Source organism: Glycine soja, chromosome 17 (assembly GCF_004193775.1).
Source record: "Glycine soja cultivar W05 chromosome 17, ASM419377v2, whole genome shotgun sequence".
NCBI lineage: Eukaryota > Viridiplantae > Streptophyta > Magnoliopsida > Fabales > Fabaceae > Glycine > Glycine soja.
In genome coordinates, this window is record NC_041018.1 from 10008524 (window position 1) to 10152411 (window position 143888).

Below are 143888 nucleotides of genomic sequence, written 5' to 3' on the forward strand. Positions count from 1 at the left end.
CATACTCCATGTTACATGAATTTTCAAAATTTAATTAACCTGAGGAAAAACTACTAGAATATGTATTATTTCAAGTTTAAATTCAAACTATCTTTTGTTAAAAGTAACACAAAATCAAATAAATTTACTTGGAGTAGCAACAAAGAAAAAACAAACAAAAGATAAATATGACCGGTAAAAAATACTCTTATAAGATACTCCAACTATTTAAACAGGTGACTAATAAAATTGTATAAAAAATTAAAGAAACCATTAACTACTATACAAACATAAAAAAATATAAGATACTATATATATATATATATAACGACATTGAACCCTCAAAGTGCATTAAGTTAAAAAATTATCTAAAAATAATCATAAATTTAGATAATTAAATAAAAAATGAAACTAGATTTTTAGTTGAATTAAAAGAAAAGATAAATCCAAATCATTAAATTTAATGTCACAAATTACCTTTTAGTTTTTTTAAATGTTGATAATGTTATTTTTTTAAACAAGATAACTTTATCATCATAATCAATTTATTAAATATATATTTTTTCTAACTATTATTTTATCATGTGCATTACATTAGTCTATTTTAATGTATAAAATATATAGTTATCATTAAAATATTGAATTGTAATTAGACTAAATAAATATTATGTATTTAAAAATATTTTAAAAAGTACAAAAAAATCAAATTATTTACTTAAAATTTAATTTTTATTTTATTTTTGGGTTAACATTTTTTCTTATGACACAATTTTGTTAAAAATATTTTTTTTAAAAAAATACATATTTATTTTCAACCAATTAAATAATGAGTAATATAAAATGAGAACAAATATATAAAAATGATAAAATAATAGTTATTAATAAAGCAAAAGAGATAAAGGTAAAAAGATATTGAGAAAATTTAGAAAAGATAAAAACTAGTATTGTACATATTTATTTTAATTTTTTTACACCAAAATTTATTATTAGTTACTTTTGTATCTATTTTAGTCATATATTATATTTGTTGCTTGCAATAATAATTGTTATGTTGAAGATTATAGATGTTCCTTTCTTGACATTTACTCTACATAATAAAACTGAATTTAAAATTTTAATTTATATTTTTAGTTTGATAGAAATAATAGATGAAAAATTTAATTTAATATACAAATATTAAAAAGTAGTTAATGTTTTAACTACCCTCAAATCCATCACTACAAGGTAGTTAGTAAAAAAAATAAAAATCAGAAGAGAATCATGTGGTTAAAATTCTATTTTAACTATATTCTAGTTGTCTATATTTTCAAAGTTAACCGTACAAAAATTTGTTGGTGACCTCGAGACATTCTAGTATAGAAATGCAATCAAAATATAATATTTTATTCTAATAATATCTTAAGGTCACAAAAAAATTAATATATATGTGTTATAAAACTCCAATAAATAATTTAAAACAATTTTTTACAAAAATTTTAAAAATTCAACTGTAGTGATAATTAATTAATACAGAGAAAATTGAAATGGATGAAATTTAAATAAATTATGTGCCAAAATAGTCATGAAATATTTTAAGTTTTTTTGTATATAATAAGTATTTTTAACTACTTATCTCAAATCTCAACACACTGAGCATTCTATTGATAAATATTTGTATTCAAATAATTTTAAAAATTACATTTACAAGATAACTAATATTTCATTAATTATATTTTATTGTTTATATTTGAATCATTATATTTTTTTTAGTATTTATATGATGTTATTTATGTTTTCTTATTTTTATGTTATTTTTTATATTTGCATCATTATATTTTTTTATTTATATTTTATTATTTATATATTTCATTTATATTTTTATTTATTTTTATTATTTATATTATCTTATAGTAAGAGGTTATAGGTTAAATTCTTCTTTTTGCTTTAAATTTTGAATGAAAAATAATTTTTTAATTACTTATTATCTCATAATTGCTTTCAATTTTTAATGATGAATAATTTGTCAATTATAATTGAAAATAAATAGGCTAATAAAATATAATATTTATGACAAACTCATATTTTTATATTTGTCATAAATACCTTAATAATGTTGATTACTAGAATATGCATTAGTAATAATTTTAAATATGGAAATAAAATATGTATATATTAGTGACAAATATTTTTTTGTCACTAATAATAAAATTATAGTGACAACTTCTTTTTTGTTACTATTGTAAATAATATTAGTGACAAACTAAGATTTAGTCACTGATGATATATTATTGGTGACAACTTAAATTTTCATCACATTTTTTAGTCACTAAAAATCATAATTCTTGTAGTGTTTAATTAGACGACCATATATATCCATCGTAAGTGGAACTTACGGAAGTTGCAAAACATATTTTATTCTAAATTTCTTCGTAAACTTAATTTACATCTAAATAATTATGCGCTCGTTGGAGGAGGAACCACTTATTAAATTTCATAAAGTTATACGTTCAACAAATTTAAGTTGTCCTAAACATGTTGCTAGGAGTTTAGTAGACATTAATAACATAGAATTTGAGCTACCTTCAATATTTTGCTTTGATAACGTGTCATAAAATTGTTGTGATTTTGCATTGAGCAATTATTCCATATATTGAAAGGCTCAGCTCTAACGTTTACATATTGACATCAGGGTCCCCAACATCAGGCCTAAAAGCGTTGTATACGACATTCAATGCATTGATTTAATATGATTATCATGCTCCACCTCCAATAGAAAAATGCTTAAAGATGATCGTTTCCTTTATAAATGGTCTTTGTTCTCCATATTCACTATTCAGTCCATATGTTCAGAATCATCAGATAATTTGACTTGAATCCAAACTTGTACAAGTGAGCCCTCACCATCGTTAGTTTCTCAAACACATAGCATTTACACTTTTTACACACAAACACCTAATCCCTTTATCTTCCAAATAGGTTGGTTGTGAATTTGCCCTGAAAAGCCGTATTATATTTTGAATTTTACAATCTACAACCCTCAAATTTGGAGTTTCTTGGAAGGTTTAAACATTTTTTAAATTATAATATTTTTTTTAGTTTTGAAATGGTGTTATGGGTTTTTAAATTTCTCGTTGGCTTCAACTGTCTTATACTAAAAAAAGTTGAGATATGTTTCTTTACATGTTTTTTTTGGCCTTTATGATATTTTTATCATTAAATTGTGTAGAGGTTAATTAAATATATTCTTAGATTCATATAAAGGAGGTGTGTAAAGGTTATTGTTCGTATCTGAAAATGGTTATGAAAAGAGAGTTCCTTTGAGTAGTTTTCAGATATCATCTTTGAATCGAGTTTGTTTGATAGGATATAAGGTGTTTTTTATATCTTAGAAACAACCTTCTCTTGGCAATAATAAAAGTTCCTTTTCAATTAAACGTTGTGTTATCCTATCGTGTGTATTCAGTTTTTTACCGAGATCACTTGGCTGTTGTTTTTGTGGTAGGATTCTCATCAGTAAGTGTTTTTCTTAATGTTTTGCTTAGTTCAACAGTTAGTCTTTCAGTTGCAGTTTTGATAATTACTAGTACTAATTTTGCTGCTGATATTATTATGATATAAAATTGCCCTAGTATTGATATCATTGTAAAATCATCATTATCTTAAATAGAGGATGGTGAAAGTGATGAACAGGTGGTTCTTGTAAGCCAAAGTGGCATTGTCAACAGATTTAAGGTTCGGGATATTTCAATACAATCTAGATTTGCAAGGTAAAATTGAATTGTTTCCTTTTATAGCATATTTGAACCTTATTTGATTTATGAATCATTGTGGCAATAAGCCTATATCAGTATAACTTGAGCGTTATAGAATAGTACGATAACCCCGAGGCCTTGTTTGTTTGTATTGTAGGACTCTATCACCAATTGTCCTTGTTGATTTAGTTTGTGCCAACTGCCATGGGGCCCCAACCCAACTTCATACATTGTTATGGATGAAGGACAAGTTGTCCCTCCTTGACTAGTTGAAGATAACCCCTCCCAACTTCATATATTGTTTTCAGTGACATGAGGCAAACTTCAACTGTTGATGACCTTTTTTGGATAAACTGTTTGGCATCTTTTCAATGAACTTTAGGTGATCTTCAAACCACAAGTGACTTTTCCAGTGAACTTAATGCAAAGTTTCAGTAATCTTTTTCAATGACCTTCAAAGTGTCATTGTACATTTCACCTAGATAGTCCTCCAATTACCACTATTATGTGATCTCAGAAATTTTAAGTTGTCAATTTTTAGCTGCCACTACATTCTCAGCTGTATCTATTTTTAGTGTTTGAACTTGTTTGTTCTCTGTGTTCTTGTTCCTGCGTTGTTATTGAATTCTAGGATTCTGTTTGACAAATGTTTCTATTTAATGTATCTGTTGTCACAAGTCAACTTATTTAGCAATCTTTTTTTACCTCTATAAACTGGATTGAATTTTGATTATGAATTTAGTTTCTTAATTATTATTGTTTTAGAAATTGATTCAGACTTTGTTCTGATAAACTTGGAAGTAGAAAACACCCAAATTGTAATAAGGATCCCGTGAAGACCCTACATTGTCTGATATACCGTGTATTCTATGTTTGGATATGATTCTACTATAGATTAATAGATATTTGTATATGAATTGTTTAAATTGGGAAACATGATTTGATTCATATCTTTGGTCTTAAGAAAGTTTGTGTGACAATTAGTTGAGTGGAACACTGATAATCAGTGGTAGGCTACTTCTTTTTATGATTGTATAACTTGGATTTATCTGCCAACATATTATTGTCTTTTTCCTTAACATTATACATATTAGGCTGAACTGATAATGCATTAGGATATTAGATTTTTAACTAGGTGACTGATAGTCTAATACAAGTTTTTCCTCACAAATGTATTTTCTAGATATTACTTATTAGATTTTTCACTTCTATAAGGTTATTAGATTTTTAATGATAAACACTGATGTAGTGTTATTAGAGAACTTCTATAAGGTTAATCCGCTTATATCCAAATTTTATAGCAAAGGCTTCTCGCATCATTCCAAATTCTTTCTTTTCTATTTGTTGTGTCTTATCTCTCTATGCTTCTTACTCTTATGGGTCTTAAGATATTTAGTCTTGATTATAAGTACTATTATTATTATGATTATATACCACTACTACACACAGCCTTAGACCACAGGAGATAGGCAAAAAGCTTATAAGGTTGAAAAACCCACAAAGCGCCTAATGCCCTTAAGGCCAAAAAGTATGTAAGGCATGTAGGTTGACCAACTCTTAGGTAAGTTCTTTATAAAAATAGTAGTGTACCTCTTACTGGTTTTCCTCGCATGAACTTGTGTATATGCACCTATGCATATCAATTGAAATAACTATGGACAATAAAATGCAATCTACATTACCAAATACATTAATTGGAACAAAATGTGGTCTATATGACTGATTGTAATACCTAAATTACTAATGAACCATATTAAGGTAATTAGCAAAATGCAATTAGCAAAACAAAATAGTAAAAATTAGGTTTTTCTAATATGCTCCTTACGATTAAGGTAACTTTTTTTTTTTGTTAATTTATGCATGGTTTTGTTTTGAATCCCAACTATAATGTGTTGTGTTATTGTGCTTAATTTTTTGTTACCACTTGTGTAATCTTGCTTGACTACGTTGGGATTAATTTTCTAATACTGTTATAATTGTTTGTGAATTTAAGACAAATGTTATTGTAAATTTGTTCATTGCATTTTTATTATTCGTCTTGGAAGCATTGAATTAGTTATTAAGATATTAAGATAAGTAATATAGATTACATTTTATTCCAATTGGCAATTGATGTGTAAAACTACATTTTGATGTCCATAGTCATTTGTAATTAGTATGCGTATTTATGCTAGGCTTATTGGGTTATTGTTAATGCATAGGGTTAGCCCATTTGAGAAAGGAGCTAATTTAGATATTTCTCTTATTGAATGATTTGATTTGTTTTTGTATACGAGTCTTTTGTTTGTTTTTTGTTTATGATTTTGGATTAGTGAAATATGTGAGAACTCAGAAGGAAAGAAGAATAAGACTCAGAAGGAAAGGAGAATAAGCTAAATAATATACTGCATATGGAATCATGATTTCAGGATGATTGATTGAATTGCCAATATTAGTCTTCTAATTTGATTTCTTTTTATGATAAATTTACTGCATAAATGGATTGGCAAATTCTCTCATTTTGCATATTTAATTCCTTCTACTTGATCATTTTCATTGTAATATAATGCATATGTTGGAATCCATGTTTGTTGATTGATTTGGCTTTGTCTATGTTTTATTTTTAATGATATGCTGAAAATTTTCCATCCAATAAAAAGCTTTTCTATGAATAAAATAAAAATTTCTACATTGGTTTTGGAAAAATCATCTTAGTAATTATATATTCTAAGACAATTTTTAAAAAATCGTCTTAAAATATTTTCAAAAATGATTTTTGGAAAACTGTCTTTAAATTTATTTGTTTTTAACATGTTTTAAAAAACATTATAAAACAATTTCACAAAAATCAATGTAAAAACCTATATTCTAAGACGGTTTAAAAACTATCATGAAAAATATTCACTTTTCACAACGGTTGATTCAAAAACAATTCAAAATGGTTGTGGAAAGGGTTCAAAAATTATCTTTGAAATACGATTTTGTAATAGTGAAAAACATTTAGAACTCGACTTAAAATGAAAAGGTTTTTGGTTTAAGAAGAATTGGTACTTTCTTGGAAAATAAAACATTTACTTTTTAAAAAAGATGCTAAAGTTTAGGCCAACAAAATAGAGTTCTTTCAATTATATCATATTAGTTTTGTTTCTATAAAAAAAGAAATAAAGCACGGTCAAATACCAAACACAACGAGAAACCAATATTAAAAAAACTAACCAATAAAACTTGTCATGGAAAATTTCAAAATTCATTTGAGCATTTGATCAAATACATAACCCACTCATCAGTCAAAAACAAATAAAAAAAACACTATCATTCAAATGAAATGTATAAAGACTTGTAATACATCATTAAGATAAAACATTAAAAGAGTATATGAGTAGGAAAAGTTAGAACATTAATGCATAATAATAATGGTGCAACAAAGAGGGAAGGAAACCCAACTTCCTCCATAGGAGAGGATAGAAAATCTCTTCTCCTTTGAAGATCTTTGTTGATTTCCAACATATTACAACAAAAAACACACATCTCAAACAAAAGGCCTGTGAGTAAGGAAAGAGAAGAAGAAAGAAAACTGAAAGAGAAAGGAATTTGAATTTCAAATTTTGAAATCTCTCTATGATTTCAAAAGGACCTTTTATGTGAGTAGGAAAAATTAAAAGTAATACGTTTTTCAAATTGGGAATTTTACCGGAATGACTGTGGACTTAACATTGTCCAAACCTACCTCCAACAATGAGTTCCATTGTATTTAAGATAGATTGATGTGTGTCCAACGTGATACACCACATGGACTCCTTGTCCGACAATAACATGTATATAATGGCACTTGCCATTAGAAATGGAGGATGTCATATTAGGCCAAGTTATGCTCGTGGCAGTGGCAGTACCACTTAATTTCACTTAAATATTTTTTTAAAGACAAATCTTTAGTAATTATTTATGGGCATAAGTTGCCAACATGTTCAAATTACATGTTTTTTCTTAAAGTCAATTTTAGTTATTAGTGATTAGTTTTTTCATTAGTAAAAAATTCAAAATTCACGATTTCTTCTTCATTTTATTCTTCTTTTACTATCAACTCAATTTTATATCTCAAGTTTTATATAATTTTTTTTTCCCTAAAAATAAGAAATTCCTATAATCAAAAGTCATGAGATCAACTTTGAAAGCGTACGTAAAGATCATCAAATTGAAGTGAATTTTATCTCTTCCAATAAAATATTCTCTATAATCATGATCAAAAAATAAACAATTTTATCAACCTATTGCATAAAACTTACAAATGCTTGACGAGAGTTTAACATCAACACCTAACATAAATAATGTCAAGTCCTACCGCCACTCACACGGAGGCATTAAATTTATGTAATATACCCAATTACGACCCTAGTCATTGACGAACATACACAGTGGGCTACCCAGTACAGAAAACATTTCCTATCAGTATCCAATATCCATTTTGTTCCAGTCATAGTGTCTCATGAATTCCACCTTTAATTTCCAATAAGAATGCCAATCAGCAGTATATAATGTGTATATCATTAATGTTGTACAGATACAGCTCCATCCTCATCTTAATTAACTGCTGATATCAGCCTAGCAACTCGTACATATAACATTGGTTGCATTATAGAAAGCTATAAACCTTGTTTTTGTTACAACAAACCTTTTCAAAAGTAACATTATTAGTTCCCTTGACCGTTAATTCAATAAAAGAAAAAGAAAGACATTTCATGATAGCATTTCAACAATGGCCAGGATCCCTAAATTGAATTATTTAAGTTTACCACACATGCTGCATTTGCATCATTTTCTACAATGTTATGGTCTACATCAAAGGAAATACAAAGCATCGCTCTAGCTGGCAATTTATTTTATTTTATTGTCATTTAATTTGGTCTCCTTGATTGCATAAGAATGATATCATCTTTAAAAAAAATCAATATATATGACAATAAGATATTGTAAACAATTATCATAATGTTAGAGCTTATAAAAAAATGTCGTTTAAACATTTGTACAATTCAATATACTTACGTTTAAGCAACATCTTACAAAGTCGTTTAAGTATTTTTACAACGGAAGGACAACAATTAAAAATTTTAAATATTATAATGGTAAAAAAAAACAGAGAAACTAAAAGCCAAAAATAATATATTTAGAGAGGTAAAGAATTATTTTTTTTACGATAAGAAAAAGTATTTAAACTTATAAAAAAACTATCAAAGGATGGATAAATTGAACAAAACAAAAGCATGAGATGACATGTGCATTTTTTTATATTTACGAGTGCTATCTCAATCCAATTAGGTTTCTACACTAATTCTTTACCTAGAGGTTACATGTGATTGGTGTTGGAAAAAATCTAATTTTCGTATTGACTAAAAATAAAACCAAAGTGAAAAATAACTTTCACTTCTTAAACTAGCTTTTAAGATTGAGTTACACTTAAATTTACCGTTCTAAAATTGGGATTAAACCATTAAATATCCTTATATATTTCATACCGTCAGTTTGGATTGCTCCACATATATTCTTTATTGAATAAACATCTTTAAAAAAGAAATCGAAGACGTGTACGCTCACAAGAATTGGATAAAAGAGGTTTACAAGATTTAACACATAGGTGATAGGCTCACTTTATAGGCTTTGAATGGGATAAAAAAAAGAGGTTTAGGTATGAGTCGTATGATTTTGAGGGGCTCCACTTTTATTGGCTTTGAATTTTAGATCTATTTCACAAAAAATAATCCATAACTGACCATTGAGTGCTCTTGTTCTCGTTACTGTGTACTACGTAGACTTTTTGTGGGATTTGACATAGCATATATCACTAAATATTATAATGGTTGGAGTGAGTCATAAGAGTTGGAATAATAAGGAGGTTTATAGTTTGAATCTTCTCTCTAATAAAGCATACTAAATGTTAAATTTATTGACAAATTTTTTTTATAGACTTCGAATATTTGCTGTTTGTCATAACTGACCATATTGAGTGTTCTTTACTTCTTTTTCTCTTTACAACGCACGCAAATATATTTTTAATACTTTTTCCTTGATTTTTTAAGTTTAAATAATATTTTTTAATTTTCTTAATTCTTTATATATAAAATAAGTATTTTTAATATCTTAATAATATAATAAAGCACAATTCCATAAGACATGTTATGCCGTGATAAATTATGTTTGAATGAGTTTTAAATTAATTATATAAAAACCAACAAATTTATTATGTATTTATCATGTGCGAATGTTTATGATTTGATATCGTGGATAGCCTTCTCTCTCTTTCTCTTTCTCATTAATTAAATTTCTCGACATTGGATGATGTGTCCCTGTAACTTAGGCAACGTAATTAATTATATCTGTAACTATAAGCGTGTGAGACAAATACCTAAACTATGCAGAATGAGTCAGTGATGTGTGTAGTTTTATTTTTATTTTTTTAAAAGAATATATTATTCGTCCATAAATCATATTTTATTAATAATATGATAATATTTTTTTCGATAAATATGATAATATATATTATTCATAACGAAGAACAAGCATATATAATAACCACACGATCCGAGCCCAACTTTATTGTCTTTATAAATTTGACAATACTTCAAATACTAGTATTATTTAGGGCAACAACATCACACAAAGAGAAGAAAACTTACAACAATAATAATACTGATAAAGAAAAACTTACAACAATATTCATTTTAAGAACAAAAACATGCATTTATAACTTGGCTTAAAATGAAAAGGTTTTTGGTTTAAGGAGAAGTGGTACTTTCTTTGAGACAACAAGTCCAAATATCTCGCTCATATCTACATCTTGTGTATCAGTTTCAGGCAACTTCCAATCAAACCAGTAAAGAAGACTAGCAAGCAGATACTCAACAGAAGCAATTCCAAAATTCATCCCAGGACATCCTCTTCTCCCAAAACCAAATGGAATAAACTGAAAATATTCTTGACCTTTAAAATCAACTTTACTATTTTCGAATCTTTCTGGCAGGAACTCTTCAGGGCGTTCCCAAAATTTAGGATCTCTTTGCATTGCCCATGCATTGATATATACCATTGTTTTTGCAGGAATATCATATCCTTTCAGTTTTACATCAGACATTGTTACTCTAGGAGCCAAAAGAGGAGTAGGAATATGTAACCTTAGAATTTCTTTGACTACACATTTTAGATAGTGCATTTGACTAATATCATTCTCTTCCACTTTTGATTTATGACCTACAACTGTCCTCACTTCTTCTTGAACTTTTTTCATTATGTTCGGATTTCTTAAAAGCTCTGACATGGCCCATTCTAATACCGCCGCAGTTGTATCAGTACCTCCCACAAACATGTCCTATATAAAATAATAGGAATGAAATTTTCATGAAACTTGTTAACAATTCACTCATTTGTCAACGAAGAATTAAAAATTATAAGAAGTAAAGTAAAGAATATTAATAAATTAAAAAATAATATAAATTCTATACTTATTAACTGTCTAGAAAGCTCAAATATTAACAACGAATAATGACCTATCATTATTCTAACAAAGCGATGTGTTAGACAAAATCTCAAATATCTAAATGCTTGAATTCTTGCCTAGCTATTTCTTTTATTAGAAGAAATAAAATGTTCACTTAATGAGATTACATGGATCTAAAAAATACCACTTTAGTCATATGAAGGAAGAAGATCGGTAGACTTTTCGAAGCTAATTATTGACACCTAAAGAAAGGACGAAATAGATGAAACCTCAGAAATAGATAGAGAAAACACAAAAATAAAAATAGAAAGATGTGAAACATGTTTTTGTAATATATAAGGTCTCCTATCTTTATAGATCATACATATATATATACATACGTTAGCGTGTCATATATATACGTGCAATTTTGTTCTTTAGACGACTGAGGGAATAAATTTGTTTAGGAGACCGAAATATATAGTGATACATAAGAGGGGGGGAAAAGATACCGTTACAAGTGCTTTGATGTCAGTTTTGGTGAGCTCAAAGCTGAGCATGCTATCCTCTTGAAGTTGGAGTAGGATATCCAGGAAGTCTTTCCTTTTGGAGTGTTCACCTTCTCTTTTCTGAGCCAAATGTTCAGCAATTGCCTGATCAAACAAAGCATCCATTGCTCCAGCAGTGGCCTTGTATTTCTGAATTTTTCCAGTGAGAACATCCATCCAACCCAACCAAGGAAAGTAATCTCTCACTGTGAAAGCTGTGAGATGAATCATAACCTCCCTCGCTAACACTTTCCCACTGTTGTAACCATCTCTTGTAAAGTTCCTTCCAATAGCACACTTACACACAATATTATTAGACGTTGACATAAGCATCTCACTTAGGTTCACGTAACTTGCATCACTCGAGCTTGCCTCACGTAGCTTATTTACCAACTTCGCAGCCTCTTCTTCCCTTATGACACGAAATGATTGCACCCTTTTCATGCTTAGAAGTTCAAGGACGCATATTTTCCTTTTCTGTCTCCACTTTTCTCCATAGCTTGCGAAGCCAACGTCTGTGCATCCATAGAGCAAGATCTTTGCAGCAGTGTTGTGGGGTCTGTCAGAAAAGGCTAGGTCATGAGTTTTGATTATTTCCATGGCCACATCTACAGATGAAACCACTAGGGTTGGAGTTTGCATCTGCCCCAACTGCAACATCATCATATCACCATATTTGAGAGAGAGGTCTCGAAGAGATCGATGTGGCAGTGTTCCAAACTGATGAATGTTACCGATGATTGGTAGTTTTGGTAGAGATGGAGGCAGATTCAGATTGGTTTTGGGTTTGGTTCTTTTTGTGAGCTTAAACAATAAAAGCACACTGATAAAGAAAGAAAGAGATATATAGAAGGTAGAAGAAAACACTTCGTAAGGCCATTGTTTGAGTAGAGCCATTCTTTTTTGAACCACATCACAGTGTCAGAGTCCACCCAACATTTATAAGCATACATGGGACATGGCTGTTTTGTTTGAAGTTTTACTCTTCTTTGTTAACTTGTTTTTATTAAAAGATTACTGTTTTACCCTTCATTATTTATTTGTTTTTATTAAATTTTCTTACGAGGCTTAGCTTCGATTTCCAAATATATGCTAGAATAATTATACTGAATACTTCTTTACTTCAAATAATTATAGTATTATGCAAGACCGGCCAAAGATATTCCTAAAGCCTAAAGCGAAATTTCACAAGAGACTTTTTTTAAAGTTAATAAAAGTAATAGAAAAATTATAAACTTTACAAAAAAAATAGGTTTAATTATTTGATTTTTATAATTATAAAATTTTTCTCTTTTAATTTCTTCTTAATAATATATTATTTAGTCCTTACATATATTTTTTTAATTATTTTAGTTTTCACCGTAGAGACTAATAAAAAGGATTAAAATAATATTTGTATGAACTAAAAGAAAATATTTCAAAAAATATAGGGACTTAAAAATTAAAAATGGTTCCTTCTTCGATAATGTCTTAACCTTATTACCAAGAAAAAAATACACCTTGATGACCACAACACTAAACCAGTTAAGAGTAAAAGTTGTATAAATACTAACCCTAAATGAATTTTTTTGAGAGACCTAGAGTAAATGAATTTTTCGGCATCTCATATTTTTTGGGATAAATTTAATTATTTATCCATAATTTTATGCTAAGTGCAAAAGAAGAGAGAGAAAAAATGAAGATAGAAAAATGGCATAAACGGGTGACAAGTGTCCAATTTCTTTGGGCAGTTTATATATATATATATGGTCCTGTTAACCAATATCCTAATAGTAATGATTAAGGAATAAAAAGAGAAAATATTTTATTATAATTCATATGAGAGTACAATTTAAAATCATAAGAGAGAGCATGTTTTTTCATATTTTAACAAAAATATTTTTCTTTTTACTTTTTTAACCCATGTCCAAAGAATATTTTGTCATATATATGGAAAGAAATGTTATATGAGAAGAAAATATTTTATAAAAGAAAAAATTAAATCAGAATTATATAATTAAATATGGATGGTTAAAATTTAATTTTATGTAAGTTTTTAAAAAAATGTGATTTGAAATAAGTCTAAATTAGTTTTATAATAGACTCAAAAGACGACGAAAGTTAATAAAAATAATTTAGGATGACATCAGAAAGTAAAAAATCTTAATTCATGTAACTAGGGATGGCTTTTTTATTGATGGAGAAAATACTTTGTACTGTATATGGTTTGGCACTCCTGTTGGCTGTTATATTATATAATATTATTTTTAGCTGATAGAAAATGGTGATTACAAATAAGATTAGTTTTATAAGATGACTACTCTTTTTATTTATTTATTATTTTATTTATATAAAATAATTTAAAATAATATTTATTTTGAGACAAAAAAATATTAAATATTATATTAATATTTTACGTTAAAAATCTTAAGACAATAGATATATTAACACGTACGTGGCACTTGTCTCTCTCCAAATTTATTTAAACAACAAATTATGCTGTTGATGGCAGATGCCTGATGCCATGGATAACTAGATTCAAGTCTGTATTATTTTTCGTTTTTATTTTCCTTCACCTACAAAATAAGAACAAAAACAAAACAATTCTTCCGCATTTTGTCAAAGAAGTGGGTAGCCGAGTCGAGTCGACTTGTGTCTATCATATTGATTTTTTAAATCATGCTATATCCTTACCCTTTCAGATAGATAATATAGGGCATTAAATTTCAAATTCTACAAGAATAGAATTCACTTATTTTATGACCAATTCCAAATCATCAAACTCCCTTGAATACGGATGTTTTCTTTGATAGATTGCTACGTACTTCGATCATGGATGAGTATATATAGTGGACAAAGGTTGTGGAACTCGTATAGACTTTAATGTTCGAATAAGTAAAATTTTCAACATTAATTGTTCAATATTTATAATGAAAGAGAAAATACTTAACTGTGTGACAATGAGAGTTAGCTCTAGTATTTAACTAATTTTTTATGCTTATAGGTGTAAAATGATAAGTGGTTATCAATCCGTATGAGTGGGTATTTGCCCGTCACCCCAAAGCAAGAAGCTCTTGGATGGCTGTAAGTCTGACCAATGGTGGGGGTTGATCCTGAAACTTGTTAAGGTAGTACATGATGTAATAAATGATAAGGTAATCATGTAAGTAGAGATGGTTAAACGGACTTAGATCGATGAACCGGTACACAGGACCTGCCTCACATAATTTTTTTTAAATCGATGACTATATAGGATTTTAGGTCCGTCTCACATAATTTGTGAGTTATGTGGGTTTGATCCACGGGATTCCTAGGTTGGCCCATAAACCCATAATTAATTAAGTTCAATCCAAACCTAGTTAATCTTAAAAGCTCAATCTAAAATTTCTTTGTATTTATGTTGAAAATTTATTTGATTATGTTAAAATTTTTGTAATTAAGTATTTGTTAGAGATTTATTAAAAAAAAATAAATATATATATATATATATATATATATAATTGAATGTAATTGGTTATTTTTTTAAGAGAAAAAATATATTTATTTTAAAATTATATTTAAAAAAATAATAAACTCACATATCAACTCGTTTGATTCACGGGACGAGAATAGACTAATATTTTAAGTCTTTTTCACTACCCAAACTACATATTTAAGTCTTTGTAAGATGCTTCTTTACACATACGTACACATTGGGACACGTTAATTCTTTTAATCTTATCATATGTTTCAAATTCTATACACCTAATGCGCTATTAGTTTTTCATAAAAATTCATGTATATCCTAATATATTGTTATTCATTAAGACTTTAAAGGGTCAACTATTTTAACTGCAACGATCCAACACGTATTTTCTATTATTTGTGTGCTTAAAAGCTGATTATTTGAATTGCGTGACTCAACTTGCAACGGCAACAAATTCGTCTTCACTTTAAATTTTCAAATTTCCTGTGCCTGCATCTATCATTTACGATCGGAAGTTGTTCACTTTCTTATCTCTTTGTCGTTTTGCAGGACCCTACATCCTTTTGGAGCTTGTTTTAATCCGTTGTTGTAAAAGAAATATTATTCTTAATTTTCTAATTTGACTTTTTAAAATCATATTAAAATATAAAAAAAAACAAAATTGTAACAATTATTTTTAATAATATTTACTATAGTTGTTTCTTTGGGCTGGCCCAATGTTTCGAATTACCCAAAACAACAAAGTCGTGTAGGCCTAACAAGCGATACTCCTTCATACCAAACATAACCTAACTTATTGTGTCAACACTGGCCACCTACAAACTAAATTAGTCTCAACTTTGTCTCATATACAGCAACAAAGATTTGATGTTCTTTCTTATTAGTAATCTTTGGGTCTAGACAGGATTTTCCAAGCTACTCTAAAGGTGACCCATGGGACCTGACTTTTCTATTGTTTCTTTTGTTCCTTTTTCAACTGTGTCCCTGTGTTGTTCCTTAAAAATAATACAATTTTAAAATTAAATTACAAAATTAAATATTAGCACAACTACATGAACAGTATAAGAACAGTTGAAAAAAAAAAACAACAAAGAAACCAATTTCGTGACCCTTACACTTCCCCTATCTATGTGGCGTCATATTACTGCTCCGATGACTCCCGCAGTAACATCTACGAGGTCAGATAAATACACATTGGGAATTGAGATTAGGGGTGAAAATGAGTCAAGCAGCTTGTCGAGGACCTTTGGCTCAGCCTACTCAGCTTGTTTACTATAAAAGTCAAACTCAAGCTTTTTAAAAAGTCTTTTTAGATAAAAAGGTCAAACTCAAACTATAAAAAAAAATTTATTAAACTTGACAAGCCGGCTTGTTTAACTAATAATAATAAACTCGAAAAGCTGAGTAAATAAACTCATTTTCTATCCATTATTATGTTCAATTCAAAAAATTGACTGAATATTTCTATTTTAACCAAAAGATATTTGGAGTTCTATTCGACATCCAATTAATTCTTCTCTCACTCGATCAACCCATTTTAGAATAAAATATAACTTCAACCATAACTCCATATTCAAATAAGAAATTAAACCTTAAACTTTTGTTAAAGAATCTATATATCAAATCACTTATGCCAATGATTTTTTTGTAATATAAACTAACTTTAAAAACTATTAAAATCGGTCGGGAATTAATTAAACTTAATCTAATAAAATTTATATTCAGCAAAAATATTATCAAAATTAATTATAAAATACTATGACAATAAATTTAAATTTTATTGTATAAATTGTTAAACGTTCACCTAATATTTTAATCCAAATAGTGATGAAGAATTAATTATATCAATTCATTTAATATTATTAATGCTAAAAAATTATATCCAACAAAAATATTATTTTTTATCAACTTATCAAATAAAAAACTGTATTCAAAATTTAAACATACTGTATTAAAATTTTACAAAAAAAAAACTTCTATAATAAAATTATTAAATTTCATACCCTCAAATGGAGAATTAAATTTGTGAGCACAAAGCTACAATTTTCACCACAACATTAGCATTTTTTTCTTCTGTACTTTGAATTCGGATCAATTCAAAAATTCCTAAATGAGGATTTTTCAGCAGGAGTGAAGACAGCTGCAGGAAAAACCAGCCATCACCCAGGTGAGTTCATTTGCCCACATCTTCTAAAGTTAATCCCTTAGGAAGGTCAACGATGATGCAGCAGCTTAGAAAGTGAATTATCTTCTAAATTGATCTCTCATAAAGAAGGAATGTCTAAGAGCTTCCTTGGCTGTAAGTCTTTCAGAGGGGTCATATCTAAGTAACCCCTGCAAGAGATGTATGAGATCGCCAGCTGAATGATCTACATGCTGCATTACAAGGTTCTACATATATTTGGGAGGGAAAAGGGTCAACTAAAGTCAATATAATAATATATAAATCATTCATATAGTTAAATCAGAAAGCAAATACTTAATTAAACAAACCTGAAGCCTAGGAAGCTTCATTACAGCTTTGATACTCTCCCTTGAGGTTGCACCCTCAGGCCAGTCCAATCTACCCCTTCTAACATACTTCTCAGCATGTCGGCTAAACATTTGCATGACACAATACATACTTATTTATCATATTTTAAGGATCAATCAATTGAGATTAAGTTCGCATGGTATGTCACTTACTCGACTCTCTTCAACATGGGCTGTGGTAATGGACCAAGTACCCTTTCCATCATGGCAAGATGCTCCAAATTTTCGTGAGTCTGAAACAAAGCTCCGCCCTGTAATATAAATTCACAAATTATGGAATAGAATCTAAGAGATGGATAAATATGTTTTTTATACAGGATTTGAGAGAGCCAAACATACCGTGCATAACTCAACCAAGATACATCCCACACTCCAGATATCACATGGATAGCTCCAGCCAAGTCCTAAAACATCATTGCCAAAATCAACTTTAGCTTGCATATAGCCCTTCTCATGATTGTCATGTGTCAACATGCAAAACACAGTTAGACAGGCATTCTTTCCACAGCATTTACAGTATGTATATATACCAAGGATAACTTCAGGAGCCCTATAATGACGAGTTGATACAATGTAATTCTGATCTTCTCGCTCATAAGTGGTGCTGCCAAAATCAATAACCTTTATAGCACTTGATTTGGGAACTCTCTTGAAATAGGAACTTGGTGATCTAGATGAACTCTGTAAAAATAAAATGAATGTCAATGATTGATCAATCGATGCTAAAGCTAGAAAAGGGTAGTTCCATACTTGGTTTCATTTTTTATCCTCCAGGTCCAACTATTATCTTTTACCATAAAAAGAAAGAACATAATTGTCATTACAAATAACCAACTATCCTGAATACTTCCTAATAACTCCCCTATCAACCAGGAACTGCTCTTCGTATTATGTATAGTGCAATTCCAAAACAACAAATAATCGCAGGTAGGCAAAAAGAAAAGTACCTTGTAGTCAGGAACTTTGACATACTCTGGTGAAACTAGTAGTATGTTTTCAGGCTTCAGGTCAGTATGAATCATGCGCAAGTCATGCATGACTGCAAATTCATAAAAAGATACAGTTAGAAACCTAACCCACTGACAAAAACAACACAGTCTGACAGTATATTAGATCTACAGCACGTATCGCCATTATCAGTTAAGGATAAAACAAAGTGAAATGTATGGAAGAAATAGCTCAAAAAGAAGCTAGTTCAAGTAAATACTACACACATGCTATACATTCCAATAGTTGTCTGCCAATCTCACGGACAAGATCAATGGGAAATGAGCGATAATTGTTTTTCCGAAGAAAATCGTATAAGCTTGGTCCAAGTTTCTCAAACACCTGTTAAAACCATTTAAATTCACTGTTGTCTTAACCCCCAAATTATTTGTAAATTGGGGAAATGATTCCATCACAAATTAAATACTTACAATACAGATATGATTACGATAGTCAAACCAGTTCCGTATTTGCACACAACTGCAAGGAATAAGCCCATTTAACCAATGCAATGGAATCAAGGATCTTCATTGTAGTATGCATACGTGACAAATTTAAGTTAAAATTACTTACCGATTGCCTCCTTTATCGTGTTTACCAAGCTGTTGCAACACCTCAATTTCTATCATGGCTGCTTCTCGATACTTCTTAATACCACGGACAATTTTTACGGCAACCATTTCCTTCCTTTCTCTATCCCAGCATTCTAAGACCTGCCCAAAAGTTCCTTCACCCATTTTGCTATGTATCTTATCTGCAAACATGATATGGAAAAAAGTATCAACAATGCAAGCCTAGCCAACACAGTGAATTCTAATGTCCATTTGAACATATAATTCCAAAAATGTTTTTCACCTTGCAACATAAAAATAATTAAGAAAACAAGAATCTTACAATTGATTTACACCTTAAAACATAAAATAATTTTAAAAAAACAAGAATCTTACAATTGAAACAGGAACAGGATTGAATAGTTAAGGTATTAAAATGGCATAAAATATTAAGCGTACATTTAAAAGTTAAGGGTGTGAGGATGCATGTGAATCCGAATTCTGTGTTTTGCAAGCAAATGATTACAGCTCTAAAATTATAACCATGATGATATATATGAATGTAAATTTCTTAATGATGGTAAAAGTGTAATTACAGCGAGAAGTTAAATTTTCTCCAAGCGCAAACATGTAATGCCCATCTTTGTCATCATCTCGCCAAGGGGGAGAACCATTTCGAGCAACTGGCTTAACAAATAGAGAACTAGTGGTATTTTCTGAGGGACCCCTTGAAGGAGCAAAGCTTGAAATAGTCCCAACATCTTGTCCACAAAACAATCCTACCTGAGCCTACACACAGCCATCCATTCATGTACCACTCATAGTTAAAAACAAAACGTCATCCCACTGTCATTAACTCAACCTATGCTCTCACCACCACCTCAGAATATAACCCAAAAAAAACTGACAATGAATTAAACAAGGGTGATCCAGTACACACAATAAATTATCGGGAGCATAATAAAAATTGAGTCTTGAAACAAATTTCCATAATTCATATTAGAATGTGTTAATAGACAGACAATTCATTTTCTAAATTCCACTAATATAAGGTTTCAAAGACTAGATCTTACATAAGTACATAACAGTTCCCCTCTTTACAAATGATATCATCCAGAAACTTTATTATATTATTATTTGAAAATGAAAGATCCGAAGATATAAACCACAGAATGTATGTTTATAACAAAATCCAGATACATATGTAAACAAAAACAGTGATTCATGTCAATAAACGTCATATAGCAAGGACAAAAAAACTGTAAGGAGAATCACAAACACCATGCTCACAAAACACAGCAATCTAGCACAATACCAAAATATAACACAGACTAATCACAAAAAAATGGAATAAAAGAACCCAGATCAACTTATTTACTGGTACACAGTTCCGTAATATTAATTAAAAGGGAAAAACCTAACAGATCCATCAAACAAAACAGAAAAAATCGTCACACAAATCCTATGATGCAAAAAATACGTTACCTGAACCAAACATACCTAATCTACACAAATCCCACCAGATCTACAACCAGAAAAGATAAAACCGCAAAACAAGAAGAAGAAAAAAATCAGATCTGAGATTTTAGGATCAAAAAGTTACCTTGGGGACCTCAGGGATGTCCCAGCCCAATCTCGCTCTCTTTCTCGGGCGCCGATCCATGTGAGTGTGAGGAAACTCGAAGACGCGTTCCATCTCCATGATGCAGAGAACTACGAAAACTTCAAAGGAAGAGATTTGAAAGGGAAAATTCAGATGAAAGAGAATTATATGATTTTGGGAAGATAGAGCCTCGGCTTCAGGAACCCTAAACGCGATGTTAGCCTAATAATAACGACCGTGGAGGCGGCTGGGATGAAATCTCCCCGTCCACGTGTCAACGCATTGGAGCATCTTGTTCGAGTGGCTGGATTGTGCTGTCTAATGTAGACTATGGTTAAATCTTGCTAATCCTTTTAACCATGGTTCGGTTAGGTTTGGTGGAGCTGCGGAATGGAATAAAATATTGCAAAAATGCCGACGACTAGTTTTTTCTTTTAAAGATCGCTATGTTTCAAAAGAAGCTAAAAAGTCCGTGCTTAAAGTTGAATTTATAACTTGTATAAGTTTGTTTTTTTTTTTTTATTTTTGATTTATGTAAGTTTTTATTTTAGGAAATCAATATTAAAAAATATAAACGAACTAAAATTAAAAAAACATAAACATGCAGAAAATAAAAATAAACATAAAACTTAAAAGGACCAAAATTTAAAAATTGTCCACTTACATAAATTAAATTCATATTTAAACTTTTTTTTAATTAAATTCAATGTCAACTTAGAGGTTCATTGAATCAAATTCATAGGCACTTTGGTGATGATACGGCGAGGTCACCTATCACTTTCTGAAACAAAAATTATAATTATTTTTTCTACTTAAATTTTTGTTTGGTTTAATATTACAGTTGTTACTTTTACAAATCAAAAGTAAATAGAAATTATTGGTATTTGTTTTAGCGCATCAACTTAGTGGCATTTTTTTTTACTACATCAACTTATTAGTATTGGATTCATTTAGTATATATCATCATATTAGTATGGACATATATACTTTTTGAGAAATTCTTTGATAAAATTAATTAAAAAATTAGTTGAAATTTAGAAAGTTTGTTAGAAGTTAATAATTAAAAAATTAACTTATTAAAATATAAGTGTTTGATAAAATTAACTGTTAAAATAGTTTAAAAGTTTGAAATGACAAAAAAATAATTAAATCATAATTTATTTAAAAATGTAACAAGGAAAATAAATAATTATATTAAGAATAAAAGTGAAAAAAATATAAAAAGTTAGAAGTTAGTTTTAAAAAAATATTACTTTAATTAATATTTCAAAAAATATTGAAAGTCACTAAAAAGATATAAAAAACTTATTTATCAAATAGTTAAATAACTTTTTTAGTTAGTAAAAAAAATAAAAATTAACTTAAATATTTTATCAAACATAACTTTAATGAAATAAATAACTCAACACAAATTTGACAACAATAATTTATGATTTTTTTATTAACAAATATTAGTTATTAATTTATTAGTTATTGTTAGTAAAAAAATATAAACCTAAGTTTTATCTCTCTCTTCTTCTCCCTTTAACCCCAAGATCAATCTCTTGTAACTCCTAAAATGATTTATGATAACTTATTTAGTGAATTCTGTCAATTTACTTTGATTTCACATTTTTAAATTTAAACTTATCCGATTAAATGTATAATAAATTTAGTTAAACTTAAAAAGATAATGTTAAAATAACGTTTTTTATATAATTGTTTTTTGAAGAATCAGATAAAATTGTTTTTTTAAATAAATAAAATTTTACTTTTTTAACAAAAATAACTTAGACAAATACATTAAAAAATATATAAATATTTATTTTAATAAATAAATTTAAACAAACTGAAGATAAACTCATCCTTTCGCACATAATTCATGCTTAATCTATTTGTACTGTTTAGCAGCTCATAATATACATACATAAATAGAAACCAATGTAACCCAAAGATTGGTTACCATACTAGATTCGGTGATAGTGCATAGAAAGTAGAAACGTATCTAAAGTTAGAAACTTAGAATTCAAATTTTCATGCTCCGTATTTTTTTCTGATTCATATTTCCAAGTCTCGTGTAACATATTAAAATGAAAAATGTTTCATGAAATAACCATTGTGGTAGGAGATACCTAGTAAGAAAGAAAAAAATAGAATTTATGATATGATAGAAGAAAAAAAATGAAAAATTGATAAAGTATTTAAAATAAATAAAGTTTTATATATCATTATTCTGTTAAGATACTATGTGCAGGTATGTCTAACGAGTTACATCGGGAAATACATAAAATTGTTCTTTAAAATTGTAAACGTAAATTAGTTTTGTCTCCAAATTATAAAAATATTATTTAATCTCTAGAAGTATTAAATGTTAAATATTTCTTCTTTATATTTTTTTATAATTTTAAGAATTAAAATAAGCGCCACTAAGTAATATCATAAACTAAAGAAAATAATTATTATATAATTAAAAAAATTAAATAATATTTTTTTATAGAATTGAAGAATTAAATAACCACACGTCACTTTAAAAGCTAATTTAACAATTAACCGGACGTACTTTGGCGTGCCTAGTTTTTCTTCTTCCATTTACAAGGCGGCGTGCACTAGTTGTTAGTCTTCACCGTCGTACTCGTAGCATATAATTGTTGCTATGAATGCCATTCAATTCAAGCGTGTTCGTATAATAGTAACAACCAATAGCAATGATCCCTTTCATAGTGTTTGTTTTCCTAACACTCTTGTTCACCTCGTCACTGGTTAAACACCTGAGAAAGCGTGCTGCAGAAAAGACAAGCCAAGAAAACTACCCTTCACCAGCTTGGTACATTGTCCCATCGAACCCTTCAACAGCTTTCGAATAAGCATGGGCCACTCATGTTCTTGCAGCTGGGGTTCAATACCCACCTTGGTAGTTTCCTCTACTGAGATGGCCAGAGAGATTTTCAAAAACCGTGACTCGGTTTTTTCTGGCAGGCCTTCGTTACACGCTGCGAACCGTTTAGGATATAACGGTTCAACCGTGAGTTTTGCACCGTACGGTGAGTACTGGAGGGAAATGAGGAAGATCATGATTCTGGAGCTGTTGAGTCCGAAAAGGGTTCAATCGTTTCAAGCTGTGAGACTTGAAGAGGTCAAACTTCTGCTTCAGTCATCTGTATATATTTATACAGCTAAGATTAAAAATAATAATTAAATATTGTCTGATGTAATAGAGAGAGAAAAACATCGTAAAGAGATGTTATAAGAATGTTTGTAAATTACGAGAGGGGTTCCAGGGGATGCCAGATACATGCTAATTCAACTATAGCAACTAAATATTTCATGATCCTTTTTGTCATCTGTATTGCGTCCTTAACTTGCTGTATATATGGAACCACGATAGAAAAATAACTCCCTTATTAGTTACTTTAATATTCATCCAACCACATATAATTTTAATTTTAATAACTAACTTTTTACTTAGATGTATGTTGTGTGTATGTGTATTTGAGCAGTTACCTTCATATAATTGAACCACCGCACAACAGATATATTTATTTATAACATACGGTTATTTCCTTAAAAAGTAAAAAAAAATTATAAGAGATCAATCAATTAATCAATCATATTACACACTTTCCTTACACTATATTTGTTTGAGTGTAAAATATAGAAGAAATTGGAGCAGAGAAAAATAGGAGATAAATATCAGATTTCTACATACTATTTGAATATAATGAACCTAGAATCCTGAATCTTTTATGTTGTGAACAATGACAACAACAACATTTAAACCTAGAATCGTGTACAAACTGTCCAAACATTTTACCAATTAACAAAGCTTTTTCTCACTGTCACACATGCATACTTCTCCATTGAATAGACTTAGAATTTGTGCTGCTAATAAATCAATCACTTAGTGTAATTTGATTACTTTGTTAAAGAAAAAAAAAGGAAAGAAATATTAAAAAGAAATGGTGGTATATGCATAAAAATAATTACACGCAAGAGAATGCGGAATTGCATGAAAATGCTGCTAGCATAAGCCATAATGGATAATTTTAACCATTAAAAAGTAATTCTAAAAAGATTTATCATTTAAAAAATGATTTAAAGAAAAACAAATGGAATTACTTCGTAAAAAAAACATAACTGCTTTTTTAAAATAAAAAAAAACACTTTATATAAGCATATAAAAAAGCAAAAATTACGTATAATGCTGCATAGGATAAGGGTACTCTAGACAATTCTTTTTAATTTTTTAATTTTTATTTATTGTATATATCATGGTATTGATCAGTAAGTTAATAACAAATGAATTTTAAATGCACAATTTATTATTTATTGTGGGAAGGAAAATGGGTTTTAATGAAACCATTAATGAGTATTTTTTTGGATGGCATCTTATTTGAATTTATTTATTTATTAATTATTTTTTATCCATAAATCAGTATTAGAGAGTTTATAAAATTAACTACTTTGCTCAATTAACTGACTTAACCCTTGATTATTAATTGGTTATTATGCATTTACATTTGTAAATATTATTTTTATTTATGTTATAAATCATATCCCTTTTGGTCTTTATTAAAAGCCAAAATAATTACTTATTATTTTGTTTCAAATATAAATAAAATTTAACTAACTTTATCTTATTTAATGTAATTATCATAAAAAAAATTCATTAATAGGATTATTTTTTTTTATATTTGATATTAAGTTCTAATAAATTGTAATTTAGAAAAAAAAATGTTTTAGATTAACACAATTTAATGAAAGTAACCAACTTCTTGATAAGTTTGAAATTATTTTTATTTTTACTTACAGTAGTAGAGAACAGAGGGAATCTTAATTAGTGAATTAATTATTTAATACAAAGTGATCGAGTTTTAAAGGTAAAATTTTTATTATTTATCGTTGAAAGGATAGTGAGTTTTTTTTATGGAAGGATAATGAGTTTTAATAGCATCATTAATCATTAATGAATATTTGAATTCAACCTTTTATTAATAATTAATAATATACCTCCAATGTTTTGCTCTGTCTTACATGAATGCAAGGTGCAAAAAAATGTTTCGAGTCAATGACGTAGTACTACAGGAAGAACATGAAAAGTTTGTACGTAATTGCAATATATGTATTTAATTTTCTGAATCTTCTAGACTAAGTACGTATTGTTTTTTAATGATTATTATATTTGTAAAACATAATAAGTTTAGTGAAAATCATGGAAGGTTAATTTGATAATGTTTTAAAGGTTGAAATAAGCAAAAACTTAACAACAAAAGAATAATGTGTGATGAGTTTGATGAAGAGTAGTCATGTTTGAAACAATTCATAAATGTATTTTTCACTATAAATTCAAAGGAGCTTAAACAATTATTTTATTTTATATTTACTTCTCTATGATATAAAATATTATTTTTTATATAATCAATTGAAATTGTTTCAACTTAATATTTTCAAAATAAAATAAAAGAAGTATTATATATATATATATATATATCATAAAAAATTAAGAAAGAAATTATAATTTCTAAGATGAAAAAATATATAATTAATTAAAGTAATTAAATAATTATAAGTATATAAAAATTTAAAGAATGGTTTCTTTAGCTTCCTTTCTTCTTCTTTTTTAAAAATTTCTTTAACTTTCATCAATGATATTTAATTACAAATTTATTTTTTTAAAGTTGAAAAAAAAAACGTAAATCATAATTTGAATAAGTATTATAATCTATGTTTAACATAAAAAAATAGGTAATCTAATATTAGATATTTAAAATATAATTAAATATATTAGATATTTAATTATATTTTAAAATATTTTATCATACATTAAGATTAAATAGTGAAATGAAATTTTGTAATTTTATTATACTTAATTAAACAGAATGTTAAAACTAATTGTTAAATTAGTAAAAAAAATATAATTTATAAAAAGTGTGTCTTTATAAATTATAGCAATTAATGTCAATTCATATTACTTGATAAAAATAGGTATCACTATTTGATAATAAAAAAATTCATGTCCATTTAGGTTTAAAATGATTCAAATTGGTTCCAATCGCCATTCTTTAAAAAAAAAATATTTAAATTGATTCCTATGTCACACTGTTCTGTAACTTCCGTTGATAGATTCAAAGAAAAATGTTGATTTGCCATCAAACGGCGTTGCTTTCGACGTCGTTACACACAGTCAGGACTCAAAAAATTAAAAAGTACGACTAAAAAGGTTTAAATTGATCCCTCATATATATTTTATAAAAAGGTTTAATTGGTCCCTAATCTTTTTTAATAAGTTCAAATTGGTCTCTCATTGTTTTTCTTATTGAGTGAAAACACAAAATTCTGTTGACCGAGACAAAATTGTGTTCACAAATTCCCCTTGAAGAAGGTTCAAAGAGATTTTATGTTTGTAAGATGTTCAAAATGGTCCTTCTCTTGGGCAAATTAAAAAACATCAATGAATAATGCAAAACTATAATAATCCCTAACATCAACAACAGATAATAATAATAATGAATTTGAACCGTGTTCTACTGCTGCTCAATGAATACTGGAGATTCAATATCCTTCTCCTTTGTCTCAAAATAGGCATGTCTTTTAATTTTGTATTTTTTTTTATCAACAATCTCCTCAAAATACAAATGAAAAAACCCACATTTGGTGTCTCCAACCCGTTTCTAACATGAAAAATGATTCAATAATCAGATTAGATTCCTAATCTATTTTCAACAAAAAAAATTCAAAACTCAAACAACTTAACATGAAATGTTTGCAACCCGGAAACCTCCTCCCTATGTTGTTTGTTGTTCAAGTGGTTCTGAAAACCGCAAAATCTCTATAGACACAATGAGGCACCTACACGCAAACGCACTTATTCCATGGCTCTCTAGTTTCAGAATTAGGGGAAGAACTACAAAAACCTAGGAACCCTGATTTTTAATGTGCTGAAGAAGAATCCCCTTTTAACCCAATTAACCCCAGCAGTCAAATGCCAGTCTCCCTCCAATATTATTTTTCAAATAAATAAATAAAAATACCAACTTGGAAAAAAAAATTATACGTTAGATGTCAAATGTGAAAAGTTAACGGCCATGTCACACTAGCTAACGTTTTCTGTTACCATTGTAACATTAGGGACCATGTTGCACTGTTTGTTATACATAAAAGATTAAAAACAATTTTAAAAAAATAAAGAACAAAGTTAAATAGAAAAAAATAAACGAATATAAATTCATTTAGTCAATAATATAATAATTTTACGATTAAAATGTAATTTTTGTTTTTTTTACTTTCTTAAATTTATGATTTAATTTTCTTATTTTTTATTTGAGAAATTTTATCCCCCAATTTTGAAAAATTCATGATTTTAGTCCTTCATTTTTTAATTGAGATATTTTATTCATATTCTTAAAAAATTCAATTTTAAATGTTGATCTATATATTTGAACTGACATGTGTCTATTTATTATTCACATGGTAAATATTTTTTAAATTTATTTAACTGTTAACTATCTTAATTTATTAAAAAAATTTAAAAAATACATAATCAAATTTAAAATTAAAAAAATACTAAAATCCCATATTTTTAAAGAGTGAAGAAGAAATGTCTAAATTTTAAAATAGAAGACTAAAATGACTGATTATTTTAACAATAGAGAACAAAAATTTTCAATTGAAAAATAAGAGGACTAAAATAATAAATTAAAAAAATAAAATAAAAATTACATTTTAACTTAATTTTATTTATTAAGATTCTTTTAACTATTCAAGCTCACCGAATATATACAGTATTTTTTTTTATATTATATAACTGCTGGCCTAATTCAAACCGATATTAAGCCATACAGCTGAATGATATCAGCAATCATGCATCTGCAAAGAAATGATACTTTTGGATGTTGTTGACTATCAACCGTACTGCTGAAATTGTGGTTGCAATTGTGAGCAGAAAAGAAAAAACGATGTTGAACCAGTGCCACGCCTTCTTCTCTATTCTAGCTGTTCTTCCCTTAACCTAACATTGAGGCAAAATTAAGTCAAATAATAATGATATGTGTGTCCAAATTTGACTAACTCTAATTGGGTTAATTAATTCGTCAGTTAAAGCTTCGTTTTCTGTAGTGTAATTATAAAGTAACCTTGATGAAGACCATGCTAGGGAACATGAAGGTCAGAGGAACGAGTGAAAATGAGCCAAGAAAGTTTACAAAGTCACTCATAAAAGGAAAGGCTGCAGCAACGAATGTGTTCCCTGTAAAGAAAAACGCACGTAGGAGAAATAAGCGTTTCAAGTTCTCCCCTGAATGCATGGGCTTGTCAATTTCTAGGAATTTAGTGTCCAAAGCCTCATGAATTGGTGCTACAAACATCTGCAATTTTTAACATAAAAACAAAAAGACACCGTTCAATATGTCAGATATTTTATTTATCCTTATCTTACTCAAATTCAATTAATCATGTAATTAAAACCTGCATATTCTTTTGACACAAAGCACCTAGCCACCTATGCTAAAATATCTTACATACATGTTGGGAGACTATGGACTGCAAAAAGACGATGGCATTGATGAGGACATTAATCCATTTGGGACCACTTAAGTTTTCTGGAAGGTATGCCGACACCATTGTTCCATAAGCCCAATATCCGATTACGGTAACACCATAATAGAACGGAACTCCCACTGTATACTGCAAATACAGGGCCTTCCTCATGTTCTTCACTGCTGGCTTACGTAGCGTGGACTACATTCAAATTGCAAAAGACAACTTCACATAATCCAATTATTTATAATATGTACGTAGATATACAAATAGCAAATTAATCTTTTCTATTTTATACATTTACTTGGATAGTGATTTTTTTTTTTTTATCGAGTAAGTCTTATAATAACTCAAATATCCTATTTAATAAACTGACTTAGTTACATCCTCTTGAATAGTGATATTAGATTTTCTTTTTAATCTTTCTCATTTAAGGTAAAATTTTATTATTTTTATCTTTTATGTAATTTTACATTTTTTAATTATTTTGATTAATAATTTTATCAAATATTTATTAAATTCAATAAGATAATTTTCCAATTTTCAATTATCAAATAATTTTTCACTCTCAACTAGTTTTGTCAAAAATTACCTAAAAGTATTTAACATGATGTATTGATTGGGCTTAAGTTTAATCTGTATAATGATCTCCAAAACCCAAATAGTAGGTCAGCCCAAATTCGTAAATGTTAAGGCACGAAAGTCAACGCTAACAAAAATTGATATACATACTCATGAAACATGTCACATTTCAACTAGAAATAAAATTGTCCTGATACTATAGTAAAATAGGATATTATTGATCACGACAAGTCTTGAGCCGTGTGCTAGCACAATTAATTTGTCTAAGGAAAAAAAAATAATAAAAATATGACCTAAATTTCGGGGAGCAAGCCATTGGTGTTGGTAACAATGATTGCGGAGATGGCACCAAAAGCATCCAAAATTTTGCTCACTTCACTTCCGCTAATATCGTAATCCCTATTCGAATTTGATTTTCCTTCCAACCACAAATAATAGTTGGGGCAAACAATTTAACGCTAGTTTTTATGGTTTGAGAGCAAGTTAATTGAAGAGAACAATTGATATACCAACTCAGCAAAAAAAAAAAATATTAATATACTTAATTACCATCTTTAACTAAAACAATTAGAAGAAATATTATATATGTGAAAGTGAGCAACGCTGAAGCTCCCAGCCAATTTCTCATCGCAGATATTGTTGGGAAGAAGAAGGAATAAAAGAAGTAAGCAGCTCCTGTGATGACTATGTAGTATTGGAGCCTCAGGGAAGAATCACTAAATTCTGAGTTTATTGCCTGCAGTAAATTAATAACCACTTTCTCTGTAATAAACTCAATTAGTGGACGTATTTCATTTTTATGAATTCTCATTTTATATATTTTTTCAGCAGTTAACTAATTGAAAAGTATTTTAAATACTACTATAACTTTTAAAGTAATTATTACAGAAATCTAAAAATTTTATCTGGATATTTTTCTATTGGAATTGGATGATAGTGAAAATCTTTCACATCATTTGTCCGTTCTAAATAAACTGCATTTATAACATAAACTTTAATTACCTTAAGTGCCTTGCCTCCGAGGAGGATGAAACCCATATTTCCAAGAAGAAGGGTCAAAAACTGGAAAACCCAGGTGAGGTGGTACATACTCTTGCCTTGTGAAAATAAGGAATACTTTAGTTAAAATTTAATTAACTAATTATAAAACTATCACTGCAAAGGCACTCTTATCATATCATGCAAAGAATGAAAAATTCACCGTAAACATATCCCATAAGATCTCTGTATCTAATGAATCTGCGGTCATCAATGAAATGAAATGCTGCCAAGAGCCAGTTTGCATAGGCAGTGTAGAATCCCACAACAATAAGGCATATGATACCCCAAGTCCAACCCAATGGCCACAAACACAGATTAGAAAAACTTAATATCCACCCGCAATTGAAGCTTGTCACCAGCATCAACCCTACTTGTTGCCACGAATCTGCAAATTGTAATCAACAATTTCATCATGAAAATTGGAGAATCTCAATTCTCAGTTGTCAAGGAAACTGCATATCTTTATTGTGGATGAATCATTTTTATTTTACAATGACAGCAAAAAGAATCAAATTTAATTTTTCATGCATCTACTATAATCTTTCATCACTAGCCCGATTCTAATAGGTTAGTGGACCAATATTCATATGCAGTGACTAGACAATTTTATAAATTTAAACACTCCCAAAGAATATATAAAAGATAAAAATAGAAGAATTTAAACAGAATTTAGCACGGTATAGAATATATATAGATGAAGTATTAGTGTATTACCTCGGTCAATGGTATGAGCAGAAGCGAGACCATAATCATCATTTTGGGTACCCTTTTCTTGACCTTGTTCAAGGTTCAGAGTGAGAGGCTTTCCCTTGCTGGCTCTTCCTTCAACATCCATGGCGAATTCTAGATCTGTGGAAAAGAACAAGTTTTTGCTCCTTAAATAATCACAACGGCTGTAGCATGGAATATTCAGGCTGAAATAAATATGACCATTGACCACTTGAGACAATTCATTCAAAGAAAGGGAAATGATTGATTATGCTACATACAAAAAGATTTTCTAAAAATTGTTTTTTCTTTTTTAACGAAAGAGAGACCCGTTCATTTGAAAAACTGGCGCACTGACGTAGAGTGGACATTTTATTTATCAAGATATGCGTAAATGATAAATGGTTACTAAAACGAAAATAATTAAATGACAATTTGAGAATAAAAAAATCGTGTTAAATAATGATCAAATCACGTGTTACAGGAAAATAAAATTTAATAGGATATTTGTTATATTTATTTAATAATGAAAACATACACAAAATAATTTTACACGAATAACCAATCACAACCCTCTATTTTGTCACCTCACGTGATAAAAAAGTTGTAGAAATTGATTTATTTTTATATTAATATAAGATAATTAATTATATATTTTTATCACATATTCAGTAAATTCTTATTAGATAAGAATTTATTGACAAATTAAAATATATAAGTTAAAATCAACTACTTCTATAATATAAATATAATAAAAAATATATAATAATAATAATAATAATAACTTTTATTTTAGGTTTTAATATATTTTTGGTCTTTATAAAATATTTTTCTTAGATTTTTTTTCTCTGCAGTTTGAAATAATTACTTTCGTTCCCTAACACGTTTATTTTAACGTGGATAAGTAACATTTAGTTTAGTGATGAACGAAATCTTCAGCAAATAAAAAAAAATCTAAATCTTCAGAAAAAAAATAGAAGTGATCTAAATTTTTTTTAGATATTTTTTTTCGAGATATTAAATATATGGTACCATGGACATAATAGGTAATAGTTATAATACTTGGAAAGATCACTTGATTTTTAGTTAAAGAGATAATTACTATCACATTTTTTTAATTAGTTCTATAAATAACTACTACTATTACTACATAAAGATACTTATTTATTTATGTTTTAGATAAAAATCGCGAACAATGCCAGGATACCCCGATAAAATTAGCACAAGTAGCTTCAATAGACACTAGCGAACGGTGAACGATGAACGATGTACGTGGTGCTGCACTGTTACTGGTGTAAGCATAAGCATTGTACTCGAGACGAATATGATGAAGAAAATGGTAATCAGATCAGGTATTCATGTCACGCGCAAAACTAAGAGGCGCACATACTGATTTGACTTCAGCTTTCACTACGACATTCCCACCGAAAAATAAGCTTCCACAATGAGATATGCATCATTATTAAAAGCTTTCACTACGACATTATCACTACTGCTTACTACGATCAAACCCACTTTAGAATCTTCGAAAAGATTTGGAAAATTGCTTGTTTACCATTGGATTAAGCAATAGCCAAATCATTGTCGATCCACGTCAACTACGCTCAAAGTTCTACGACATGCGGGAAAATTCTAATTGCGTATTCCCATAACTCCCGTCGTGTAGACGGCATTGCACAAATATAAATTCATATAAGAAAATAAGGCTATAGGCTATCTTTGTAAGAATATTTTATACGACATATGAAACACAACACTTTTTATTCATTTATTTATTTTTGCCAGCAATGTCGATATATATATTACCTGAAAGGGTTTATCAGATACCCATTAAATATTACAAGACTTTATTTATTATACAAGACTTTTTAAAATAATGTTTTACAAATTAATAAAGGTGTTTTCATTTAATTTCAAATACATAATGATCTTATTAGTTATTTACTTTTTTAAAAAAATACTCTAAAAAACTATTTTGTAAATTTAGAAGTACACAAGGAATGTACATAAAGCCTGACATAATCTATAATAAATTTATAGGGTCTCGTATTTGACATATAGTCTTCTATGAGTCTAGAGATTTTCCGTGCCTTGGACCGAGGCATGATTCCTTCTTCCTAAATTTTTCTTACCAAAATAAAATAAAATCTATAAACAGTTCAAAAAACACACTCTAAAAAAAATATTTTTAAAAACTATTTTTTCTTTAATTTTATTTCTATTTAATATAACAAAATATTCATTAACAATTATAATATATGTTATTCTCTTTAATTTATTTATATTCATTAATTTTAAATTAAAAATATCTCAAACAATACACAAAAAGCATATTAATATATATATTTTTTATTGACAGCACTTGAATTCAAAATCTTAATTAAAACAAAAAACAAAATCCCTAGTACACTTAAACTATAGCAAACATTATCAAGGAATATAATTCAATTAATTAAGTTAGATATAAGTGTGTCATTCTTGTAAACTCTTTGATATTCTCTTTCATTTCTATTGGGAAAAAAATTATATATATATATATAGAAAAATTGATAGGGCAAAAGGTTTTCATGCCCAAAAATATCATGATTCCTAAGAATCAAGTTTTCTAGGAACAAGTAAATTTTTTTTGATTAACATCAAACCATTTAATTATGCTTCCTAAAAATAAAAAAGTTACATGATATTTTTGTCAGTTAATTACCATAATAGTAAGAGTAACATAATTTTTTTACTATGCTAAAAGAAAAATTAATTTTGAAAAAGTAAGATTCCTATCTCCCCGTGAAAAATTTTTCGTTAAAAACTTGTTAAAAAACATTTCTAGAAAATATTGTTTTTCAAAAATCTTATTTTTTAAATAAACATATACGAATCAACACATGGAAAACTAAAATTCCCAACCCAAAATTTCCTCAAAACTCAACGTATCACCTATTAAACACCTCCTAAGGGGTATTTGGTAGAGGAAATTTTTTTCCATTCTTGAGAATTATGTTTTTTAGGAATGAATAAAATTTGTTTTTTTGCCATTGAAATCTTAAGATAAGTTTCTTAGGAATCAAAGAGTTATGAAATATTTTTACAAAATTAAATAATTTAATAAAAAGTAAGATGATATTTTTATTGTAATAAAAGAAAAAATACTCAAAAAATAATATTTCCTCCACCCTCGTGAAAAAAGTTTTTGTAGGAAACTGATTAAAAAACATTTTCGGAAAACATCATTTCTTAGGAATGTTATTTTTTATAAGTGATATCAAATATGGAAAACTAAGATTTCCAACCCAAGATTCCTATAAAACTTAAAATTTCTCTCCTATCAAACACCTCCCAAGAATGATATTATGATATATATATATATATATATATATATATATATATATATATATATGACATTTTACTATATTTCACTAATTATTATTATTATTATGTAATTATTTTTACTAATTTTTTTACCTTTAAATTCTTTATTTTTATAATGAAAATTGTATAGATTTTCATACGACTATCTTGTGTGTCGGTTTACTACTTATTGCTCTTCTAGGATTGGTGCAAATGCAAGAAATATGCATGAGGTGTTGATGCCTCTTGTTTTATGTACCAATTAGGTGGATATATGACTTTTCAACAAGTACAAAATTTTACATTATTTTGTCTCACAAGTTTCTTGTTGTAAAATAATTTTTTTATGTTAATGTTTTTTTTTTTGGCAAACATAAATGTATATGCATTTTTTGACTATCAATCCTCACAAGATAGATAAAGCATACATTCAACACGTAACCATGTGCCTTGTAAATAGAGGCTCGTAAGGGAATCTTGACATTCTAAAACCATGAGGGATCCTAGACTTTCTTTGATGACATCATGTGGACGTCATTCGAGGATCACAAAGAGGTACATACACTTTTCAAGAGATGTTGTACTTCTTTGACTTCCTTCAACTTGGCATCTACTTTCACACTTATTCACTCAAGAAGGTGTTATGCTAGTTTAGTCATGTCCAAGGAATTCCTCAATCTCCTTGTTAGATTACAAGGCACGTTCCTTTTGCTAAGGTGGTTAATAAGCAATATCATATTGTCATGATCACATCATTACTACTCTAGTTCGAGGAATGGTTGTGCCCCATGGGCATGCCTTGATGATTATTTAGAGTTGTTTTACACCATCTCTCATCCATATATCACAACCCTAGCACAAGTACATCCTTGTAGAGGCCTTATGAGTATGGCTATTAAAGCATCCTATTGTGGTAACTAGGCACCATCAACATGACTAGCATGTAAGGATATCTCTCTCTCTCTCTCCTCTATATATTGTATATTTGTATATTTCCTATTTATTAGTAGAATTTACACAAGAGAAATAAGTTTTTGTGGTGTCGTGAGATATTTACTTCTCTTTACTCATTTAGTGAGAAACACATTTTGAATTTCATAAGTGGATTTTGGTGTTTAATTATAATTTTTATACAATTGAAACTTATTTTTGTAGTGTTGTGAGAGAGTTAAATGTTAAGAGTTAAGAATATTTTTCTAATAAAAGCATTTTTTTTCATAAAAAAAACATTTATAAAAAAGTAGGGAGTTTGGAGAGTACCAATGTCCTTAATTAGTGAACGGGAGTTGCTATTGACACTACCACTTGTTACTGGCACTACTCACATGGATGCCTTTTAATAGTATCCTAAAAATGTTCGTTTGACAAAAACACAAAGGAATCATGATTTTATTGTCTATATAGAAAAAACAAAGCACAGCGAACACATAATTTTGTTGTACAAGTATATAACAGAATCGCATTTCTGTTATGTAATTTTTTCACCTCCCATGTAAGCATGATTCCATTGTGTAATTCTTTTTACCCCCAAATAACACAATAAAATCATGATTCTGTTGTGGATTTTCTCTCCCCTGGATAAAACAATAGAATCATGATTTTTTGTGTATTTTTTTGCCCCGAAATAGCACAACAAAATCATGTTTCTTGTAAAAATAGACAACAAAAGCATGATTCGGTTTTGTATTTTTTATGAATATACAACGAAAATATGATTCCCTTGCGTTGTTTGGAGACAGAAAAGAATACACGACGGAATTATGATTTCATTGTGTTTGTTTGAGGATGAAAAAAATACACAGCAAAATCATGATTTAGTTGTGTTACTTAGGGGTGAAAAAAAATATACAATGAAATCATGATTCTATTGTGTTATTTTTATACATTTTCTAAAATAATTTTAAATGCAACTTACGTTTTTAAAACAATCAAATTAATTGTAATATAATTTATCATTTTTAATAATAACCATATTTTTTCAATTAAAATTGAATTAATTAATTAGAAGTTATTATTTATAAATGTAACCGAATTAATTATTATATGAATTACCTTTATTAACTGTAGTCAAATTAATGTATGATAATTAATTTGATTAGGAGAAGAAAATAGTGTGAGAGAGAAAGAGAAATGATGGAGAAGCGAGAGAGAAAGATAGAAGGGTGAGGAGGCTTGGGTCCTAAAAGAGTAAAATGATGATTTGCTTAGGCTTGGCAGTGACGATAACAATATCCTTCCTAAAAGAGTTTTGAAACAAAAAGGCCAAGGACCGTAATAGTAGAAAAATATCTGGGTTATTGTTTTTTTTATTGTGCGTGCGTGCCACCAAAACCCTCCACTTGTTTGCTAAGTTTATTTTCATTATACCCCTTATCCTCTTCTCAATCTCTCATGTGTTGTGAAATTCTAATGTCCTAAAAAAACTCTTATCTATGCCTATGTCTCTGTCTCTGTCAACCGTGCCTGCGTTCAATTCTCTCACAATGGCTGAATCCTGCCTCCTATCTCTCCCTTCCCTCTTCTACGCCAAAAACAAAACCCTTTCTCTCTCAATTCCCACTAATCCTCTCAACCTGCAATTCCCATGCTCAAACTCTTCTCTTTTTCCCCTCACCACCAAGACAACGCGCCACTCTTCTCTCCTCACATTCGTGGCTCAGACATCTGGTTGGGCCAAAGAAGGGGAGGAGGAAGAAGCCGCGTGGGAGAACCAAGGCGACACTGCGTGGGGAACTGAAGAAGGTGGCGATGATATAGAAGATGGCGGCGAAGGGGGTTTCGCTGAAGAAGAAGCTGAAGAAGTTAAGATCTTCGTTGGGAACCTGCCTTTCGACTTCGACAGCGAGAAATTGGCCTCGCTTTTCGAACAGGCTGGCACCGTTGAGGTTGCTGAGGTGAGTCACTGCTTAGTTATAATAATGGTGTTTTGTTTGAGGTTTCGATGTTTGGTTTGAAATAATGTGGCTGTCGTTGTTTCAGGTTATATATAATAGGGCCACTGACCGGAGTCGCGGGTTCGGATTTGTTACCATGAGTACAATCGAAGAGCTTGAGAAGGCTGTCAAGATGTTCAGTGGTTATGTAAGTTGTTATGTTAGTTTATATTTTGTGTTGTGTGACTTCGGTGAGAATGGTTGTTGTTATTATCTAATGTTCTAGTGAAAAAACTGTGTTTGGATTTCAATTTTTGATGGTGACTCAGTGGAATGGAATAAAGTTGTTATTGTTCTTTTGTTGTTTGGATAATTTTGTGACTTGATTGACAGAATTTTGTGCTCCTTAAGTATGTGGTCAAGCAAGAATACGATTCCCAAGTCAATGTGTATGTAATATCAAATGGATAGTTTCTAACTCTTGGCCGGAAGATACCCTAGGTTAACAAAGAATAGCTAAGTATGAAATGCCTTATATAGTGGTAAATGGCCAGGCACAAAATAGCTCCAGAACAATTCTAATTCTCAATTTTAAAATCCCAGTGTAAAAGTGTAAATGAATTTGTCCAGGGTTGTCAAATTATTTATCCTAAATTGATGTACATTACTAACTCCCCCTCCCCTCCATTCTCCTCAACTGAAAGAAACTTAGGGAGAAACTATGTTGATAGTCTGTGTAGACCCAAGGGGAAAGTATTATTAGTATATTTGCTTCTCTCTGATTATCTTCAAGTAGTTAACCTAAGACATTATGATTTATGAGGTTGGTCTATGAGATTGACTACGAGGCTCACTAAACATGCTGGTGTTGATGCTATGCCTTTCTTGTTCATTGTTCTAATGATGCTTTGCTCTCTTTAGAATTTAATTTTGCTCTCATCAGACTTTGTATGAGTATGGAAACTTTGACTTAGCTGTTTTTCCCAGTTGAAATGTGTATTATGTGTAACATGCCCTTTACTGGATTAAGCATGCATATTAATTTTCTTCTCTAATTGCTTTATTGTGGTTTCTTGAGTTTTTTTGGATCTTATCCATGTTTTCTGTGACAGGAACTAAATGGAAGAGTGTTGACTGTTAATAAGGCTGCTCCAAAAGGAGCACAGCCTGAACGCCCACCGCGCCCACCACAATCCTTTAGAGTCTATGTTGGCAACTTGCCATGGGATGTTGACAATTCTCGGCTGGAGCAAATTTTCAGTGAACATGGTAAGGTTGAGGATGCTCGGGTGGTCTATGACAGAGAGACTGGTCGATCACGTGGTTTTGGCTTTGTCACGATGTCCAGTGAGACTGATATGAATGATGCAATTGCTGCCCTTGATGGTCAGGTAACACACAAGTTCTTTATTACTTGATCATTGGTAATGGTAACATTACAAGGACTACTTGTGTGGTTAATTCTTTGGGATGAAATTCTGATATGGTGGTTCTGATATTGCAGAGTTTGGATGGGAGGGCAATCAGAGTGAATGTTGCAGCCCAAAGGCCTAAACCTAGCTCGTTTTGAGTGGTAACTTGAGTGATCTTCCAAGTCCGGCTGATTGAGTTTCCTTTTAATGGCTAAGTATACAGTGGCGTTTTTTGTATCTTCTTTGGGAGCTGGTTTCAGATTAGATTTGCAAGTTGTAATGTTATTAATTTTGTGTCCAGATGAAAATGATTTAAGTTACTATTCCTTTTCTAGGGATTTTGAAGAAAGTCTTGATTTTTTTAACCATTTTGTTTGCTAATGTTGCACGAAAATATAGATATTGTCTTTTAGCTTAAATCTTCTGGTGCATTATCTGGCTACTTAAATGGCACGGAAGTTCAAATGAACAAGTCTCCAAACTTTAAAAGCCTGTGGGTTAAGTCTCTTCTATCTAAGTACTCTTTTTTTTTTTTTTTTAAAGTTAGGAGATATTAATTCCTCATATATTTTATAGTTTGAAGACTAAATTCATTAATAAGTAGATAGACTTTAACCACGCTTAACTGAAAGTGTAGAGTTAAAAACACGTTTTTCTTATAAAAATCAGGTCAAATAAGTTTTTTTAGTCTTTTAATTTATTTTTTAATTTAATTCTTTAATTTTTTAAATCAATTCAATTTGATTCTTTAATTTAAATCATAAGAAATGAGATTTTGTGACGGTTTAAAATTGTCACTAAATCATTTTAAACTTTCATAAAATGTATATTTTAAATAAAAATAAATAAATTTTAAAAATTAGAGGATTAAATTGAATTAAAAAAATTTAGAAGATCATGTTAAATTAATTTTAAAAATTAGAAGATTAAATTGAGCTAAAAAAAATAAATTAAACCTAAATAATAAATTAAAGGATAAAAAAACTAATTTAAGTTAAAAATTATTTTATTAACGTTACCTGGTATAGTAGTATTGGAGTGGAGAAGTAATTTGAGGTGATATCACCAATTGAAGTGGTTTGAACTGTATCACATGATCTCGTTCCATTATCTCCTACTATAGAAGGGCATGCCAATGATACGTGTTAGTTCAAAAAACTACACCTGCTGCAAAATCTTCAAAATCCACCTAAACCTCTAATTGAGAATTTCGTACGCTACTCTTTCAATTAATGACACGAGTTATTTTTAAGTTATCCATTTTAATTTTAAGTTTCGGTTCATTTTTACCTTAATAATTTATTTTCTCGTTGAGTTTAATACATAATTTATTAATTTATATTGTTTTAGCTTTTAGTTAAATTTTAAAAATAAAGGTGAAATAATGTTTTACTGATTAGCTCCATATAAAAAGAATCTCAAGAAGATAAAAATAAAATTGAACCGGGCTTTATCTTTTGCCATGTCATCTATTAGCTTTCTTATTTGTAAGCTTGCACTTTTTGTAAACCTGAGATAAGTGGAGATTTTGTCATGACTTATCTCCCTTTGCTTAGGGGATCAGGATTCTCTTTTTGCCTCTGCACCATACTGTTTTCTGGCGTTAAAGTCTGGACCATTCATTATTTTCTCTCTCTTCCTTAAATTAATTACCATGCAACAACTTATTTGCTGGATATTGATTGCACAAAAAAATGGTTGGAGAAGATCAGATTTTCGATAGACTCTGTCTGCACTAGAAATTGTGTATAGTTGACCTAAAAATTATTGCTTTGATGTGTATCTCATAAACTCAACAAGTGATTAAGTAAGTGCTTAAATTAATTTATCATAAATAAATCCATGTAATATATGCACGCATAGTCTAATGTGTAAGTACTGTTTCTCTTTTTTCTTTTTGGTATATGTTTTTTTTTTAATATTACGAAATATTTGGTGAACTTTAGACAATGTTAGGTTTTATGTAATATAAAATAAAGTTAGATGATTACACGCTGTAGTATAAATTTGTTTATAATTTTTAAGAAATTATAAATCATTGGTAATATGATTTTAAGATAATTATAATAACAAGCCAATACCTCCATTACATATTACATATCATGATTTGTAATTATATAATAATATAAAATTATTTTAAATCCATTGATTTATGTATAACCTATTTTTTTTTTATAATAATCTCAATCCAATAGCAAACATCCTAAATTACCCCCTTAAGTCAAAGTTATAACTTAATTTGTCTTTTTTTTTTTATCATAAAGAAAGTGTTGTAAAAAATATTATTTCATGAAAAATTTAAACCAATAATGATAATTTTAATTTTATTATTTCATTCTATTGTTTAAAATAATCACAAACCAACCTTTTACAATTGTCTAAATTATCATCGAAATAAAAATTGCAAATTATCCATCAACATGAAATGATAGATTCAGATTTCATACAGCGGACGACAATGTTTATGGTGTAATTATTAGTATTAATCTGTATGATCCACAAGATTCATGAATCATTTGTTTTTTGTTTTAGCAACTTTAACAATACACATTCTTACAGCACGTGGTACAGTCATCCATTTCACGAAACATATAGAACATGTCTGCGGATTCAGATTCCTGTTGAAATATGTTTCCAACAGGAATAACCATCTTACCACCTGGTTTCAACTGTCAATAAGTGGTTGTGAATGACATCATAAGGAGCAAACTCGGGCCAACCTTGCCTTCCGTCTGTCAACACAAGTAGTATTTGAAATTATTGATCCACCAACTTGACATTGCAAATTATTTAACTGCTCAAGAAACATTAACATAGCCATGCAGTTATCACCACAGAGCAGAGGGAAGAGTTGAAGAAAGTAAATATGGACATTCACAACCCACAAAATCTAGGATTGCCATAACATGAATGCTCATGAATCAACTCCACTTTCATATTAAGTTGACTCAATCATTTCTAACAAATCCCAAATCCTGACCATCAGGTTACTTGAGTTGACTCAGTTACTTCAAACAAATCTCAAATCCTGACGATCAGATTATGATTTTCTCTTTAAGGAGTCGTTAAAATTAAAATTATCCAATCATTCATAGTTCATATCACATTAAGCCTTTGACAATCATATCTGACAAATGAACTAGATTAAACTCTCACAATCAATTACACATCAAATTGAATTGTATTTTTGTTTTTCTAAAATTTTAGAGTTTCAATGTTTCAGATCGACAGAAATTATAGCAGAAAGGGAACCATCTTTCAATGGTTGAGCTGCAGCACTTTTTTTAATATTTTCAATTGAAAAAGAACCCAATTCAGGAATATGTTCCACACCAATAGCACGGCCTTCGGGTCCAACCATCAAGGCAAAGCATGCAGTCAGGTATCCCGTTCCTGTAAAGGGGTCCAAAATATGAATATTGCGCATCAAATGAAGAGAATGCAGAGAAAAATGCATTAAAGTTCCATTCCTGTTAAATCTGTGTGTGGTACGTACAACGTTTCCGCATTGAATTGGGATTATGCAAATCTATGAGAGAAAACTAATTGTCACAGTCAAGGTTTTACATTATAAAATCTTCACACCATTCTTCGTAACTCCATTAAGGAAATAAACCATCCATTCTTTTCTACACACCCTAATTATTGTAACTGCTATCAACATTTTATCAGTCTATCTATGACTTGTAAACAACAAACACAATAGTAGTGGAATAAAATTCATTCCTAATAGCATTTTCCATTTCTCTTTAATACATGAAAAAAAGAAGTAATTACATATAACTCATTGGCTCTGGTAATAATTACAGAAGGCAGTTCATGGACCATACCGGAGCCAACATCAAGAACACCCATTCCAGGTTGCAAATTCTTCTCCAGAAACTGCAGGCAGGTGGCATGCATATGCGGTGCAGAGATGATGGCATTGTAGTGTCCACATAAGGTTGGAGTCCGCCGCCGCTGGGTACAAACAAAGCTCTATCAATGGTTTCCATTACTTCAGCTACCTTTCTAGATATGATTACTCCATAACGCTGCAAATTATCTACCATGCATTTGTTTTCGTTGATTACATAAATTTTAACATGTTTGATTTCGTGTTAGAGAAAAATTAAGGATTAATTCTGGATCTACAATTGATTTTGAGTTTAAGCAACTTGAGTAACTTGTGTTGGATTCTAACTTTTATATTAAACTTTACTTTTAACTTGATTTTATAGAAGAAAATATTTAAGCATAAATTGTATTACTTCAAAATCAATTTTAGAAAATCAATTTCATCCAAAATAAATTTTGCCAACCTTCATTCATGCACTAGGAAAACACAAACAAGTAACATCCCATTATTCCTTTTATCTGAAACTTCATTTGAGAATTACCGTCGTCATAGATGAGCACGTGAAAATCTTAATTGATGTAGACTTCATTAATGGAGCAGTACAAGACTACAAGTTAAAAAACACTTGAGCAATAGAAAGAAACGAGTAAAGGTACTCCACAGTTTTCACCCCAGCCCTTTTCTTTTTCAATGTCCCTGGAAAGAATTAGCTGCATCTGATATAGCTTCGGACCACCAAAAAAATATTAATTACCTTTCTACTACATTGATGATAGGAGGGAAGTAGAAGTTACATTTAAGTATTTCAAATTCTTTAGAAATCTAAAAGTAACTGAGGTAGAATAATCTCCAAATGAGTAGGTTCTAGTTGACTAGCACCCTCTACTTCTGCTGTAGCAGCAGCACGTTGAACAGCCTCTGCATCAACAGAAAGGATTTTCATCAAGATGATAAAGATTATGTGCAAAGTTATGCTCATGACCAAGGAAGCACAAATGTTTTCTCTTTTAAGATGTATGAACCTGTGATAAAAATCCGGAGAAGTTCACTAGTAAGCTTCAGAGCATTGGCATTAGCTGGATCAGAAAAGAATCAAAGATGGAGAAATGAGTCAAACATGCAAATGTTCAATTTGCAATACCAACACAACTATGGCATGACTTGATCACATAACCTCCAACAAATAAGTAATTTGTCAATAGAATGAAGATGGAAACATGACATAAATACCAGAAGTTGACCGATTCTTCTTGGATGTTCCAACTCCTACCTGTAGCAGTAAAACCCATTTGCAGGTTATTGGCACACAATGCAACAATTAAGCAGGAGATATTATGCAGTTGAAGAGAATAGATAAAAAATAGAGGATGCAGGTCGTACTTAAGATGCTTTTGCCATTGATGGCACCCAGTCAGTTATATATTACAAAATTTACTTTGAAAACAAGTTAATTGTTTGAAATAGATTGATAGCCATCTTAAACAGAAGACAAATGTAGCAAAACCTAAACAGTGAATATAAGAAATTGAAAGGGAAACAATCAGGGCCAATTCCCTTACCAAACATTTGGAGAAGAAAGGATTATATATGAATATCATATATTGTAAAAAATTACGCCCTCCATGTATTTCATGTTTGCTACACAGATCTCTCATCTATTACAAAAACCAACATGGGAGATATAAGGTTGGCTTGATGGTTGGGAAGGGGGGGATTAAAGGTGAAGGGAGAAGGGGAGAGGAAGAGGTCACGAGTTCAAATCACTCCCACTGACATTTTTAACAAAAACTAACAAACTAACATTTGCCATAAAAAAAAAACAACACAAAGCTCCCTTGCATTAATAAAAAAAAGTACTACAATTAACTTTAAATGTTTAGAGACCACAAAAATTTCTTAATAAGATAGCACATGGTCTACATGGAATTTTTTAGGTCATTCAGATTTATATGTCCAGAGTTTCAAGTTGAAGGTTCTTCACGGATGTGGTCAAAACTCTAAAGTAACAATTGAATAAGATTTGGTGAAATGCATATTCTTATGCACCAAATCAACAGAGTGAGACTGAAAGATGATATGTAAGGACCTTGTAGCTCATCGTGTGATTGAAATTGAAAGACTTCTCAAGCAAGACTTACAAAACAACAAATGAACACAGCATATGATAAGATAGAAGGAAGGAACGTTTGCGTTGCTAATAAGTGGATCACTCGTGAAGAAAAAACAAATTTATGAAATGCAAGCAGGGGAGCAATTTGATGTTAAGCCAGAACCATATGTTAATAGGGGCAATAGACCATGGGATTAACCAAACTTAAAAATGACCTTATGTCACTTGACACTTGTGCCAATAAGAACATGGACAATAACACAGATAGAAACGTGAATGGCAAGGTTTCTACTTTCAAAAAAGCTTTAGAAACGTGGTATTAATTTTAAATCCAATGTTGTAAGCAGAACAGATTCCTAGTCGTGAGCAGATCTATATCTTTTTGTTTTCTGCCTTATCCTGTTCCAATTCCAAAGATTGACAAGCACCAGTGAGGTAATTGTTGGAAATAACAGCGCAAAAACAATTCAAATGTTCCAAACTCCCACAATTTAACAATTGGAATTTAGAAATTATATCATTGTCAAAAAACGAACACAAACAAAAGACATAAAAGCTCAAACAACGAGAAATAGAAATGAAATGAGAGAGGAATTTGCGAAGAACCTCGGAGTCCGGAGCGTCGTTAGCTTCAACATTTTCACGCTCTGGAAATGGAAACAGAAAAAAAAAGTTAATGATTGGAGAAGGAGGAAGAATTAGGAGGGTAAGAGAGGGAAAGTGTGAGACCAAGGGCTCGCAGTGTCCAAAAGCGCTTCAAAATGGAATGAATCAGATCCTGTGTACCCAATTTGAACGAAGAATAAGTCAGGTAGGTATTTAGAAAATCAAAATTGTGGTGTAAAGAGAAGAGAGGGAGGAAAGGATTTAAGGGTTGTACACACTCGAAGGTGATTTCCTCCATCATACAGCAATACTTTATCTGCTCTACCGATCACCGCCACAACCTTCGCCACCGCACAGTTCGGTCACACTCGTTTGGAGGGAAAGGGAGAACTTGGGTGCTAAATAAGAATACGGTTACTTCAGCATGTTTGGATTGCGCTATGTTTTTGGGTTTTTCCTCCTGGAAGGTCATTGATAAAATAAATAATTTCAATTATTGGTAAAAATTAATAATTATTTTTTTATTATACTTATAATTATTTCTGATTAATTAATAGTATAAAAATCCCTCATTATATCGTGCAGAAAAATTCAACTCTTAATAGCTAATAGATTTTTTTTATTGTTTTATCTTTCATAATTGATTAAGTTAAATTTAAAGTTAACGTACTATTACAAATAACTTCACTTTTTTAACCTTATCATAGACAAAACGGCATGTTTTAAACAATCCAAAGGAAGTAGACTGTTTTAAAAATATTTTTAATATAACATAATTAAATATAGAACTGATTTCATATAATCAATTTCTATAAACAATATTGATTATATGAATAATCAATAACTGAAATTATTTTTTGAATAATTTAATCTAAATACACACTGACTTTGGATATAAAGTTTAAAAATTAAAAATATTTTAAATTAAAGAAAAAAAAACATATGAATAAATTTAACTTTCTCACTTCAAAGGATAAAACTCGTGTACAATTTTACAGGTGCTAGTTGTATCGTTAAGCAATTAAAATTAAAGTTTCATCTTAATAATCTAAAAAATAAAATGTTTTGTATGAAAATTTACTTTAAATTATTAAAGGAGAAATGCTACATGAATATACAAATGAGTTATTTGACATTTATAGAACGGAAGAAAAATATATCTATAAATATGATAGGACATAATATAATAGGGCAAAAAAGTTAAAAATAAATAAAAATATTGAATGAATATTTAAAATAATGAGATATTTGGGTATTATTAAATTTATTAAAATGAAACTCATACTTTAATCGAAGAAAAGTATAAACAACACTTATAAAATTGTATGTAATTAAGTTTTGTCCCAATTCAAATTCATGACAGACACTAACAATTTTTCCGAAAAAATTCCTAAAATATAATTTACATGGTGTAAGAGCTTCTCAATTTAGTGTCAGTGGCGCGCAACATCTGCTATCGTTAAAGCTGAAAACAAATTAAAGCAAAGGCTTTTGATCCCAATGAGGTTTGGAAATATATATATATATATATATGCGAGGATTTCAAAATGGATCACGCGCGTCCAGTTATAATATTTTGTTATGACGACTATCTTTTTAAGACAATAAATTACTTTAGTCTTTCAGGTTTTTTGTAGCTTAATTTTCAGACTGTAACCTTCAAACATTATGGGAGGTCGCGGCTGTTTCTAGGTACGTGGTAGGTTGACAGGGTTGTGGTGAATCACCAAGGCTCATGGTGGCAATATATCCTGATTGTTTATTAGTTGCATTAATTAGTTGTCATTGTTTATTCTATCGTCTATTCTTCAAATTCAGGACAAATAATTTTCTTCATTTTTTTAGATAGATGAATTTCCCTTACTCAACTCACTTTTTTCTTCTTCTTATAACAGTACTTTGTCCTGCAAGGCTGCAACCAAGTTATTGGAATGGTTGCTTAATGGAACAAACAATAAGCAACCCCGGAAGTGAAACTTGCTCTGTGGCTGATGATAGTCAATGGTCTTATTATGCCTGCACTACTCAATATCATGATGCTAACAAAACATAAAAGAACAAAAAAGTTTGTGAAAATCAGATGTACCCAAATATTAATTAATTATTCTTGTGTGATTTACTAGTAAAGTTTTGAAAGGAAAATTATATCAGTGACAAACCTTAATTAATTAGCACAGAATGAAGTTTGGGAATCTGGTTTGGAGATCCGATTATATTCTCTTACTAAAACCAGAAAACCATATACTATAAGTTATGGTCTGCATTTATTATTGCAAACCCAAGCTATATTAGTGTGAGGATTTAATTAACCTTGCAAGTGTTTTAAAATTTTAAAAAGAGAACTTGGCATGCAGATTCAAACCAATGGAATTACAGCTCCCACACCCTAATCTCCCCGTCAAGGCTTCCACTGAAGAGCGTAACAATGGCGTTTGAGTCTCTCTCACCCTCAGCGTCCGAAAATGCTACCAACGACTTCACCGGTTTCTCGTGCCCTTCCAACACAGCCCTGCAAAAATACCCATTAGTACTCCCTCTCTCCCGTTGCCAGATCCTAACCGTTAAATCCGCTGACGCACTCGCCAACAACCCCGCCACGTGGATCAGACACAATATGGCCCCACCATGACCCCTTAGAGTCTCCATCTCAACGATGCCGTTCTTCCCACACTCCCACCGGCATATCTCGCCATCGCAACCGCCGGAAAACAACCCCGCCCCACCACCCTCCAACGCAAGTGCGTTTACCGTTGACTTCTGCCTCCCTATGTTGCTCACCAACTTGTGCCGTTTCGCCTCGCCGTCCCTCCTCCAAACCTTAATGCTCCCATCCGCGGACGCCGTGTAAACAGTGCCGTCGCCGTTAACAGCAACGGCATTAATCGCGTCCTCGTGCGCCTTAACGGACTCCAAACACCGGTAACTCAGCAAGTCCCACACCTTAAAGCTTCTATCCCACGAAACCGAATACATAAACCTCTCGTTAACCGCCAAACCCGAAACGGTGTCAGAATGTTTGATCCAGAGCCTCGTCTTGTGGCGTCGTACGGTAACGTAGTTTCGGGGTACTATGCAGCGGCGCAGGCGGTCCGTTACGGTGGGGAGGGAGGAGAGGAGACGGTGTCGTTTTGAGGGAGTGATGAGCCAGACGCGAATCTTGCGGTCTTGGTGGGCGGTGAAGACTTTTGAGTTGGTGAAGGTGATGGACTTGACGAAGCCTGAGGAGGGGCTTTGGTTGAAGGAGTCGATGTGGGAGTAATGGGTGAGTTCGAAGACGTTGATGAGGTTGAGGGATGCGGCGTAGAGGAGATTGCGGTGGACGGCGAGGCAGGTGATGTGGGGTGTTAGGGTTTTCAGGTTAGTGATGCAATGGCGCTTCTTGAGGATTATGGAATCGTTCATTTTGGATGGTGATGATGGAGTGTAGCTGAAGCGGGAACAACATAAGTAGTTGTTGGAGAGGCACGTGGCATATGTGAAAGGCTAAACACTTGGCAGATGGAGAATGCTCAAAGGAGTAGCTTGGTGGGGTAATAAAGGAAGTGGCGGGGTCCACCAGAGATTTGTTGGACCCAAAGAATCAGATTGCTCAATGTGTTGCTTCAGCATGATAAATTACTATTAGTAGCTTATTTTGTTATTAATATTTTTTTTTCTTATTATTACAAGATTTTATTTTATTTCATTCTTGTATTAATTGTTTTTTTAACTAAAATCATTTGAATTTTCTTTTTCTGTCTCCTATAGAGATCAGAAAAGAGGAATAAATTTTTAATAAAATTAAGAATAAATTTGATAAACTATTATAATTATAAATAAATTTAATGTTAATATTTAAATTAATTATTTTTTTAATAAGTGTAAATTAATCAATTATATCTTATAATTAGAATTGATGAAGTATTAAATAAAGAAATGGAGAAATTTCATATGCAGTTTCCCTCAAAGTGATTTAGTGTTGTTACTACATAATATAAACACCTGATAGAATCATAAATTAAATTATTATTTAATCATATATTTATTACTCAATGAATATAATAACAATTAAAAATTTATCTGTTATTATAACGAAATATAATGCATATATAATCGATTTAACAATACTATAAAAATTAAACTAATAACATTAAAATTAAACTAATTAGCTATTAGCTGTAATTATAAAGATTCGATTGTCTGTTATTGGTGGTTGATTGATTATTGAATAAATTTATGCATATAATCCAATAATAAAATTGGAAAATGCTGTATATGTTCCACACACAAAAAATAAAATAGTAAAAATGCTAATACATTAGCATAGCTCTTTTTTATTCTATCTAGCTGGCTAGGCCGTCCATTATTACTTCAAACAATGGAAACACACACATGATAGCGAGCTAAATTCTATTCTTTTTTAAAGTGCGATGATTAGTTCTATTTGTATAGCATTTTACGTTAAAAAAAAATTGAGGCAATTGTAACTTTCTTACTGATCTGCTTTAACTTTACCTTTTTCATTGTTTACTATTTTCATATCTTTCTCTTTCTCACGTATTATGCTCATTTCTCCTCGCTTGTGAAACCTTTTTAATTGTGATGTTTCTTTTGTCAACCTTCGTTTTCACTGAAATCACATTATTCCAAAGTGGACTCAAACATGATACTCAGCTATATTCTATTTATTTCTTAAGTATGAAGACCTTTTTTTAGGTTTTCCTTATTTTGTATTCTTTAGGTATGATCATATATACCAAAGGCAAATATCATTTTTATAACATTTCCTTACATGTGTAAATCTTCGAATTAAGTTAAAAGTTACATTTTTAAGAAATTCGAGTCCTTTTCACTGCATCAATACCAATCAGATAAAAGTGTCACGATATATATTCTTGTATTATTTTACTTTAAAGAAATCCCTAGACGTCCATGCTTACTTTATTTTCTTCTTCTTTTTTTAAGACTTTAAGTTTGACATATTTTTGGCAACCATATAAAGACCATATTAGATATATGTGTTTTCTTTAGGAGCATAATCTCCTCTCCTAAATTTTACATGCATCTATCATAAATTCTTATTTGAAACCTTTCTCATTTTTTTTCCCATTCTACATACCTAGATCATATTGGACCGTGATACGTATTATATTTCATATCCCATTAATGGGAGTAGACATTCGGACTATAATCCAAATTATATCCTATAGTGTCAATATTGATCCAATTCGACATGAAAATTATGGAATTAAAGGAAATATTTTGATAAGACAACCTGACTTATAAAGATTTAGTTAATTTAGACTCAATCACATTCTGAGATTGAAAAAATATGAGAGAATATATTGATATGTGATAAATGCAGCAATTCAAACATATGAAAATGAGATCGATCAATTGACGATACGGGGAAGTCTTTTTCAAAACACTCATAAATATCTTTCTTCACATTTTGCTGTGTTTTTTTTTTTTAAAAAAATTAGTATCACGAGATGGATGTTAGTTTATGCACCGTAAGAGTGAACATAACTTCAGCTCATATAGCTTGTGTCATATTTCAGAATGCGTGTTTTTTTTTTTTTTTTTTTGCAGTTAGTCCTTCAATTCCATCATTGGTGATTTTATTGTTTTATGAAAAAGAAACACTTGATTAAACCCCTAATTGATTAAAGGGGAAGAGACATGAACATTGCATTTTAGAGGTGAAGAGAAATTAAAGAAGCATGTGTGAAAGACTGAAAGGTAGGTCAAGAACAACCCCTAACGTTAAAAGAAGCAAGCAATTACCAACCAACATATCAAAGGTGAAGAAAAAGTAGCACATGTGAAAGTTAAGTTGGGAACAATCCCCAACATTGAAAGAGCAAGAATTGACAAACCTTTCGTGGATTTGCAACTAAAAATACAATTTAATAACATTTTATTTAACATGTTCAGAAAATTAATGTTGCGGATATTAATAAAATAGTATCATTTGGTAACATTTATACAATAAATCGTTACAATTGACTCCTTTTCTTTTGTTTTTTACATAAATTTTCATTATTTTTTTTGGGTTAACTAAGTTTTAATTCCTGGAATTTTCAAAATTTGAATTTTATTAGTTTCTTAACAAAGAATTGTCTGGTTATGGTTTTTAAAATTTTTTTTGTTAAAATATTTTGTTTTGAATAAAAGCTTGACCGATCAAGATTTTTAACTTTTTTAAGACTTTAATTTTTAATTCTTAAATAAAAGTTTTAATTTTATTATTTTTATTTATTTAATAAAATTTCAGAGACTAAAAATTAGTTTTTTTAAAAAATAAAAACTAAAAACTTAGATTTTCCTTTTTAGAAATATAGATTATATAATAATATTTTTAACATATAAATTATATTTTATATTAAACTTTTGTTAGTTTTCAATAAATTATAGCACGTATATTAATTAGTCACCAAACTATCAGCAATTTTCTTTTGTTGGGAAACATTATTAGGATACCTAAGCAAGAAACATGAGTTTGATGCAATATATAGTAGAATCCCACCAAAGAGGAATATAATATGTTATGTGGCCCTGGAATATAACAAAACATGTAAATGGCAATGTCAAAACATTAAACAATGGTGTGATCAGTGTATACTATAGGGCTGCATTTATTTGTGCTTACGTGCCTGCATAGAATCGTATCATTGCTATATATAAGGTCCGGTCTAGCTAGCTATGAAACGTGTCATTCTATGCCGCATTATTCGTTTTCTTGGACAAAACTTCACTCCAATGGGGTTGCATTGAAAATTATATTCTTTTGGGTTCATGGAATATAGCACAAGCTTATTCATATTTTATTATGGTATCAAACTGACACTTTCTTAATTAATGATTATGTGCATATGTAAGACCACTTAGGTTGATTTTAATAATTCGAAATATAGGGCAAAACGCATGTATATGTCGTTGATTCCAATGGAGGGACAATAGGGGGATACAATCCTTCGTGCCCTTTTTTCTAAGAGAACAAAAAGGTCATTGAGATTAATTAACTAGTGCGCTGACTTAAGTGCTAACCACATGCATCTATAGGAACGAGTATGATCTCAGAACGCAAACACTTAAGAATAGTTCTTAGGCAATATTGTACGTGTTTGAGAGTTTTGAAACCGATCTTCTTTTCATCTTATGGTTGGGAAGAAAAAAGCTGTCAAGCTTTTCTTTTTGTCGAAGGTTAATGAGTTGGTGTATAATTGAATCAATTGATGTTTTATATATGTATGTATGCTATTAGGTGGAACATGCAATTAAAGCTCGAGTAAGGAAAAACTTATGTGCAGTTTTTTGTGTCTCCATTATCAGGATACCCACTCAATTAGAAAGTGACAAATATATATATTTACTGTTCCTTCTCAGGCATGTGCCAATTTATAAAAAATTTAAGTTGTCTGCATGTTTCTTCCTCCCCTTAAAATAAAAAGTAAAAGTGAGATTGGAGATCCATGCTAGCTTTCACTCACCTCTATAATTTGACCATGGAACGCAACCATCGTGTCGTGTTGGATCTTGATCGGCACAAAGAGAAACAACATCATATATATGAAGAATTAAGAAAACATGAAAGAGAAGGGAATATTCATTCAATAAAAGGAAGGTTAAGAAAAATTATGAAGAGATTATTATATATTTTGGGAAGAGTAAAACAGCATCTAGCCACTAGCCAGTTTGAATATAGACAAACGGATGTTCAAATGATGAATAATAGGTGTTTTCTTAAGAGCAGCATGCCCTCAGTCCTGATCAGATGATAGAATCTTATCATTTTTTTTAGCGTTTAACGCCTGTATTTCAGCATTAAGCGGAATAGTTAATTAAAATTTTCTAACAAACGTGGGTGCGAGAAGCGGCATTTAGGAGCTTGACAACATGCATATGAATGATTAGGGTTTTAATTAATTAGAATCTTTTACCAAAAAGAAAGAGACTTCCACAATTTGGAGAAGCAAAGAACTAAAGACTAGAAGAACATAAGATCATAGAGTTTTGAAGCATTCTTAATGCTCTGCGGTTATACTGATAAAAAAATTAAAATTTGATTAAAAAAAATGCTCTGCGGTTCTTGAGAAAGGATCCAAGTCATCTAACAACACATATGCTTGTTACTCTCTTATTTTCTTTATTTCCCATGTTTACCACGTGTAACTATTTTTTAGGTTAAGGTTTGATGAATCTCTATGCATACTAAATTCTTTTATCTAATGCAAGTTTAGTTTTATAAGATTAACTTGATGATTGAAGGAAGAAAAATATTGTAGATTTAAATCTCTTTTACTAAAATAAATTAACAACTAATATTTTTGTCCATGAAAAAATGCAAGTCTAATTCTTGGTTTTTGTGTGCATTTCTCTATGTTCTAGATATTTGTTTAATTAAATCTTAAGTTTGCGCAATGAAGAAATTAGGCATACATATATAGGATAAAATTTATTTACGATAGTATTATTTGAATTTTAATAACATATGGATATTTTATTATTAAATTTATTTAAATATTATTTAAAATGTTCGATAACTTTACGTGTTAATATTTTTAACTATATAAACATGATCCAATTGTTTGCATTTTTATTCTGCTTTCACCATAAATTACCCCTCAGCTGGATCTTACATGAACATGTAACGAATATCCGACATGGATGACATCGAAGTTTAAAATACTATACTTCTTTGATTATATGTTGTTTGTTCGGGTCATCATCTGCTCTAATCCTTCTACATCGTCTGTGTCAGCCTGCCCCACGCACATAGGCATAGCCTTCAACTTCACAAATGAAAAAGCAAAATGACGACTAGAGAAATAGTTCGAGCGGTAACCTGGCTTTTCATTGGAGCGAATCGGGATCAAATTCCTCATCCCTTGTTTAATTGTAGTTAGGGTGCATGTGTTTGATTTTCTTTTTGGTTTTTAGTTTTTAAAAATTAAGTGTAAAGAAATAAGACATGGAAATGTAGAGAAGAATCAAACACATAATGTGTTTACATTACGTATGATTCATATGTAGTTAACCTCACATAATTTGTTCACATTTTTTTTCTTCTTTTTGATAAAGACGCATACATACACAATTTGTTCACAAACTTCTAATTTCTTAAAGCAATAAACATTAATTTACGTTTATAATTTTAGTTTTGTTAAAAGTAATGCATAAGGAATTAAAAATTAAAACTGTTACTATCATCACTATCATGATTTTAATAATAAAAAAATTATGTATGAACTCTTTTTGATTTAAATTATATGTATTTTTTATTGGAGTTAATTTTATTTAAATCAGACAAGATGATTAAATAAGTATTTAACGTATTTTCATACTTATAACTTCAACAAATTCGTGATCGATCACGGTTGATTAAACTAAAACAACTTGCATTAGTTTATTCTGTACTTCACGATTATGTATTAACTCTTAGATTGTGGTCTTTAAGAATAAAAAAACTATTGTATTTTTATATAATATATCAAATACTTTTTACTAAAACCTTTTTATTTTTATTCTCTTAATTAATATACCTACTTGACTATAAAATAAAAAAATTCACATAATAATTTTTTCCTTATTCATTAATTGTTAGTATTTGCTTGCCCTACTTATGGTAAAATCTAGCAGCTCTCTGCAAGTATTAGTATTTTCCAAGCAAATAAATAAACCTAATGTGAGAAGAGTCATTTACAACTGAGCAGTTAGCTCCCATGTAAAAGAGGATCCACGTGCACGATATGATACCAAAATGAGGAAAGTGGATTTGGTAAATTCGAACATGGGCTCCATTAGAATGAAACTATTTCATGGATGTGCCCAAAATCAACTTGGCCCAAGTCTCCTCATAATTGTCCTGTCCATTCCAATGTCTTCTTTTATTCTTAGACATCCAATATTTTCTGGGTTTATCAAACAGCTTGCAGAAAAAATTTGAAGATTGACGCAATGTAAGGTTATGTTATATTTATATATAGGTCAATGATTTACGGAAGAAATTATGTTTAATTTTTATCATGTGTGTAAAAAAATTTGGACCAGCAATAATTATGTATGACAAGTAAGATTAATTTTTTATCCAATAAGTTAAGAGGCATTTATCATCTCTGACCTACAAAGAAAATTCTTGTAATGCTAATTAAATACATATATAATTACTTTTTTTATTAACAAAAGTTAATTATTAGTTTATTAGCAAAAAATTCAAACTCACTACCTAATTCTCCTTTCCTTCACTTCTTATCATCAAGAAAACCTTATATCTCCCATATATAATTACCTTAATTAAAATATCTCATTTTTCTTGACTTTGGTGTTTTTATTTTAATAAATTCACAATTTTGATCCAATATTTAATTTTGTATGCATTTATTTTTTTATTTTAATTAATTAAAATATTATTTAATATATTTTAAGTGAGTATGTTAGGTCTTAAAAGAAAAAAAATGTAAAATTAAGAATTGAACTTGTGATTTTTTAAAAATATAGACCAAACCAATAACAGAAAAATCTGACAGAAAATTCCAGCATATTCCAGCTCCAAATCTACCTAAACAGTCCTAACAATCCTATGTCCCATCTGAATGGACAACCATTTGGACCTTCAAATAATTGGAAACATGTTCTTTTGTTTTGTCCCACCCGAGACATACCTTGACGGAAAAGACTTCAGAGATGAGTCTCGTTTAGCCTCGACACAAACTAACACTTTGTTTATTTTAGATAATTTGGAAGGGAGGGATTTAAGAAAGAAAGATTTAGGAGAGATATTAATTATTTCTTTTGTTTGGAGAGGCATTGGACTGGAATAATTATCAAAATCTGAGTCCTATCATATTGCATTTCCTCCCACTTTAATTATGATTTTAGATGAAAAGTGTATATGTCGCGCATGTAGCTTAAAAATTAAAGGTTTTTTTTATATTAATTATATCTATTTATGACTGAAATATTGGTTAATACCTTAGCATGTATCTCACACACACACATATCCCTTCTCTTACAACTATATATCGAAGTGATTAATCTTTTTTTGAATATAACCTACCACAAACCCACAATTAATCATTTTTTATTTAGTGTATTGAATTTTACTTTTAAATTTAATTTAGAGAACTGTTCTAAATACATTTGTGTATTTGTGACCTTTTCTTTTCCATATTCTTAAATTCCAAAATCAAGCTCATGAACAAATTCGTAATATATAATAAATTTTAGCCTTTTATAACTTAATTATACTAATACATGCATGTTGGTATATCATTAATGAATGAATTGCTTGAAAAAATTACTTATTTGATTTTACGCACTATCTTTCTTTTCTTTATTTATTATGTTTTTTTTAAATGATTGTATATATTTAAGTGCATGAATTAACTTTAGCAGTGTTTTTTAGAAAAAATTAATACTGGTAGCTTTATTATTTATCTTTGCAATCAATACAACAGACATATCTCTTTTATTTTCAGTTCCTTGAGTATTTACTTATCTCACGACCTTAATAATGGAAAATGGTTCTTGAAATCACTGCAGAGACGTCAGAATTCTGCATATGGTATGTTACATGCATGTACGTAAACTTTAACTTGTAGTGAATTTATTTAATTTTTCCTTGGTAGGAAACTTCAATAGACTTTTAATTAATTTGTATTGTTTTGTCTTCATCAGCAGAATTGCAGGTTGAATCTTAGCGGAAACAAGCAATGCTGGACACAAATGCATTTTGAATCCAATTATTGGTAGCTTTGTTTTGTTAATTATTTCAAGAAATCCACACTAGAGGTCATAGTTGTCTCGATTCTTTGGGAATTTTATATTAAATTCTTTTTAAAATATCTTATAGTAATTTTTTTATTTTAAAATAATCTTTAAAATATAATGTATTTATTATACTAAAAATATAATACACCAATTAATGATATGTATTTTTGTCTTAATAGAATTGAATGTTAATATGATGCATCCTATTCTTAAAGAATTAGCTTATAATAATTTGTATTTATTGTTATTAGATAAAGATTATACTAACAAAAACAAATACAACGTTACACGCATATGGCATTCTTTTTGTTTTTGTGATTCATTTCCGTATGGCAATATATAATGTATACGTTAATTTTATTTTATTTTATAAAAGATGCATCATCATTATAGGTGAAACTTGCGTGTATTGTTTGTCATAATAGTTTTTTTTTTCTTAATCATGTTAACAAGTGTACAAAAATACTGATTAAAGAATCGATAAATAATTATATTAAAATTACAAAGTTGTATTGAAAATTATAAGAATGTGTTCATAATATTTTTTTGAAAAAAAATATTTTTAACTAATATTTAAAAATATTCTCTAGCATTTTTATTTCAATTTTTTTTTATCAAATTTGTGATCAGTATTGTTGCATTATTATTTGAATAATTTCAATTGATGATAAAAGGTATGATTGATCAATTCATGATAAAAGTGTCTTTCGATGGTGCAGTAATGAATAATAAGTGTTACATAACTATTCTGTAGTGTTAGGTTCATTAAAAATATATGTGCTGATCTTATATTATGTATCTTATTTATTTATCTTTTTTGCCTGGTTATACTGTATTATTAATCTTATGAAAAAATAATATGTACTCGTAATGTAAAAAGTGATTTTAATTACTTTAAAAAATATATTGATAGTGATTTCTGATTTATTTAGAGTAAAAAATTGTACACTAAAAAGTAAAAACGTATATAACCATTAAACTCAAACTTTATACTGTTGAACCTTTGATGAAAATGCATTTCTGGTTTTAATTTATTGAGATGTTCGTTAGATTCCCCAAAAAAATATTTCCTATGGTCTTCGCTCGTTATATTCAAAACAACAATAAATAAAAAACATGGTCACCCAACTAGTTGTCTAAATTGGAAGAAAGAAAATAAAAATTAAGATGAAAACAAAATTAGAAAAAAAAAAGTTTCAAAATTTTGTTTCTTTCGCGCGTTTTTTGTTTTTCCTTTCAACAAGTAATATAATTTTTTATTTCCTCTCTATTATTATTGTTTTTATTACTAATGTTTTCAAACCATACAGAACTCATATTTTAAAAAAGAAAAATATTATTTTAAACTGGAAAAAAACGAAGAAGTTTATTGTCATCTTTATATATATGAAAAAAAAGATTAGGAAAAAATAATCTATATAAGAAAAAGTTTTAAATAGACACGAATGATATAATTAATTCTTATATTATAAATTTGAGTCTTCATTTTATAAACTATACCATTATGTGTTCTTTTTTTTTTAAGAACTGTATTTTTTATATCAAATTAAATTAGTTTATCTTTTTATCCAATCAAATGAGATTTTTAAATTTTAATTTTTAATCAATTTATAATAAAATATTTATAAATAGGCACTGAATGATTTTTCATTAATTAAATATATTTTAATTGTTTTAAATTTGAAATTTTTAAATATTCTTATTGTTAATATTTCCGTATTTATTTTTATAATCAATAAAAAAATACTTTTCAATTTTTCATTTTTTGTATAATCAATAAAATGGTTTTCGGAGGTTTGTATCATATTTCCCTTCTCTTAAGTGATTAGTTGTGTTTGTTAAGAGTTAAAAATTAATTTCTTTATAAATATCACCTACCACAATTAATAATTTCGATTAAATTAAGGGTTTTTTAATGGAAAAATATCAACTAGTGTCATTAGAACATTGATTAAGAAATTAAAATGAGAATTTTTTTATTAGGATGTACAAAATTACATTATTTCTGACTTTTTTTTTACCATCTTTTATGAATTTTACATTAAATACTTTTTCCTTTTAATTTGTTAATTAATTCCCTAAAAATACTAATTAACAATACCTTATCTAATCGACTCCAACTAAAAATGGTGGTCAAATAACTGCATCTTGAATAACCATTAAAACTTAGATAATTGTCTTATTCTAAAATTATATCATGAATGTTATGACTATCATTTAATGTATTATCTTTAATTTATCTTTCATATCGTTTATGTGTAAAATTAAAATTTTATATTTGTTAATTAAAAGTTAATAATTAAAATTATAAAATATTAAATTCTTAATAATAATTTTTTTAATTCACTAGGTAAATAGTTATTATAAAAAAACAAACTTTAGGAAAAATGTTTTCATTTATTTTACAACTTCTAAGTATAATACCTTAAATATTTTTCCAGCATTTTCATTATAAGTTTTAATTTAAAAATTAATTACAAATTATAGATAAAGAATATTTTTTTCATCCGTATTATAGATAAAGAGTATGATTTTTAATTAAAGGTTATAGATAAGAACTATAAAAATTAAAATTAAAGCCCCACACACACACTATATATATATATATATATATATATATATATATATATATATATATATATATATATATATATATATATATATATATATATTCCAAGGATAATAAAGAATATAATGAATAAAAAAATAGTTACTCAGATTTTAATATTTTATAATTTTATTACATATATATTTATATATTTTAGTATAATTTTACAAATTAATGATATGAGAAAAAATGAAAGATGAAACATTGAGTGTGATAATCATAATGTTAATGATTGAATTCAAAATAAGATAATTAATTAAATTCTCTTGGTGATTGAATATGGCTTTTTTTTTGTGTTTGAAATATTGAATATGAGTTTGTTTAATCCCATTTTTATTTAAAATAAATTAGAAAACTATTTTTTTTATTCCTATGACATTAATACAAAATATTTACATAACTAATTCCTACCTTTATCTTCCATTTACTTGGTTCCTTAAGATGTCAGTGCAAGAATTCTTCTAAAATGCTTGTGTTTAATATTTGTGATATCTCTTTTATTTTAACTTTCTTGAGTATTCATTATACGTACATGATCTTGATAATGCAGAGTGGTTAACCTCTCTTTCTCGATATCACTGCAGAAACATCAGAATTCTGCATCTGGAAAGTTTAAACACGTACGCAACACTATAACTATAATTGATTTGTTTTAATTTTTTGTTGGCAAGAAACTTCAATAGATTTTTAATTTGTACTACATCAATTTGTCTTAATTATTGTTGGTCCCGAGCTAGCTTCCTCAGCAGAATTACAGGTTGACACTTAGCGGAAACAAGGAGTGATGAACACAAGATATATTGTTTCCTGCAACATGGGTCCCTTGTTGAGTCCGAACCCAATGTTATGTGTCTGAATTCTGAGACCAAAGACAATAGAAGCCATTGATGTGTCCTAATTTCCATAAAACCTGATCCATCTTAATTACCCCAAAAAAACGGGTCTTCTGTTGAAATTTCCCCTAGGGAGAAAAAGTTTATTGAACGATTAATTAATGGTTAATTAGGGTGACATTAGCATATCCTACAAGTGCATTGAAATCATGGACGTTCCTATGCCCATGTCAATGTGAGGTCCCATTTGAAAAACAAAGCCAAAAGACCTTTTCCTTCATCAGTAGGCAAAGTCATGGTCACGGTCTCATTGAGAAGCAACCATCACTTTGAAAAATAAGAAATCATATCTCACCTTGCCGTTTCTATGTCCCTTTGCATATTTTTCTTCTCTTTCTTCAATAAAAAAATAATAGTAGTAATATTTTAATAATAAAATTATTGACCCAAGACTAGAAGTATTACAATTTAGTAAAAGAATTCAATGTGGTCAATTTTTAAAATTTTAAAAAAGATTTTTTTAGCATTAACGGTTTTCCCCCATTTACTAATATTTTGCATATCTAGTTCCCTCTCCATTGAATGCTTGCAATAAATCAACAATAAAACAGTCAGAATATATTATGACTCAATTAGTGCTGTGAAAATTTAAGATACAACACACCTTCATATAAATTCTTACTACTTACCAGTAAAAGTAAATATCATGAAATAGAAGCATGGAAGGATAACATAAAAATTGCAAAAAGGAAAAAAGGGGACCCCACACTCAGCCGAGTGTTAAAACTTAAAAGTATAAAAAAGAAACTTCAGGTCAGTAACGTCCCACGTGAGCGTCAGCTAAAGACAACGCGGCATCCTTCAAAAAGTTTGATGAGATGAAAAAAAAGACACAATATATTAATTATTTTAATTAAATAAAAAAAAGAAAAATCCCTGTCTGAGTTACACGCTCGACACTTTATATAGAACCGAGAAGTTACGTGCATCTCAAAAAGTGGCAGTGGTAGTGTGAGAATTGAAACGAAGAAGAAGAAGAAAGGAATGTGAAGTGTGTTTGTTGGACTTGGTTGGTGTGAAGAAAGAGAGATGGGTGGTGTAACTTCTTCTATGGCGGCGAAGATGGCGTTTTTTCCGCCTAGCCCGCCGTCGTACGAGGTGGTGGAGGAAGCGGCGACGGGGGCGTTGGTGTTGGAGGCATTTCCTCGGCGCGAGAACGTGAGGGTGGTGAAATTCGGGACTCGACGTGGAAGTGAGATTGTTGGGGTGTATATTGCGCACCCCATGGCCAAATCCACCATCCTTTACTCTCATGGGAATGCGGCTGATATCGGACACATGCTTGAGCTCTATGTGGATCTAAGTACCCACTTGCGTGTTAATCTTTTTGGGTATTTCAAGTTTTCTCCTTTCTTTCATTTTTCATTTCTCATCTTATGTACATACATACATGTATACATGGTACATGCATCACAATTGATCTGATTTTGCTGAATTGCGTTTGATGAAAAGTCTAGTGAAGCAGGGATGCCCTCGAAGTAGAATTTTTGTAGTGTATGTTGAGTTAGCAATTTACATAGCTTGGATTGGTTTTACAAGGTTCTGATTTTGATAGGTTGGGTAACATGAAATAATTGATTTTTTTTTGGTTTGATGAATGAAAGTGCCATGAGGTTGATTATGTCTTGAATTCAGTGTTATCTGCTGGCATGGGGGTTAGGGGGGAAACATCCAAGTGATGATTTCAGGTTAGTCTGTATAGATCTGCTTTGCTTTGAGCCATGTGTTTTCTGTGGTTCTTCCATGAATGGAAGATAAGGATTTGAAGGTGGAAGTGATATTCCATTATTTTTTTAGTATGCTCCAAATATAAGCTATATTTGATAATTGTTGATGAAGTTTGAATTTGTTTATGGAAAGGAAGTTGGAATTTAGTTATCTGACTCTGACAAATACAATCAGAGGGTGTATGGTTAAGTTAGTGGTGATCATTTACTGGATAGGTTTCAGTGTAGCCTGTGCTGTTGTGAAGTGATAACAGGGTTGGATTTGCAGTTAAGTTAGTTATAGCCATTCACTAGGCAAGTTTTAATGCAGCCTGTGTAGTCATTAAGCAATAACAGGGTTGGATACACAGTTAAGTTAGCTCTGTCCATCTACCAGATAGGTTTCAATGCAATCAGTGTTGTTGGGATGCCATAACCAGGTTGTATACATGGTTAAGTTATTTAAGGCCTTCTAAGGGATAGGTTTCAATGCAACTGGTGTTGTCGTGAAGTGACGAGTGTGTTGAGGTGCAATTAAGACTTATATGATTCACATATCAACAAATGATCGCATAAATAAGATTTAAATGCAAATTAAGTCACGGCAGTGTAATAAAAACATAAAGTAATCCAGATACGCTATACTGGAAACATGATAACATTTAAGTACACAGCCAACCAACTACAGGTCAAGTCATTGAAGACACGATAAAAAATATGTCTGCGGACAGCCTTCTTGGTTTCTTGATTCTCTCATGCATGCAACCTAGGTCAGTTGACAATCGAAGGGTGGATTTCTTGGTCATATTTGGTTTGGATGATTGTATTTGACTGAAAAATCCCTTTGGATTAGATCTGTTGAGTGTTTTAAGGATAAGAGTCAAATTGCCAAAATTTTGTAATGTGCCATCGGCTACTTTGCTGCATCAACAAAAAGTAGCTCTTCACAGACGAGTCATACAAACTCCTTGCCTCAGTAGATAGGCAGCCAACTCAGCCACCTTGTGACAGCATTAATGTAACAATCTAGGCCTTAATAAACTCCTTGTCTCAGTAGATAGGCAGCCAACTCAGCCACCTTGTGACAGCATTAATGTAACAATATAGGCCTTTATATTCCTTTTGTTACCAGATAGGCATTTCCTTTTCCTTCTACATTTTTTCCTCGGAAAGGATTAGTTATATAATCAACACACATTTACTGAAAACTCACATGTGTTTGCTCCATTAGATTTAACTCCATATATGTAGAGTGCCACATTAAATCTTTTCTGTAGAAGTGAAATTGTAAACATTGATGGTCAGTGTAGTTTTTAGACTGCTCATCCCTATGCTTATGATAGTTGTATAGTTTATTAAAGAACACATTTATATGTCTCATGTTAATGAAGTTTTTAAGCATGTTGGTTTAATGTATGCAGATATGATTACTCTGGTTATGGGCAGTCATCAGGAAAGGTAATTACTCTACTTTTCTTTCTGGGTTTATTTGATTCTTTTGATCCCAGCACGCCACTTATAGATATCATTGCACAGCCAAGTGAGAATAATACTTATGCTGACATTGAAGCTGCATATAAGTATCTTGAAGAGAACTATGGTACTAAGCAGGAAGACATAATCCTTTATGGTCAATCAGTTGGAAGTGGTCCTACTTTGGATCTTGCCACTCGTTTACCCCGACTAAGGGCTGTTGTTCTCCACAGTCCTATACTATCAGGATTGAGAGTCATGTACCCTGTGAAACGGACATATTGGTTTGACATTTACAAGGTCAGATACTTTGTCATTGTCCTATATGCTTTGGTGTCCTTTTTCTCTAGAAAACTATTTACATGGACCTGAACAAAGTTGTGTTATTCTTGCACAGAACATTGACAAAATTCCATTGGTGAAGTGTCCAGTGCTGATAATTCATGTAAGCACTCAATATTTATTACATTGAATATTCACTTTCTATTGCTATCATATGGATGTTATCATATTTTCTGTGGTTATTGTAAGTTGTAACTGGTATCCCATCAACAATTCCCGTAGTTGTTGCAGTCCTTAACTCATAGTGCTTGCCTTGGAGCATCGTGTTCAAAATGATAAATTAGCCTTTTTCTTAATTCAAGTATGCATATTTTTTCCCTGTTGACAATTTCAATGAAAACCAAGATACAGATAGCTGATAAGTGGAGAACAATACTTTTCATTAGCATGAGCTTGTTAACTTAGTAAAGTAGAGTCTGTTCATTGAAGCTGACTTAACTGGCATTGAGACACTGGAGTGTTGTGGAATGTGGATACAAGAGATATCTGTGTGTTGCAGATATAGTGCTTGTTTGGATACAAGCCATAAGCTCTTTTGAGAGCTTCTCTACTGGAAATATAGAGTATATATCCAGTAGAGAAGCTCTCAAAAGAGCTTATGGCTTGTATCCAATTGTTAAATTGCTTTCTTTGTAAATAGTGACTTTACACTTATGGCTTTCTTATCTTTATTTTTTGAGTACAAGTATTGCTTAACTAATTTACAATCACTCTTATATTTTTTGCAGGGAACCGATGATGAGGTTGTCGATTGCTCTCATGGCAAGCATTTGTGGGAACTTTGTAAAGAGAAGTATGAACCTTTATGGCTCAAAGGAGGGAACCACTGTAATCTGGAACTCTATCCAGAATACCTTCGACATCTCAGAAAATTCATATCGATAATAGAAAAGTCACCATCACAATGGCAAACTTTGTGGAGAAGCATAGGTGGAGTTGAAGAAGCCAGAAGAAGTGTTGATTGTTTTGAAGCTCCAAGGATGAGTGCTGATCTAAGGGACAAACCAAGGAAAAGCACTGATAAACAAGAACAACTGAAATTTCAAGGGCATAAGTTGAGTAATGTTGAAACAGTAGAGAAATCAAGGATCTCTTTTGACCATGTGGCAGGATCACAAAGAAACAAAGAGAACCACGATAAATCCCGGAAAAGTGTTGATGTTCATTTTGGGAGGACGAGGAAGAGCCTTGACTGGCTGGATAAAATTCGAGCTCGCTGAAGATCTTGAAGTATCTGAATAATTGGTAATGGGATTGGTATAGGGAGAGAGATAGTACAAAGATACACATAGTTACTCACATTGGGGTGGGGTGTGTTACAGGATGCTAATGTTGTTGGCGTAGATTCTTGCATTGTTCATGTAGATTTGGATATGTTGGGATTTCAAGAGACTCTAACCTTGTTTTAGTGTTAGTCTTAAGGCTAAAGGCTGAAGGGGGCGATTTATTATGACTTGTAAAATTTCACATGATAAAACCTTCCTTGTTCTTATTCAAACTAATTTAAAATTAGCTTCTCTTGATATTATTGCTTGTAGCTTCTTCACATTCTTAAGATATGGTTTAATTTTGCAAATAAGGTTAACTTGCCTGAATTGGGGCAGCAATTTTTTTAACAGAAGTTATTAATACTGGATCACATACAAAATTTGGAATACTAAGATTCATATAAGTTGGTTCATTACCTGCAATTTATTGATGCAGTAACAAAATTTAGTAATTTGTATGTGATTTTTGTGTAAAAATAAGCATTAATTACTAACCACTCGTATTGTAGTAAATATGAATTTTGATTATTTCTTATATTGGTTTTCTGGAAAATTATCGGGTGAATTTGCTTATACTTATTTCTTGAAAAAAAAATTCTATTTTCTTAATTAGTGTATTTGTTTAAATTATTTTTGTTTTAAAAAATATATTATGTTTATTTTGATAAAAAAAATTCAATCTACTCGTTAAAAAAATATTTTTTTTAAAATGCTTATTTAAAAAAATTAAGTTTAAATAAACCAGCTAAATTTTGTCTCATTGAATACATTTCTTTTTTTTTTTTGTTTTTGGGATTTTTTCTCTTTTTTTTGGAGTCTCATCGGATACATATTTGACTATTATAAACAAGAAGAAACAATATTTTTCATTACTATTATTTTATCATCATTATAGTATTTAAGGTTTGAATACCTAATAATATTAACTACACTATTATTTCACAATTTACAATTTTTTATATTTATAATATGTAACGAATATTTATTTTTTTAAGATCACTATTTATAATAATAAAAAATGATAATGTTATAATTTTTAATTAGTTGTCTGTATTTACTATTATTGGTAAATTATTTTCAAATTTAGCTAAAGCTACCCTACTACCCTAGGTGTACACTTTCCCTTTTCTTTTCTATCTAAAAAAATTCATTCCCTTGCCTTGCATGCGTTTTCACTTTTTCCTATTCCAATCACTTTTCCGGCGTTACACCTTTCTATCCGCAATCTAAGAGCTGGGGAGGAAGTCGATTACGTTACGGTGGTTATTTATTGCTATGCTTAATTCTTGTTTGGAGTTTTAATTGATGAAACGCTTTTCAGTGCTCTTGATTGATTTCTCAAATTTGGATATTAGTAATGATGTTGAATGGTTTTTTTTTTGTGCTGTGCCAATTATCTGTTTCCCATATGTATATATATACTAACCTCTCTACATCACTGTAACTTATATGGGAGAGAGCAAGAGATGAGGGAGTGTGTTTAGGAATTGGGAGGGTAGTTTACGGGAAAGAGGGAGTGAGTAACTAAATGTGGATGTGTAAATAGCACATGCTAAATGTACTGTGGGCCTGGAGCCCCAAGATTTTGATGGTGGAGATTTGGGAAAATGCCCCTGGAGTGGGACCCTATTATTGTTTTCAAGAACCCTATTTCATCTAATTTTCATCATTCTTGTGGATCATAAATTGCAATTTCTGCTTACAGTTTCTCTTAATTTTTAAAATTCCAGGAATTCAAAAGTTTGGTGGTTGGATTCTGTTTTTTGGGCAGCAATGGCGAAAGCACGCAAGTCGCAAGAAGAAATTGCGAGTGAAGCCATCAAGCATGCTTTGAAGGCTCTGCGGAAGCGCCATTTGCTTGAGGAAGCTGCTCATGCTCCCACTGTTCTAGCTCTTTCTAGACCCATCGTTTCTCAGGTTATCTCTCTATAATTTCTATCAACAATATATTCATGTTTCTTAGGAATTACCTAATTTGTATCTGATTTTCATCCCTAATTATGTCTTAGAAATTTGTTCAATCATCGGTTCCAATAGAAATAGTTCATGTCCACAATTTTATCCATCTTCAATTCCGCATTTTATAATGGGCATTAATATTGTTGCTTGGATCATGGTCTGTGTCTTTATCAATTGAAATGCTTTTATTGAGTTTAATGTTGTATGTATTTATATCTTTGAAGGGCTCTGAGTGGAAAGAGAAAGCAGAGAATCTTCAAATGGAACTTCAGCAATGCTACAAAGCTCAATCTCGCCTGTCTGAGCAACTTGTTGTGGAAGTAGCTGAGTCCAGAGCTTCGAAAACGTCTCTTCAAGAGAAAGAAAATGCATTGGCTGATCTGCAGAAGGAGTTGACTGAATTGAGGTTGCTCTATGTTTCTTATGTGTTTAATGGCCTTCCAATTCCATACTCTTTTTCTTTCTTTCTTTTTTCTTAGCTTGTGGCAAATGATTGTGAGTTTTAAATTATCGTTGCAGGGATGAGTGCTCTCAATTGAAGGTGGACTTGGAAGAAAAAATTAAATCTCTGGAACTGGTTGTCAGTGAGAATTCTGAACTTAAAGCACAACTGGAGCAGATGACTACTAAAGCCAATAAAGCTGAAGCTGAAAACAAGATGTTGATTGACCGCTGGATGTTAGAAAAGATGAAGGATGCTGAACGCCTAAATGAGGTACAATATCTTGTTATTTGCCATTTGAACTTTTGGAATTAGATATTTAGAATTGGTTAGTGTTATATCAAGGGCGGATGATGGAATATGGCAGAACACCTCATTGTGGCCTATGGCACCGCCATCACAAATTGCCTATGGCAGTTGGCAAAAAATCCACCACGCATTCCGCCATGTAGATATTTAGTATTGGTTAGTGTTATATCAAGGGCGGATGGTGGAATATGGCAGAACACCTCATTGTGGCCTATGGCACCGCCATCACAAATTGCCTATAGCAGTTGGCAAAAAATCCACCACGCATTCCGCCATGGCAGCCATGGTGCCGCCATTTAACAACATCGGTATTGGTACCCATTCTCTGTATTATTCGAACTAAGTGCTGCTGATCTTCATCTGCTTCTGATTCTTAAATGTCATTTTGCTTGATTCAGCAATGTTAAGCCAATATTTCCATGTACTTCTGAACTAACTTTTTGACATCTGAAACTTGTCTGTCAGTGATTTATCTATTTAAAAGTCTATGCATGATAGAAGTGAATCACTATGATAATTACATTAGTAGTGCAAGTTTCTTATGTGTATAATCCTCACAAAACTGTGATGACACATGCTAATTCTTGTTACATATGCTACTTAATTAATAATTTAGTTCCTATCAATTTAGGCCAACACACTGTATGAAGAGATGGTTGAGAAACTAAGGGCCAGTGGTTTAGAACAACTTGCAAGGCAGCAGGTGGATGGTATAGTTCGCCGAAGTGAAGAAGGTGCTGAATTCTTTTTTGATTCAAACATCCCTTCCACATGTAAATACAGGCTTCGTGCACATGAAGGTGGTTGTGCTTCCATGTTGTTTGAGTACAATTCCAGTAAATTGATTACTGGGGGACAGGATCGGTTAGTTAAAATGTGGGATGCAAATACAGGATCCTTAAGTTCTACTCTTCATGGCTGCCTTGGCTCAGTATTGGATCTCACAATCACCCACGATAATCAATCTGTCATTGCTGCAAGCAGCTCAAACAACTTGTATGTATGGGATGTCAACTCAGGTCGTGTCCGTCATACCCTTACTGGCCACACTGATAAAGTTTGTGCTGTTGATGTCAGCAAGATTTCAAGTCGTCATGTTGTCAGTGCTGCCTATGATCGTACCATAAAAGTTTGGGACTTAGTGAAAGGTTACTGCACAAACACAGTAATTTTTCGCAGCAACTGCAATTCTCTTTCCTTCAGCATGGATGGTCAAACCATATTTTCTGGGCATGTTGATGGTAACCTTCGGCTATGGGACATTCAAACTGGAAAGTTACTTAGTGAGGTTGCTGCCCATTCACTTGCAGTCACGTCACTATCCCTTTCCCGAAATGGAAATGTTGTACTGACCAGTGGAAGGGACAATTTACACAATTTGTTTGATGTGCGATCTCTGGAAGTTTGTGGCACATTAAAAGCCATGGGAAACAGAGTGGCTTCTAATTGGAGTCGCTCCTGTATCAGCCCAGATGACAATCATGTTGCTGCTGGGTCTGCTGATGGATCTGTCTATATTTGGTCAATATCTAAAGGTGATATAGTCAGTACTCTGAAGGAACACACTTCCTCTGTTCTGTGTTGTAGGTGGAGCGGAATTGCAAAACCCCTAGCTTCAGCTGATAAGAATGGGATTGTTTGCGTCTGGACATAACTGGCTTTCATTTCTTTGGATACGTGCAGAGGTTTGACCACACTAAAATAGATAAAGGTTTGCATCTATGCAAGCGGTGTGGTACTGCTCAATTGTACAGTTTTCAGATTGGGTGGCTGAATTCTTTATCACTGTTTTATGTTCATACAAGGTATAATATACCATTCAAATCAGGAACCATGTATATATATTGTTTTTTTAACGATGTTTCATTTAAATAAACTAGTCTCAGTCTCAAGTGAAACATGAGTAGAGACTAATTTGTGATGAAGGCATGAAGCCTTTCTGTTTTACTAAATACTAATGTTGAATTGGCAAAATTTGATGACATGTCACTGGCAGGCTGTCTTCAACGTAAATATATTGTCCAATTAACTATTAACAAGTAACTTAACCTGCTATTGCAAGTTGTCATTTTTAATGAGTAATGCTAACTACATCGATACATATATACTCCAGTTTTTGGTATTTGTTTCTTCAAAGAATATCCATTTCTAGAAATTAATTTTCAGAAACTATCCAAGACTTCTGGCAAATTAGTTTCCAGAATCTGTTAAATTCTGGAATTTATTGGAAATTTATGTTTCTTGCCATCGCACACCTACTCAGGATACAAAGACCTCGCTGCAGTGGGGACAGACAGGAATGAGGCTCCTGACTGATTTACTGTTTTCATATCTCGCAGTGTGGACTTTGCAGGACTGCTGCAGTAAAGAACCTATGCAGGAATGTTGTAGCGAGGTATTTGTATCATGTTCCAGCACTAATTTTATTCATGAAATAGTTATTTGTGACTGAATGGTAATGGAAATTGATTTTATAATATCAGGATATAATCATTTAACTCTTTAACTTTTTTATTTAGTAAAAGAAAAGTTTGATTCATGGTTTAAAAAGTTAAGTTTTCTTCCTCTAAAAAAAAAGCAAGCTTCTTTTTTCTTTTGAGGGAATAAGCTTTGAAAAATTCACAAATGAAATGCTCATATTATACCCCCCATCCATATTTGCTCCTTCTACAAAACGTATGGTAATTTATATACAGAATGTGGTTATAATATACAAATAATATAATTAATCAGTAATTTTTCTTAGAAATATACTCTTTTGATCATTAAGGTTTACGACATTCGCCACAAATTTTCATAATTATTTTTCAGGAGGCATGTGTATGCAATTGTTAAAACATGACTAGTTCTTAGAAGATTGTTGACAATGGCCTTAACTATGCACGATTTGTAGATGATTTACAGAAGAAAAAATTGAATCTTCTCCAACTAACTACACAATTCAGTAAGAGAGAAAAAAACACATGAAATAAATGGATTACACATGTAAGAGTACGTCTTGATAAACAAAAGAGCTGGAGGGGAAATGGGGAAAAAAAAAAAAGCTCTTTCAAAGCAATTAAGGCACGCAACTAATCTCACGATTTCATAAAATCAAGGATCATAGAGTTGACCACAATCCGTGAGCATGAACTATTATTTATTAGTTAATTTTTGATTTATCTAGTGATTTGGTAGAGTCCAATGCATTACGCTAATGTGTTTCTTTGCTGCAAGGAATTAGCAAGCGTGTCACATTGGAGTCAAATGATAATCACGAAGACTACAAACATTTTTTTTTGGTCAGATACCGTAAGGGGAATGAAACAATTTCAAATATATTTTCATTATTTAAAACTCAAATAATTAATATTAAATCATACTTTTTTCATTTTATGCATGTAAAAAAATAAAAAATACTCTTAAATTCAAAAGAGGCAATAAAAGTTCTCCTAATTTAATTGTAAAAAATAAACATTTCCTTTTACCTAAAAAGATCTAGAATTCCAAGCCTTTGTCAAATTAGCTAACCAACTCATGATCAAGTAACCACGAAATATTCAATACCAATTTCAACAGGAATAAAACTGAAATTTTGAAGTTCTAGACTTACCTACCAATTAGTTACAAATTTATTTGCATGAGAACAGAATTTTAGCACATCTCAAATGGAGCTCCTTCAACTTAATATTGCGTTGGAGATAACCTATAACAATTTTAACTTAATGGTAGTACTGATTTTACATAAACTGTATGAAAAGCTGATCACCAAATACATCTGAGTAGTTGGGTATTGAGAAAACAAGGAAAAGGAAGTGATACACTGTAAGAAAATCTGTCGGTAATGGTTAAAATCCATTGGTATTTCGATTTTACCAACGAATTTTTGTCAGACAAAAATTCGTCTGCAATATGATCATAGGGAATAATAATGACGGATCTTTACCGACAACAATTATCAACGGATTTGGCCATTGATTACCAACAGATTTCTCGTAGAAAATTATTGACGAATTTTAATTATAGACAAATTTTTCCATGGGAAATTACCTACATGTGCTAGGTGAGATTGAGATAATTAAATTTTCTTTTTTATTTCTAATAGAATAATCAAATTTTAAAATCTCATCATCTTCCCCGTATGTAACTTCAGTTACCAAATTCCAGCCGTAATCATTGCTATTTTCAAGCAAATTAGACCGTAAAATTAATGACATCAGTTTTCGCTACATATCACTTTTACCATGTTACTCCACATGCACCGTAAAGAGTTATTCAGTTGGGAAGTACTACATAAAATTGATTGCACTTTGTTGTTTTGTACATGTTACTACACTGCTTTCATAAGCGATCACGTAGGCTACGGATAAAAACACCGCACTCCACACACTGACATAGTGGCTCAAAACCAGAAGCAACCATGCTCAATACCATCGTTAAGGTAATCGCGTAATCGCCATGCAACCGAAAAATGATCCTTCAATAACTCAATATAAGGTACTTTGACATAAAGCTTTAAATTAGGAACCTATCTACCAATTTATTTTTCCCCAATGAGAAAATTCTCTTTAAGTTTCATTCTATATATTATCTGAAATCCACAGAAATGTACTTAAGAATAATCAAATTAATGTCACTATAACAACCTTGCATGTTCATCATTATTGTTTGTTGATGCCCATAAGAAACTTGTAACTTCATTTAGTGCCTAATTGGTTTTCATTTCTCTATATAAAACATCTCCATGCTCTCTCTATTCCCCATCTTTTCCATTGAATTGATATTAAGCAAAAACAATATGGAAGTAAAGAAAGTTTTTTTTGTTGCTCTATCCTTTGCTTTGGTTCTGAGAGTTGCTGAGAGCTTTGAGTTCAATGAAAAGGACCTGGAATCCGAGGAAGGGTTGTGGGATTTGTACGAGAGATGGAGGAGCCACCACACGGTTTCTCGAAGCCTCGATGAGAAGCACAACCGCTTCAACGTGTTCAAAGGCAACGTGATGCATGTCCACAGTTCCAATAAAATGGACAAGCCTTACAAGCTGAAGTTGAACAGGTTCGCTGACATGACCAACCATGAATTCAGGAGCATCTATGCTGGCTCCAAGGTTAATCATCACAGAATGTTCAGAGGCACGCCACGTGGGAATGGTACTTTCATGTATCAGAACGTTGACAGGGTTCCTTCTTCCGTAGATTGGAGGAAGAAAGGTGCTGTCACTGATGTAAAGGATCAAGGCCAATGCGGTAAGCAAAAATATTAACATTTTTTCTGCATAGTCACTTAGATAATATTTAACTTCTCTAAAATTAGAGGATATATATGTAATTAAAAGAATCATGATATTTGGATACTCCATTTCTTTAAACACCCTATTTTCATCTCTCATATTTCTTACTTCCTATCACATATTTTTCTTTTATTTTATCTCTCATGTGTTGAATAGCATGTATATTGGGTGCCCATATATATATTTTTTTCCTATGTTAAATGGGAAAACAATGTTTTTTAAGAGTAAAATTCTTGTCACTTTTATTTGTCAAGTAATAATTATCTTTTTAACTTTATGCATATTTATTTAATGACATAGCAGGTTCCCATGATTCCTAACATTATTTTTGTTTGTTTACCAACAATGTCTCATGCTAACTAAGTTTAGATTCTTGATTATGTATAAAAAAAAAAAGTTTTCTTTTAAAAGAGGTAATGTTCATTTCAATAATCTTTACACCTAAAAAATAATTAATTGATGACTAACTATCTGCTTCTGCATATCCTTGATGCACACCAAACATTCCGTAATTAATAGAAGTCTTGTTTTCTTATGCCTTATTATAGGTAGTTGTTGGGCGTTTTCAACTATTGTAGCTGTTGAAGGTATTAACCAAATCAAGACACATAAGCTAGTTCCCTTGTCTGAGCAAGAACTTGTAGATTGTGACACTACACAAAATCAAGGATGCAATGGTGGGTTAATGGAATCTGCGTTCGAGTTTATCAAGCAATACGGTATAACTACAGCAAGCAATTACCCTTATGAAGCAAAAGATGGAACTTGTGATGCATCAAAGGTGCACACTGATCTTTAACTATTGTGCTTAATATATTAATCAAAATTAGTTGATTGGTTAGGAATTTTAAGATGGAAAAAAAAAAAAACCACTCCATATTGTAGGTGAATGAACCTGCAGTGTCAATTGATGGCCATGAGAATGTCCCCGTGAACAATGAGGCCGCATTGCTCAAAGCTGTTGCCCATCAACCTGTATCGGTAGCCATTGAAGCTGGGGGAATTGACTTCCAGTTCTATTCAGAGGTGAATTTTTAATTTTAATCCACTCTTCACAAGATTTTTAATTTTAATATGCTACCGCTTTAAATTAATACCCGATAGTTTTATCGATTATAACAGTCTTATTCGATTAGAATAGGATTGTCTTATGGAGAAGATCACAAAAGTGTAATCACCACCAAACTTTTTTTGTGAATGGTTTTTTTAAATCAAAGTGCAATCACCAACAAACATTAATTATTCTTAATTATCTAGCTTTCTAAACAAAATGCTTTGTGAGCGATCTGAACTTAGTTTCCAAATAATTAATTACAGGGAGTATTTACGGGAAACTGTGGCACTGCTCTGGATCATGGGGTAGCAATTGTGGGCTATGGAACAACTCAAGATGGAACCAAATATTGGACAGTGAAGAACTCATGGGGATCCGAATGGGGAGAAAAGGGTTACATTAGAATGAAAAGGAGCATATCTGTCAAGAAAGGTCTTTGTGGCATAGCAATGGAAGCTTCCTATCCAATCAAAAAGTCCTCTAGCAAACCAAGGGAACATTCATCATATCCTAAAGACGAGCTTTAAATATTTCACATGAATATTCAACCTTGATCTACGTTGATTGTTGTTTAATTTGCTTGTGCGTAAGGGATTGCTTCGTGCCCCCTAATTAATAATATTTGTATGCCTAGTTATCCATCAAATTGTTAGGTTTGTATCACATAAATCTTTTAGTTTGATTGCTTGCATACTACTGTAACATTTCAAATATCCTGATTTCTACTAAAGAAATACAAATCACACTGATTTACTGCCTAGGCCCTCCACTGTCTGGTCTTTCCCTTTTGGATCAGCATTAGCGTAGCTTAAATTGTTTCAACGTCAACAAATAGCAATATTGTTTATCATGAGATATATTTTCTTATTCAACTTTCAAGTTCATTTATTTAAAATCTTTTCGTTATTAATATTTCCACATCCTACATAGGATCCAGCTAAGTGACAAACTCCATTGCAAGAAGCAATAGAACTGTGTTCAATGATCAATCGATCATGTTGTCATGTTAACCCGAAAATCATATGCTTAGTTAAACACAAAACCCAAAACAACCTCTTGCTCGATAAAATTACTCAATTCAGTTTTGAAGACCCAAAAGAATCAGGTTAGCGTAAAAGTGTACCCAAAAAAATGGTGAGCTTCCAAGTTTATATTGGGAGTGTTAAACAACCAAAAACAAGGAGTCTTCCAAGTTCCAATTTTCCAATGTCAAAAAATATATTGGGTTCACATATTATTAATTTTTTTATCTGTAATAATCAAATAATTCACATATATAAACATTTTTTTTCACTCGTCTCAATTGTAACTGTATGTGTTATTTGTTGGAGTACTATGTGTAAGGTGAAGTCAAAAGTGAGAGTTGAGTGTCATATAAGTGAGAACAATATCCATAAATATAAGTTTTAAGATTTTAGATTAAAATATGGTGTTAAGTTTTTTGGTGTAATTCCTCATGACTTATTGATATAAATCTCTCCAATATTTACTCTCCTCAATTCCCTAACACTCATATGGGGAAAACATATTTTTGGATTCCATTAAGTCATCTTCGACTTGGACTACAAAACTGTGGTGGACAAGCTGAACTTTGGAGGTGCTGAGATATTATTTCCATGAATTCAAACTTTTCTGTTAAGTTTATAAGGAGGCATGCTAAATATGATGACTCATACCTAAGTAAGGCTGCCATATCTTATGGTTGTTCGAATGATTTTACAAGTATTCCTTACTGTATTCATTCTATCATTATTAATGAAATCATGACCTAAGCATTATTCTCTTAAAAAAAAACTATGTAGTCTAAAAAATTATTTAACTCAATTCTGTCATGCAATCTTGTTTTGAAATCTCTTAATAAGATTTAAAGATACGATTCGCTACTTTGTAAAACATTAATTAAATCCTTTCGTTAGATTCAACTATAATTGGTAGCTTTGTTTTTTTTTTTTGGAATATAATTGGTAGCTTAATAATATCCCATTCCAACTTAATATTTGATCCCGGGTTTAAAAAAATAGAGAAAATATGCATTTCAAAAGTAACTCAATTTTTCAAGACATAACAAGAGCGTGGAGAGGGTAGGAGGCCACATTTTTCATTTTGCCACACCTATTATTATTATTATTATTATTATTATTATTATTATTATTATTATAAAATCACAATAGTAAAATTTTTTATTTTTAATTTCTTAACCAAAATCACACTTGTTAGGATTTTCCACGCTATTATTATATTTTGATTATTTTAAATCAAACGTGACCCATGTCATGATGTAAGAAGCAGTGAGAACGAAATCGACTATATTTGTGGTATTATTATTATTATTATTTGACTACACTAAATCAATGGTGACCCATGCCATGATGTAAGCAGCAGTGAGAATGTTTTTTTTCTTTGTGAGAATGAAATTGACTATATACATCCTAAATTCGGTAGAATGGAAAAAAAACAAAAATAAAATGAGAAAAAAACTAGAAGATATTTTTTCAATCAAATAAAAAAATATTTTTATTTGTGTTTTCTATTCTCTTTTATTTTCTTTTCTTTCATTCTAAAAATTTATGATATATCAAACAATTTATTTAACATTTTAAAATATTATTTTCTATTATACAACAATTTTTTAAGAAATCTTGTTTCAATTGTAGAGGAAAGATGTAAGAATTTTTTATATCATGATATTAATATGAAATACCTATTAATTTTGTCGATCATCAATCTTTGTCAAACAACCTAATTGATCACTTTTGGTAAGTTCTTACTCTCTTAAAATGTTAATAAGAGTTTTCTATTTTTTAAAACACAAGAAAATAAAAATTTAAAACATCCATCTTTATGTTATATTAATTTTTTATTACTCATTCTTTTGTACTATTTCATCTTCTTTTTCTATTTCTATTATCTAAAAAATAGTGTTTGAAAAATATTTTATAAAATATAATTTTAAAAATTAAAAAAGATAAAAGCATATTCAAGAGAATTTATTTATTTTTCACCTAATAAATTCGTAGTCTTTCAGTCTTTTCTCTCCTTTATTTTCAAATTAGAAGAAATAAGTTTTGATTAAAACAATCACTAAAATTATATGTGTAAAAACTAAATAAAAACCACTTTCTTTTCATTCTTTTGTTTAGTGGATCCCACTAAAAACCACTTGATGTAAATCTTATGTTTACAGGTTTTACAAATAATTCCGATTCATCCAAGTGGGAGAATTGGACTTCGTTTTTACTTTCCTAATCAAGTAATGAGTAGAATTGATGAGTAAGTGACATTAGTCATATGACGTTTTTAATATGAGAATATCATAACCCGTTCACAAACCGTTGTGACACAAATATTTCCTCAATGATCAAGTTAGCGGAACCCTAGGCTAATGCTTGCTTCATATTGACCACATTTTCCACAATGACGGGCTTCAAAATAGTCAATGGTATTATAATGTTCTTTCGGCAGTGCCTCTCAATTTAAATTCATGCACTTAACTTTGTCTAGGACAACGGCCTGTGCTACATACTAAAGCAAATGTCGAGTTGCTTGGTAAATGGGTTCCTGAAGAACATCACTAACGCCCCAATGGCTTCCTTTTGCTTTACAAATGATCCCCTCTTTGGCTATTTCGTAGGACCAATGTGTGTCAGTCTGTGCCATTGTGGGACTAATATGCAGGCCATTACCTATTGTTTTGACTTCAAAATTAAGGACTGTAATCATCATTCACACTATTCTGTTCTTCCTTTTAGATACTACTAGTATTCAGTTCTCTTACAAGTTACAACCAACATATATATATATATATATCTTCCCCAACATTTGCAATAATTAAATCATGATCAAATCTTTAAATTTTTTTATAATCATGATATTAATACAAAATATTTACTAATTTATTAATGATTAATTTTTATCATAATCAATCACCTTTAATGATATTTATTTTTCAATCATATTTTTTTTCTACCAAACTCAAATTGGAGACCTTTAACACGGAATCTCTAATTTTTTAGTCAATCATGTTTTTTTCCTCAACAAAAACTCAAATATTCAAAACCTTTTAATCTAATTTTTTAGTCAATCATGTTTTTCTCCTCAATATTCAAGACCTTCTAATGATGTGTCTGGTTTTTTAGTTACCTCTGATTTCTAATTGCAGAAAATATGAGATGACATAATAAAAATAAACAATCACTCAAGTTGTTCTACCATTCCAAGTATAAATATAACTATTTAAAATGAATATTTGAATATTCTACACAAATAATTCATCAAATTGAACACTAGCTTTACAATATTCTCAAATGCTCAGACAACGCAAAATGAGGTTCAAACAAACAAAATTTACCGTTACAACTTTCAAGGTACCACTCAATTTACCATTTTCTCAAGTAAAAGAGCCAAGTACAAGAAGTTCACACCATCAAAAACCCTGCTTTTACACAGAACAAACCGGCAAGCAGAATACTCTCTCCCTATAGAAACTGCTCTATCAAGTATCTAACACGGAACACACCGTCCTATACATCATTATTTATAAGAATATTCATAGTAATTTAAAACTTCTAATCCCGGGATTGTCCATCGTCACTCTTGTTTCTTCATCTCGCTTCCTCTTTGGCAGTGACAATGAAGACATGACTTTGGCTGAGGCCACCTTCCTCGCTAGTAGTTTCCACTTAGCATCATCTTTCCTTTTCTCTTGCTGCATTCTCAATTGAAATTGCCTGTCACATTCACCCAAAAAAGCAATGTTAATTCTTAACCCACAGTGACACATTGAGCAATTTTCAAAAAAGATAAGACAAGACAATCATCAAAGGATTAGAAGAAAACAAGGACAGCGACATGGGCTTTGGGGTGCACCACCAGCTGAAAATGGACGTTATATTAGACAACTTCAACTTGTTAATTTAAGATAAGAGCAATGCAATTTGGTTCGAAAAGTTTCATACATGAATAAAAAAATGATTTTTGAGATAAGCATGAGAATATTAGCATTTGTTAATGTTTTGATTTGATGAGTAAGTAATGTTCGTTGGTTTGTATTGTAAATCTAGCAATCAATTAGAGGGATGATTGATAAAAGAAAAATACTACGAACATATTTTATAATACTCTCTTTGATTGAAATCTGTTGGAAATTATAAATTTTGGTGGATTTTGTATTCTACTTAATGAGTCTTTTTCATAATTTTATAGTTTTCATTAAATTTTAATCAATGATAAATAATGTGTTAAAGAATATGTTAGGTGGAAAAAAAAGGTCAAATTTATGTTAATAGCTTAGTAGGCTTTTTTTTTTCTTTCTATAATGAAGAAAGTAGAAATATATCACCAACCACGGATATTTTATTTCGTAGGGGTCCCATGCACTGATATATGTTTGGCATGTTTTGACACATGATCCTCCAAGGGGAGGTAGATCTAATAACTAGACACCACGTTAGTCTTATGGAATTTATGGATCGCATAAGTGAATTTGGTATATGAAATGTAACAAAGCCGTGACTAGGAATTGACTAGGCACTAGCTGGTGGTGGTGAAGAATGGCAGAGTGATAAATGATGAGTTGGTGAACCAATTGAATAAAGACACGAGCCGGCCAACTATACATAGCCCTGAAAAATATCAAGAACAGGGTAGAGAACACGAAAACTAATTCGTTGATGAACATGAAACAATTTATGATGGGACCCCAAATCTAATAATTTCTTTTTTTGAATCATACCCTAGATTTAATAATTAAGTAACCGGGCAAGGGAATCAGATATAATATCACAACCAGATTATATTATTTCTCAAATGAAAACGATTTATGCTCCCCTCTGCTAAAAAATCCAATTCCTTTGAGACTAAACAGCAATATCCCAACTAATCATGGACTATAACTCCTTATCAAAATAATAAGTAGAACTTTCTGCGGTGGCACAGCTCAAAAAAACATAAACTCATCACAGAAATTAAAAAGGTGCATCAAAGCTAATTTTCGTCATGGTCCTGCTATTAAACAAATAAAACTGGTCATGTAAAACTAATTTTGTGTGCATGGAATGAATTAGTTTGTTTAATTCGAACCAAAATGAAAAGGTGGGGAGTTTCTAATATTATACGCGCAAACAATTTATTACTAATATTATACGCGCAAACAGCAAAGAAAGTCACAAGTCACACGAGTGTGTATTTTAATTTCAATTTAAAAATGAAAATTACCTGCAAAAGGGAACCTTGCAGGAGGAATCGGTGTCGTGACAAACATAGGAATGGAGTCGAAAGAGCTGCCACATTCTCTTGCACCGCACGCAGCCACCGCGCACCTTCTTCTCGCACGTGGCAAAGTGGCGGATCAGAACCTGAAGACCCTGGCACGTGGCGAATCTCCCACACGGCGTCCTCTCCCTCTTCACCTCCGCGTCGTACGGTCCAACGTGGGTGCACCCCTCATAGCATATGTGTTCCAAACACTCCATCGCCTCGCTCAGCTCCGCGTATATCCCCTGTTCCATCCTATACCTCCTCGATTTCTTTTTCCTCTGTCAAACAATCAATAAATAAGCAATACTACTACAGTTTAATTATAATTCATTTCACTCAATTTGGTAATGTTTGCAAAACTTGATCAGCGACCATCATGCATCGCGAGCAAACAAAATTAATCTCTGATCTTGGACTAAGAAAAATTCACTCAGTTTGAAAATTAATTAATTGATTGTGTTGATTAGTTAATTACTGTTTCGTGTTCGTCGATGAAGCGGAGAATGTCGAGTTCGAGCCAGGGGTCGTGTTTCACGAGGAACTTCCATCCCTCGGTTGCTTCCACCGCCTTGAAATTCTTGGCGAGGAGCTTCATGCAGCGGAGGTGGAGATCCGGCGCGTCGCAGAGACGCGCGAGTTGCAGCACGTCGACGACGCTCTCCGTCGTCAAACGGTGGGTCAAACCCTTGATGCACCTCTGTTTCAGTTGCTGCACCATGTACACGTGGGACAATGCAAGGAGGTGCATCCCGTACTGGTCAATCTCTTCCTCCGTACACCTGCAGCGGGGGGCACCTCGGTCATTTCACATTCGCCGAAAATTCGAATGAATATAGTACCAATTGATTGTGCAGATACTGACCTGGAGGAGTAGAGGAATCGGACGAAGGCGGTGACAGCGTCGCAGGGGACGCCGTGGATTTGGATTATTCTCTCGGAGCTCCGATGCTTACGTGGGCGATCTATCAAGTTCTCCAGAACCGGGGACATAGAAGCCAGAATGGGTGCGTGGGCTGGAATGCGTGTTCCATGGGAAGTGTGAATGAAGACATCAGGTTCTGGTAAGAGGTTGAGAATGGAAATGGTTTGGGGAGCCATTGATAATTGAGAGCAATGAAGAATTATAGAAGGAAAGAAGCAGACATGGGGGATGAATGTAAAGTATATATAGTTGCAAAACACGGAAACTTTTGTTTGAGCAATGAACCACGTGCCGCATTGCTGTCTCATTTTATTCACACGCGCCATTATTGCCCACCGTCCACCGCTCTCACTAGTCAATATTACCTTCTTTTTTGTCTCCCTGTCTTTCACTTTCTAGTTAATAATATCATAAGCTTATTGAAATATTTTAATAGTCATTAATTTTATTTTACAAGTGATTAACCATGTTACAAAATTATTGAAATGTCTAATAATAGTTAGTCATTTTTGCGTGATTAATTACATGCGTAATTGAAACAAAATTAATCATATTTATACAGTACATGATTAGCCATACGAGCGTTGTTGGAAATTGAGTGTACGTTTTCTCTACTATTTTTTGTCAAAAAAATTATTAAAATAATATTTTTTTCTTTTTAATCACATTTTGTTTATTCATAAAATATAAATTCAATCAATCTTTTTTTTTTATTATTCTTCACGCTCTGGATTGCGATCTTTAAATAGAAATTTGAAGATGAGAATGGAAACGAAAAATACCACTACTGGATAAATAAAATAAATAGTTTTAGAGTAAGTATTGTAAAATCTTTAAAGATAATTAAAAAAATCTCATAAAGAAAGAGAATGGATTCTCTTATATTATAATAATATACTTTGTTTCTTTTTATATTATAACACACCTTGTTTCTTTTTATAGTAAGTTTCTAAAAAAATAAAGTTTTGTGACAAAATTTTCAAATGGTACAAAACAAATTTCACTCCATTGAAAAAAATAATGTTAGAAATGCTGTAGGTTAATACTGTGAAGAAGATATTTATTTAGCAAAATGAAAATCCATCCATTACTATCGCAGTATCGTGCCAATTAATCCATGAATCATGATAGGCTTTTTGATTGAAAGACGAAAAGATTGAAAATTTTCATATCAGACAATTTTTAGTGGTTTGTCAATGTTGCTTTGCAAATATCTTCATTGATGTGTGTATTAAGGAGAGAGTTATTGGTTTTCTAAAAAAAACGAGATGATTATTGGCACTTCAATTAATATATTTATTTTCTTTTGGAAAAAATATTTACTTATTTATTTATTTATTTATTTTACTTTTTAATCTTATATACATTTGAGTATTTCTAAAAGGCTAAATTTTTTTAGTTATATATATAATTAAAAAAATTGAAATATAAAAAAATGAACATAAATATATTTTAATAAAAAAATATTTATAATGATGATGATAATATGATATAATTTTATATATTATATTTAATTAGTATTACAAAACTTACACTTGAGTGACTTTTTTTAATAAATACATTGAATTTTTATTTTAAAAATGAATAAATGAGGGTAAAAAAAGGAAAAAGAGAAAAGATCATTAATTTTTTAACATGTTATTGGAATAAAATATTCACGCATTTTATACTTTTAGTATAATTCTTAACTCTTTTTTTATTATTCATAAGATTCAAGTTCAATACTTAGTTAAGGAATGTAATTCATTATCATATGGACCAAGGACTTATTTTTTTCTCTATTTTTAGTTTACATATTAATAAAATAAAAAAAATACAAACAATCAAATATAAATGAATAAAAAGTTTGGAAATTAAATACGAGTGTTAAAAATCATTGTCCCGAATCGTATTGAATACTATGAGTTTATAAATGTGAAAGTTAAGTTTTAATTATTATTGAAATTAAAAGTTGTAAAAAATAGCAATTAATCATTGTCAATTTTTTTCTTGTTATATGAAAAAATAGATAAATATAAATAATATCTTTATTTAAAGACAATCTGATTAATTCAAATATTAAATACAAACACCTTTCTTAACAATAATTCAAAATTAATTCACCACTAATTTCTTCCACTAGACTTAATTTTTGTTGGTAATATAAATAATTTTAAAAAATAATGTTATCAAATATTCTTAACAGACAAGTCAATATAATTTAAACTAATTTCTATAAAAAAAATATTATTATAAGTATTCTTATTATATTTTCAAATTGTTCTTATTACAATTACAGATTTTAATATAAAAAAAGATTTATTAAATTTTTTAATTGCCAAGTGGATCCTAGTATAAAAAAATATAAAAAGTGTAACGGTTTCCGCTATGGATACACACATGGATTGGTGCAACAAAAAGGGGATTAGGTGGATTGTATTGTGATGATTTGACGTGGAATGGATAAACCATTAAACCAACTCAGCTCATAGGGACTGCTTATGCTAATGGATAGGATAAACCATCTCATTCCTTAAACTCACCCTTTCCAAATGAGTCAGAGAAATAACATGGTAGGAGTATCAATCAAGGGCCCAAAAATTCATCCAAGAAAAAAATAATAATTGAACAATGAAAGGATAAATATTTAAGCTTTATTTTTAACAAAGATTTTTCTCTTTTTACTCTATCTTTAATTAAACAATATAGCATTATTTATATTTCTTATCATCTTTATTTAATTTTCTCTCGTCTTAGATCATTTATATTTTCTTATCATGTTATTAATATACAATAGGTTAAAATTTAATTTTTATCTCTTGTTTATTAAAATTTGATTTGATTTTTTTATTTTTTAATTGAGATATTTTATTTCTCATTTTGTAAAATTTTATAATTTTATTTTTCTTAATTTTTAATTAAGATATTTTGTTTTGGATTTTTAAAAAAATTTACGATTTTAGTCTCATTTTTTAATTTCAGGCTTGTCTATGTACTTTTTTAATTATTTTTTAAATAACTTAGTCTTATTAGTAATTAACTAATTTTAAAATAATATTTATCATGTGAATAATAAATAGACATGTATATTTATAAGAAATACATAAATCAATAATTGAAATTGACCACAAGACTAAAATTGTAGATTTTTTAAAAAAATAAGAGACAAAATGTCTCAATTAAAAAATGAAGGACTAAAATCATAAATTTTTTAAAAATGATAAATAAAATATCTTAATTAAAAAATAAGGAAACTAAAGTTAGGTCTTTGATAAAATAAAAAGATGAAAATATATTTTAGCCTATAAAATATTAACCGGTTTTATGGATACCATCATCTATCTCTAGTGTGATAACTGGTTTCTTCATTTTTTGGAATTGTTAAATATCACACATTACTCATATTTGCTTTTTAACTTATTTTTCGAATCTAAATCAGCCTCACAAGTAATCTCACGTTCCTATATTTTAGCATTATAGATATTTTATTTATATAATTTTTTTACAATAATCACACTTAGCTTCAATTTTGTTTTAATTAAAGAAGAATACCTCCTAAGAAAAATTCCAAAAACCGTGAGAAAATAAAATAAAAATTACATAAGCCATAACATAGTTTTAAATAAAAGACGAAATAACATTAAAGACTCTCACCTAATCATCTATTGGGATTTTTGTTGTACGTTACCATCTATTAAGATCTGAATCTATGACTTTATTCATGTTGTTTTAATCTCTCATCATTAGATCAACTTAAATTATTACATAATCTTTTTTGTTTTATACCTTAAGGGGGAGGGGGAATACTTTGTCCGTTGTTTAATTTATCATTTCACAAAAAAAGATACTTAATGTATTAAAATTAATAAAAATAATTAATTTAATTGATATGAATAAATTTATTTTAAATTTATATTTTTTAAAATTATCATTATCTTAATATTCTTTTGTCTTCTAATTACTTATCAATATATTATATACTTTTTTAATGTAAAATATTTATAATCTAAAAATAATTAATATAAAAATATTATAAATTAAATCTTATAAAATAATATTAGATACTATTTTAAATTTGAATCTTAAATTAATAGGAAACGAGGGAGTAACACGTTCTCATCCATTCCAACTCATAAGGGAAGAAAAATCCCCCACGTTGCAGCTTCTTATTCGTTGTCTAGGGTCCACCTCTCAAAATATTGTTATAAGTTAGAGGTTATCATATATGCACTTTTAGGTACAAGACGCCAAAAACAATGCTTCAATTTAATTGATTAATTATTTCCCTTTTTTTTCTTTTTTACAAGAATTGGTTACTTATTTCCTTTTTGCTTTTTTTTTTCAAGTTCATATATGAACTTTTAATATGCTTCTTTAAATTAAGTTGTTGTTGGATGTATTATTGAAATGATTTTTTTTTTTCGTAATTGTGTTTTTCCTATAATTTATCAAACAAGTAATTTTAATTCCTCTAGTTTTAATAGTTTAAATAGAGTTTTCTTACTTTTAAAATTAATAAAATTTAGTTCAACACTTAATTTATTGTCAGATTTCTCACGGTCAAAATAAAAGAAAGATATTTTTTAGCCATAAGAATTAAACATATCTCATAAGAGAATAATAACACCCGCACACCCTTAATAAATAAATATGAAAAATGAAATATTTTTAATAGATAATAAAAATAAGTAGGGAGAAAATTAAAAAGATATGAATCTCACATCTTTTTATTTTCTCCACAAAAGTCATAGGAAAAGAATAGTAGCCAATTCATGGCTCACGGTAGAAGCATGGAATGATTTTCTTTTTAATTTGTCTTAAACCAAACATTCTTATTTTTACTTTATTTCTTATTTTTTTTATTATTTTTATTTCTCTTTTCTCTATTTCTATTCAGCCTATTTTCTTCTATTTTTTATTCCTACCAAATACACCCTAGTACATATAAAATATAATACGCAATTTTTTTTAAGAATTGTGTAAATTTTTGCGGTATATAATTTGTCTTTTTATATGTTGATAGTGAAACATTAAAAATAATTAACTATAAATTTTGATAAATAATACAATAGTTAATAAAAGAAATAAAATGAGATTTGATAAATTACATTACCCAAAATATTGGATATAAATTTTACCTAAAATTTTAGAATTTTTTTTCAGGCTTTACATTTAAGGATGGTGTAGTAAGTATACATTATAGATATTCAACGGGTATAAAAATAAAGATTAAAATTATTATCATATGAATATAAAATTTGATACAAATATTTTTTCAAACGCAAAAAGAAGAATAACTAGACAAGTATTATCTTTGTTCCTTTTCATCTTCGGATTTTAAAAAAAAAATACTAGAATTTATTTAGTTATTTTTATGTTTAAGGGCAAAATTATATTTTATTGTAATTTTTTTCTTTTTTTATCTTCTAAACAATTTTAATTTAAATATTTATATTCAATTTCTTCTTCTCCTATCAAGAGAGGATTCGTCGATGCAAGTAAAGCATATCAGAGAAGTCAAGTGAACCTACTCAGATCACAGACATTACTTCTGTTGCTGCGAGTTAAAAACTTCGACGTTAACTTGTCCTTTTATGCCTTTTAATTTGATATTGCATGAGTTTTTTGCTTCCTTCCACGCAGCCACCGCGTGTTACACGTTAACAAAAATATTCAAATAAATTAAACCACACATTTTTTTCATCAAGTTTTTTTTGCTTAGTAAAAAAAAAACTTGATGATTTCTTATTATCTTAGTTGTTTCATCAAGTAATCATGTCTGTTTCATTTTTGTGATTTCTTATGATCTTATTTGTTGTTGTTTTTTAAATATACATATATTTATTTTTCTATTATAAAGTTATCTTCAATTTACTCATAAAAAATCGAGCTTTGTAAAATAAAATAATATTTTTTTAATTTAATTTTTATAAATGTTAAATAGTATTGGATGATACGTTGAATTTCATTGAGGGGAAAAATCTTCTATATCATTTCTGTTCTATAATTCCAATTGATGTGATCCTGAATAAAATAAGAGAACGTGCTTAAACAATTAAAAACAGTAATGTGAACATGTTTATAATGCTTACAATACATATCTAAATAAATATAATTCTCATGTTTATTCACATGTATTATGAATTATTAATATGACATTTATAATGCAGTGAAAAAACAATTTGTATGCCCTCGTTTCTTGCAGGATACTAAAACTAAGTCTATAATCTATAATACATGTGGCTGTCAGCATATTTGACATAGTAAAGGCATACAGCAATGTCTGTGAGTTATGAAAAGGCGAAAGAAAAGTATTTCAGAAGATCAGTGATGGATGGTGATGGGCCCAGGCCCAGATTTTCTTTTGCACTCGCAGAGGGATCCAGTACATTTGCTTGCTATTGGTAGTCTTTTTTTCCAAGACAATAGCTACCCACGACATTTGTTTCCTGCATTTTTATTATTGTATCTACACTTCTCCTTGTATTTTTGGAATGTCCATTCTAAAATGTAAAATTATATTTCGAAATAAAATTTTCTAAATATAATGAAAAGTGTAAGATGTAATAGTGGAAATGCAAGAAACAATAGCCGCTGCCCACAGTTGACAATTGGGCTTGGGTCATATTTCGAAAAATACCAATTTTATTACTTGAGTATAAAAAAAATTAACGGTGTATATATTATTATAGTTTTCTTTATTTACTCATATAAAAATTTAAAAATATATTTCAACATGTCCCACTTTGGTTTTTCAAAAATGAGTTTAAGAGAAAAGTGGGATGGGACAACCTATCAACCCGTTTTTTATTAAAATATTAATATTTATTTTGATATTTTATGCATATACAAATTTCTTTAACAAGTATTTATTATTTATAAAAGATAAATTTAACTAAAATACATTTATTATTATTATTATTTTGATATGTTAATTTTGACAAAAAATAAGGTAAGTCGTCACTTTGAATCCATATATTATAAAATGTGAGACAAGACGAGTTGGTCAATTTTTTGTGGGTGGATGGTGAAATGAGGCCGATCAGTTCTTTTTGCCACCTCTACTTCTAATATGATTTAGGTATGTTTTTTTTTTTGATAATTTTTTTAATCGCTTAATTTTAATCATTCCAAAAAAAATTATATATAAAATTCTCAAACAAATCATTTTTTATTCCAATGATTAGGAGTTTGTGATACAAAACGATTTTAAAGGTTCAGAAGTTACAAATGCAGTCCACTTTAAAACAAATGTAGAATGAGGTTAAGGTTTTCAAGGTGGAAAAGTTTCAAATTTTTAATTTGATATAGAATATTTTAATTAACAAATATCGAACAAGAGCTTTACTTGCTTTTGTAATGCTTAATCTCAGGACCAAGAGCTGCAACTTTGTAAACGTTCTGTATGTCGGTTTTGCTTTGGCACCTCTTGTGCTAAAGTGAGGCTGTTTATATATATATATATATATATATTATTCTGGCCTTTTAAAAAAAAAATCGAACAAAAAGGTATATTAGAATAATTTAATAGATTCAATTCATCCAAATTTGGAAAACGGAAATGAGAATATAAAAGTTGAGTTGACAAAAAGTGATAAACGGATTGATTTGTAACAATTGAAAAAAAAAGAAGAGAGACAAGTTGAGGAACAAATAAAAAGTTGAGGAACTAAATATGATTAACAAGTTTGAGAGACAAAAAATCACTAGAGACAAAAATTGAGGGACGAATGATTATGGGTTACATTAATAATATGGATCAAGTTGGGCTTTCGCTGATTGGTCTTTCTTTCTTCTTCTTTTTTATTCCTTTTTTGGTTTATTGGTCTGGGATGCAATTGGGTTGACCCTGAACTAGATGCAATTGGGTTGGTCCGTAAATATGGTTACGGTCTTAGGTAGCAAAACTAAACCCTATAAGAAAAAAAAAACTTCAATAAATCAAGTTGACTATAATATAGAAGTAGATTTTTTTGTTACAAATGTAGAAGTAGATTTAAACAAGCTCTTATTGTCTGTACAAAAAAAAAGCTCTTATTTTTATTTTTTTTTCAATACTTCTTATATTTTTTTAAAAATTTAACTGGGTTTTTATTTGTTAAATATCACAAATTTCTAATTTTTAAAGACTTGTTTAAATAATAAAAATAAAATATAAGAAATTATTTAAGAAGTGTATTATCTGTTAAATAGTTTATATATATACAACATTTAAATAAGACAAAATTTAAGTAAAACTAAAAAAATCATGAAATGTGTCCAATAAATCTCACAGCAATAATATATTCAAAAGAATGTTTTGTTTTCTTAAAAAAAGGTAATATTAAAGCCAAACCCCTAATTTAAGTATATCCACCCACAATCACATATACATCAAATACTTCGATGAAAAGAAGTTCCACTTAATTAAGAGGCTCAACCCATGTGCATTTTTATCTTTTTTCCTCCACACCCACCTGCTCTCAGCTCAAAGTTGAATCTGGGGTGGCTGGTTTACCCATCTACTCCCCCAAACTCATGGAAGGGAGTTGTAACCATCGAGGATTGGGTCACTTTTTTTTTCCCCTTCAAATTATTAATTATTAATGTTCTACATTCACGCTTCACCTGCTTGCTGGTTGAAAGATAAATATTTATCTTGGTAAAAAAATGATTAAAGTATATAAAGTGTCCAGTGTCCTCACATAAATCTACTTTCCACTATGGTCATATGTTATTGTTAGGTAGCTTTTACATCCCGCTCACTCCTTTTAATTCTTTCTACGGATCTTTTATGGAAAGAATGAAAATTAGTTTGAGGGAGTAATAATAACAAAAAGAAAGCTAAATACATAGAATATAACTTTAAGTTTCTATTTGAAAACTACATAATGTGGAGAAACGAAATTGTAGAGAAAAACACGTTTGTAATTAATTAAAAAAATATACATTAATAACACAAATTTTCCCTCATTTTCACCTTAGAGTTCATATTTAGTTCCACGTCCAACACCGAGAACGTGCCTAAGAATGTGAAAACCACAAGCTATCATATAAATTTCTACATTATTTGTTCATATTTACTTCTCATTTTCATCTTAGATTTCTTTTTCCATGAAATTCTTAATTCTTCCTTCTGAACTCTTTTTTTCCTCATTTTCTATTAGTTCTAAATTATTGAAAATTTTATTCACAATGAAGCCTTGTTTTTCTAATAATAAAAAGAAATATTCTCACCAAGATACGTAGTATCATTATTGAACTTAACCAGTACTACCTACACAGCAAATGGTATTCTACTGAGTTTGTAGTTGTACCTTGTTTTGTCGATTAGTTAACAGTTATATCGGTCGTTGAACTTTTTGGATTGCTCCGCTAATACACCTATCATTTTAGCTTGATTGGTGGGATTAGAATATTTTCTTTTAAATGCACTTCCCTTCACTTTTTTTAGTTTTCTGGTCTTAGTCAACACTCTGCACTTGTGTGTCTGCGCATGTGTCGGTACCACAGAGAGAAAGTGATAGAGAAAGAGAAAGAGAAAGAGAGAGAGTTCAATATTCAACATAGAAACATGTAAAATCATCATATATATATATATATATCAACTCTTCTGCACTTGCTTTCTCACAGACCAGATTCACAAATTTGGTTCTATGAGGTTTACAGCGGAGGTTGTAATCAGACAAAAGTAGACCATAGAAGAAACCCAAAAGTAAAAAAGCTAAAGAAAAAAAAAAGAAGACAAATAGTGGAAAACAATGGTAAAAAAAAAAAAAAAACTAAAGAAAAGAATGCAGGAAGGAAATGATAGGAAAGTATACATCCTAACTATAAAGAAATGACCATAGTTAATTTAATAGGGTCATTCTGTTTCCCCTTCCCTCCCTTTTGATAATTTTGGTTTGGAATTAATGGAGGGGTCATAATCAGCAGCGGGAACCCTTCCTACAGCTGAGTGCACCCGCACCAGTGGTTATGGACCCCACCAATGAAGATGGCCTTGCACTCAAGCTAGATGCTCTTGCATAGCTAGAGGAGGCTCCAGCCCCCGATGCCGTGAAAAACGCACCGTTTACCAACAAGTCCCCTTCTGACCTCCAATTCCATCCTTTCCATTCACTCTCTGGTGCATCCTCATGCTTTGTCACCTGCACAATTTCACATAAATAATATTATTTCATTATAATAATAAAAACACTTTAATTTACTAAATTTATTACTCAATTATTTACCTCTTTGCTGAATCTGTCATCGGGTGCAACAAACCTGTTTCCTTGGCTATTGATGGTAGGATTAGCACTTCCCCCGATGGCATACATTTCCCAGTGGGTATAGTCATTGTTCACCACATGAAAATATCCATGCCTACACCTGCACTCATCACCAACATATTTTTTTTTTCAATTTTCATCTCTAGTGGCCCCCACATAGTAATAGCTTTTTCTCTTTGACTATTTTCCCTCCCTTTTATTTTTCTCAATTTTCACAAGTAAAGCAATTTTGGAAAATGGGACCAAGATTTTAACTTTACTTTACCTTGGCATTCTTTGAACTAGGCCTTCACCAAAGTGGTTGAAAGCAATAGTGACCTGCATGCTCTTGTCCTGAGTGTAGGAATCACTGTGGCCCAAAAGCATGACCTTGTCATGGTGAGTCATGTAATTGTTGGAGATGGTAATCCCAGTAGACCCATGAATGGCATCGATCAACCCATCATTGCAGTTAGACAAAGAGCAATGGTCAACCCATACGTGACTCCCTCCAAAGATCGACACGCCATCACCGTCCGATATGGTCCTCCACCCGTAGTGCCGTGGTGAGTCCCGCACCATAGCATTCCCACCTTGCTTACAATCATGAATGTTAATCCCATGGATTATAACGTTTGTTACGTACTGTATCGTTATGCATGGACCACCCGCAATGTGCACGCTAGCACCTCTTCCATCAATGGTTTTGAATGAGTTCATGTCAGCTCTTCCTTCAGCTTGATCACCATGTCTCTTGCGAAGATGATCCAGAGAGGCTCGTCTTGAATAACTGCATAACGGAGAGTTCCCGGCTTGGGGGTTACCGGATCGTCGTCGCCGGAATCTGTCACCACGTAGATTTTTCCGTTCTTTCCTCCGATGGCGTTTTTGCCGAAACCAATCGCACAATCCGCTAGCCTCTGGCGGTTCTTCTCCCAGTTTGGGTCGCACCTCCAGCAATCATCAATGGGGTTCCCTGTTGCGCAGGACAAGTACCCCAAATTCCTTCTAGCTACAGAAGCATTGATTTTCCTGCACCAAATAAAAAAAATACACAAAAAAAAACATTAATTTCATTAATGTGTCTCATGCTTATACACCCAAAGTCCACAAAAAAGTTGTATTTTTTGGTAAAAAAAAATACACCTAATGTGCTACTAACACATTCTTTAACAAATATTGTGACATTTAATAAATAAATTTCAACTAGAAAATGAGTTGTGTTAGACATTGCATTAAGATGTGTGTTGTACAAGTAGGTTTGAGAAAAGAGAATGTGGGTTTACCTGTGAACTTCTTGGGCCACAAATTCAGGGTCTTGGACAGGGGAAGAGGAAATGAGGGTCGGGGTGAGGAGAGAGAAGAGGAGGAAGAGGAGAGAGAGAAAAGTGGTGGCCATGTTTGATTTGTGTTGTGTGAGGAAAGTACGTAGCTGGAGGGTGTTTATAAAGGAATTAAAGCCGGGCTAAATGGCATGATTAAACTGAACATGTAGGACCCAAGTGCTTCGTGATTTCTGGTTTTACGGGATAGCAGTTGGGCAGTTTTGTCCGTTAAGCAAGCCCCAAATGATGGGGGAAGCTACGAACACTCTTGTAAATATAACAAAGAGGAATGTGCTAACTGCACGACAATTAATCAAATGTTACCTTCTTTTACTACATCTCCCCTGCTTATTTAATAATGTACTACGTAACTCTCACTTACTCTCACTCATTAAATGATTTTCTTTCTTATGTTAGCGTTTTCCTTTTTCTTTTCATTACACTGTTGTTGGTTTTAACTTTTAACATTGGGTTAATTACCGCATGAGAGTTGAGTAGAAACTGGATCTAGATTGAAGTTTACTGCCTCCGTTTCTTTAATAGTGGGATACCTGATACCATAATGGTCCCAACTAGAGATGATGTTCTTAGAAAAGTTCATTACTTCTCTTGCCACGTTAATTTGCATAAGCGTTGAGAATAATCAAATTAAGGAGGCATGGCGTAACAAGTAATGGGCACTTTGATTAAATTGGGTTATTCAACGGGCCTGGTGAAAGTTAAAAAGCCACCTAAAAAGCAGGGATCATGTGATGTAATGAAGTACTCAGCACTACTTCAGTTAACTATATAAATATAATTGGCTGTGAAAAATAAACTCTTCATCCCGTTTTTGGTACATCTAGGCAGCAAATTCTTTGCATTTTGACTTTTGTTTCCTATAAACGAGTGAGATCGTGAAAAATTGAAACGTTACCGGGTGGAAGATATTGACTTACTTGCTCCCATGGGTCCATATATTACTTTAATTAAACACGCATCTTGGAAAATCTTGAGCTTGATATCCATATCCTGCGTTCTTAATTTCAATTAGGATATTAGAGAAGCTCATTAATTAACAATACATTGTAAAACGATAGGAGAAGAGAACGAAACACAAAAGGACGGTGGATAAAAAATAAATAATTATTTTTATATGTAGTTAATAATTATTAAATTGTTTGTTTTCCTCATAAAGAGTGTCTAATTTATCTTTCTTTGTTTTTTTTTCTAGAGTAAATTAAATAAACACCCCCCCTAAGTTTGGACATGTTACATGCGCATCTCTTCCGTATTTAATTCTTACACAAACACTCATTATTTTGAGAGATTCCAATTACACTAGTATCTCTTCTTCTCCACTAATGGTGTTAATTCGTTTACCCAGAATAGTCACATGATCCTTTAAGAGAATTTTTATGACAAAAATATTCATGTCTTCTCCCTACCAACAGTTTAAATCATATATTTTAGGGATTTTTCATGTCTTTGTTGGTTTTTGTTTGATTCCTGTTAGCTAAAGCGATTTCTTCATATCCGTCTAACAGTTTGTTTCACAGTTAGGTACATTTTTTTTGTTTCCTTTTTGTATCTATTTTGTGTGTTTTTTGGGTTAAAGGTTTTTATTGTGGGTTGTTGAGTGTTGTTTTGTGATGTTGGGTGTTGTTGTTGGTGGTGTTGTTCATTGTTTATCAAATTTAGAATATTATATCATTGTGTTTTTGTTTTACAGTTTTTGGTTTTTGGTTTTTGTTTGTTGCTTGTAGGGTGTTCGACAAAATATTTCAGTTAAGGGTTGCATCTTCTAACAGTGTTAATGGGGGTGTGGTATTTGTGAAACACCAAATAAAGTATTGTGTGTGATTCACTAATGGAAATAAAATGTAGCAGAACCGTATCCAATACGAATCGTTTATTTTATACGTGTAAGGCCATAGGTTGTAATAGGTTTGATTGGGTTGAAATATTTTTTTGAAGATGATTATGATAAGTTAAAGATGTAGATGGAATGCATGAAGACAGGTATGGAAGACATGAAGATGAATATGGAATGCATGAAACGAGAATTTGCACAAATGGAGACAGAGTTGTTAGATTTACAAGGAAATTGTGAATGGTTGAAAGGAAATCTTGCAACATTCATTGTGTTAATTGTAACTGTTATTGCTATTTTAGTTGTAATTAGTATTTTTAGGTGGTTGTTTAAAATGAATTGATGTTATACTGTTTATTTTAGGTTGTTACTAAGTGAGTTTCTATTAATGATATTAGTTAGTATGACCTAGTAATGTTTAAAATGAATTATTTCAATGTAAATGTAGTTTTATATTTTCATTTCTCTCATTATTCATTCTCATTCTCAAAGTTAAGATTCAATAGTTACACAAATCATTCTTCTTTCTTATTCTTCACGTTATATTCAAAATACTAAGAATCAATTCATAACTAATCATAAAATTAAACTATTGGATAAAGACATTCAATTCATAAGAAAGTATTTTATTTGTATCAATTTCATTCGTAACATAATAATAAAAGCAATCATAAATAAATCACGCTCTCAATTGACCTACTATTGTGTATCTTCAAAATAAAGTTATCCCAAAAAATTAAAAATCAAAGCCCTATTTAGTATCTAGTAACAATAGGCTTGTTTTTCATAAAACAACCCCTACACATGAAGTTGTTTGGCAAAAGACAAGTTTATACTTAAAAAAAGAGTCTTCCCATAAACTAATATTACAATATATCAAATCATATTCTAATTTCTATTAAGTCTTTTGGCTCTTTGTTTTTATCTTTTTCTCTTCTTTGAACCTTCAACTATGTTATTATTGCCTTCTTGGTTGGATGACTGACTCGCCCCCTACATATTTGTTTGTGATTCTTGTCAGTGAAATTAAAAATTGGGTTAGTTTGCAAATAATTTACAACTTGGTTAGAGGAACACTAGAAATGATTTAAGAATACCTGAAAGGTAACTCCAAATTGTTGGGTTAGAGGAACACTAGAATTTGTTGGTTCAGTTCCAACAGCTATTATGGCTTCAGAATTTGTTGCCTTATAGAAAAATTATTATTAGTAACACATAGGGTTTAAATACAACAACAGTTGTCTCAAACAGCAACCGTGGTTCCCAACAACAATAATTGTCTCAAACAATAACAATAACAGTGGTCCACAACACTAATAAAATCCACTTAAATCACATTAACCAAATTAAAAAACTAAACTCTAGGGTTTAAATACAAGCATGAAACACACACCTTAACAAATTCAAACTTTCAATCGTGCACAGTTCAGGTTGAACCACAAGCAAACAAACACCAACCAACTCGAACCATCGGCTAAACACAATCGTCGAAGCCAATGCAGAAGCCGAACACCATCGTGGAACCCAAAAGAGAAGATAATCCTAGCAGACGAATATTATAAAACTCAAACTAGTGAAGAAATCTACTTTTAACCCAAGCAAACACATAAAGTGATCGTTGAAATCCTAGCAAACGAAGATGGTGACCATCAAACTAGAGAGGGAACTCAAATCCTAGTAAAACACATTTTGGAGGTTTTAAAACATGTGATGGAGCAACGAAATGAAGAGTTTCAAAACTATAAAGGGTAATTTCAACCTTTCACAAACAAAACAACGTTAATTAACAGATTTCATCAGGGGTGCATAAAAAAGGCATTTTAAGAAGAAAAAAAAGTGCATGTAATATATCCAAACTTGAGAGATATTTATATAATTTGTTCTTTTTTATGACAATACTAATATATCACATAACTGGTTATTAATTAATATCCATATGCAAGAACATTAATGAATTAATATACACTTGAAGAGGAAATGTACGCAGGTAAATTGATACAATGATGAAAACATACACCGACACCGAAAGAGCTTTAATCAAGGCGTGGATTACAGCCCATAGCTTTTTTTTTTTGGTTTGATATTGAACTTTTCATCTAATCATATTGCCCACACATGCTTGCTGTTAAGCATATAGGTATATAGATATTAGATAGGTTCCCATAAAAAGAAAAACAATACTAGTTAAGATGCTTTCGACTTGAGAAATTGTAAGAATCTAAATTGATAATAAGATAGAGATGCCTAAAACGACAGGAGAGAAGTTTTTTACTCTAGCTAACTTATAATTGCTTGCTCAATGATATCCTTGGATTATATGGGGTCCCGAAGTACTCCTGCTTTGCTTGCGTGACAAGGGAAAACAATTGCGTTTAATTGAGTTAGTAAAAAGGAAGAAAAAAATTAAACAAACTTTTATTTTGGTACAGGGAAAGTTACAATCGGTCCCTGTTTGAATTGGATTAATTTTAGGACTATGGCTAGGATGCACCATTGTCTCATGTGGTTTATAGTACATCATTATTAATGACATTTAAATTAATTTTAGTACACAATTTTCATATGAAGCCACCCTCCTTTCATAAAACCTGTCGAACGTCCAGCCAATATCTCTAGAAGAGTGGTGACTGGAGCGTCGCCGAGAGGTTGGTAGCAGCGTGCCACCATAGCAGTGGTACGAGACAAGACTAGACGAATCGAAATGCTAGCTAGTACTAGATTAATATCCACAAAGTGTGTTATAACATTATTTGACCATGATTTCCGTCACAAATACTTCTCACTTTTTATCTTTTATTTATTTATTAACCAATCAATTTTAAACACTTGCATTTCATGCTTACTCGTACCGTCTAGCAATGCTCTTAATTTTTACCATCCTAGACGTCATGAATCACTCATCTCAACAACCAAAACTTCCAAGTTTACCCCATCCCTGCTGGTTCATCTATCTCTCTATATATGTAAATCCTTTGCATGACTAAAATGTGGAGCATTAACGAAGGTGTAGGAAATATATTTTTTTTGTCTTTTTTGTCATTTATTTAAGAGGATTGGAACGAAAAAGTTGCCGTAGTTTCATTTTAATTGGAAATTATGCCGTACTTATTACTCTAACACTTAGGAATTAGGATAATACTTTCTTCTTCCGTAACATTGAAGACAATACTTTCAATTAATCAAAAGATAGTACTAAATATTAATGCAAGAACTTTATTTGGCAACGTGAATTTAAGTTGTTTGGCAATGTGAGTATGGGATTCTGTCTTCCTCACGCACGAAACAGAAACAATCCTAATATTTTTTAAGCTTAATTGTTGTCTTGTTTTGTTTTTTTCTCAATATGTGCGAGTAATTAAACAGGGTCTAAAATTACACCATTGGTGACACAAGCACATGCTTTGCACTCAAAAATCAAACTCGTGAGGCTTTTTGTAGGCCCAAGCATATCCCCCTCTCCCCCTTTTCTTTTCTTTTCTTTTATGCTTTGATTCTCTCTCCTGTTATATTAAAATTTCCCAACCGCAAACCTCGCTGAAATTTCACACGAATACCGTATACAATGCTGACGTGGCACCACAAAAACCTCTTACGACGACACACGGGACCGATGCTTTGTCGTTTTGATAAACGAAAACGCAGTGGACACTTGGCCCTACCCCATAGGTCCTCGCTGATGACTTCAGTGTCTGTTTCTAAATGTGTTATGCGTTGTGACGTTTGTGGATTTTGTTCTTCAAGAGTGATACGCTTGTCGTTTTTAGCGATCCCAGCCGTCGCTCATGGATATAAAGAGGAAAAAAGAAAAAGGGAAATCGTTGATTCATAGGATGTGGGTGGAAAAGGGAATAAGAAAAAATCCAACATCAAAACACATATTCACAAATTCAATCCTTAGAGGATTTAATCTTGGAGCACCAATGAATAATTATTTGTTGGTAAAGTCTATGAATACATTAGAGGTGTCAAGCCTACTGTTAGTTGGTGTTCTGTTATATGGAACTCAGCAATCCCTCCTAAAATGTCTTTCATTCTATGATTGTTTATTCTTGACAAAGCTGTTTTTTTTAACAAGGGTTCCCTTTGCCCTTTATGTTCAAATGAGACTGAGTCAAATGCTCATTTGTTTTTTTCTTGCAGGAAATCTCTTCAAGTTTGGGCTCACATTCGTGATTTGACTCCTTTCCACATATGTTTCACTTCTTTGCAACGCATTACTGACTCTTTAATTAGGGATAGATCTACATGAGGTGCTCAAGGAAAATTTCGTTGTCTGATTATAGCAAGTACAGTCTACTGCATCTGGATGTCTAGGAACAAACTGATTTTTGAAGATTATCAATTTTCTGTAATAGAGATTATTAGCAAGATTAAGTTTCTTTTGTATAGATAAGTGCACATGTTCCATTTGTTTTAACATCTTGATATAGGTCTTCTTGTATTAGGAAAACTTTTGATTTTCTCTAATTGCGGGATATGCCCCGTTTATTGTTGTATCATGTTGGGTTTAATATAATTTACATTTTATCCACAAATTCAACCTTTAGATCTTTTAATAAGGTCTGTAATTTAATGATTGACTTGAAAATGAAGTCGCGATTAAAAATACTATTTTACTCCAAAATAATGGATTGAGTAGAAATAAAAATACAAGATACATGCTGATTATATATAAAATAAAGAATGAAAATCCGATTAATCAAAAGTGATTTAAGAGACAAAACCAACGTGAGGGTCTTTGTTAAGCAGTTGTTAAGGTAGGGTTTGATTAAAAGCACAGCCATGTTAGTTGGCATGGGATGAAGACCACTGAAGAGTGAAGAAGTGGTGGTTTAGAAAGGGTACTTGTGACAATTACATGGCAACCTCTACTTATACACACTCGATCACCTGGTGCTTATTGCTCCTTGCCATGTGGCAGTCTCTCTCATATCAACAATAATTTCTCCCTTGTGCACATGCAAGAGCACATGCGGCTTCACATCAAAGCCCCTTTCGTTTTCCCATTCTTTGTTATTTTGGTCAGAAATTCATAAAGTTATTCCTTGATTAATGGATTGCGACTCAATCCCCTCCCACTCCCGCCAATACACACGAATTCATGAACTTAACTTACCACTTCTAAAGTAGTCAATAATTTCTTGTGTGCACAATAAATATGGTCAAATATTGAATATAATTTCGGGTACAATATCTACCGACGCTTTATTTTTTTTTAGAAGAGAATTAATAAATTGCGTTTTAAACTCGGCCCCAAAGACATTATTAATCTATTATGTCATTACATGTCGATGGAAGGACACTAGACCCTTAAATGCACAACCAGAATAGGAATTACGTACTCCATTTGGGTGAGGAAAAAAGGGGATAAGGATCCAAACGTGGAGTACATATACCATCATCATCATTTATAAGAAAAGACTCAAAATTGGTATTTAGGTTTAACAAGCATCATTTATTGTCCGAATAATTAGAATAGAAAGGCATTTGGGTGGAGCTAATGGTGAACAAAAAAGTGACTCAACCGACGATTCTCAACCAAATTTTTGTAAGGAGAGGGGCCAAATGAGGCCCTTGTGTTAACCGGTTAAGTTGCAATTATCAAATAGCTTCCAAAGAAATGTATCAATGCATCGTAGGGTACCATTCTGTCCTTCACCAAATTGGATAAGAGAGATATATACCAACCAAGTTGTCAAAAGACTAATGAATCATAGCTTGAAACTCTATAGCTTTATTATTGGACACTGTACTCGTATTCCCCCCTCTTCTTCCACTTACTACCTAGTATCACATGATTCATGTTCACACATGCACTAGCTTCATGTCAATATAATACATGAAATCTGAGAATTTCTTAGAATTTATGTTTCGACTTATCACGATCCTAAAAGTTAATTCAAAGAGTAAGTTTTATCTTTCACTTATGTATACTATTTTAATCACGGATCAATATGGAATCTGCAACAGAATTTTCTAAGAGAAACTTTTTAATCAAAAGCTGAAATACTATAGCTATGCATTGTTGTATTTCCCAAAGATAAGACTAAGTTCTTTTCCCAAAGATTGATTGAGTTCCCTTTTCATCTTTCTCTAATGATACCTTTTCTTTCATGTTTATTGTCTTCTTTATTCAAATCCATCCCCATCAACCCGACTTCAATTATTTTTCTGTTGAAACGTGACGGTTATCTGTTTACGTATTATCATGATATCAATTCAGAATTACCAAGCATCAATTATTCATTTGCTTGGCCTGGCTGTTCTCAATTAAGCTATATATTCTCAGATAAGTGAAAGATAAGGCCGTGTGTGTGTGTTTTCTCAACTTTCCAATGCGTATATCCATGATATATATTAAATTGCGGTGTATAACCGCGATTGCAGTTGTAGCATCAAGGTACTTTGATACTCCGCAATTGCATCATGATCACAATTATGATCACATCAACCTCATTTTCTCACAATTGTTTGCAGTGTAAAGATTTTATCGCACAACCATAATTTAAAATTATACATATACCCTGGCATGAAGGTTGAATAATTAAATTAGAGAGGGTTCAATTGTGGGCGTAACAACGTGTGCCTTTTTTAGTAGAATCAATGTAACGCACTGGTGAGCAACATGTCATAGAATGCACGCAACATGTAATTTTCCACTCAAATTCATGTGTGATGTTTCACCCTTCTTGGACCTTCTTATTTTCAGGACATATTCAATTTATCAATATTGGTTCTCTTAGCCTGTCTTGTGCAGATATGGCTAACTGTTCATTGATGTGGACAAAAGAAAACGGAATTAAGGTGCTAATTGATATACTTAATTACAAGTGTGTTATCTAGAATAGACTGATTAGGAGGATCACATAGTTTCACAATCATTTGAAGTCATGTGCTATGGTTATTATATCAAACACGTTTAACTCCATTTGGCTGATTTAAGTAATCCTAATTATATGCTGTGATGAAGGTGTTTCTGCTTCATCAATCATGTGCTGGCATGACTTGTGGTGGTTTAGATGTCAAAAACGTTCCATAATTACATGCAATATTTTTGTTTTGGTAGTGGATAGACACGTACCCTGTTTCTTTCTTTTCATCAATTTCAATTACATTTATTTTATTTTGCCATTTCTTTTCATATTGTTTTTTTTTTATTCCAGGCATGATACGCCACAAGGATTACCATATCTCTCCCTTTGCAAACTTTGATGAATTATTATAGTAAAAAATGTTATGATAAACGAGTCACATAAGATTCAACATGAACAGAAACATGATTCGGTTTAATATTTTTATATTTACAGTTACAGATGAAAAGAAACTAAATCACTATGATTCTATGAACAATATTTTCATATAACTTAAAAAAATACGTAAGCAAACATTCTTTTACCACTATCATTATTTTTATAATTTCATGGGTAGAGTTGCAGATCCTTTTTTAATAATGCAACATTTTATAAACACACTTGCAACCGATAAGCAATTCAAAGTTGTATAGACACGGTTACAAACCTTCTGTTATTACAATTCCTCTCTCTTTTACTGTCGTACGCCAAACAATTATTTTAATATAAGTTTGTATAACTGATAACAATTTGTTTGACAAGCAACCACAGCAACAATCTTATTGTTAAGGGTCTATTTGATTTAGAAAAAAAAAATAAAAAAATAAAGTTTTGAATTAAAATAAAGTGTAAGAGATCTTAGTGTTAAGGGTCTATTTGGTTTATCTATCATTTAATACTATATTACATTAAGAAAAATAATAATTTCCCAATTTATTAAATGATTTGTAATTTTTTGGCATTTCATTTATTTCTATTATCTATTACTTTGATATTTAGTACTAATATCTATTTTTTATTGCTTTATTATTTATATTATTTAAAAAAATTAGTTGCTTTAGAATTCTAATATATAATTGTAGATTTTTTTTTCAATTATACTCTTATATAGTGGAGTAATTAATACTATTTCTCTGTGAAGTTGTACTGAAAAGGAAAATTATCCCATCCAAGAGCTGCATAATAAAAAATATCATTTATTGAAATTTATAAAAACAAAAATGGGGATATTTTAATCTAAAATTTATATATAAGTTAAATATTTTTAATCCATGAGTACAAATTTTAAGCACCCAAAAATTAGAAATGGGGGAGTATATTAACATTAATATAACATAAAAAAAAGAAGGTATACATACACTCTTTTACCTCTATCATTGTTTTTTATCATTTTATAGATTGAGTTGTCTATCCTTTTTTAATGCAACATTTTATAAACGAAGTTTATATATATATAAAAGAATTTTACAAACAAAGTTGCAAGTTGCAACTCTTAAACAATTCAATGCTGAATAGACACGGTAACAAACCTTTTGTTATTACAATTTGTTTCTCTTTTATTGTCGTAAGCCAAACTTTTATTATAATTCTAACAATTTGTTGGACAAACAACCACACCAACATTCTTGTTCTTAAATATATATTTTATTGGAAAAAAAGTAGTAGTACTTATTGGAAAAAATAATAATAGAAAAGTGTTAGAATGTCTTATTTCTTTATTGAAAAAAAATATTAATTACACTTTTTCAGTGTGATAAATTCTTTCTTTCTCGATAAAAAAATTTATCAATTTTATATTATTGTAAATTTGAAGCAATCCTAAAACTTAAGAGTCAATGTTAATAAAATTGACCAAAATATGAAATATTTGTTCCACTTAATATATATATACATTATAATATTGTTGTTTTTCTCTTTTTTGATAAGTACTATAATTGAGAAAATACTCAAAATAAGTGCCAATTTTTCTCTTGGTTTTGTATTTTGAATTTATCTTCTCCAATTATTCAAATGTGAATTTGAACGCGGCTTCAAATAAAAAAAATGAGAAAATAGTAATTAGTATAATTTTAAAACTTTAAAATGATACAAAAAAAATATAATAATATTAAAAAATACATATAGATAAAAAGAAATATTGAATATGTAAGAGTTTAACTAGAAAGTCTAATTCAATTACTTAAACAATGTGCAATATCGTGACGACCATAAGGCCAATGAAGCTTTTGTCTTGGGCCCCAAGGGTTTTATTTTTTTTACATTTTTAATATTTTTTTTAATTTAAATTATTAAGTGATAAATTTTGTTAAAATATGATATATTATTTGTAATTATTTTTATTAATAAGATTACATAATCTTAAGTTATGATAAATCATTTAAGTAAAATTTTAATTTTATTTAAAAAAGATAAAGAAAATTATTTTATATATATTTTAGTTTCACCCTCTCTTTTATCTAAAAAATCTATTAAAATTAGTACAAAATTTAAATTTAATGAGTAAGTATATGGTTGATATATAAAAAAAAAGATATTTTGGCGTTACAAGATCACACATTTAACTAAAATTTTGTTTCATTTGATATTTTGTATACATAAATTAATTTGGATCTTTAATTGAGAGTGAATTTGAAATTTAAATAATATTTAAAATATGAAATCACAATTTATTTTTTTAAAAAAATAGCATATTAAACTAAAATTTGAAATAAATTTGATTTTAGTTATCATGATCTCTAGACACAGCTCAGAGAATGTGAGTGTAAACTAGAAAAAATGTGATTATTGTACATAAAAAAATTAAAAACTAGAAAAACTAACAATAATTTTCTACAAATCAGAGTGAAAATTCCAACGTTGATGGAAATCCCGTATGTAACAAACAATCTTCGACTAGAATAGTTAGTTCGTAGTTCATACCTAGCGTTTTTCTAACGTTGACAATGACAACCTTTTGATAAGTGCGAAGATTTGGGTTTTCTTTAAAATTCCACAATCATTGTGTTTAAGACGTGCGAAGATTTGGGTTTTTTTTATGGACATTATACAATGGCGAGGTGAGGGGTGAGCCCACAAACTATCTCGATAAATCAATTGAGCTTCTTTTGGATAAAAAATAAATGGGTGTTACTGTTGGCCCAATGCAAATTGCTCTTGGTCCATGCCAAGGAGCTGTGTTTTTTTTTTCCAAAAAATATCCTCCACGTCCAATCATAATTCTGTTATATAACTGCATACAAAATTTACAAGGTAAATGTATTTCTGTTGTAATGCTGGACTATGAACAAATTACACAATAAAAATATTTTTTTGTTTTAGATCTTGATACAAATTATATTAATGACAATATACATTATATTTTTTTTTAACAATAATCAAATTAATTGTTACATAAATTATTTTTTTATTTAAATTTAAATTAATGATGACATAAATTACTCTTTTTTTCAATCAAAATAATATCATGAACTGATTTTCTTACCATTAATAAAGATAATTCTTATAATAATTTATTTGATTACCTTTATAAATGGTAGCTTGTATCCAATTAATTTAATTTTAATTAAAAAAGATATTCAGTACTATTAAAATGGTAAATTATATCACAAATAATTTAATTACTTTTAAAAATGTCATTTGTATTTATAAATAATAAAAACCCATAAAAAAATACAACAAAAATAGGATATTGTTATATTTTTTAAAACAATACAAATATGATTTCATTGTGTGTCTCAATGAATATCACAATTGAATGGTGTTTCCATTGTGTATTTATTTTTTGTTTTAAAAATGCAAAATAAAAATAGGATCCCGTTGTATATCTCAACAAAGATCACATGAGAATTGTGTTTCTATTGTATATTTAACAAAGGGTGAGGAGAAGGAAGACACAAGTAAAAGGAAGGGGAAAGGAGTCAAGGAGGGGTTGAGTGTTTGAATAGAAGGGTAAAATAATATTTTTTAGGGATTTTATAGATTTGTAGGAGTCCAGAGTCTTTGTGGTTGAGGCCAATAATAACACCCAAAACCAATTGAGCACCCTTTGGATAAAAAATCAATTGGGTTTCTTTTTAAAAATTCCATTAGAAAGAAAAAAAAATGAAATTTTAGCATGATTACTGCTTATCGAGTGTGTCTTTATATGTGTGTGTGTCATATGACATTAAACTTAATTATCCATGTTTGATTATATAGTCCAGATTTTATTATTTTACTCTAATATAAGATAGTTTCTTCTCATATGATATATATATATAGACACACATGCATATATATGTGTGTGTATGAAGTGGACTAATGGTTATTCAAAAATATATCTTATCATAAACCCTATTAGATAAATGTTTTTTCTGTCACAAAGTGGTTTTGTATCATTGAAATAGAAGAATTTTTTAGGCTTAAATTCCTTTTTGATCCTCGTAATTTTACTCTTTCTTCTTGCAAAAAAAAATATCTATAATATATATAGATTATGCTTGTGTTATTTTTTTTGTCCTTATAACATTTTAAATAGCATATTTTTTATTATTCAAAGTGTTGTTTTTGACCTTAATCTTTCGGTTCATTAGGAAAAGTAATTAATTTAGGATTTGATCAAAAGAAAAATAAAATTCTATTTAAAGTATTTTAAATAAAAAATAATTTTGTAAGAATGAAAAAAAAAACACTAAATTATAACCACTAAAAAATATTTAATCCTTATTTGGATGCATCTTTTCCATATTAGCAATTTTTTTAGGATACACCCAAGATATGTTTCTCCACGAATAAGGATTCCATAACATGGATTACTAGAAAAGGAAAAAAAAAACTGATAATATCTCAATAGACATTAACCCAAAAGTTGGAACGTTGAATCGTATCCATCAACTATGAACAACCACGGTCATATAGTAAAATTGTTGCAAAGGTTCTAATTAATTGTCCTAGACACTAAGAAGCGTGTTATTTTCGAGTTGTTGTTGTTATAAAGGATTAAATTATTTTGCTTTGAGAAGTATTGTTTTGGATGGAGGCGCACTCACTTAGAGTGTAGTTGGAAACACGTATAAACTATGTAAAAATTTGACTTTTCAAGACAAAAAATCAAAAGCGTGAGATTTTTTTTTCTTTTAAACGCTTGTTGCGTTGAGTCACCGAGTGCAACTCGTACACAAACACACGCTTAATTAAAAGCCTAACACAAAATAGTGATACTCAACCAAAAAAGAAAGACCTGCATCCTCTCCATCCACTTTTCTCAAGTTCTTGTCCAACCCTTCTATCCCTCTACTTTTTTTTTTCTTTCTTTCCATCTTCTCTCTTCAGTTCTTCATTTTTTCTCTCTCTTTCCCTGGGTTTATTTTTTTCCTGCATAAGCAGTACCGCGAGAGATTTTTTTTTTAATGTAACTTTCATCTTTTTATTTTCTTAAATATGTGTTTTTAGTTATTTTATTTTTTTAATTGAGACATTTGATGTTTTACTTTTAAAAAACTCAAGATTTTAGTTTTTTTATTTTTTAATTGAGATATTTCTTTTCTAACTTTTAAAATTTCACAATTTTAATTTTTATGGTCAATTTTAAATATTAATTTATGTATTATGTAAATATTGACCGATAACTATTGATTTATTATACACATAACAATTTTTTAAACTTATTTAATTGTTAATAAGTTTAATTTATTTAAAAAAAATTAGTCAACAAATTTAAAATTCATCAAGGAGATTAAAATCATAGATTTTAAAAATAAAGAACGAAATGTCTCAATTAAAAAATTAAAAAATATGAGAATTAAAATTATGAATTTTTCAAAAATAAAAAAAATATCTCAATTAAAAAGTAAGAAAATAAAATCAAATTTTAAAAATTAAGAGGATAAAAATTGTATTTTAACTTCTTTTTTTAATTTTAACCGCGAGACAATCTGCTTTCCAACAAAGAAGGGAGGATAGCGATAGTTATAAAGGCAGAATCGTATATGATATATAGATATACATTAAAATAAATAAAAAGTTTGGTCTTAAAAAAAGTTTGTGATTGGTCGAGCATTAAAAAAGATCATCATTTTTTTAAAAAAGCTCATCATATATACTAGTATTCATTTAAATTATAATAAATAAGAAGTAAATAAATAACTCTGGTCCCGTTTGTTGCAAGGGCTTAAACACCAGGGTGTACAAATTTATTATGTAACGTCGTTTTATATGTGATGATGTGATGGTATAGTGTAGTAAAATTGATTAAAGATGTGTTTGGTAGCTAGAAAGAAAGAAAAAATGATAAGAAAAATAGTGGATAAAAATATGGAATAGAGAAAATAAAATTAATGAAAATAAGTAATTAAAAATATAAATATTTGATTTCAGTTTTTTTTTATCGATTCATCAAATGGATAATTGATTGTGTTCCCTCAAAATCTAAAATAACCAATTATATAGGTGTTACAACTAAATTAGTAAATTACAAAACACTCTAGTGTTGTTCTTGATCACATAAAACCACATGCATATGAGTATTGGTAGGTGTGAACACGGAACTGTTCACAGGATGTCTGTATAGTTTCTACTCTTTTTTATTTTCATAATAAAAACTTGAATTTAAATATTTTCAACTCCCTTCTTTCCTGAAATTTATTACATATCTTTTTTTTTATCCCATTATTTATTATATATTTTTTTAATCTTTTCATCTAGTTTTTATACTCATTTTGCATTCCATCAGAGAGAGCCTCATTAAATGAATCTGTCCACAAAATTAAACTTAAATTGGTTCCCATGTTTTGATATTTAATTCAATGCAAACTTTATTCATTAATGAAATCAAAATTTAAATAACGTTAACGTTACCCTATTTTTAATCATATGTGTATACATATATACTGGTAAGTACACAAGGATTCATAATGATTCATTTGTCATTGGTGTTAGAGGTGTACATATATACATTGCAGATCAATGCATTAAATCTAAAATATGAGGGCCAGGGAAAATTGCTTTTGCTTCTGTTCTGTGCACCCATGTCATGGAAATAATGGCACAAACTGCAGTCTGTGTTATGTGGGGCTGTCTGTGGTCACAAATAACCTGCACATAGTCTTTTCCAAGTTGTAATTTGTAGAGTGTGCCTATCCAATTGAAGATTTCTTCTTATTCACCCAATTCTTTTTTCTACACTACTGTGTCTATACTCTATAGTGTATAGCACTCTATAGTGTATAGCATGTTCAACGAAGCTCCCATCATAATAATATAACCATGCAGTAAATGGAAATGGCAGTATATGTTTCTTGATATAGTCCTGCCTTAATTTGCACCCTCTCTCACTACGACTACGACAACTCTTCAAGCGTGAAACTGGATTAATATGTAATTCCAGATCTTATCCACAAACCCTCATTTTCCCTAAAATCCAACTAATTAAATATCTCCAATGAGTTTTTTTTTTTTAAACTATGTTATTGTAGTGAAAATATTCACAAACTTTGTCTGAAGTATGCACTTTTATTTTAAGGGTTAAATCAATTAAAAAATATTAATTTGCTAAAATGGGAGCCGGTCTGCAAAATGAGAATTATGTTGTTCCTCCATCTTAAAAAAAATAATATTAATTAAAAAATATCTTGACAACTAAATTAAAAAATCAGTCTTAAATGAGGAATACTACTTAGTACGAGGTCACACGAATTTATATATAACCAATCCGACTATTGCATGACCATTCAAATAAGAAACAAAATAAATTTTGTGGATAAATTTTCGATCTTAAACTCATCTTTCTTTTACCAAAAGTATGTATCAAAGATTTCCAAAAATTTATTCAACTGACCAAGTTAAATTTATTGTATTCTAAACTCATCTTTACTAAACAAGTAGTTATCCTACTTAAATGCAAGGTGAATTATTGGTTTAATCCTTATGTAGTTACAAAATCTCTGCATTTTAGTTTTTATACTTAAAAATAATTTATTTTAGTCCTTACATGCATATATTTCCTTTATCCTGAAATAAATGTTATTATATGTTGTTTTATATAAATTAAGAAAAATTATTAAATAAATAAAAAAGAATAATAATTTTATAAAACTAACCTTATTAAATAAATGAAAATGTCTAGTATTAGTATTAGATTCAAAAACTAAAGTGATATTTTATTAGAAATATTGATGAAAAAGAATAATAAATATTATATTAAAAAGTTAAATATGATATTTATTTTGAGATAATTTTTTTTCTAAATATAATATTTATTCTAGGACGGAGAAAATATTGTTTTAATCCTTTTAGTCTTTATACATATTATTTTTAATTTCTATCATCTAAATCATAAGGATAAAAAAGATTTAAAATAATATATATAAAGACTAAGATGAGAGTAACTATTAAGTATAAGACAAAATATAAAATTTCTACAGCTACAAAGAATAAATGTAATAATAGACATAGGCTTAAGACAAAATTGCCATCTTTATATATCCCAGTCTTTGAGGTTTTAGAAACAAGTCTCTCTTAATATTACAACATCCATCATATTACAATACCCTAATCTTCGAAGATAGGCGCGCTCTGGTTTTATTTTATTTCTTATATATATATATATATATATATATATATATATATATATATATATATATATATATATTGTATTTAAATTATTCAAATTCACCGGCACTAGTCTTTTTTTTTTTGTCGATACCATGTTTATGAATATAAAAAAATTATTTATTGATTGAAATCAACTCCTAAATAAATCTTAATATCTTAAAGGATTAATCATTAACTCTTTGTAAGAGATACTAAGTTGACTTAAAAAAAAAATCTTTGGTACTGCTTTAAAATGTCATTTTTTGTACTGTACATTATAATTAAATTTTAAATAAAATGCTTGTTAAATAAATAGTTTAACTGTCAATAACAAATAGTACTGAAATTACAGGTAACTATATAAGGTTTTTAATTCTGAAACTCAAGAATGTGTTTGAATTCCTCTCTATGGCTTAACAATTATGACTGAACAAATTATTAAGAAATTCAGTCTGAGTTGCAGGGTATAAAGTTGATTATTCGTGGTAAGAAAATCAGATTGTCCTTATGCTAATCAGTAATCACAGTTTTAGTTAGAGATATCGTGAAGAGAAGTAATAAATTACGGATAGCAACGGGGCGTGATGAATTAGCTAGTCACGGATATAAAAAAATATGTCTCGTTGTGTCTTGTACCTGCATTCAGAGATGGATATAGAGGGGACAGGTAGGAATCAGAGTTACTATTTTTTAGAGTTTTTCATATATATACGTATATATTTTTAAATTAATTAATATAAAATTCATTTTTTATATTTTATTATAATAATGGTTCAGATTAATTTGTGTAAAATTGTATAAAATTTGTTGTATTTATTGTTTTTTCTAATGTTTAAAGTGATAAACAGTATAAAATTGCATATATCTAGTTGTGCGTTTGTTATTATCATTTAATAGAAAAATTAGTTTTAAGTTTTTCTGTAAAACTAGTAATTTTTTTTAAAAATATTATTTATTAAAAGTTAAAAATTTAAACAATTATAAAGAGAAAAAAAATCAACCTCCGTCACTCACTGCCTGCATGGATGTTAATTGTTCAGATTTTAAATGGCTTTGATCGATACTTATAAGCAAATTTGCTGAAGTTTATAATTGTTTTTTTTTTATTGAATGTTTACAAGTATTTATAAAAATCTATTAAATTAATTTTTTAAAATATAAAAATATAGCAACTTTTAAAATAATTTATATAATATATTTAACATAATTCACACACAACAGAATCCTTAAAATTTAAATAAAAAATAATGTTATGTATCCTTCAAATACATTCAAATTGAAAATTAATGATAAAATTTACAGTTAATAGAAAAAGTTTAGTTCAAAGTATAGATTTAGTACACTTATAAATCTCATATATTAAATTACGTTCAATACAAACCAAAACTATTTTTAATAATATTATTATGTGTAATATATATATATATATATATATATATATATATATATATATATATATATATATCATGTATAAGCCTTATATATAAGTATGTATATATATAACATAATAATGAGTGAATTTGTTTAGATTTATTTGTTAAAATAAGCGCTTATTTTAATAAAATAATATTTTTTTAACGTGTTTGTTTAATCTGTTCTTGCTTAGAAAATAAATTTTTATTTATTTTAAGAAACAAATGATATATGCTTCTTTAAAAATCACTTATATAAAAAATGTTTATTTTAAAGTAACTCTAGATATACATAAATAGATTGACTTATTATGCTTAATAGATTTTTTAAAAAGTCAAAAGCTTAACCTTTTTAAATGAGCTACTGACCTAAAGGTCAAGCCTTATGTAGGTAAGGGTGAAGGCCCTTTATCTTGCCTAGACTATTTCCACCTTTAACAATATTTGATTTCAAGTGTTTGAAGTTTTCTCATTTATAGAAATCTAGGCGCAGTTATGGTAATACTCCTTTGAAGTTTATTGTATTTTTTGGGTATAGTTATAATTATAAAAAAATGTTTTATTTTTAAAAAATAGTTATAACTGTTAATATTTTTAAAATTACTCAAAGTAATTCATTATAATGATTAAAATTTGAATTTTTAGGTTTTTCTCTTCTTAAAAAATTTAGGCAAACACATTAATTTTTTTTAAAAAAAAAAATTGAACAAAAGTGATTTTATTTAAAAATAACTGAAATATATAGAACTAAAATAAGTAGTTTGTTCTTTTAAAATAAATTAGAATACTCAACCCTGGAAATACATGTAATAATTAATTAACATTAACTCAATTGATATTAAAGCTAATATGCCTTAAATGATTAATATTACGTACATAGAAAAATAAGTAAACTATTTAACATAAGAAACAATAAAAAAAATGATCAGCTACATTTAATTTTGATTAATATGTAGTATTTCAATTTAAATCGTAAAATAATTGAATGATAAAAAAAATCATTTAAATCATTCAATAATGATTTTTCCGTACTATCATAAAATTCGTTTCATGGACATGGCATTGCATGCATTTTTTATTTTATATTTTATAATGGCATGGCTTGCATTTTATTCTCTTTTCTTCGTGTGCCCGTATATTTTTGTCGATAATCGACGACCTCCATAGTTTTCGGTGAATTCTTCTTCTGTATAGGCACCTTTTTTTTTGTACAAATAATAATAAGATTCCTCCTCAAAGTGAAAATGGAAAGAACCACATTTACAACAGCCTTTTCTCCTTCTTCAACTGAAATTAACAGAACTGTGCCAAACCTGTTCAAATTACAAAACACCCTCATCACATTGCACTGCCACAGCACCTGCCTCTGCCATAAAGGGAACAAAACAACCTTCTGAACCCCCCAAAAGTTCTCTCTTTTATCTCTCTCTGTTAACTCGTCAGAACCTCACACTTGACACTTGTTCACTCCTCAGTCCTCGCTATGCTGCTCTTCCTAACACCCCCTCGCATTTATTGCTTTTTACTACTTTGCCACTTTTGCCTTCTACTTCTCTGTCTCCCCTTTTTTTCTCTTTCTCTTCTTCTATGCTCATCAATCAACCCCATTCATTATTGTTTCAACAACCCATTTTCAAGGGATTTCTCTTTTGTCACTTTCCAAGATTCTGCTTGTTCTCATTTGCTCAGGTTCCTTTTTTATTTTATTTATTTTTTCTTCTTTTTTGGTGTTCACAGCTTTGTCGTTTCGCACGCATTGCATTGTTTGTGTCCATCATCATTCATCAATGTATAATTTTATTTTTATTTCATATGTTAAATATTGTAATTTGAACTGAAGATTCTCTCCTTCTTTCCGTGTCCTTTTTTCTTTCTAATACTGACGGAATGGAAACGGTACATTTTGCTGTTGAGATAAGAACCAACCTTAATGCCTTAATGGGGTTGCTTTTGGTTCTTGTCTGATGAAAGGTACTTCATTTCTTTTCCTATTCTTCTCTCTGTTCAATTTATGATTATGATGATGTTCATTTCTCGCTAGAACAGTGCTGCAAAGTTCTCAGTGAGAAATAAGTTAGCTTTTTTTCGCCATTTAATCACAATTAGTACTATTTAATTTGTTAAACTTTGCTTTTGGTTTTGAGGCCCTCAGAGATTTTGTGCTTATCTTATGGAATAATGTGGTTTAATACTTTGTTGGGTTGTTGTTTTTTTCATTTCATCTTTTTGTGTGCCAACTGTGCTCTTTGATGATTTTTTTATGGCTTTTATTTCTCTTCTAGGTTGGTTTGCACTGTTTCATGTTGGTTCTTGTTATGCAAGAGTGAGGCAGTGATGGATGGTAGGAGGCATTCTGTTGATATTCCTATTTCCAAAACTCTTATGGCACTGAGGAGAGTGAGGTCATTGAGGGATCCATCAACTAATGGTGTTAGCAGACTCTCTCCTTTGATTGATGATGGAGATTGGGAAGATGGTTCTAGTAATGGTGTTTCTCTGAGTTTGAGGTTCCTGAATGGTTCTCATGCATGTGATTCTAATGGTAATGGTCTTTTAAGATCAAGTAGTTTAGATTTTAAGGGACAAAGGGAGCAGGACACTGCTGAGTTTGAATTAGACATGTGGAACTCTAAGATGAACCATTGTGGGATCTCATGTCAGGAAGGGCAACAAGATGATGGACTAGTTTACTCTAATCCTAAGCAGCAATGTATTTCTGGAGACAAATCTTCAAATGAAAGCTGTTGTAGCAACCATGAAGGTAGAGGATTGGATTTGGTTTCCATCATGCCTTCTTCTAATCATTTGAAGGATGGAGAGTCCTGCTATTTGTCAACTGCAACAAGAGTAGAACACTCAAAGTCGGCAAGAAAATCCCTACGCAAGAATCAAGTGAAACCATCGGAAGTGATTGGTGATATTGCAAGCCATGTAGGAAGCCAACAATGCCTTTCTGTTTTTGATGCACCCTCAGCTCGTAGTGCCTCGGAACATATCACTCAGGATGAGGACGTTTTGGATAATTACCATGGATGTGGATTAAGGAGTTGTTGGTCAAAGTCACCAAGGTTTAGAGAATCAAATCATTATTCTGAAATAGAAGGCCTTCCCTTGATATTGCAACACGTAAGTGAGACGGATCTCAATGGACATAGAAACATGAGACACATTGGTGGTGAAATTAGTCCAACTTTGGAAACTCCTAGAAGTTTATCCATGAAATTCAGGCCAAAATCTTTCAGTGATTTGGTTGGGCATAATGTGATAGGAAAGTCTCTTTTGGGTGCTATCTCTACAGGAAGGATATCATCATTTTATCTCTTCCATGGACCACGTGGCACTGGCAAAACCTCTGCGTCTAGGATATTTGCCGCTGCACTGAATTGCCTCTCCCCTCTGGAGCAAAAGCCATGTGGTCTGTGTAGAGAATGTGTTTTGTTCTTTTTGGGAAGAAGTAAACATGTTAAGGAAATTGATTCTTTGAGAATCAACCGTGCAGACAAGGTTAAGTCCCTTGTTAAGAATGCATGCATTCCTCGAGTTTCCTCGTGTTTTAAGGTGTTCATTGTTGATGAGTGCCAGTTATTGCATGCAGAAACATGGGCGTGTCTTTTGAATAGCCTAGAGAATGTTTCTCCACATGTGGTTTTTGTGATGATCACTCCTGATTTGGATAAGCTTCCTCCGAGTGCACTTTCCCGGGCTCAGAGGTATCACTTTGCAAAGATTAAAGATGTTGACATTGCAATAAGATTGGAAAAGATTTGTGTTGAAGAAGGTCTTGAATCTGAACAAGTTGCTTTGGACTTCATTGCTGCTAGATCCTGTGGTTCTCTTAGGGATGCTGAAACTATGCTTGATCAACTGAGTTTGCTTGGTAAAAAAATTACCATTTCCTTAGTCCACGAGCTTGTAAGTGTTGTGCTTTGTTCTGTGCGTGTATGTCCTCCAAATTGTCTTCGTTTTTTTCTTTTATGAGCATTATGTTTTGCCCTTTGTTATTCTGCAGACTGGGGTCATTTCTGATGATGAATTGCTTGATTTGCTGGACTTGGCTTTATCTACTGACACTTCAAATACAGTTATAAGAGCCCGGGAACTTGTTAGGACAAGGATAGATCCTTTACAACTTATATCACAGTTGGCAAATCTTATTATGGACATTCTTGCAGGGAAATTTGAACTTGGTGATTCGGAAATCAGAAGATTTTGTAATAGATACACCTGTAAGTGTTTTAAAATATATTATATCCTTTTTAGCTTTGAGCATATTAGCCCTTTTTGTGTTTGCAGCCCATACTTGTGTCTGCTTTTATCTTATTTGTGTTGTCTGAACTTTGTTATTCTCTCTATCATAGCGGAAGCAGACCTGCAGAAACTAAGTCGTGCATTAAGAATACTGTCTGAAACAGAGAAGCAGTTGAGAATTTCCAAGAATCAAACAACATGGTTCACTGCAGCTCTTCTACAGCTGAGCTCCGTAGAATATTCATCTGCGGATACAAATGATACTAAGTTGTGTGCACGATCTGCGTCCAATAGAGGTGGTGGGATTGAATCCTTTTTTTCTCCACTTGTTATGCTTTTTTTTATTCTTCCTTAGCGTGTCTGTGGGATGGAGCTGGCAGAATTGGAGTGTTTTTTTTATCAGGTTGAACCATTCTAAGCTTGTCAATTAATGGATACAGATGGTGATATCTGCAGTACATCTCCTAAAGGGGACAGCTTGGAGCATCTTGCTACAACAGGTCAATGTGATGACAAGTCAGATACATTAGGATTAGGAGTACGGGAGGATCACAGAAGAACATTGGATTCTATATGGTATAAAGCTACTGAGATGTGTCAATCTAACAGGCTCAAAACTTTTCTCAGGAAACAGGGGAAGTTGTCTTCAGTTTGTATTAGTCAAGGTACATATTGTACTTTATTTACACTGTTTTTTTTGTACAGAGGCTAAATTTGCTATTCATCAAAATTACTGGCATCAATATCATGTACTATAATCTTGTCCTACGGTTATGGTCAATTCTTTTTGTGCTTGTTTTTACCAACAAAAATGCTTACAACATATCCTTTGACACTTTCTTTTTAATACTCTTTATTATTGGGTGAAATCTGATGTAGGTCCCACTACTAGAGAGTGGGCATAAGTTGTTTAGGGTCTGTTTGGATAAACAATTTAATTAAGGTCTTATTGAATAAGTATTTATTAGACAAGTATGTTTTTATAATCAAAGGGGAAAATAGGGTTAAATTGTTTTTATATAAGCTAGAGGTTGTTATTATAAGCTATCCTGAAGAGCTTATTGAGATAAGCTCAAAACAATGGACCTATCATAAGCTATTCTCACAGCCTCTCCTAAATGCATAGACAAGTGCTTATGTCATTAATCTAAATAAGTTGTACGTAAGCTCTTCCAAACAGGGAGTGGGAGCTAGATGGAATTTTTCACCATAATAATGTTGAAAAGAGGGTATCAAAAAAATGTGTTGCGAATAATTTTTTTTAAATGTTTTTGCTTAGAAATTTTCATATTATTATTGTTTAAATGGATTTCTTTTGAAGGAGCTGCAGGTACTCTAAGTGGGGGTATGGAAGTTGTTTACAGCATCAAAGATGGTTTTACAGCAATAATATTTATGATAGCATGAGTATAATGTGATATTAAAGTCTTCTTTTTATTATCACGATCTATCATTTTTATATTCTTTGACCTAGTATTTTATGTGAATTACATATTGCACTATGTACCAAGTATTCTTTGACATAGTAGTATGTATGAAATGGTTTTACATATTCTTTGACCTAATATTTTGTCTTCATTAGTTCTACCCTTGTGTTTTTAGAGAAGAAAAAATTACATTTTTAATTTATGAAATGTATTTTCCCAAGTACAGTGAGTACTATGTACCAAGTAATTGAATGAAAAATACTCCAATTTTCAGGCCGTGCAGTTGCCGAGTTGGAGTTCCACCACCGTGACTATGTAAGTAGGGCTGAGAAGTCTTGGAGGCTGATTGCAAGTTCTCTGCAGTTCATATTGGGTTGTAACCTTGAGCTCAGAATCAATTGTGTACCTTCTTGTACTTCGGATTCTATCTATGCTAAATTGAAGAGGACATCTTTCAGTTTCTTCGGTTGTTCTCGGAGAATTCGTTGGAAATCTATATCATCTAATGAACAAGGAAGTGAATCAGACTATGCTGATTACACCTCTCAAAGGCCCATGATGAAGACTCAAACTCTAACTTGTTCCTCTAATCGTGAACCTCGGGTGCCATCATTTGAGTCCTACAATGGAATGCAGGTCGTGACAACTTTGAGAAGTAGTGAAGGAAATTTGCTAAGCTCAGGGAAAATGTTTTTGAATAGGCCAGATCAAGAGACTCCAAGAATTTCTTGTTCAGGAGTTGATTCTCTCAAGGAAGAGGGATGCAACTATGAGCTTCTAGCTCCATCAACCCTTGATTTAGATAATCAGTCTGACTGCTTTCCCCGAACTCGCTGGCTTCATAAAAAGTTCTCTTCTTCATATGCATCACAAGAGAAGAATTTTGTTTTATCTATCCCCAAGTTCAAATGTTCTGAGGCTTATGGATATGATCTGGAACCCCGTGTCTTTTCCCACAGCTCTAACAACTGCATCAATGCCATTGAGGAAAAGTAGGAGGTTTTGCATCTTGATCATTATCTTTGTTTATGACTTTATATCATGCATCTTTTTGTCAGCGCGTAGTGTATGTTAATTAAATAGAGCCAGAGTCCAGAGACACTGTTTGTTTTGTTAAAATTTTTGACACTGCGGTTATATTCCTAGGATAATTGGATGAAATCAACTGAAATCTACAATGCAGTTATTCCGGAACTTCCTGCACATCTTTTGCAGGGAGTTAGAATAATTTGCTGCTAGGGAGGATGGTGGCCTGCTGTACATTGTGGTCAATCATCCTCGCAGTGTACACATGATCATGTAAAGTAAAACTGCGGTTTACTATAAATTTATAATCATTTTTTGACATTTACTCAACTATCTAATTTGGAATTATTGCCTTAATATCTTGAGGTTAAGTCTTCTTACGCTCGATTTAAACTTTTAGCTTCTTTCAAATACTTATTAACAACATGGCTTTCTATGTAGTTGCTAGCTCAAACAGAAACTGAGGAAGGAAAGCATATAAAGAACTGTAAGTATAATTGTTTCCTTTTGAAGCTTGTGGTTCGCTTTGGCTGCCAAGCGAAAACTACTATAGTGCATAATGCTGGTTGTTTGTTTTATGTGATCTCTTGTTTGGTATCTGACATGTTTTTTTACCACTGTCTGCTAACGAAATGATATTGATAACTTATTTATTGAATTTGATGTATTGTCATGGATGCTGGAAAATTTTTTTGGCTGAGCTTTTCTAAATTTTTCTTAAAAATCTATACTGCTTTTGTGCAGCCAAATCCTATGTATGTGGTTCAAAAGAAAAGTTTAATGGTTATGTATTGAGAATGTAAAACAATTTTATCATTCAATCATAAATCATGGTTTATATAATTTTTAAGGTAGTTAGTTATTATAAAAGTTAACAAATTTTATTGGAAGAAATTATAATGTTGTGACAATGCGTTTTCTTGTGTCAGGTATTGGATGTCGGAGACCTAAGTAACAAAAGTCGCATGTTGAATGGTGCATGCTTCCCAACACCACAGGCCAGTAGCTCAAGACGAATGGAACATGATGCATTGGTTGAGCATTGTTGGTATGAGTTACATACTACAGCACAATTTTGCGAGTGCATATATTAAATATTTTGCAAAATCAAATCAAACATTTTAGATTTTTCTTGGGATGCTTATTCAAGCTAATTCAACGTAGATAGCCGAGTTTCTGATTCAGCAGAACTGCAGAACCTTTATGTGTTTCTTGCGATTTCACAAACATGCACAATTGCACATGCACCCCAAAGTTCCTATTACAGAAAAAAAAAATGTAAATACAAGAAAAAAGGCCTTATTTGCATCTCCGGTTACATCAATTTAAAAAAAGTTTAATAATATTAATAACTAATATTTATCGATAAAAAAATATTGCATTATTGAAGTCCAAGAAATTTGGTTTGGTCGAACCCTAATCAAAATAAGGAGAGATATCCCAAAGCATTGAAAATATAAAAAGAAAAGAGACGGGAAAGAAAATATTTTAACCCGCTAACGACAAAAAAAGTAATACACTGATGATTCCCAGTTCTCATTCACAGAGTGTCCGTTCAGAAGTGGAAAAAAAAATGAAAATAGAGTAATTTGAGATGAAAGTTTTGAATTAAAATAGAGTATAAAAGTCTGAGTTCATGTGATTTTATTTTATTGTTCATTCTTTATATTTTCACAATCTTCCTTTTCAAATGAACCTGGCCTGAGTTTGATTGAAGCTCATTTTCCCTTTTTGCCGACAACTTATGATTTCTGACAGATATTATTGTTAGTAAGAGAATTTCCCTCTGATCATGATGCTTGTAATAGTTATTCGTTACACCGCTTAGATAAGTCTCTGTTCTTGAAAGTGGAGGAGGTTGATAAAGAAAAAGAAAAGGACAGTGATTGTTGGTGATCTAGCTCAGTTTACCTCCATTATTCATTATTTAAAATTGATTTAAAAACAAATTTCATTACTTTAGTTACAAGAAGTTTTCTTTTTAGTTCCTAGCAAATTTTTTCTGTTAATCTTTACACATACCATTTTTAAGTATTTGAATCCGTACACATATAATTTTAGTCTCTGTAGTGAGAATTAAAAGAGATTAAAAATGTTATGAATTGAGACTAAAAAGAATTATTTTTAGGTATAGAGACTAAGCGTTAATTTGGTTGAGGGCAAATATGAGTGGGAGGAGAGAAGAGGAGGAAAGAGAGGTTGGTATAGTGATTTGGTTGAGTTAATCAGCGACGAATTTATTCATTTTTTTAAAAAAGGTGGGACACATGTGTACAAAATCCTCTCAAAATTGAACAGAAACAAGCAGAATTTTACACGATTCACATGCATGACCGTTTTGCCCTTAGGAAAAGTGCATTCAGCACTACTTGTCTTCTTCTTCTCTCCCTTGGGAAGTACAAATCAGTAATTTTATTTATAACTAAGAATTTTAATTTAAATATTTCTCTTCTATTTATATTTTATTTCTCTTCAATCAAATGCATTCATTTTCACTCTATTTCTCACCTATTTCTTTTCTTTCATTTTTTTTATATATTTTCTTTTTTTTCTTCACAACCAAGCACTATCTAAGAGAATATTTTTTTTAATTATATGACCAAATGAGTAATTAAACATTTAAAAATTAAGTATCTTACTGAATCAACTAATGAAATTTGACCAATTTTGATAAACTCTCTGAATCTTCAAAGTTTGAGACTCATGTGGCTTTACTCATCGACTTGCTATACCGCCCATTGTATTTTATTTTAGACGTTCGTGCTTTGCAGCCTTTGTTGCCTATGCTTGGCAAATAGGCTCACAAAACTACAAGAAGATACATTGAAATAAAGTATAAGAATAATGGAATAGGTATCCGATATAATTTAAGTTCTATAGCTCATAAAGTGTAGATATTTTACTTGTACTCTAGCTACGAGGACTTAAATATATTTGTGGGGCCTATGTTAAAGAAAATAGCAAAAATTACATTAAGTGCTTTTTTTTGTTTTTAAAATCGTTATGATTTGGATTTTGGACCATTTATTTAGAAGAACAAGACAACTTTTCCTAATATTCTATATTACTAAGTTCCAAAATGATGTGGGATGAGAATTTACAAAGGCTGGTGTTTTAATTTATTTTTTAAGTTTAATTTTTATTATTATTATTAAAAGATTCAATTAAGTACTTTAATTTTTAAATTTTTTTAAGTAGATCCTTTCATTTTTAGAAGTTTCAATTAAGTTCCTTATTTTTTAAAATGAGTTCAATTTAGTCTTATTTAAAACCAAATTTGAACTTATTTTTAAAGAAAAATTGGAGAAAATGGGAAAAAATAGACCAAATTGAACTTATTTTAAAAAATAAAGAAACTAACTTGAAAATTCTAAAAATAAAAGAACCTGATCCAGATATTTTTAAAAATTAGAGGACTTAATTGAACTTTTTAATAATAAGATGATCAAATTGAATTTTAAAAAAAAACTAGATTACCAAAATAATAATTAAGCCATTTTCAAATAACTACTCCTGAATATAGTAATGAGAGAAATTTGTTTATTAGTAAGAACTTAAAAAGGAGAAAGTTACTTGACATTACTATTTATGTTGATGGATTAGTTTGTTTAAACTTATTTTTTAAAATAAAATAAGTAGTTTTTTTTTATTTTCTGATGTATTTGTTTAGAGTACTTTTATTTAAAATAAGTAAAATTTTGTATTTATTGAAAAAATAAATCTTATTTGCTTATTAAAAAACACTTTTATTTTTCTAATTTTGAAACGAACTAGCCAATTTTTATTTTTTTTAGACCATATATAGGTTTAACAGAGGCTATCAAGGCTACCTATCCCAACCTAACGGAAGCTCTCAATCCTTTGTATATAGGCTTCCTCCACTTTAGAAATTTAGAAGCTTTTGGGCATCTGACATTTGGTTGCCGTGTTGGTCCTGATACAACAACAACCAACTTATGATGGTGGAGGTGGTACAATGTTTGATAATAAGGTTTCTATTCTTTGTCTTACAAAAGGCTTTTTCTGCAGCACCTAGTAGGCTAATGACAAACAATGTCAGTACAATTTCATTGATTATCTAGGTTTGACAGCCTTAATTACCTTATCCTTACTCCCTAGTCCATGTTGCAATGCCCCTTATAATCTTATAGGTTTTGTTCTTTCTAAGTGTGTGGATATTTAAGGATGTGAACATTTTTTTTCTCCAAAGAGAAGTTATTATTCTTCCTACTTAATTATCAACCATAGTATATTACTACAAAAAAAAAAATTTAAAGAAGATTATTTAACACTTTTTATGACGGTTTTTAATCATCTTTAAATTTATTGTTGTGGAAAGTGACGATTTTTAAAGTGTCTCAATTTTGATTTTTACATCAGTTTTTTTAGAAATTATCTTAGAATCTTTGACTTTTTATTTAAAAAATGTTAAACAAATATCAAGATTTAAAGATTATTTTCAAAAAATTGTTTTAAAATATACCATTAATTTCTAAGACGATTTTCTAAAAACCGATATTTTTTTTAATGGGATTAGTTTTGATTTTGATTGTTTGTGTTCATATTTTTTGTTGTAATCCAAATATGCATTGCTAGATCATTAAAAAAAATAATTATCACAACTTGCTAAGGCTAACTTCTTTACTGATGCATGTACACATAAGTACATTTTATTTTATTTTATGTAAAAAAACTATTTTGTTTCAATTATCAGTAAAAAAAAATGTAGTCTAAAAGTAAAGAACTTGCAAAAGAAAATACTTTTTTATTCCAAAAGCAAGCGTAAATATTTTAAAGTAGGGCAAAACTCAAAATCACAACTTTTTGAGGAGATATTAGAAAAAAGATAACCATTAACAAGTAAAAAGTAGCATTGTAAAAACCAAGAAATTTATTGTATTAAAACCAAAAACTTTATGGATGCAAATCACTCTTAGTTATTCCTCGAAGCAGTTGTTGTAAAGTCTATACAATATCTCCATCCACAACTTTAGTATCTTTCAAAACCATAACCCACTTTCGTTGTAAGTTCATTATTATTTTTTGAAAAAATGTCAAGATAAAAGCAGGTGAGGAAGGCCATTGATCAAAATCCATCACAATAAAATACATAATTAAAGAAAATAAATAGCAAAGTACAAGCAAGATTCTTCCAATGACACATGGAAGCATGGATTTAAAGTAACAATAACAACATGAAATCAAAAGGTAAAAACTCAGTTTAGTCAATAGGAAAAAGATTCTATTTAGAATGAGAATGAAGCACAATAGAAGCAAAAAGAAAAAAAATCTAGGAAGATTAAAGTGAGTGAGTACCCACGTCGGTGATGGATTGGAGGACGTTGTTGTTGACGATGATGATTCTAGCGCCTTCTTGGTTGCAATGCTAGAGTGCGTAGAAGGCAAGGTTACAGAGACACAAGGCCTCAATGTCACCGTATATGCCTACCACAGTGCACTCCTTGTGCGCCTTCTTGTCGCCCCACGTGCCTTCTTCGACATGTGACAAGATGGCAGAGACGATGTCAGAAATCGGGTTTTTGGAGAAAAACGAGGAGAGGGTGTTTGGCAGTGGCGCGAGGGGGAGGTGGTAGGGTTCTCAGGAAAAATGGGTTTGGAAAGGAATAAAGGAGGGTTTGGAGAGGGAAGAGGAGGCTTTCTTCTCTTAGTGATGGTTTCCAAGCTCAACGATAAGTTTCAAAAACTGATGTTGAGTGACAAAGTTTCCACATCGAATTTTCTATAAACCTATGTTGAACATGTGTTTTCATGACAGTTTTTAAAAAATCATCTTTAAAAAATTTGTTTTAATTACAAAAGTATCACTAATATTTTTTTATGAAGGTTTTCCTACAACCAACATTATAAAAAGTCTTATTTCTAGTAGAGTTTTCCCTTCCTCCCCTTGCATAGTATTTTCTTTGAGTCATGAAATAAAATGAACTAGCTAGAACTTCAAGACTTAAAATAGCAATAATGCCTCAAGGTTAATGCACGACTTTACAAAGTTAGAGGAATAAAAGGTTTTGTTAGGCAAACAGGCTAAGTAACTTAGTTTGAAAATTCCAAATTTTAGACTTAAACCAAATGAAATAGTTCGAATTTACTTGGTTCAACTGTATCATTAATATTATCGGATCAGTGATGAGGCGATGAAAGTCCTTTGCTAGTTGTAATGTATTTTTCATAGAAATCAAGTAAGATGTCTTTTATATAAAAAAGATTGTTTAGCCTCTTATTCTCCAAGTCTTTCTTTTACTAAAAAAAAAATGTACTAGATCTTATCCACATTTCATTTTTGGTAAGGATGAAAAACGTTTATGTTTATATTTCTTTTTATACTTAAGATTTATTTGACTAAGGTTATGTTTGATAAAATTAGTTAGAAGTTGAAAAATTATTTTATTAAATCATAAATATCTGGTATAATTATTTGTTGAAATAGTTGGAAAATATAATTACATAAATGAATATAAAATTTTACCTTAAATAAAAAATATTAAAAAGGAAAACTAATAAATGTCTAAGGATAAAAAATGAATAAATATAGAAAGCTAAAAGTTTATTTTTTTTAAAAAAATATTATTTCAAGTAACATTTTAAAAAATGTCAAAAACTATTAAAAAAATTATTTATCAAATAGTTAAACAAATTTTTTGGCTAATAAAAAAATTATAAACTAAGTGACATATCCTTCCAAACATACTCAAAGAATTGTAAAGGAATTTATTGAAAGATATATTTATAGAAACTTATATATTTTAATAGATACCTTTTTATACAAGTAAAACTTTAATATTATATATTTAAAATAATAGAGTAAATTATATAAATCATCCCTGAAATTTTATGAAATATTTTTAGAAATTCTTCTTGTTTTTTAACCATGATAATAATCTTTCTTAATTGTTTATAAAATATTATATTAATTTCTCTTAATTATTTTAAAAAATTACTTTGGTCTTCACTGCAAATGAGGTTACTTAAAAAGTATTTTTTTGTGGGTAATTTCATAAAACTTTAGGAACGATTTATATAATTTACTTTTAAAAAAATACAATTATCTAGTAATCATATCATATTAAATGATATTTTTTTTTACAAACATGTCCCATCATATTACTTTTATATACTTTTTCTAAAATACTGTAAGTTATGATATTTCATGTGTACACACTTTAACAACTAGGTTCCTTACAAAAACGCACGAATAAATTTATGCGTACACTACTGCAGCACGATTCTTTCTGAAAACAAAAAATGCATAACATTAGAATGGATGTTCTCGGACCAAAGTGTGATGGTCCAAAGTAGGCCACAAGATTGATTAGGGTTAGTAAAAAGAGTATAACAACAACACTCACTCGTGAAGAAGAGCACATAACTAAAGGTCCGTTTTGTTTTATTTTAATTTAAAACTTTGGTCCTAATTCATTTAACGTTAGCATTAGCCTATGGCGCCAATGCCACGTGTAAACAGAAGGGAACAACACTAGTTGAATAGAATCGGCCCAAACCCAAAAACCTTGCCCAGTGGTGACGTGTACAGGTAACCGTAGCCTCCCTATATAAGGGTTCTCTTTTGGGAGCCGGTCTTTTTCGTTCTCATCCATTTCTCTCTTCTCTTCTCGCGTCTCACTCTCCACCGATACAGTTTCGGACTCTCTCTCTCTCTCTCTCTCCGATTACCGCACAACACCGTATCGCCGTTCAGGGTTTCTTCGCTCCTCTTTGGATCTTCCTCCCTTCGCGTCGTTCGCTTTGATTCGTTAATTTTTTTCTTGCTTCTCCTGTCTTGGCTCGAGATCCGGGCCAAGCACAGAAGAATCCGATTCTGATTTGCATTTCGTACTCACTGGTTCGTATTCTTCACTTTTCTCTCTTTCTCTTTTGCGTTTTCTATTTTCATTTTCAGTTTCCTTATTTTTTTTCCATTTGATTTGGCTATGTGATTTATTAGCATGCGGTTATATTTTGTGTTGAAAGTAAAACGAGGAGTTGTGTTTGGTGCTCATAGAGTTAAGTGACGCCTGGCGAAGACGGAAATGCTTGAAGCTTTTAGATGTGTTTATATACATATATATATATATATATATATATATATATATATATATATATATAATGTTTTCTGTGTTATTAATTTCTTACAGTTTGTAATAAACAACGTGGAGTTAATGGATACTATTTCGTAGTATTTGGCTATGTGCTTTGGTTTGGTTTGTATTTGAGAGTGTTACTGTTTTTAATTCGTTGCCAGATTGCAGTAGTTTTTTTTTTTTTTTTAAATTGGAGCGCGCTTAATCTAGCATTGTGTTTTGAGTTGTGCTGTTATTGATGAAGTAATGGGAATAACTGGTGAACTCGTTGATAGGTTTGGCTTGTTTTTGGCTCTTTGTATAAAATGGCTTCGAGCGAGGGGTTTCTGACTGATGGGCAGAGGGAACTGCTAAAAATTGCAAGTCAAAATGCGGAGAATCTGTCTTCGTCGCCGAAGTCTCCGTCGTCCTTGCTTTCTGACCATCATGTGAAAGCCCCTGCTGGTGGTAAGTCACAAACCTCTGGGATAGCCGTGAGGCATGTGCGTCGGTCGCACTCGGGAAAGTATGGGAAGGTGAAGAAGGGTGAGTTGATGTCCTTCTTTTGTTTTGGTTTGAATGAATTACTATGCCATGTGTATCACTTGTGTGTTGCTCTGTCGAGTGAATTACATGATGCATAGGGCTTTGGAGATTATTTTAGAATAAAGTTTAATATGTACTCAGACAATTGGTCGACTGGTTTGGATCTTTGAATGTTTTTGTTGGATTTAGCGTACTGGAACATGATCAATTTTTAACAGTCTTGGCTCATGCTGCTCATGGTTTTATTATTTTTCTCAGCAAATGTTACACGTTTGCTTGCTAGTCCACTCTGACAATTTTGGAATTGTGGCTGTAGGTTGGTAAGATATTGATTTTATTAGTATTATAAATTATGATCTAACTGCAGTGGTTTAGTCTTCCCTATGGGGACCGATTGATAGAGAGAATTTTTTTCTAGACAAGATAGCACTTTGGAGGTTAATAATTGAAACGTATATGTGGGATGGCTGCAAATATTAAGTGAACTGGACTCCTGAATCCTGATGTAAAAGAGTTGGTTTCCCCTCATTCTCAAAGGTGGAAGTTTGTGCACTAATTTTAAAAGTGACATGATTAACTATTATCTTATTGATTCCAGTCTTATTGATTATGAGGCAGACATGAATGCAGCACTAGAATGAAATTCATTACTTTTAACAGTGAAAAAACATGTTGCAATTACATTCTGAAGTTGCTAATTTCCTACTAAACTTGGTTATGACATTTTACTTTAATAATCTTTTATAACTCTTGTTCTTTATATATATATATATATATATATATATATATATATATATATATATATGTTTATTTAAATTTTTGTTAACATGAGATGGGTATTAAGCTTTTTGATATAAGAGGAGTGCTAGAAACATTCTCCTTCTGATGCACTCTACTATTGAATAAAATTTATTGGAAACTACAAAATCGTGATTAGGGGCTCATCAAATATGGTGTAAAACTTGCTCAATTTTGTAATTTCCAATAAATTGCAGCCAATAATAAGTGTGTTTAAAAGAGTGTTAGAAACTGACTGGATCAAATAACCAAGTAACTTTTTCAGTGTTTCTGACTGTTGGTTTTAGTTTTTCTATTTTGTGTTGAAGGTCATGATACTACTTGGTGATGTTGAGCTTTGCTTGCTTGCAGCCTTCTTTTGCAGTATCAATATCTGATGATAGAATATGCTTTTGGGTTTATAATGGTCTTCATATGGTAATTTGATGTTCTTTATCTTGGGGATGCAGATGGTGCTGGTGGTAAGGGTACTTGGGGAAAATTGCTTGATACAGATATTGATTCTCACATAGACCGGAATGATCCAAATTATGACAGTGGCGAGGTAAATTCTCTTCCCTTGTTTTGTTGGTAGTTTTTGGCAACATTGATTATGTAACACTAGCTGCTTGAAAGTTTGTTAAATTCTTGTAGTAGCAATGTAGACTGTAGTTCTTTCTTTTCATTTAATTTCTTGTAAACTGTATTTGTTGCCTGCTTTATTTTTTTTTTGTGTCTATGGCAATTGGATTATATAAATAAACACATAACTCATACTTGTTTGCACACTCTTGATATTTACAGGAACCCTATCAGCTGGTTGGAACTACTGTTACTGACCCCTTGGATGAATTCAAGAAAGCAGTGGTATCCATCATAGAGGAATATTTCAGTAATGGGGATGTCGAATTGGCATCATCTGACCTCAGAGAACTTGGCTCAAGTGAATATTATCCATACTTCATTAAACGCCTTGTGTCCATGGCAATGGACAGGCACGATAAGGAGAAAGAAATGGCTTCTGTTCTGCTTTCAGCACTGTATGCTGATGTCATCAGCCCTGCACAGATTAGGGATGGGTTTTTTATGCTTATTGAATCTTCTGATGATCTTGCTGTGGATATACTGGATGCAGTTGACATCCTTGCATTATTCTTAGCACGAGCTGTTGTTGATGACATTCTTCCTCCAGCCTTTCTTGCCAGGGCTAGGAAGGCTCTTCCAGAATCTTCCAAGGGAGTTCAGGTAATCCAAACTGCTGAAAAGAGTTATCTCTCAGCTCCACACCATGCGGAACTTGTGGAAAGGCGATGGGGTGGTAGCACTCACATAACTGTTGAAGAAGTGAAGAAGAAGATAGGTGATTTACTTAGAGAATATGTGGATAGTGGTGACACATTGGAGGCCTGTAGATGTATACGTGAGTTGGGGGTTTCATTCTTCCATCATGAGGTTGTTAAGAGGGCTTTGATACTTGCCATGGAGATTCGTTCGGCAGAACCTCTAATGTTGAAGTTATTAAAAGAAGCAGCTGAAGAAGGACTTGTTAGTTCCAGCCAAATGGTGAAAGGGTTTTCTCGTTTGGCAGAATCCCTAGATGATCTTGCTCTTGATATTCCATCAGCTAAGGCATTGTTTCAGTCATTTGTCCCCAAGGCAATATCTGAAGGATGGCTTGATGCTTCACTTACCAAACCTGCAACTGAAGATGGGGAAATCCAAGAAGATGAGAAGGTGAGAAAGTACAAAAAGGAATCTGTAACTATAATTCATGAGTATTTCCTTTCTGACGACATTCCTGAACTGATTCGAAGTCTTGAAGATCTTGGAGCACCTGAGTATAACCCAATATTTTTGAAGAAGCTAATAACTCTTGCTATGGACCGAAAGAACAGGGAAAAGGAAATGGCCTCTGTACTGCTCTCTGCTCTTCATATAGAGATCTTCTCAACAGAGGATATAGTTAATGGTTTTGTCTTGCTTCTGGAAAGTGCAGAAGATACAGCACTGGATATATTGGATGCTTCAAATGAGCTGGCTCTGTTCTTAGCTCGGGCTGTTATTGATGATGTATTGGCTCCACTGAATTTGGAAGAAATTGGCAGCAGGTTACCACCAAAATGCAGTGGTAGTGAAACTGTGCGTATGGCTCGGTCACTCATTGCTGCTCGTCATGCTGGTGAGAGGCTATTGAGATGCTGGGGTGGAGGGACTGGTTGGGCTGTGGAGGATGCCAAGGACAAAATCATGAAGCTCTTAGAAGAGTACGAAAGTGGCGGGGTTGTGAGTGAAGCTTGCCAATGCATCCGTGATCTGGGAATGCCTTTCTTTAACCATGAGGTAGTGAAGAAAGCTTTGATTATGGCGATGGAGAAAAAGAATGATCATATGCTAGATCTACTGCAGGAGTGCTTCAGTGAGGGCCTGATCACCATTAATCAGATGACAAAAGGTTTCACCCGAATAAAGGATGGTCTTGATGATCTGGCTCTGGACATTCCAAACGCCAAGGAGAAATTTGGCTTCTATGTGGAGCATGCTCAGTCGAAGGGCTGGCTTCTACCCTTATTTGATTCGCCTGCCACAGATGCCTAATTACCGCCGCCGGCAGCTTTTTGAGGACGTTTGTGTCTTATTATTTCTCTCATGGATGTTGTCCTTTAGCTCCCACTGAATGCTGAATCTGGGACCGTTGGACTTCTAATGATCCTTTTTTTTTTCCTGTTCCTTTTACTTACTCTTTCTTCCCTGAATCATCTCACCGACAGAGTTTCCTGTTATCTCAGGCATTGTATAAAGTTGGTCTTATTCCAGTAACAGCTTTTTAGGATGATGTTGTTGCACCAAGAGGTATTTTAGAAGGGCATATATTGTATTTTTCAGTATCGATTATCGTTTTCATTTTGTCAAATTTTCGGCTATTGCATCGTGGCTGTTTCTTTCTTTATCGCACTTTGCCTTTGGCTAGAAAAAATGCGCGTCTGGTTAATGCGACAAGGTAGATATGTGTGTTTGATTGAAGCATATATAGAATTGATTTTGACCAACACGATTGTAGAATTATTTGAGTAAACAAGAGTTTATAATACCGTGATTTTTAGATGAATATTAGAAAAGTCATTTTCACAATTCAATCAAAGTTAATTTTGAATGTGTAATTATCAAAACAGATTTGTAATTATCAATGTACTAATGCTGTTATTAACTCACTATTAACTACGTTAAAAGGATTGGAACCTCTACCATATAAGCAACTAGAAAATAATACTCATTACTGTCAGTTTTAAATATAACAACACTTCCCAATATCATTCTCGGTCCACAATAATTCAAAGGAGAATTTCTCTGAATTTTTTTTTCATGCAAGACATCGTAAAATATTCTCAAACTAGTTGTACACAAAACAGAGGATTTCTTTACTTAGACCTTAAACATGGAAGGAATTCTGAAGTATTCAACTCAAACAAAACTATGGAAGACACCATAAAACATGCATAGTCCAGAAATTAATAATGATTTAATTATTATTTTTTAATATTCCTTCAAGAGAAAATAGGATATGTTTCCCTAAAAATAGAAAAAATAAAATATGTGTAAATTAATTTCACATTATCATTCAATTATAAATTATTATGAATGATAAATTTATTATTATTTTTTTATAATAATTACCTTAAAGTCATGCTCCTAATAATTTTTTTGAAGTTGAGAATGTATAATTTTTACACTTATGATTCACAATCATTAAACTTTTTTCTTTAAAATAATAATCCAAACCATGTGTATGATTAAACATTTCAAATCATATCAAAGAATTATGATTCAAGTGGCATCAAATTTCTTTGAAAACTTTTTAATCTCATTGAGTCAAATTAGTGTTCTATATCACAAAAAACACGTAGATCAATTTATACAAGATTGTTTTAGTTTAATCAATAATTTTGAGTTTAAAAATTAAATATACAATTGCTTTAAATACTTAGAAGAAGAAAAAATTTATCACTCATAATAGTCTTATTTGACTTAAATATAGGTGTCTTTCAGGAAAACTATATGTGATCTATGAAAAATATAATGTTTAGGATCTATCATGTTCCATTAACCTAACTCATCTTGGTTAATTTTGATAAGTTTAAAATTTTAAAAGTAAAGTCAATGTATGTGTTGTTGCTTTTTATGGTTGGGTTGAAGTTATACTTTATGTTTTTTCAACTCTATTTGGTTCAGATTTTTTTAAAATTTATATTTTTATTAATTATATATTATTAATAAAGCTTCTTTTCTTAATATTTTTTTTTTGTTTGATAGGACATTATGCTTATGTTAGCATTAATTATTTTTAAATATATATTATAAAATATATCTTAATTTTAATTTTTAATTTAATTAATATAAGGTTAAAATTTATATATGATACAAAGAAATTGAATTGAGTCATGGGTTATTGAATCTAAACAAATTATCCTTTTAATATTGGAGCATAGGAATCAAATTAAACCGTGGCAACAAGTTCTATTAACTCCCAATTCATTCTGTTTGTACTTTGATATGCTTTTCTTCTCTTCAGACCTCATTAAAAAAATCAAGGCACATAAAGGCAGTTTTAGATGGACATGGCTTTATTATAAACTGCTTCCAAAAACTGAAAATCATAAGCATTTTATTTTTGAAAAAAAAAATATTGTCATGCGTGTATAATTACTCAACCACTCGCATTTGCATGTATCAAGGGGATCTAACTTTTGATTGAACATTATGGCTGAATGCTATAAACATTTGATACCGTGTTCAATTATTATGGAAAAATTACTCAAGTGCTCTCATTCTTACCATTATTAATATAGAAAAAATGTTATGCATGAATATACAGTTATCCAATTTCAATCTATCATGTATAATAAATTTATTGACTTTTAAAATAATTATTTTAAAGTAATTCAAAGAATAATTTAAAATTATTTTAAAGTAATTCAAAGAGTAATTTATAATTAAATGATGATGTAGAATTGTTTTATACCATGAGTATGCAAAAACCAAGAGCTGGATGGTAAATTTATAAAGCCACTTTTGAATTTGGAGCATAAATCGATCTACCCATGGATTCTTACATCCTTTCTCTTATTCACAAATTGCAATGGCTAAGTTGAAAGATTCTTCCATAGCTTTGGATGATAAATTCCATACACCATTTACTTTATTTGACCCAGCAAAAAAAATATATATAGTAATGTTGTAGCACAAGATTATAGATTGTCACAATCTCCATTCAGAAAGATACAAATTCCACGTTGGCAGAGTTAGTCGAGTCCAATGTGCATACACCCAATTACTTACGAACAAAACCCTTTGGATGGGAGCAAAAGCATTTTCATTTTCAATTTTTTTTTTACCACTCATCGGTATCTTCTTCTTAAGGCATTTCTCCAAAATAGGACTGAAGCTTCAACAAAGGCTTGTTTTGGTTCCAAGATGTACAATGGGCAATGTCAACCACTTATGTTATGATTACAACAACGCATACATGTACTGTCATAAAAAAAGGGTTCATTTAACACTTAAGAGAGATGAAATAATAAATATAATAAACTTAAATATAAACATTAAACTAAAATTATTATAAGAATTTAATTTACATATCTCGATAAACTCCTAACGAGTGTTTATGTAAAAAAAATTACACTACAAATGCAGATAAATTATACTCTTTTGGAGTTTAATAGATATATCCTTACTCCTTGTCAACATAGAAGTTTCATATTATTAATCATTAAAAATAATTTTATATGATTTTAAAAATAATTATTATAAATATCAATAAATTTGTTAATATAAAAAATTATGATTAAATAATAATATATTATTTTGGTTTGATTTTTTTTTCTTTGTCTCAAATATAGAATTTTTTAATAAATTTTACTTTATTTAATGATGTTATCTTTTAAGATATCATTTTAATTTTAACTGAAGTGTTAGTTTTAATAACTTTTCTTTATTATTATACCGAGTTTTAATAAAAGATAAGTTGAAAAGAAATCTTTTTAATTAAAATTAATGTAATTAAATGTGATTAACTAATTTTTTTAATTGATGTGAATTAATTTTTTATATTTAAGACCAAAGAGAATAGAAAATATTAAAAAAATATCATATAAAATAAACTTATTAAATTTTATAACAACTAACCTGTCATATAAAAATATTTTTTCATTAATAATGAGTGTACAAATTCTAAATTTTTTTAAGCTTACAATAGTTTAATTATTCTATAAACTATCTAAGAGTTTAATTGTTTGTCTTTTACACTGTTAAATAATTATAATATATGGTTGTGACTTTTAAGGTAATTCTATTTTTAAAAAAAGTTATTTTAATTAGATTCGTGCTAGTTTTTGTAATTGGATTCCTGGAGTTAGTAAAACTGTCATGAATTATAATTATTTTTTACGCTTTCAAGCCTCTATCTATAAACTAAGTCCAAAACGTCTTTCAAAAAAAAAAAAACTAAGTCCGAAGACTTAATTCTCTTTAAAAAAAAGAGTCCAAAAAACTTAATTATAAAAATTATAGAAAATCAAAGACTCAAGTGTAAGGAGTGAATTTATTAAAATAGAAGGCAAAATATAGTTTCTAAAACAGTAGACAGCACATCAACAACACAAAGTAGCACACTTTATTTTTCTCTTTTTATGTTCACACTCACTGGTTCTGGTTTCTGATTCCCCTCATATAAAAACGCAACCTTTTTCTTCTTTCTGCTCTCTCCGTGCGTCTTTTTTTCTCTTGAACAAAAAAATCACCTTTCCCTTATTAGGGTTTTGAAATGTGGAGGGAGAATGGGAGGCTCTGAATCCGTTTCTGTGCCACTTTCCATTTCCAATGGCGAAGAGCCCCAATTGGGTGCATCTTCTTCCCCCGCCGCTCCTCCTGAGCCATCAGATCTCAATCACGCGGCGGAGGAAGAGGCACTCTCCAGGGAGCTTCAGAGCAAGTTGGATTTGAAGGATGGGGATGAGAGTGAAGAGAGAGTTTCGGACTTGAACGATGGTAGAGGTGTTTGTGATGAAGAAACTGGTAAGCCTGACGGAGATAGTAGGGGTTGGGAGACCAATAGTTGGAATGAGGAAGTGGGTGTTGATGCTGAAGTTCATGTTTTTGGTGATGGTGATGTTCATGATGCTGGTGATGGTGATGTTCATGATGTTGGTGATGGTGATGTTGATGTTGATGTTGATGATGAAGTGGAGAAGAAGGAAGGGGGAAACAGTGGTTTAGCTCAGCACTACCCTTTGAGGCCTGAAGCTGAGGACTGTGCATTTTATATTAAAACTGGGAATTGCAAGTTTGGGTTTAATTGCAAGTTCAACCACCCCATTAGGAGGAAAAGTCAGGTACTTCTTATACCTTTTGTTAGATGCTATGTTTGTTATGTGATGCATAGGTTTAGATATGGTTGGTTGCATTGATTTATGTTAGTGATCCATGTATTGGTTTTGGTTTTGATATTGCATTGTTGAGAGATAAGCTTCAGAATGATTGACTTGTGTAAAAGGTTATCTGTTGGTCTGAGATTTCCTTTGTGTATGGGGGCGTTGTATTATTAGTGGAATTGTTGGGTTGAGAAGAAGGGTGTTTTGCCTTTGCTGAAGGTATACTTTTGATTGGCGGGACTGGTAATTGGTAATAACTGTTACATCATGGCTGGTACATGATATTGAATTGTAATTTTTTAGAGGAATTGCTATCTTAGGTGATGTGTTTATATGCTTTTATATTGTGTCTGTTTTGTTCAGTCTTTTTGCTCTATAGCATTGCCAAATGACTTATTGAGGCTTCAAAATTTGCCTATTTTTGTGAGGTCTCTTGTATTACTTCTCCAGACTTAATAAGGTGTGTGGTGATTGAGTATATCAATGAGGTTCTCTTGGCCATTTTATGACTGGAATCATATTATACAATGTTCACTTCTTAAAATGTTCGTCTTCGTCTTCATGTAATGATGAACTAAGGCTGTTAAAGAGAAGGCAGGAGAAAGAGAAGAAACCACAGAAAGATCGGGCATGACAGAATGCAAGGTTATTGTCAGAATTATGCTTTTAAACAAATTCTTTTGTAAATTTTAATTTCCATGTTGTGTTATCTCTGCATATTATCACTTTTGGCATTGATGTTCATGTTATAATCATTAAAATACAAGTATACAACTATACAAATTCCTCCAGCCATGTGATTTGCCATGGAAGATTGTATGTAAGCCTCTGTAAGGTTAATTCAAGGTGGTTCAACATAACATATAATTTCATATTTTTCATTTCCTTCCGTAACAGTGAGATCATAGATCATTTATATGCTTTATGTTCAACTTTGGGTAATGTTCAATTTTGGTTTGGCAAAGTAATATAAATACAATGTATTCTATATTAGAACTTCTTGATCAATAAACTGTGGTTGAGAATTAAAATATTTCTCTTTTAATAACTATTGTTTTCATTATATGTTGATCTATGTCATCTACATAGTGTACATTAGACATGGACAGGGAAAACAAATTGAAATTTCTGTCATGGTGGTTTGGTTTTTATCATGGCATATTTGTTGGCTGAGTTCTTTCTGTTTTGCTTTATCGTGCTTCCCTAGCAAGGATAATGATGACACTGATATGAATTATTATAAAATGAATGGATGAAAAAAATCATAAGTAAATGCTTTTGAACTACACTATCAATTGTTAGGTTGAAAAAATTATTGGACCTTCAAAACAACTTATGGGGAAAGCAAGTTTGTATGATTTTTTCTCTTGCCCAAACCATGTAATCAGCATATATAACTATTCCTGACGTGTTTATAAATTTTTTTTCCTGATGTTATGGCAGTATTATCAAAGGTCTGGGGGTTGTAAGTTTGGTAAATCTTGTAAATATAACCACACAAGAGGAAAAATTTCAACAGCACCAGCACCACTTTTGGAACTTAACTTTCTTGGCCTGCCTATTCGTCTGGTATGACCTTAGTTACTTACCTATATATATATATATATATATATATATATATATATATATATATATATATATATATATATATATATATATATATATATATGTATGTATATGTATATAAAATTTCTGCCTCTTTCTGTAGTCTTCTAAAATAGTTGTTTCTGGGTTATTAATAAGGTCATTTTTCATGATAGGGAGAGAGAGAGTGCCCCTACTACATGCGCACTGGCTCTTGTAAGTTTGGAGCAAACTGCAAGTTCAACCATCCTGACCCTACAGCTGTTGGAGGAGTAGGAGGTGATCCTGCTTCAGGGTATGGTAATGGAGGGTCTATTTCATTACAAGGTGTATCACAAACATCTGTACCCTCCTGGTCTTCTCCAAGAACATTAAATGAATCATCTCCTTTTGTGCCAATGATGCTTTCACCTACTCAAGGAGTTTCTACCCAAAGTTCTGATTGGAATGGATATCAGGTAAACAGAGTCAATGCCAATAACCATATGGCAAGGAGCAATTTATTATATAATTAGTACAAGATAACATTTAGTCTGCCAGTTTTCTATTATGCAATGTTAATGCTCTCTTCACCTAGTGGGATAAGGCTTTGTTGTTGTTGTTGTGGTTGTAATGTTTATGCAGATACATTTGCAGTGCCATGTCCTCTTTTTCTTTTTGCAACTTCATATTGTCCTGCCATTGGTTTCCATTTTTTTTAAGACGACTTTCTAGATTGTGATATAATGTCATTATGCCACCTGTTGACTATTGCAGACTTGTCATTTATCCTATGTGTTTTGTTACAGGTATATTGGATACTGTAGCAAAATGAGTATTAGGATATTTGAGGTTTGGGTGTTATATGCCCAAATCAATTACTTGAAAGTAAAAAGAAATGAGTTCCTAAGAATTATAAGCCACAATTTTGTTTATCTGGTGTGTGATCCATTTTGTTGAACTAGCAGGCATATTAAAGAGTCATGCAGATTAAGCAATGCACATTTGGCTTTATGCCCAGGAGCAATTTTACTGATCCCTAAAAAAGTAAATATATAATGTATGGTATCTAATGTTTTGAATTTGTGATCATTCTGAAGCTCCCTTCCCTTTCTCCCTAGTATTTTTTTTTTTCTCTGCCTTGATTTTTATGGGGCAATATTTGACTCATTCATATGTGGTGCAAGCCACCGAGTGGTTTTTTCTTGTTCCTTTACCTGAGTTAACTATTCTTCCAGTTGAACTCTTGTAAGTGATTATTTCCCATCAAATTGTGACCCATCTGTGGTTTGTAAAGGCATCTGTCTACTTACCTGAGAGGAACATGCATCCACCTTCTACATTTGTCATGAACAACCCAGCAATTGATACAAATGTTTACATGCACCATCAAAAGCAGATGCCTGTTGATGAGTTTCCAGAAAGGCCTGGTGAACCTGAATGCAGCTACTTCTTAAAAACTGGGGATTGTAAGTTCAAGTCTAATTGTAAATTCAACCATCCAAAGAATCGGGTTGCAAGATTACCTCCATGCAACCTCAGTGACAAGGGTCTGCCTTTGAGACCTGTAAGGCTTTATTCTTAAAAGCTTGAAATTTATTTTCTTTACTTTAGCTTAACATTGCATTGTAACCTAGAGATGATTGAGTTTCTGATTTTGTAAAGATATTTCCTTTAGTTTGTTTAGCCATATGGGACTACAAGCTTGATTAGCTAGTTTCTCTTATTTAGTATTTTATTTGTCATGAAATCCAGGACCAAAGTGTCTGCTCCCATTACAGTCGCTATGGAATTTGCAAATTTGGACCAGCTTGTAAGTTTGACCACCCGATAAACTTGCAGCCCGTGATGATTCCTGGACTTGGTCAGCAATCCTACTCAAACTCAGCTAGTGTTGAAGTGGCTGGGATATTTGGAAGTACAGGTGTTGTAACTGATGCGACAATTCAGCAATCTGTGTAAACATGTTTGTCTGAGGATCTTTTTGCTTTGAGGATCATAACACCCGAAATTTGTAGTTTTCTTCTTAAACATGATAAATTTATTTTACTTTTCCTAGCACTGTCCAATGCAGCACAAGCTTTGCAAGGAATATCAACACACACACACATCAAACAGTTTTTATGCATTTATTACAAGTAACAACATCTGCATATGTAGATTATCTTTTGTTTATGATCAGTTGGATCATAATTGTTTTGAAATGGTTGTCAATGTGGGTTTTTTTTTTTTTTTTTTCCAGCTGCCAACGGGGTTATGAACCTTGGCAAAATTGGCAACTAGTCAATACATCTGATGGATAGAATAAATTGATAAACCAATCCATATGGAGATCATTTTTTTTGTTTGCTTGCAAAAAGATTGACCTTACATTTGCTAACAAAATTTGTATTAATGAAGGAGTTATCTTGCCTGTTGGTCTGTTTTACTTGTGGCCTTGAATTTTATATTCATGTTTGATTTGGAGTGCATGAAGAAACTGGTGATGCCGGTAAAGATTTTAATTTTTTTCCAAATATTTTTTCAAACATAAATAAGCGATCCTAGTTGGCTCAAAATAGAGTCCTATATTGATGAATCTAGCTCCTTGAAATGGATAAACACTTTCTATAGTATTGGTGAAAAAAAGAATCGAAAGAATGAACGTGTACACAACAAATCCACATCCTACATGTAAAGTCAATTTTGTTCAAGGAAAATGTCAAACATTAAATGTAAAATCCTCTTATAATAGGAATTCGAATATTGATTTGTCATATTATAATTAGCTAACTTCTTTTGCTAGATTCAATTCATGTCTCTTTCCACTTCCTAGTTTAATTCATGTTGTGTATATGACCCGACCTTTAAAATATTTTCCATGCTTTAACACTAACGCAAAATTTTACTTTTTCACTGGTGTTCCTTTATCTAAAATTATATTAAAAAAGATGTTTAAACTTGTAACTTTTTCAACATTAGTATGTTTTGATTAGCTTATTTTGTAATCAAGAGTTTATAATAAAAAATATTTTTTTTTGTAAAAAAATATTATATTCGATTTAAACAAAATCAGACGTGCTAGCATGTAGTATATTTTATGCTTTCTCAATTTTCCTTTAAAAACCTAAAAGCATAGAAGTAAAAGGAAGATTTTATAATTGATTTATTTTAAATGTATAAATTTAATATTTCTCGTCATTCCTTTTCTATTTTTCTTATAGATTAATTAATCTAAAAACCTACTCATTTTTAATAGTTGTTTTTTTATCCAAAATCTTATTATTTTTTCTCTTCCCAATTTCTTACATAAACCAAACAACCTTATATAAGAAACTGGTTAGTATTGGTTGCCTTCCAAATCACCACTGTAATAAAATCCAGTAAGAGAAGGGCCTTATAGATTTGGAGGCAGTTTGCCATTATCAGCAGATCTTTTGTTTACATTGATCTCAAGTACTTTCTTTAATAAATCCTGAATAGTATAACAGAATGGAAAAGAAAATCTTCAATTGATGTTACAAAGAAATTTAGTACACATGAAAGTTAACAAAATTAATTTTAAATAAAATTGATTTTGATGTGAGGTAATTTATGATTGAATGTTTTTATTATAAAATCAAGTTAGAAATAAAATTTAATTAATTTTTTTATCCAAAATAAAAACTAGTCAAAGTTGATTCAATTTAATGAATTGTGGACCTAAAATCAATTTTGAAATCTTTTACAACATGTAATTAAATATGTAAAATTCAATCTAAAATCAATTCTAAACTCAAAATCAATCTATAACACTAAACCAAATGCACACTTCTTACCATAAACCCTCGATTGGAAAGAACCAATGTATAAAAAAAGGAATGGAAGTAGCCAGATCAATAATAATAGGGGGACATTTTGTACATTTTTTTTCCTTTCCTTTCCCCTTTTTATAGATATATATATATATTTGTACAATTTTTTCTATTACACAACATTCCACACTACCTTTTTTCTCAAGTGATCAATTCATACCCAGTAACAACGTTATTTGACTTATAGATCACCTAAGCAAAATGGCAAGGTGTGAAATTTAAATTTGCTTACAACTAACATCATGTGATCCTGCAAATCACACAAAGGCGAAAACAAAGAAGAAAAAAAGGGAAAAAAGAAGTGAAAGACAGCAAATAGGATCATAAACCATTCCCTGCTCCACCTGATTAGCGAGATCATAATCCACAGCAAATAGGGTTATAAACCATCATATGCCCTCTTCTAGATTCAGCCGCAGCAAAACCACTTTCTCTGCATTTAAATTTCATTTCAGAAATTAAATAAAAGCTCATTAATAACTTACTAGATGGTTCTTCAAATACAACAGCCTAAACCCAGATTACTGAAAAGAATCACTAGTTTTGACTGACTATTTAAGTTCACCTTTCCAGAATATTGAGGATTGTTATAATTCTCATTCTTGAACACAGGATCAGATCTACGTGGGGTTGGGGTTGCCGTTGCTGTGTTAGTCTTCTTCTCATCTCTAGCCTTGTTGAATATGACAGTAAAACCTTCCGCTGAGGCAGGATTATTCACATCCCACTCACCGAATTTAGGCAATGGACGACCATTCTCCTGCTGCATATATATGAAGAAAAAGTTTGAAAAGTTAGTACATGATGAGTTTAATGTCCTTATTACTAGCATGTTATGTTCCATGCTTCCATTACTGCAAATTCATGTTATTGATACTAAATCATGATGTATATTCTCTAAAACTGATGACTAATCTGTTTATACGTTACCTCATTTTTACAAATAAAAACAACATTTTGTAACAAGATCCTGTATTGAATTGGATTAAAAAAATAAAAACAAAACTTCTTAAATTTTTTCCCCCAAGAGAAAATATATACATAACAAAACAGAATGATTTGAATTCTGGTTTCAACAATTGAAGCAGCAGGGTTAAAATTCAATTGCACCGTTTCCAAAGGAGAAAAGAAAAGTGTTATCAATTCTGATTCTAAATTCAATCTATTCATTCCCTTGTATCCGTCTCATTGAATGCAAGTGCTAACTCATTTCATCAATCAATCCACAATCCATAAACTGAAAGATAGATAATAAGACATATTTCTCGAAAATGGCATTCCATTATAGCTGTACCATAATCAATTTTCTAATGATGCAAAGGTTTTAGAAAATGGTATGCGACTGAAATTTTAGCGACAAAATAAAAAATTGAGTTTGTATAATCGCAATGCAGCCACATTTGTCAACATTTCCCAAAAATATCAAGTACTACAATAAAAATGCTACCGTGACCCCAATTTAAAACCTGAGATGCAAGGAATTAGGGTTCTTAATCATTCAAAGGATGAAATGTCACTAAACAACGAATGATCCATTTGACAAACGTCTTATATATCAAACATGATTCTAAACGTGAATGGTTTGTAATTTGTGGATGAATAGAAAAAATAAAGAATTGAAAAAGGTGGGAGAAAAGAGGAGAATAATACCGAAGACATTGGGGAGGGGTGAGAATCGCAGGTTTGGATTGAGAGAGAAAAAGAGCAACGATGAACTGAGGAGGAACACAACACAACACAACACGAACACAAGAGGAACGTAGGGTGAAAGAAAAACCAAGTATTTCAAGAGCCATTTATTATTAGGACAGACCAGAATACGAATACGTGGGAAAGGAAAACCCAAACGGCATCAACAACACAACACGCTGTCGTTTGCTTTCTTCGACCAATCTAGATCTTGCGTCGATCTCTAACACCCTCCTCACTGTGTGCGCGCCTCCTTTTCAATTATCATTTTTCTCCTTCATTTTAATCATTGTAATTTAAGACTTGTTAAAAGATTTTATGGATGAAAATAATATTAATAAAGATATATTAAAAATGATTCATTTTCAGAAGTTAATTATCGATAAAATTAATCAAGATATGTTAGTTAATTATACATAATTTAATTATATATGATAAGTTTAATAATTTTTATAATAAACATCTTAAAATTGATATCAACAATAATTTTATAATATCTCTACATGTATTATTTATTCAAAAATAAAATAAAGTATAAAAAAGTAAAGCTATATCTAATTGTTTAGACGATTTATAATAGAATAAAATGACATTAACATAATCAAATAATCAAATGTACCTTTTCACTCTTTAATTTGAGAGATGAAAGATATAGTCGATTTTTTTAAATTATAACCATACAAATTATTAGAGATGTAGGAAATTAATGGTTATATAAAATTTCATTATATTCCTTGTCGAGCTTTTTCTTAGGTCAAATCCGATATATGAATAATATTGTTTGTCTCATCATCTGATAGCGTGGGCCTACATCTTAGTGTTCACGTCAATCTTTGATAATGCTTTCCTTAGCTTCCAAAAGTGTGAAAATATCTTTTGAGTTTTTGTGTTACCGTAAATCCACCTAACATTCCTATTGTCATGGTTAAATTGTGTGAAGGATGACCCACACACCACATTGTCA

General features: G+C 30.5%; 13 protein-coding genes and 3 pseudogenes across 21 annotated transcripts; 7 read left to right on the forward strand and 9 right to left on the reverse strand.

Moving 5' to 3' along the window:
- Nucleotides 1–10245: 10245 nt before the first annotated feature.
- LOC114392451 (cytochrome P450 71A1-like) lies at nucleotides 10246–12655 on the reverse strand. Of its 2 annotated transcripts, XM_028353597.1 has the most exons (3): nucleotides 11667–12655; nucleotides 10417–11046; nucleotides 10246–10343 (listed from the first exon to the last, which is right to left on the reverse strand). In XM_028353597.1, exons 1-2 carry the CDS (start codon nucleotides 12597–12599, stop codon nucleotides 10435–10437), a joined length of 1545 nt encoding a protein of 514 aa, XP_028209398.1. In that variant the 5' UTR covers nucleotides 12600–12655; the 3' UTR covers nucleotides 10246–10343; nucleotides 10417–10434. The 2 variants fall into 2 exon arrangements, with proteins under 2 accessions (XP_028209398.1, XP_028209397.1); XM_028353596.1 differs by having other exon boundaries at nucleotides 10262–11046.
- A 4406-nt stretch (nucleotides 12656–17061) lies between these two features.
- Nucleotides 17062–21020, reverse strand: LOC114393404 (serine/threonine-protein kinase AFC2-like). 2 transcript variants are annotated; one of them, XM_028354744.1, is made up of 11 exons: nucleotides 20821–21012; nucleotides 19814–20006; nucleotides 19240–19420; nucleotides 19098–19146; nucleotides 18894–19008; nucleotides 18627–18718; nucleotides 18210–18360; nucleotides 18019–18083; nucleotides 17833–17930; nucleotides 17641–17743; nucleotides 17062–17538 (listed from the first exon to the last, which is right to left on the reverse strand). In XM_028354744.1, the coding sequence occupies exons 1-11, from the start codon at nucleotides 20917–20919 to the stop codon at nucleotides 17392–17394; spliced, it is 1293 nt and encodes a 430-aa protein (XP_028210545.1). In that variant the 5' UTR covers nucleotides 20920–21012; the 3' UTR covers nucleotides 17062–17391. The 2 variants fall into 2 exon arrangements, with proteins under 2 accessions (XP_028210545.1, XP_028210546.1); XM_028354745.1 differs by lacking the exon at nucleotides 19814–20006 and having other exon boundaries at nucleotides 17075–17538; nucleotides 20821–21020.
- A 7491-nt stretch (nucleotides 21021–28511) lies between these two features.
- On the reverse strand, nucleotides 28512–31927 carry LOC114392935 (proline transporter 1-like). The gene is made up of 6 exons (XM_028354200.1): nucleotides 31669–31927; nucleotides 31115–31339; nucleotides 30916–31010; nucleotides 29317–29532; nucleotides 28929–29159; nucleotides 28512–28804 (listed from the first exon to the last, which is right to left on the reverse strand). The coding sequence occupies exons 1-6, from the start codon at nucleotides 31787–31789 to the stop codon at nucleotides 28655–28657; spliced, it is 1038 nt and encodes a 345-aa protein (XP_028210001.1). The 5' UTR covers nucleotides 31790–31927; the 3' UTR covers nucleotides 28512–28654.
- A 5434-nt stretch (nucleotides 31928–37361) lies between these two features.
- On the forward strand, nucleotides 37362–39773 carry LOC114394042 (28 kDa ribonucleoprotein, chloroplastic-like). Its single transcript, XM_028355589.1, has 4 exons — nucleotides 37362–37898; nucleotides 37984–38085; nucleotides 38990–39268; nucleotides 39382–39773. Exons 1-4 carry the CDS (start codon nucleotides 37437–37439, stop codon nucleotides 39445–39447), a joined length of 909 nt encoding a protein of 302 aa, XP_028211390.1. The 5' UTR covers nucleotides 37362–37436; the 3' UTR covers nucleotides 39448–39773.
- Nucleotides 39774–42032: 2259 nt separating this feature from the next.
- LOC114392802 lies at nucleotides 42033–43563 on the reverse strand (annotated as a pseudogene).
- Nucleotides 43564–43680: 117 nt separating this feature from the next.
- On the reverse strand, nucleotides 43681–46284 carry LOC114392803 (protein MHF2 homolog). Of its 2 annotated transcripts, XM_028354029.1 has the most exons (7): nucleotides 46118–46284; nucleotides 45967–46015; nucleotides 45844–45884; nucleotides 44358–44397; nucleotides 44150–44203; nucleotides 43907–44045; nucleotides 43681–43790 (listed from the first exon to the last, which is right to left on the reverse strand). In XM_028354029.1, exons 1-6 carry the CDS (start codon nucleotides 46142–46144, stop codon nucleotides 43942–43944), a joined length of 315 nt encoding a protein of 104 aa, XP_028209830.1. In that variant the 5' UTR covers nucleotides 46145–46284; the 3' UTR covers nucleotides 43681–43790; nucleotides 43907–43941. The 2 variants fall into 2 exon arrangements, with proteins under 2 accessions (XP_028209830.1, XP_028209829.1); XM_028354028.1 differs by having other exon boundaries at nucleotides 43742–44045.
- Nucleotides 46285–47940: 1656 nt separating this feature from the next.
- On the reverse strand, nucleotides 47941–49333 carry LOC114393242 (protein JINGUBANG-like). Its single transcript, XM_028354514.1, has one exon. It carries the CDS (start codon nucleotides 49243–49245, stop codon nucleotides 48214–48216), a length of 1032 nt encoding a protein of 343 aa, XP_028210315.1. The 5' UTR covers nucleotides 49246–49333; the 3' UTR covers nucleotides 47941–48213.
- A 12675-nt stretch (nucleotides 49334–62008) lies between these two features.
- Nucleotides 62009–66141, forward strand: LOC114391832 (alpha/beta hydrolase domain-containing protein 17B-like). Its single transcript, XM_028352816.1, has 5 exons — nucleotides 62009–62426; nucleotides 64223–64259; nucleotides 64338–64574; nucleotides 64672–64719; nucleotides 65345–66141. Exons 1-5 carry the CDS (start codon nucleotides 62125–62127, stop codon nucleotides 65834–65836), a joined length of 1116 nt encoding a protein of 371 aa, XP_028208617.1. The 5' UTR covers nucleotides 62009–62124; the 3' UTR covers nucleotides 65837–66141.
- A 1272-nt stretch (nucleotides 66142–67413) lies between these two features.
- On the forward strand, nucleotides 67414–71071 carry LOC114393435 (autophagy-related protein 16-like). 3 transcript variants are annotated; one of them, XR_003662561.1, is made up of 5 exons: nucleotides 67414–67801; nucleotides 68068–68249; nucleotides 68363–68558; nucleotides 69226–70399; nucleotides 70858–71071. XR_003662561.1 is itself a non-coding variant. In XM_028354790.1 (4 exons), exons 1-4 carry the CDS (start codon nucleotides 67658–67660, stop codon nucleotides 70246–70248), a joined length of 1545 nt encoding a protein of 514 aa, XP_028210591.1. In that variant the 5' UTR covers nucleotides 67414–67657; the 3' UTR covers nucleotides 70249–70578. The 3 variants fall into 3 exon arrangements, 1 of the variants encoding a protein (XP_028210591.1); XR_003662560.1 differs by having other exon boundaries at nucleotides 70934–71071; XM_028354790.1 differs by lacking the exon at nucleotides 70858–71071 and having other exon boundaries at nucleotides 69226–70578.
- Nucleotides 71072–72930: 1859 nt separating this feature from the next.
- On the forward strand, nucleotides 72931–75681 carry LOC114393437 (vignain-like). Of its 3 annotated transcripts, none has more exons than XM_028354793.1 (5): nucleotides 72931–73014; nucleotides 73456–73819; nucleotides 74412–74644; nucleotides 74749–74889; nucleotides 75181–75681. In XM_028354793.1, exons 1-5 carry the CDS (start codon nucleotides 72994–72996, stop codon nucleotides 75442–75444), a joined length of 1023 nt encoding a protein of 340 aa, XP_028210594.1. In that variant the 5' UTR covers nucleotides 72931–72993; the 3' UTR covers nucleotides 75445–75681. The 3 variants fall into 3 exon arrangements, with proteins under 3 accessions (XP_028210594.1, XP_028210593.1, XP_028210592.1); XM_028354792.1 differs by having other exon boundaries at nucleotides 72963–73070; XM_028354791.1 differs by lacking the exon at nucleotides 72931–73014 and having other exon boundaries at nucleotides 73096–73819.
- Nucleotides 75682–79141: 3460 nt separating this feature from the next.
- On the reverse strand, nucleotides 79142–82327 carry LOC114393988 (BTB/POZ and TAZ domain-containing protein 1-like). The gene is made up of 4 exons (XM_028355521.1): nucleotides 82035–82327; nucleotides 81648–81951; nucleotides 81131–81450; nucleotides 79142–79644 (listed from the first exon to the last, which is right to left on the reverse strand). The coding sequence occupies exons 1-4, from the start codon at nucleotides 82268–82270 to the stop codon at nucleotides 79464–79466; spliced, it is 1041 nt and encodes a 346-aa protein (XP_028211322.1). The 5' UTR covers nucleotides 82271–82327; the 3' UTR covers nucleotides 79142–79463.
- Nucleotides 82328–91612: 9285 nt separating this feature from the next.
- On the reverse strand, nucleotides 91613–93745 carry LOC114394208 (annotated as a pseudogene). Its single transcript, XR_003662668.1, has 4 exons — nucleotides 93592–93745; nucleotides 92592–93337; nucleotides 92288–92426; nucleotides 91613–92203 (listed from the first exon to the last, which is right to left on the reverse strand). The product of XR_003662668.1 is annotated as a probable pectate lyase 18 (transcript).
- A 19782-nt stretch (nucleotides 93746–113527) lies between these two features.
- Nucleotides 113528–120198, forward strand: LOC114392609 (annotated as a pseudogene).
- Nucleotides 120199–126611: 6413 nt separating this feature from the next.
- Nucleotides 126612–131332, forward strand: LOC114392399. Its single transcript, XM_028353526.1, has 4 exons — nucleotides 126612–126872; nucleotides 127386–127635; nucleotides 128883–128977; nucleotides 129217–131332. The coding sequence occupies exons 2-4, from the start codon at nucleotides 127416–127418 to the stop codon at nucleotides 131005–131007; spliced, it is 2106 nt and encodes a 701-aa protein (XP_028209327.1). The 5' UTR covers nucleotides 126612–126872; nucleotides 127386–127415; the 3' UTR covers nucleotides 131008–131332.
- Nucleotides 131333–135049: 3717 nt separating this feature from the next.
- LOC114393609 (zinc finger CCCH domain-containing protein 67-like) lies at nucleotides 135050–139725 on the forward strand. Its single transcript, XM_028354964.1, has 6 exons — nucleotides 135050–135800; nucleotides 136419–136484; nucleotides 137283–137408; nucleotides 137600–137881; nucleotides 138700–138969; nucleotides 139158–139725. The coding sequence occupies exons 1-6, from the start codon at nucleotides 135246–135248 to the stop codon at nucleotides 139362–139364; spliced, it is 1506 nt and encodes a 501-aa protein (XP_028210765.1). The 5' UTR covers nucleotides 135050–135245; the 3' UTR covers nucleotides 139365–139725.
- A 1530-nt stretch (nucleotides 139726–141255) lies between these two features.
- On the reverse strand, nucleotides 141256–143180 carry LOC114393170 (protein NOI4-like). Its single transcript, XM_028354435.1, has 3 exons — nucleotides 142886–143180; nucleotides 141801–141998; nucleotides 141256–141668 (listed from the first exon to the last, which is right to left on the reverse strand). Exons 1-3 carry the CDS (start codon nucleotides 142892–142894, stop codon nucleotides 141645–141647), a joined length of 231 nt encoding a protein of 76 aa, XP_028210236.1. The 5' UTR covers nucleotides 142895–143180; the 3' UTR covers nucleotides 141256–141644.
- Nucleotides 143181–143888: the final 708 nt, after the last annotated feature.

What these genes read in the sequence shown, in the direction of transcription:
- LOC114393170 (XM_028354435.1), bottom strand. An exon ending in ATCCTCAATATTCTGGAAAG is followed by an intron (nt 141,669 to 141,800) that starts GTGAACTTAAAT and finishes ATTTAAATGCAG; the next exon opens with AGAAAGTGGTTTTGCTGCGG.
- LOC114394042 (XM_028355589.1), top strand. Translation starts at nt 37,437, where the DNA reads ATGCCTATGTCTCTGTCTCTGTCAACCGTGCCTGCGTTCAATTCTCTC. An exon ending in GCACCGTTGAGGTTGCTGAG is followed by an intron (nt 37,899 to 37,983) that starts GTGAGTCACTGC and finishes TCGTTGTTTCAG; the next exon opens with GTTATATATAATAGGGCCAC. An exon ending in TTGCTGCCCTTGATGGTCAG is followed by an intron (nt 39,269 to 39,381) that starts GTAACACACAAG and finishes CTGATATTGCAG; the next exon opens with AGTTTGGATGGGAGGGCAAT.
- LOC114393435 (XM_028354790.1), top strand. Translation starts at nt 67,658, where the DNA reads ATGGCGAAAGCACGCAAGTCGCAAGAAGAAATTGCGAGTGAAGCCATC. An exon ending in AAGGAGTTGACTGAATTGAG is followed by an intron (nt 68,250 to 68,362) that starts GTTGCTCTATGT and finishes TTATCGTTGCAG; the next exon opens with GGATGAGTGCTCTCAATTGA. An exon ending in ATGCTGAACGCCTAAATGAG is followed by an intron (nt 68,559 to 69,225) that starts GTACAATATCTT and finishes CTATCAATTTAG; the next exon opens with GCCAACACACTGTATGAAGA.
- LOC114393404 (XM_028354744.1), bottom strand. Translation starts at nt 20,919, where the DNA reads ATGGAGATGGAACGCGTCTTCGAGTTTCCTCACACTCACATGGATCGG. An exon ending in CACGATAAAGGAGGCAATCG is followed by an intron (nt 19,147 to 19,239) that starts GTAAGTAATTTT and finishes TATTCCTTGCAG; the next exon opens with TTGTGTGCAAATACGGAACT. An exon ending in TCTTGGTTGAGTTATGCACG is followed by an intron (nt 17,931 to 18,018) that starts GTATGTTTGGCT and finishes TTTATATTACAG; the next exon opens with GGCGGAGCTTTGTTTCAGAC.
- LOC114393609 (XM_028354964.1), top strand. Translation starts at nt 135,246, where the DNA reads ATGGGAGGCTCTGAATCCGTTTCTGTGCCACTTTCCATTTCCAATGGC. An exon ending in CTGATTGGAATGGATATCAG is followed by an intron (nt 137,882 to 138,699) that starts GTAAACAGAGTC and finishes TGGTTTGTAAAG; the next exon opens with GCATCTGTCTACTTACCTGA. An exon ending in AGGGTCTGCCTTTGAGACCT is followed by an intron (nt 138,970 to 139,157) that starts GTAAGGCTTTAT and finishes CATGAAATCCAG; the next exon opens with GACCAAAGTGTCTGCTCCCA.
- LOC114392399 (XM_028353526.1), top strand. Translation starts at nt 127,416, where the DNA reads ATGGCTTCGAGCGAGGGGTTTCTGACTGATGGGCAGAGGGAACTGCTA. An exon ending in GTATGGGAAGGTGAAGAAGG is followed by an intron (nt 127,636 to 128,882) that starts GTGAGTTGATGT and finishes TTGGGGATGCAG; the next exon opens with ATGGTGCTGGTGGTAAGGGT. An exon ending in CAAATTATGACAGTGGCGAG is followed by an intron (nt 128,978 to 129,216) that starts GTAAATTCTCTT and finishes TGATATTTACAG; the next exon opens with GAACCCTATCAGCTGGTTGG.
- LOC114393988 (XM_028355521.1), bottom strand. Translation starts at nt 82,270, where the DNA reads ATGGCTCCCCAAACCATTTCCATTCTCAACCTCTTACCAGAACCTGAT. An exon ending in TCATCGACGAACACGAAACA is followed by an intron (nt 81,451 to 81,647) that starts GTAATTAACTAA and finishes ATTGTTTGACAG; the next exon opens with AGGAAAAAGAAATCGAGGAG. An exon ending in TGCAAGGTTCCCTTTTGCAG is followed by an intron (nt 79,645 to 81,130) that starts GTAATTTTCATT and finishes TGAATGTGACAG; the next exon opens with GCAATTTCAATTGAGAATGC.
- LOC114391832 (XM_028352816.1), top strand. Translation starts at nt 62,125, where the DNA reads ATGGGTGGTGTAACTTCTTCTATGGCGGCGAAGATGGCGTTTTTTCCG. An exon ending in TTGCGTGTTAATCTTTTTGG is followed by an intron (nt 62,427 to 64,222) that starts GTATTTCAAGTT and finishes TAATGTATGCAG; the next exon opens with ATATGATTACTCTGGTTATG. An exon ending in ATTGGTTTGACATTTACAAG is followed by an intron (nt 64,575 to 64,671) that starts GTCAGATACTTT and finishes ATTCTTGCACAG; the next exon opens with AACATTGACAAAATTCCATT.
- LOC114392451 (XM_028353597.1), bottom strand. Translation starts at nt 12,599, where the DNA reads ATGGCTCTACTCAAACAATGGCCTTACGAAGTGTTTTCTTCTACCTTC. An exon ending in ACATCAAAGCACTTGTAACG is followed by an intron (nt 11,047 to 11,666) that starts GTATCTTTTCCC and finishes TATTTTATATAG; the next exon opens with GACATGTTTGTGGGAGGTAC.
- LOC114393437 (XM_028354791.1), top strand. Translation starts at nt 73,318, where the DNA reads ATGCTCTCTCTATTCCCCATCTTTTCCATTGAATTGATATTAAGCAAA. An exon ending in AAAGGATCAAGGCCAATGCG is followed by an intron (nt 73,820 to 74,411) that starts GTAAGCAAAAAT and finishes GCCTTATTATAG; the next exon opens with GTAGTTGTTGGGCGTTTTCA. An exon ending in ACTTCCAGTTCTATTCAGAG is followed by an intron (nt 74,890 to 75,180) that starts GTGAATTTTTAA and finishes AATTAATTACAG; the next exon opens with GGAGTATTTACGGGAAACTG.
- LOC114393242 (XM_028354514.1), bottom strand. Translation starts at nt 49,245, where the DNA reads ATGAACGATTCCATAATCCTCAAGAAGCGCCATTGCATCACTAACCTG.
- LOC114392935 (XM_028354200.1), bottom strand. Translation starts at nt 31,789, where the DNA reads ATGGATGTTGAAGGAAGAGCCAGCAAGGGAAAGCCTCTCACTCTGAAC. An exon ending in TGCTCATACCATTGACCGAG is followed by an intron (nt 31,340 to 31,668) that starts GTAATACACTAA and finishes TACAATTTGCAG; the next exon opens with ATTCGTGGCAACAAGTAGGG. An exon ending in TCTTATGGGATATGTTTACG is followed by an intron (nt 31,011 to 31,114) that starts GTGAATTTTTCA and finishes TATTTTCACAAG; the next exon opens with GCAAGAGTATGTACCACCTC.
- LOC114392803 (XM_028354029.1), bottom strand. Translation starts at nt 46,144, where the DNA reads ATGATGGAGGAAATCACCTTCGAGTGT. An exon ending in ACGACGCTCCGGACTCCGAG is followed by an intron (nt 44,398 to 45,843) that starts GTTCTTCGCAAA and finishes TTACTGCTACAG; the next exon opens with GTAGGAGTTGGAACATCCAA. An exon ending in TCTCCGGATTTTTATCACAG is followed by an intron (nt 44,046 to 44,149) that starts GTTCATACATCT and finishes CTGTTGATGCAG; the next exon opens with AGGCTGTTCAACGTGCTGCT.